This window comes from Engystomops pustulosus, chromosome 1 (assembly GCF_040894005.1).
Source record: "Engystomops pustulosus chromosome 1, aEngPut4.maternal, whole genome shotgun sequence".
NCBI classification, from domain to species: domain Eukaryota; kingdom Metazoa; phylum Chordata; class Amphibia; order Anura; family Leptodactylidae; genus Engystomops; species Engystomops pustulosus.
In genome coordinates, this window is record NC_092411.1 from 80,635,726 (window position 1) to 80,779,904 (window position 144,179).

The 144,179-nt window shown below is 41.4% G+C and overlaps 4 protein-coding genes across 4 annotated transcripts; 3 read left to right on the forward strand and 1 right to left on the reverse strand.

Moving 5' to 3' along the window:
* Positions 1-20,900: 20,900 nt before the first annotated feature.
* On the forward strand, positions 20,901-42,839 carry SLC25A1 (solute carrier family 25 member 1). Its single transcript, XM_072144778.1, has 9 exons — positions 20,901-21,314; positions 32,263-32,370; positions 32,486-32,585; positions 32,679-32,817; positions 36,442-36,526; positions 37,160-37,264; positions 40,113-40,228; positions 41,102-41,175; positions 41,321-42,839. Exons 1-9 carry the CDS (start codon positions 21,152-21,154, stop codon positions 41,433-41,435), a joined length of 1,005 nt encoding a protein of 334 aa, XP_072000879.1. The 5' UTR covers positions 20,901-21,151; the 3' UTR covers positions 41,436-42,839.
* A 7,139-nt stretch (positions 42,840-49,978) lies between these two features.
* LOC140076061 (somatomedin-B and thrombospondin type-1 domain-containing protein-like) lies at positions 49,979-81,788 on the forward strand. The gene is made up of 5 exons (XM_072122603.1): positions 49,979-50,725; positions 76,980-77,162; positions 77,251-77,341; positions 80,934-81,092; positions 81,585-81,788. The coding sequence occupies exons 1-5, from the start codon at positions 50,479-50,481 to the stop codon at positions 81,688-81,690; spliced, it is 786 nt and encodes a 261-aa protein (XP_071978704.1). The 5' UTR covers positions 49,979-50,478; the 3' UTR covers positions 81,691-81,788.
* A 2,847-nt stretch (positions 81,789-84,635) lies between these two features.
* On the reverse strand, positions 84,636-120,367 carry LOC140125900 (tRNA (32-2'-O)-methyltransferase regulator THADA-like). Its single transcript, XM_072144790.1, has 31 exons — positions 120,120-120,367; positions 112,672-112,843; positions 111,819-111,905; positions 111,540-111,567; positions 111,291-111,439; positions 109,773-109,895; positions 108,171-108,291; positions 106,636-106,781; positions 105,981-106,062; positions 105,767-105,903; positions 104,914-105,111; positions 104,092-104,758; positions 103,720-103,872; positions 102,135-102,244; positions 100,814-100,971; positions 94,222-94,364; positions 93,824-93,994; positions 91,795-91,940; positions 91,579-91,707; positions 89,951-90,055; positions 89,678-89,872; positions 89,432-89,582; positions 89,121-89,346; positions 88,805-89,032; positions 88,036-88,246; positions 87,747-87,944; positions 87,408-87,637; positions 87,028-87,213; positions 86,653-86,901; positions 86,351-86,559; positions 84,636-86,020 (listed from the first exon to the last, which is right to left on the reverse strand). Exons 1-31 carry the CDS (start codon positions 120,236-120,238, stop codon positions 85,785-85,787), a joined length of 5,463 nt encoding a protein of 1,820 aa, XP_072000891.1. The 5' UTR covers positions 120,239-120,367; the 3' UTR covers positions 84,636-85,784.
* A 15,455-nt stretch (positions 120,368-135,822) lies between these two features.
* On the forward strand, positions 135,823-140,987 carry LOC140076153 (homeobox protein goosecoid-2-like). Its single transcript, XM_072122694.1, has 3 exons — positions 135,823-136,421; positions 137,921-138,171; positions 140,704-140,987. The coding sequence occupies exons 1-3, from the start codon at positions 136,184-136,186 to the stop codon at positions 140,815-140,817; spliced, it is 603 nt and encodes a 200-aa protein (XP_071978795.1). The 5' UTR covers positions 135,823-136,183; the 3' UTR covers positions 140,818-140,987.
* The last annotated feature ends 3,192 nt before the right edge of the window (positions 140,988-144,179 follow it).

Below are 144,179 nucleotides of genomic sequence, written 5' to 3' on the forward strand. Positions count from 1 at the left end.
CATGTGTTTAAAAACGTATTGCAACAGCTGAAGAGAGATTTGCCTAATTAAACAGCTGTTAACACTTGCGTTTACAAAACGCACATGTGAACGCTTGCAATAACAATTCGTTAACAAACGCATAGATGTTTTGTAAATGCAAGTGTTAACAGCTGTTTAATTAGGCAAATCTCTCTTCAGCTTTTGCAATGCGTTTTTAACCCCTTATCACCGACACTAGTTTTCAGTTCAATGACCAGACTCGATTTTTCAAATCTGACATGTCTCACGATAATTGGTTATAACTTCGGAACGCTTTAACATATCCCGGTGATTTTGAGAATGTTTTCTCATGATACATTGTACTTCATGTTAGTTATAAAATTTAAGTGATGAGTTTTGCATTTCGTTCTGAAAAAAGGTGAAAATTTGGCAAAAGTTTGTAAAAATTTTTCATTTTCCAAGTTTGAAATGTTCTGCTTTCCAGACAGGAAGTAAAACTACCCAAAAAGCTTGATAATTAACATTTACAGAATATCTGCTTTATGTTGGGATGATATTTTATGCTTCCGGTCATTTTTCTAGGATGTTATGAGGTGCAGAACTTTAGGTGCGATTTTTCTCATTTTCATGAAAATTGCCAAAACTCACATTTTGAGGGAAAACTCAGCTTCCAAGTGATTTTGAAAGGCCTAAATAATAGTAACACCCCATTAATGACCCCACTATCGAAACTTCACCCCCCCAACGTATGTAAAACAACTTCTATTAAGTCTCTTAACCCTTTAAGTGTTTCACATGGGTTAAAAAAATATGGACCTGCGATTTAGAAACTATGGAATTTTTTCCCCCGCTCACCGTAACATAAAATTAATATTTTATCTTGATTCTCTGGTTCACTACGATTGCGGTGATACCTCATTTATATAGTTTTTCTTATCTTTCCTCAATTTTCCTGAGCAAAACCAATATTGGAGAATATCGCATTGTTTTTACTATTGACAACTTTTTAGGGCCATAACTTCTGTATTTTTCTGTTGTCACACCTGGTTGAGGGCTTATTTTTTGCAAAAAGAGTTGTTCTTTTCAGTCGTATCATATTAGGGAACGTAGCTTTTTTTATCACTTTTTAGAACATTTTTTGTGATGGTGTTTGATGAAAAATTGTATATTACGGGAAGTTTTTCGTAGTTTTTTTTTTCGTCGTTCACCGAGCGGGTTCAATATTGATTTAGATTTATTGTACAGATTAATACGGACGCGGTGATACCAAATATGTAAACTTTTCGTGTGTTTTATATACTCTATTTGCATTATATGTGTAACTGGGGAGATTATGGGACTTTATTTTATTTATTTAATTATTATTTTATAAAATGATTTAATCTTTTTTTTTTTACTTTCACATATTTTCCACCTTTTTGCTTGAACAAGCGATCATCCGATCACTTATTCAAGCCTCTACACTCTACACTGCAATACACACAATATTGCAGTGTATAGTGTAAGTAACTGGGCATGCTGTGCATGCTCAGTTACATACAGCCGGGGAAGGCAGAACCCGTCGAGAAGAGGAGCCGGAAGCCCCGGGTCACTCGCCGGACCCGGGGGCAGCGGCAGGAGGGATCGGATCCCCCAGTAAGCACACCGGTAATCCACGTGGGACACACTTGCACGCCGCGGTCTTACTTGACCGCGGCGTGTAAGGGGTTAAACACCTGGGATCAGAGTTTTTCCGATCCCAGTTGTTAGTGCCGGGTCTGGGTTGTTATATCACAGCCCGTCACCGGCACTGTACTGACCCCATGTCCCGAAATCATCTTCTGACGCGGCGCCGTAGAAAGGCGTCGCGTCAGAAGAAGTACCCTTAATGACCGAAGTAGTTTCCCGATAGGGCGGTCATCAAGGGGTTAAAGGCATGCGTTAAACGCAACGCGTGACCGCACCCCCAGGTTTAGAATATGACAATAGGGATCATGGGTCCAGCTATTCTAGATCTATTTGAGTACCAATGGATTCAGTAATGTATTGCAGGTGCAGACGCCTTTTGCAGTGATTGGACCTTCTTGTTGCATAGTATTGTTAGCCAAGTCCAATTAAGCTCTTAAAGGAAATGAGAATAACTAATGTGCTAGGAGAAGCGCTGAACCAGCCACAGAAGCTACAGTGATGGGCAAAAGTTTTGAGAATGACACAAATATTATATTTTCACATGATCTGTTGCCCTCTGGTTTTTATGTGTGTTTGTCAGATGTTTTATCACATACAGACATACAAGTGCCATCATATTATGAGTAACAAAAGCTTTTATTGACAGTTAGAAGGAGTTAATGCAGCAAGTCAATATTTGCAGTGTTTACCCTTCTTCTTCAGGACCTCTGCAATTCTCCCTGGCAGCTCTCAATCAACTTCTGGACCAAATCCTGACTGATAGCCGTCCATTCTTGTACAATCAATGCTTGCATTTTGTCACAATTTGTTGATCTTTGTTTGTCCACCCTTCTCTTGATGATTGACCACAAGTTCTCAATGGGATTAAGATCTGGTGAGTTTCCATGGACCCAAAATCTCTGTTTTGTTCCCTGAGCTTTATGGCAAGGTGCTCCATCATGCCGGAAAAGGCAAGCCAAACTGCTCTTGGACAGTTGGGAGAAGTTGCTCTTGGAGGACATTCTGGTACCATTCTTTATTCATGGAGGTGTTTTTAGGCAAGACTGTGAGAAGGCAGATTCCCTGGGCTGAGAAGCAGCCCCACACATGAATGGTTGCAGGATGCTTTACAGTTGCCATGAGACAAGACTGGTGGTATCACTCACCTTGTCTTCTCCAAACAAGCTGTTTTCCAGATGTTCTAAACAATCGGAAAGGGGATTCATCAGAGAAAATGACTTTACCTATGTCCTCAGCAGTCCACTCCCTGTACCTTCTGCAGAACATCAGTCTATCCCTCATGTTTTTTTCTGGAGAGAAGTGTCTTCTTTGCTGCACTCCGTGACACCAGGCCTTGCTCCAAGAGTCTCCGCCTCACAGTGCGTGCAGATGCACTCACACCTGCCTGCTGCCATTCCTGAGCAAGCTCTGCACTGCTGGTAGCCCAATCACGAAGCTGAAAGAGACGGTCCTGGCGCTTACTGGTCCTTGTTGGGCGCCCTGGAGCCTTTTAGACAACAATGGAACCTCTCTCCTTGAATTCCTTGATGATGTGATAGATTGTTGACTGAGGTGCAATCTTTCTAGCTGCGATACTCTTCCCTGTTAGGCCAGTTTTGTGCAGTGCAATGATGACTGCACATGTTTCTTTAGAGATAACCATGGTTAACAGAAGAGAAACAATGATGCCAAGCAGCAGCCTCGTTTTAAAGTGTCCACTGGTGTGATTCTTAATCATGACAGATTGATCTCCAGCCCTGTCCTCATCAACACCCACACCTGTGTTAGTGGAGCAATCACTGAAACGATTGCAACACCCCTGCCAATGCGCATGGCAGACGAGTGTTTGCGAATAAGCCCCCTGTATCATTCGGTACATTTAGAAGTAATTAGCAGCGGTAGTTTCTGCCTGGATAGGCAAGGGATAAAACTGTTTAATGTTATTATCCAATGATGTTCCACCTTTGTAACTGGAGTGTTATTGGAGAGTGAGACCACCTGACCAGGGTGTAACAAAAACTCCTGGACAGAAAGTGACAAGCTCTCTTCAGGCCCAGCTCTCACCACATGAGGAGCTCTTAGGCCCCAGCTCCTGAGACAGGAGCACACCTCTTGGAGCCTAGCTCTCTTACAGAGCAGACATCTTCTAGAACACCGAGTGACCAGAGACAGTGTGAGATACACCTTCAGTGTCTCACACAGAGCTACCTCCTAGGATTAAAGCTGCAGCTTCCAGCATTGGACACAGCTACCTCCCAGCCTGCATCTGCAACCAGGCTGGTGAACAAACTCCTGGGGTTCACTCTCCATGACCACTCTCCAGTAATCCGGAGTTTCTCCAACAATCTTGCATCTGTATAAGACAGTTTGGCGCATTGCATACTGTTGTTCGAATAAAGAATTCCAAGTTATTTTTGCACAACGTTGCCTCCATCTGGTCCCTGATACGGCTGTAACATCAAGGGCTCCCCCATTCACTACCCAGGGACATATACTATGGACACTAAGCGTTTGCCCCAGGGAGATTCATTATATCAGCCTCTCCCTCATTTAATTTCTTGCACACACCACCTGCTGGAGACCTGCCAGGCTGTAGGATAGCCCACCGGTCCCCATATGAAGCACAATGACCACAGTGTGCCCAAGGCCGCACTAGCCAGCCACGCCGGTATTCTAGACCAAATTAAATGGTAGGTTTCCTTTAATATTCCTTAGGAAATGGTTTATTAAAGGAAACCTACCATTTAGAATGGCAGGGGTAAGCTGTAAGTACCGAGCACCAGCTCAGGGTGAGTTGGTGCCGGTTCTTACTTTCGTTAGTGTTATAAACCGCGGTATCGTGGTTTTAACACTTTTTAAACTTTAGAGCAGGAGAGGCTTCGGCGCTGCGTGCGCACGATCGTGCGTGCGCCTCCATAGGAAATAGCGGAGATGTTGCGCGCGCATGGTCGCGCACAGCGCCGAAGCCCCTTCTGCTCTAAAGTTTAAAAAGTGTTAAAACCGCGATACCGCGGTTTATAACACTAACGAAAGTAAGTACCGGCACCAGCTCACCCTGAGCTGGTGCTCGGTACTTACAGCTTACCCCTACCATTCTAAGTGGTAGGTTTCCTTTAAATTGTTTATCAGAAACTTAAACTGTTGTCCCTCCAAGTTCAGCTACTAACCACAAATTCCATCTCTACTAATATGGATACTCCAAACGTATGTGGCCTTGCCTTTTTTTTCCAGTTTTCAAGAAACAAATCGGATCTAGTTTGAAATAGGGAGAGCTAGCTGTGGGACGTGCATGAGGGACGGCTTAGTGTGGACAGTGAGTGTCTGTTTTCCAAGCATTCAATACTCTGCTGTTAGGCGTCACATCATCAGTCTGTCATTAGTATAGAGAGATATTGAGGACTAGTGACAGTACATGGTATATATGACAATGGATTCATCATGGTGAAGGGAAATTTGGTGTTCATCATTGCTATGTTTTTTATACTTTTTTTTTTTTTAATACATATCTTTTAAAGGTTATGTTTTAACCTGTGATACCTTGGGTTCAGTTTCGGCCTATTTTGTATTTTGCAGAGTTTAGAATTGTTTCCCAATATCAGACCTTTATGATTTTTTCATTCCTTATGCCATGGAGGTTAGTTCAGTGATTATAGGTCCAGTCCAGTAAGGGTGATGCCACACATGGCGTTTTGAGCATGTTTTTGGCCCGTTTTTAAACAGTCAAAAGCCGCTTGCGTTTTTGACCAGTTTGAATTGGTCAAACCTGTCAAAAACGGATGTGTTTTCAAAAAACGTATGCGGTTTTCAAAAACGCATGTGTTTTTTGACGGACTGCTTAAAATGGGCCAAAAACGCGTTCAAAACGCCATGTGTGGCATCGCTCTTAATCCCAAGTTTGTCAGACCAAATATGGTAGTAACTGGCTTTAGTGAGTTCTCAAACAAGTGCACATAACATTGTAATCCTTCCTGTGAAATGCTCTTAAAGATGTTGGAAATCAATGGGGCACGGGTTATGAGACCACCAACGTAAAATGTTAATTTTCCATGTGTAATTGCACAGTAATTTTATTGGGATCTAGGACGAGCTTTTGTAATTTTAGATTTCAAAGGGTTAAGTTAAAATGTCATGCAGCAGATATTTCTACATACTGTGTCTGTGTGACAAACTATTTTATGCAATACAAGAAAAGTTGTGACACACCTGCAATCACATTAGTAAGAAGTTACATGCGGATTCCATTATTTCCTTGTATTTCCGGATATTCTGGCTTCTATATTCCTAGCATTATTATGTAACCTGATGACAAGGATTGCGCTGGATAATGAGCAAGCTGAATGTATGTATGTGACCTAAAGTAATGACTCCTTGTCTCTAGGTATATTGTATCAAAGAGGAAGCGAATCATTGAATATACTCATTTTGGATGTCCTATAATGCACATATTTCACATGGTTCCTCATCTATACAAAATCTATACAAAATGAAACCTTTAGCAAAATAAATATAAGCAAACGTTCAAAATACATTATTCTCCACCCCCAAGTGTCGCAAAAGCTCAAAGTAATGTAATCTGCCATTTTCCCTTAGATAATCCTGCTTTTTTGTGTTTTATATCACCCTCATTATGACACATTTATTAAGGCTTTTAGAGCTTTTTCAACTTGTCTGATTAAGTGGGAAAGGGCCTAACTGGAAAGGGCACGGACAACAGAAAATAGTCTTTGTGTCAAAAATTGTGGCTCTCAAGTAAGACAAACTAAAACTAGGTCTTAAGTAGGAAGCAACAGTCTTATAATACACCGGAATTTATCATCACAGTGCTAAATCTGCTGCAGCAGAAGACTAGTGTTTTCTAGCTAGAGACTGGCGGAACCTGAGACACATTGTTAAATCCCCGGTACCTCCATTATGTGGAACTGTGCCTACTTGGAGTCTGAGTAGTCAGTCACACCTTCTGTGGTGTGATTTGTTCAGGATGCAGCTCTCTCCTGCTACCCCTTCTCAAATTGGCTGCTGTGTATGTCTATAAGTCTATAACAGTGATGGGGAACCTTTTCGATAGAGAGCGGCCAAACTACAACCAAAATCTAGTTTAATGTTGCAAAGTGTCAACATGACAATTTTAAGCAGTAACTTATTGATCCCTGCTGTAACACAAGTTTCGATTGTATTGGCATCCTGAGGACACCAATACAATAGAAAGAAGATGGAGAGATTTAGATTGTATCTTCCTTCCAGGGTCCCCTGAGGAAAAATCAGGAGACCCAGAGCAGGAGCTCCAATGACAATCCATCTCTGTCCTCACCTTTGCACTACTCCTGTAGTCCTGGCACCCAAGAAGCTGTTGCTTTAAAACAGCACTGATCGTGGTCAGTAAATGGACCGCAGGAGGATGCCTTGAATCCTGTCTGGAAAATTCTGTGCTGGGGTGAAGGCCTGGGTGCCCACAGAGAGGGCTCTGAGTGCCATAGGTTCGCCACCACTGGTCTATAATAAAGCAGTTAGTGAGAAATGGATGGTTATTTAAGTGCCTGCCACTCATGTACAAGGCAGTCTTCTTTACTACAGAGTATGCTGGTTGGGCCACCTTATCAACCACAAACTAATATAACTAAAGCCTTTGATATACTCATTTAAGTACATATTTCTAAATACAGTGGAACTACATCAAGAGCTAGAAAAGAAATTATTTTGGAAAAAACTGTCCATTTCTCATACTGGCAACACCTTGCATCAGATGTTCCTATCTTTTTATATTATCTAAAGTGTGTAATGTGTGTGTGTTTAAAAAAAAAAAAATATATATATATACAGGCAAACCTTGTAGTTTAGGCTGTAGCTGCTGCTGATCTCTACAAATTGAGTGTGGTCTTCTACTACACCACCTCATGTATAGATGTATAGGTTACTGAATTAACATTTGCCAAGTTACTACTAGGAAAACCACTTTGAGAGGGACTCTTTACACGTAATAGGATACTTGCCAATAGTGACACTATATTAAAGGGAACCTGTCACCAGGAGACCCATTTTTAGCACTCCCCCAGTCCCCACAGAGCATAGTACATACACTGCCAAAGTGTTTTTGTATAAAAAAATAGGTTTTACAGAAAAAAAGATATCTTATACTGTACCTTTCATCCTGCTGTGTGACTAGACAGTTGCCTTTTGGGAGGGGCTAGAAAGGAGCAGTCCCCCCCCACCCCACCCATGGGAAACATGTGACCTTTTCAAATCTATGAATAACTCCCCTCACTCGGGATTGGCTGTAGAGGAGCAGGGGGCGTTGCTAAGCCAAGTGATGGGTGTTTTCATATATTTGAAAAGGTCACATGAAGGAGCTGTTCCCCAAGGGTGGGGGTGAACTGCTCCTTTCCAGACCCTCCCATTTGGCAACTGCCTAGTCACACAGCAGATGCTAATGAAAGGTACAATATAACATATCTTTTTTTCTGTAAAACCAATTTTTTATACAAAAACACTTTGGCAGTGTATGTACTAGTGGTATAAAACAGATAAGAATCCGAAAAGTGACCCTAATCTTTGAATGCACACCCCTTAGAGAATTTTGCAATGTGTAATATATGTATTTGCCCCTACAGGTGAATGATCCAATTAGGCCCGAATCATTAAAAAGGTGAAAATTTTCCTATAAATGTCACTTTACCCCTAATTTATGTAAGCCACAAGGGATAATATATTAAATAACCCCAAAAAAGGTGTAAAACTATTTCTCCCGAGTGTAGAAGTACCCCACATGTGCATATAAAATACTTTATGGGCGCACAGTAGAGGAAAAGAGGGATGTTTGTCTTTTAGAGGCCAAATTTGTAAGAAATCCTTCACATGTGTCAGGATACATTTGGAGAGCCGTAGTGGTACCAAAACAGAGGAAAACCCGAAAAGTGACCATAATTGTTGAATGTACACCCCTTGGGGAATATAGCAAGGTGTAATATGTGGTGTAGTGTAATACACGTGGTGAAATGAGCATTTAGAACATACAGGTGGTTTCCAAATATGATGTGCAATGGAGTCCAAGATGGAAATTGCAATTATTTCTGGAAAGTTCAGTGCCCGTTATGTGGCGCCCCTTATGAAATAATGGAGGGTTATAGGGAGCAACGGGACATAACAGTTGTCACAATTATTCATTTTACCGAAATTAATTCACAACAGGTTGGGCGTAAATTGTGAATGTCTAGTGTATAAGGAGGTAGAATATACCAGGGGACCAACTAAACTTTTGTCACTCTGGAGTTGTCGCAGGTCTCTTAGTAGTATGTAGTGTCCATCCTAACTTCTCTTTTGGAACAGACTCTTTTCTGAGTCCTTCCTTTAGAAGCAGCAGAATTCACTGGGAAAATGCTGTCCTGGCAAAACACAGGAACATCTAAACCAGAGGTACTGGGGCCCCGTCCTTCTTGTCCCAATATTAGTTTCCTAATATCTTCCTCTTGAAAACAGAGAAATGATACGGCAGGACCTGCACATTGGAACAGCTCGTAAGAGTTGTACAGCGTAATCTGTACAATGTGCATGGCCAGCACTTTTGTACCATATCTTGGTTTTTCGTAGGGAAATTATCGCCAAGTGTTGCTCTTATTCACCCTAGCGATGCCCATTGTGACGAATATTGCTGCTTTTGGCTGGACCATATCGACCAGCAAATAGCGGCAAACATGGACAGAGGGGGGCAACAAAACCCCTCTGGACCGCAAGGCAAAATTGGTGGCTGTCAGGAACAGCCGCCACTCTGCCCCGATCACCGTGTCTACAGACATGGTGACCGGTATTACAGACGTCATAAGTAAATTCGCTGCTATTGGCTTGTCTGAATTGATGAGCCAATAGCAGCGATAATAAACTGGGGGTGTGTGGGGGGGACGTAACCCTTCTGGTCCATGGGGCAGGATGGATGGCTATCAGGAACAGCCGCCGTCTTACCCCGATCAGTGAACAGCCGCCATCTTACCCTGACCGGTGTTGGAAAGTCACTACCCGCCGCACCGTTCTATAACAACGCTCGTTGGGAATAGGCTATACAATCTTTATTTATTTTTTTAAGCAATTTAGACAAATAAGGGCTTATTTTTTGCGAGACGAGATGCACTGTAAAAAAACCTTAATTTTAGTGGGTTTTTAGCTTATTGAAGAAATTTTATTAACTTTTTACGTGTGGAGGAAAATAAAATCATCAATTCTTGTTTTGGATTTTTAGCATTTTTTTGGGGGGTTGTTCACTGTAGCATAACAATAATATATTATCTTTATTCTACGGATCACTACGATTACGGTGATACCTCATTTATATAGTTTTATTTATATTTGTCCAATTTTATTGAAGGAAAACTAGAATAGAAAAAATTTCATTTGTTTTAGTATTGCCATTTTTATAGTGGCATAATTATAGTATTTTTTGGTTTACGGAGCTGGTTGTAAGCTTATTTTTTGCGTGACAAGTTGCTCTTTTTATCGGTATCATTTTGGTGCTTGTAACTTTTTCGGATCACTTTTTAGAACATTTTTTGTAAAGCAATTTGATAAAAAGTTTTAATTTTTGGCACGTTTTTGGGGTTTTTTTTTTTACCACGTTCATCGAGCGTGTCCAATTATGATTAGGATTTATTGTACAGATTGTTACGGACGCGGCGATACCAAATAAGTGGGGTTTTTTCGTGATTTAGTGTTTTTTATACTTTATTACTTGTGTAAAGGGAAATGTGGTGTTTGGGGGGACTTTCACTTTCTTTTATTATTTATTTTTATTGTAAAAAACCTTTATTTATTTATTTTTCCTTTTTTTACAGGTAATGACATCTAAGCTTGAACAAGTGATCTTCTGATCACTTGTTCAAGCTTTTTTTACAGGTTACACAGTGCAATACAGATGTATTGCACTGTGTAATGTAAGACACTGAGCATGCTGCGCATGCCCAGTGTCTTACAGCCGGGTCCTGCCAGGAGGCACGGACCCGGCACCGAGAGGAGGATCGCGCAGCCCCGGGCACCGGCAGTCCCGGGGCTGCGATCGGAGGAGCGGACCCCCCCGGTAAGCGCCGCGGGGGGGGGGTCCGATTCGCATTTAAATAGGTTTAAATGCCTCTGACACGCCGCGGTCAGCGCGACCGCGGCGTGTTAGGGGTTAACACCCGCGATCGGAGAAATCTCCGATCGCGGGTGTTAGAGGCGGGTGTCAGCTATAACGTATAGCCGACACCCGCAGCTTCTGGCCCCGGCTCCGTTCAGGAGCCGGGGCCAGAAGCTTGACGTAATAGTACTGCATTTTGCGGGAACGCACCTCCCGCGATGCAGTACTATTACGTCAAATGTCGGGAAGGGGTTAAAGGAAATCTATCTACAGGATGAATTACGGTATGCAAATGAACCTAAGGGGCTTCAGGCTCCATCAACACCATGGAGCTTGGAGTCCCTCAAACTCATTTCCATATAGTCCTTCATCATGGTGGTAGATGCCCTTTGAAGAAATCGTATACACATGCATTCCCCTAAAAAATCTGACACACAAAGATGTGTTTATGTATGATAGTACTAATCTTATAAAGGTAGTGGTTACAGCATTAACCCACACACACACCAAAGACATTTTGATGGCCTTCATTGAATATACCTTAAAATGTTTTTTTTTTTTTGTCTGTTTTTTTTTATTTCTTCAACTCTTCGGTATGGAGCATGTTTGAGCGGATCATTACTGTTGCATGTTAATTTATTTAGACATTTTGTGCTTTTATGGCAAAGCAATTATGGGTGTAAACGCAGACCACAAATCTTGACTATTGGGTGACCAAGTCTCTGTATTGTGGTGTGAACTAAGTCCTTATCTGTTTCTGACTTTTTCCCTTTTTGTTCTTGCTATTCAGTAACTGCAAGAGTTCACTCCCTCCCCCCACCAGAACTTTGGCCTTCACTAGAAGTGTTGTGCTCTTTTACATTGAGATCTTAGGCAATTCCAGATGGATCACATGTGGAACATGAATTTCATATTCTTATGTACAACTGTATGACCTATGTGTGCGCTAAACTATAGCATGTGGATAGTTACTGGTCTATATGGATAACTGTTCAGATAGAGATAGGCAGATTTAAGCGTCAATGAACCTAAGGCTTCATACACATTAAAAGGATATTCCCACAAATACAAGTTTTTTTTAAATATACTCAGGATAACAAAATAACACATTCTCTAATTCACTGTTACTAACAAAAATACAGCATTTCACAGCTATAATTCAAACCTGTCTCTATCAGTCCTGGTGTACACAATTTCAGTTGTCCCTGGTTTACGACCATGTATCTTCTGACTTTAGGGTCAGCAACCATCTTGTTGGCCCCTCCCTGCATTCCAGGACCAGCTCACACTGATGCACACTGACTTCCAGCAGTGAAAGGAGAGCTGCAAGCTACTGTTGTTCGCGAACGACAGGAGCCAGCTCCCCTTTGCGAGCCAATGGTTCACTTTACCTCGCCCCTAACCTGCTCATCACACCCCCTTTAACCTAATACAATTGGGTTAAAAGTGGAGTGCTGTGGGGTGATGACTGACTGGCCTGCGGCTCCCTATTATATATTTTTTAGGGAGTCGTTCAGGAGCCAGAAGAGCCATCTCCTTTTAAGTGAGTGGAGCCTAATTAGCCAGCTCACTAAGGAGATCCGTAATTCCCTTCACTACTGCAAGCTACAGGCAGATAAGTTCTTTATCCTTGGAGGGGGATGGAGGCACATCAGATCTGAGTCTGAGAGCAGAGATGTAGCAGTGCTGATTATGTGTTATATGCATCTCATAGATGCATCTCTATGTTGAGTAGACCCGCGATGCTTGCCACAATCCCCCTTTTACCTAACAAGGCTAACTAATGGTTCTTTCTGCACCTTCGTAATGGTATTTTTATGCAGTTTCTGCAAGTAACCAAAATAGTCTGTCACAGAACACTGTAGACATATACACTAGTAGGCAGTTTTTAAATACACAGATGAAGCCTACTACCTCCAACCCTACATTATGTCCACCAATTTAGGCAGCCAGGTACATGTGTCATGTCAGTGACACCTGCCGTCCACTTTTCTGATTCAAAGGAGATCTTCATATGGGGCCTTGGTTTGGGCGGGCCTTGGCCCATTGAAAGCCAAGGTCCCTGGGCGCCCATATGAAGATCCGCCATTGCATACAATCCATAGTACGAAAGCTGGTTAAATAGAGAATTACCCAAAGGAAACCAAAAATGTGGAAGGTGCTCCTATTGCCCACAAATTGTATGGTCTACAATGATCACATTGCAAAACATTCGTATAAAACGTTTCTTGACATGTAGGTTGAAGTATTTGGTGTATGTTCTAATCTGTCCCTGCTACTTCATAGGGAAAACAATAAGAGATCAAACATGAGATTTTGCGAACATATAAGAACAGGACAGGGGGTTCCCAGACCTTTAGAGCACATGAGGGCGAGTCATAATGGCGTTCCCCAAATGCAGTTTGTGGCTTTAGAACATGTCCCCCCATTGAAAATAGGGGGGAGACAGGCTTTGCCTTGCGCTTCAGAAAAATGGATGGTAGATTTAGGAAGGTATATTTGAATACTTTATGAACTGTATATTTGGATTTGTGTTGACTTTAAGGAATAAGTAGAGACTATATATTGTGTATAAAAAGTATCCCAATTGTAGAGCAGTTTACCCTCCTTTTTATCCTTAAATTGACACTGTATGCTGCTAAAAGCCTTTAAAAGTAAGCCCTGTCCACACAACCTAAAATATTGACAAGTTATGCTGCATGTGCCTGGCTTCTGAGCCTCCCCTACCTCAACAGGTAAGGAATCCTCACATCCTACAGATGTTATTACCAAAAAGCTGATTTGTGTTTTAGTTATGGAAAGTCCACCTCTTCTTAGTGTGCTGGATCATTAGGCTGTGTTTACTGAAAAGAGCTGTATAATAGGGAGCCTCAGATTAGGCAATCACACCTCTTCGCACCACTTTCAACCTGATTTTTATCTGGTTAAAGGGGGGTGTGATTACCTGATTAGATGCAGGATTAAGTGAGCCACTCCCATTGTTCATATCATAGAGCCGGCTTGTTTGCGAACGATGCATCAATTTTGCATTTTTCAACCGGATTCTCCCTCAAATTATATAAATAGATAGGATTTGTGAGCACAAGCATAGGATTATGCGTGTCCAAATGTACCCTTATATGCCTAAAGGATTGTAAATGCTTATTCTCCTTCAATGCCTCTCAACTAAAATAGGAGCCAGGCTCTATGATTGGCATCATGTAAAGCAGACAGATCATCCTGTTTTGCTCATCATAGAGATATTTGTGATCAGCAGCGAGCAATAAGTGTCCAGGTAGAATTATTAGAGAAAGTACTCTACTGCGCATTGTATTAGGGGGCCAACCTGGAAGAAAGCGGGTCAGATCCCACCTGTCATCAGTGGCTGTGGAGCACAGGAGCTTTTAGCTTTGGTGCCCCGCTTATCTCCATCACACAGACCGCCATCATGCGGCTTGCGTGATGGATATTAGGCACAAGGGCAAGTCATCACAGTTGCTTGTGCCAGATCTGCAGAGAAGAGAAAGTGCGAATAGGAGGGGAATAGGTTAAGTATTTTATTTTTTTCCCCCCCTTAAATATATGGGGGACCTATAACTATTGGGGACATACGGACAAAACCATATGTCTAGTCTGGGGGGCAATATTTGTAATGACTACTGTGGGGGATATTAGTGATGGCTACCATGGGGGGGGATCTTACTAATGGCTAATATGGGGGAATCCTGCTGATGGCTACTGTGGGGAGGGGGAAATAGGGGAGGACAATAATGTGTGGTAGGAGCAATATGCCTAATGGCTACACTGAGGTTGGGAAGTATTAATAAATGCTACCCTGGGGGCTATATATGATGTCTACTGTGGGGCCACTGTAACCTGGCTACTATGGGAGGGTCCACTGACTTGGCTACCTTGGGGGAGCATGTTACTATATTGATGATCCAAGGGGAAGAAGATTGGGATTCCACTCTCTCCAGACCGTTGGATGTAGAAAAAAACGGACTTTCTTCTGGCGCAACCCAATTTAGGTTTAAAGCATCTGTGATGCCGTTTATTATACAAAAGGTCGATGTTTAAAACATTAGAATAAAAGGGGATAAAAGACAACGCGTTTCGCGTCCTTACTGGACGCTTCTTCAGGTCTAAATGATGTTGTAAGGGTTATGAGTTCTTATAAGTATGTCTAAGAGGAAGTGATGTCATAGGACTAAATGACATAACCAATCAATTGATGCGTCTCTCAACAGTAAACCATGTCAATAAATGCATATTTAAAAACAATAATTCATCATATAATACAAGTAAATAAACAAATAACACATTGCATGCATACAACCACAATATTATGTATCTTAAATGTATCGAATTTGCGAGTGTATCAAGTGGAGACAGAGATATAGGTGGACCCGGAAGTGCCGGATCATGAAAGGAGAAGATGGGTGGAACGCAAAATACCGGGATAAAATGAGCACAGTGACACGCAAGGTAGCGATCAAAGATTTGCGTTCTTCAATCATGAGAGATTCGATGGCCGTAATAGAATAGGAAGATTCTGTTTAGATGGGACGTCACGTCGATAGTGGGGGACCTCAATTATAGGACGATCATGTTAAAGGGAAGGCTGTTTTTATATAACAGCCTCATTCATTTCATTGAGGCCATCTGGACTTAAGGTATGCATTTTGTATATCCAGTAAATTTCTCTTCTACAGAGAGTCTGATATCGATTATGAATATTGTCTGGAACAAAATCAATGGGACTGATTTTCATTAATTTCTCATTTTTTTGATGTTTACATAAAAAATGTTTTGGTAGGCCATGTTTAAGAAAACCTTTTTTAATATTACCTCGATGCCCAGTTATACGATCATGAAGTTTTTGTGTTGTCCTGCCTATATATTGTAAACCACAAGGGCATTCAATCATATAGATTACATAACTTGTTTGACATGTCATATCTGTTTTAACCTGAAAACTCTCTTGGGTGGTGTTGGATATAAAATAGGTAGCACCATGATTGATATTTGGGCAGCATAGACATAGTTTGTGGCCGCATCTTCTTATCACCGGCACAGTGCTTGCGGTGTTTTTTAACTTTTTATTTTTGTGTTGTTTGATCTGGCTGGGGGCCAAAATGTTTTTTAGAGTGGAGGCTCGTCGGTATGTCATTATTGGCTGGGTGGGAATAATGGTTCTAAGAATCTGGTCTTTTTGTAGGATATGCCAATGTTTCTTCAATATATTAGATATTTCTCTGAAATTGTCATTGTATCTGGTTATGAAATTTAGTAAGTATTCCTTTTTCCTACTGTCCTTTTTGGCATTGGGGGTAGGCACTGTCGCAGCTAAGGGATTTTTTGATAAGCATTCTTGTTGGGTTAGCCCACTTGTTCTCTGGTAAGCTTGTTTTAAAATTCTTAGTGGGTAGCCTTTCTCTATAAATCTTTTTTTCAAGATAGCGGCTTGCTCTCTGAAAACATCAGGATCTGTGCAATTTTTTCTGATTCTCTTATACTGATTATAAGGAATATTATTTTTCCACTTCTCATAGTGGGCACTTTCATAGTTCAGATAGCTGTTTGTATCTACCTTTTTAAAGAATGTGGAGGTGGAAATCGAATTATTCTTGTTATGCAGTGTGAGGTCCAAAAAGGTAATCGAGGTTTCTTGATGTTCTGCGGAGAAAGATATTCCCCAACTGTTAGAATTAAGATATTCAGTGAATGATTTTACATCATCTGAAGTACCTGTCCAAATTATAAACAGATCGTCAATGTAACGCCAGTAATAGTAAATATACTGTTTGAAGGGGTGATCCGATAGAAGATATTGGGTTTCAAAATTGCCCATAAACAAATTGGCATATGCAGGTGCTAGTTTCGTCCCCATTGCGGTTCCGCACTTCTGATGGTACAGGGTGGTGTTATACATAAAGTAATTGTTTTCTAGCACTAATGATAGCAATAAGATAAGAAAATTTCTAAAATCCTCTGGAAGGGATTTATCGTTATTTAAAAAATGTTTTACACTATGAATCCCTTTCTCGTGTTGTATATTCGAATACAGTGAAGTCACATCTAATGTGACAAAAGAAAAACTATTTGGCAGATGTAGTTTGCTTATCTCATTAATGAGCTGATCGGAGACACAGTACACAGTACAGACACAGTACGCCAGTTAAAACTTGACATCAATAGTCTTTCAGACCCAAGATCCCCAAGTAATACTCCAAATAAGATCAGAGACATCTGCCAAATAGTTTTTCTTTTGTCACATTAGATGTGACTTCACTGTATTCGAATATACAACACGAGAAAGGGATTCATAGTGTAAAACATTTTTTAAATAACGATAAATCCCTTCCAGAGGATTTTAGAAATTTTCTTATCTTATTGCTATCATTAGTGCTAGAAAACAATTACTTTATGTATAACACCACCCTGTACCATCAGAAGTGCGGAACCGCAATGGGGACGAAACTAGCAACTGCATATGCCAATTTGTTTATGGGCAATTTTGAAACCCAATATCTTCTATCGGATCACCCCTTCAAACAGTATATTTACTATTACCGGCGTTACATTGACGATCTGTTTATAATTTGGACAGGTACTTCAGATGATGTAAAATCATTCACTGAATATCTTAATTCTAACAGTTGGGGAATATCTTTCTCCGCAGAACATCAAGAAACCTCGATTACCTTTTTGGACCTCACACTGCATAACAAGAATAATTCGATTTCCACCTCCACATTCTTTAAAAAGGTAGATACAAACAGCTATCTGAACTATGAAAGTGCCCACTATGAGAAGTGGAAAAATAATATTCCTTATAATCAGTATAAGAGAATCAGAAAAAATTGCACAGATCCTGATGTTTTCAGAGAGCAAGCCGCTATCTTGAAAAAAAGATTTATAGAGAAAGGCTACCCACTAAGAATTTTAAAACAAGCTTACCAGAGAACAAGTGGGCTAACCCAACAAGAATGCTTATCAAAAAATCCCTTAGCTGCGACAGTGCCTACCCCCAATGCCAAAAAGGACAGTAGGAAAAAGGAATACTCACTAAATTTCATAACCAGATACAATGACAATTTCAGAGAAATATCTAATATATTGAAGAAACATTGGCATATCCTACAAAAAGACCAGATTCTTAGAACCATTATTCCCACCCAGCCAATAATGACATACCGACGAGCCTCCACTCTAAAAAACATTTTGGCCCCCAGCCAGATCAAACAACACAAAAATAAAAAGTTAAAAAACACCGCAAGCACTGTGCCGGTGATAAGAAGATGCGGCCACAAACTATGTCTATGCTGCCCAAATATCAATCATGGTGCTACCTATTTTATATCCAACACCACCCAAGAGAGTTTTCAGGTTAAAACAGATATGACATGTCAAACAAGTTATGTAATCTATATGATTGAATGCCCTTGTGGTTTACAATATATAGGCAGGACAACACAAAAACTTCATGATCGTATAACTGGGCATCGAGGTAATATTAAAAAAGGTTTTCTTAAACATGGCCTATCAAAACATTTTTTATGTAAACATCAAAAAAATGAGAAATTAATGAAAATCAGTCCCATTGATTTTGTTCCAGACAATATTCATAATCGATATCAGACTCTCTGTAGAAGAGAAATTTACTGGATATACAAAATGCATACCTTAAGTCCAGATGGCCTCAATGAAATGAATGAGGCTGTTATATAAAAATAGCCTTCCCTTTAACATGATCGTCCTATAATTGAGGTCCCCCACTATCGACGTGACGTCCCATCTAAACAGAATCTTCCTATTCTATTACGGCCATCGAATCTCTCATGATTGAAGAACGCAAATCTTTGATCGCTACCTTGCGTGTCACTGTGCTCATTTTATCCCGGTATTTTGCGTTCCACCCATCTTCTCCTTTCATGATCCGGCACTTCCGGGTCCACCTATATCTCTGTCTCCACTTGATACACTCGCAAATTCGATACATTTAAGATACATAATATTGTGGTTGTATGCATGCAATGTGTTATTTGTTTATTTACTTGTATTATATGATGAATTATTGTTTTTAAATATGCATTTATTGATATGGTTTACTGTTGAGAGACGCATCAATTGATTGGTTATGTCATTTAGTCCTATGACATCACTTCCTCTTAGACATACTTATAAGAACTCATAACCCTTACAACATCATTTAGACCTGAAGAAGCGTCCAGTAAGGACGCGAAACGCGTTGTCTTTTATCCCCTTTTATTCTAATGTTTTAAACATCGACCTTTTGTATAATAAACGGCATCACAGATGCTTTAAACCTAAATTGGGTTGCGCCAGAAGAAAGTCCGTTTTTTTCTACATCCAACGGTCTGGAGAGAGTGGAATCCCAATCTTCTTCCCCTTGGATCATCTATATCCTTCAAAGTACCGGAGACCCTTACTGCCGGTGAGGACTAGGCAGCACCCTTTATACTCTGACACAGCGTTGTGCCTGCACGCACAACCCATCAAGGTTGCAACCCTAAATTGGGTTGCGCCAGAAGAAAGTCCGTTTTTTTCTACATCCAACGGTCTGGAGAGAGTGGAATCCCAATCTTCTTCCCCTTGGATCATCTATATCCTTCAAAGTACCGGAGACCCTTACTGCCGGTGAGGACTAGGCAGCACCCTTTATACTCTGACACAGCGTTGTGCCTGCACGCACAACCCATCAAGGTGAGCACACTACTGTATTTAAAAGGAACATCTCCTTAAGTTTTACCTGCACCAGGAAGCACCTGTTTTTTCTCTTCTTCTACAATGTTACTATATTGGCTATTGTGGGCCCCTGTGACTATCTTGCTGTGGGTGCACTAAGCAGAACAGTTTTGAGTTAGTTTTATGATGTTTCTAAAATGTTTGTGTTGCTAAATCTGCAGAGATGAGTAATGGCTGAAAGAAGCTGAGATGGTAGCCAGCTAGAAGAAGAATAAAAGGAGAAATTTTCTCATCAAAGGCGGCATCTGTCACCAGATTGATGGTATTACCCATGAGCTCACAATTCTGCAGTATCTACCCTGTGCTGTGACTGATTCAGGCGGCCATTATGGGGGCCGTGATCTGGTCATGTGATTTGCGACCAAATTATGGCCCCTATAGATTTCTGTGTCTACCGTCAGGCAACTGCTTGTTTGCCTTCGGAGGGAGGAGGGGTGAAGAACCGTATATACGTAGTAATCTCTGTTCTGGTTCTGTATCAATGTAGTAATCTCTGTTCTGGTGCTGTATTGATGTGGTAATCTCGGTTCTGGTGCTGTATTGATGTGGTAATTTCTCCTCTGGTGCTGTATCAACGTAGTATTCTCTGTTCTGGTGCTGTATTGATGTGGTAATCTCGGTTCTGGTGCTGTATTGACGTGGTAATCTCTCCTCTGGTGCTGTATTTGTATGGTAATCTTGGTTCTGGTGAAGTGCATGCATGTAATTTTTTTGTTCCGTTATAGTTTCTATGCAACAAATTTTGTCATATCACAGTTTTTATGCACTAGGAGCAAATAAAAGGGCTAATTACTGAAAAAGTAGACGGTAAGAGTTGGGGCAGAAGAAGAGGGCACTTACTATGGGGGAATTAAACATGAGATCAGATGGATGTAATGGTTAAGGGGGTAGTAACACTAAGTAGGCACCTAAATGAGGACACAACTCAAAGCTTTGTGCACTTTTTGGGACTGTGAGTTTGCATTTTTTTTCTGTGGCTAGCACACTCTTTCTACGGGCCCATACACATGGCATGAATTCCATGGTCCAGTCCATGAGCTGACTGCAGGAGCCACATAAGAGAGAGCAGGTCCTCACTCCACTATTACCTACAGGCCCCAAGAAAGCCATTTGGCTTCTAAAAAGTTTTGCACTATTATAAGAAACATAAAGGGGGAAGTAGGGTTCAATGCTTTTTTGGGGTATAATGAGGGGAGAGTAGTGCCTTGGGAATTTTGCCCCTGCTCCAGCTAAGCCTCTTTGTACATGGTACATACACAGACGTTAGCTTCCTGATAGCCTACAGACTGTGTTATCCCAATTCTCTGGCCCCTTTTGTCAGTAGTTATTCTATAAGCAGAGGTGAAGGTTGAGCATTACTTTTACAGCAGGCAGGATCTGCGGTTATGACGTGCCAGTATGGAGAAGCCCTTGAAGGAGCATGTGAGGCGGTGTAGTCCGCCCTCTCACACGCAGGCACTGTGCTAGTGGGCATGGCGGTGCCCAGGCGGCTCCCCCGCTTGTCGGTCCTCCCTCGGGGCGGTGTTGCGTGTTTTTCAGCAGGACTGGGCGCGGCCCAAAGCGGGAGGCAGAACCGGCAGCGCCAGCCCTACTCCGGATCCCGGACACGGCGGCTGCCGGAACCCGTGTAAACAGCCGTGCAGTGCCCCGGAGCCCAGTCCCTTCCCTGTCATATCAGCCATGTGCTCCCAGCCCGGCTCCCCGCTGCTACCTGCCCATGTGTCACCCCTCGCTGTCCTGCCCAGGTCCCCTCTACTTGTCCCGAGTGGACTGAGGAACCTGGCAGCCGCCGCACCGGCAGGGGGTGCCAAGCTGACCCACCCGGGCAAAGCCATCCTAGCAGGTAAGAAGTAAAGTGTGAGGAGCTGGCACCTCCGAATGACAGGTGCCATGTATCCACAGCAGCTGTGTGTGAGCGGGGGGCACTGGTGCTATCGGGCACCGTGTTGTTGTGGCACTGGTGCTATCGGGCAGGGTGTTGTTGTGGCACTGGTGCTATCGGCCACCGCATTGTTGTGGCAGTGGGTTCTTGTAGTTGTCTCCTACTAGTGCTGCCAGGTGACTCTAACCAGGATGATATGATGATGGTGTGGAGTGTACTGGAGAGATGAATGAACTGACTGGTACCCAGGACAGGGAAGCTGGCACTGCCACTTATCCACAGGACACTTACATGTAACTGTGTAGTTTGCAGATTGATAAACTTCAGCACAAACTACAATGTTTTGAGAACAAAAAGTGCAGTATAAGAAGCAGTTTCCAATAAAATGACAGACCTTGGGGGACCCAAAAGTGCAGAACTGAAACGGACAGCTCCTTTCCCAAGAAGCCTGGCTCTGGTACTGTCTGTGGGCAGAAAATAGCAAAAATTGTGGGGCAACAATTAACAGCCCAGGTCCCATGGTAATCTTAATTCGCCCTAATGTGACTGCTCTGGCGCAGACGTGAACCAAGCAATTAAGAGTCCATATAAGTGACCCAGTGATTATCTAAGGATAAGGAACCTTATTATCAAAGCAAAAGTTTGTTCTTATTCACAATGGGCCGACCATGAGCCATTAGATGGGTCCACATATCATGTTACTTGTCATCAGCAATATTCTGGACTTTGGAGACCAATAGTTTTTGCCTACCACAGACTTTAGCATGATTTTGTGTGTCACCAAAATTTCTGTCAACAGGTATCCCATGTCTGTTCCTCTGTCAGGGTGTGTTCACACGTCCAGTTTTTTCAGATGCAGTTTTTGATGTCCAAACCAGGAGTTGAGTGAAAAAATAGTAGGACCTCTCAATCATATGTTCTCATTATGATCCACGCCAGCTTTTGGCTTTGAAATCTGCATCTGAAAAACTGACTGTGTGAACGCAGCCTCAGTATAATGTTTGACAGATATTTTCCTACCTTGACACACAGATGTCTTCTGCTAAGGGCTATAATTCTTATAGTTATGGCTAGCAATAAAAAAAATAGTAGGTCTGATGATCGTGGGAGTCTGAAGAAAGTGGACTGTACCCATACATAGGAGTAATATGACCTCCACTGCAGAATCAAGGTCAGATTAAAAGAATTGTTTATACCCAGCATCCGTGCAGGAATGGCTTGAGTTCTGTCAAGAATATGTCTTTTCAATAAACAAAATTTGCCATTAAAGATCAGGTAATTAGATTTTTTTAACATGAGTTACATAGTGAATGAATGTTGTATGGCTTCATATAAAATGAACCTTCAGTAATCATAAGATAGCTTTATCCAAGCCAGGAGTTTTACAGCAGCCAACCTGCTAAAGGGTCCCATGTCTGATTCATTGGATCCTGTACATTGGCCAACTGAAGGGGCTTTGTCCGCTTTATCTCTTAAAGTGGCAGTACTTCTACATTACTAAAGGGTATGAAGCTGAAAAACCTTAAATAATCACTAAGTCATGAATGGCCCTGTCCCTGGTTATCCGTGAAGTGGCTGCATAACACACCACAGAGCTGAGTTAATCAGATGACAGAAGTCCAAATATTTTTAATTTCCATAATATATTCTATAGGAATCAGTATGAAATGTAATGTAAGATCTATTGCATTTTGGCTGGAGAAGCTGGGCCAGGATGTTCTTGCTGAATCACACTAATCTTAGCAAAGTGCTCGTCCTTGTATCCAAATGTAAAAGAATGTTCTGTTAAAAAAGATAATATACTGTAATTTAAGTGAACACAGAAATAGACTGTGGCATTATAAATCTGTGTGCTTCCTACATGCAGCTTGTAGTTGATCTCCACATGAAGGAATGCAGCATCCATCAATCACTACACAAGTGTGAGACATAAGAGTGACGTGTGGAATAGTAAAAACTAGTTGCGTGTTTGGACTGGCATAATTTAATAAGAATAGATGCTATCAATTATACTATACTATGTATTACTCAGCAGATGTGATATTTGATGTCTGCACGGTGTAAGTATACAAGCAGTTCTTGGGACAGACTGCCTGCTATTCTATAAGCAGTACAATATCAAGGTCTATACCTACATTCCTAGCCATGACAAAGGTCAGACTTTTGGGTCTGGCATCCTACATAGAAATTAGTGTCCGCAAACGTACAAGTCAACAGGATCCACAAGAAAAATCAGAAGTCTATGGGCTGTGACCGTTCACTCCCCCTAGTTACTAATGTGCTGACTAGCTGCTGGCAAAGCCTTTAGACACTGGATGCCTTGTACTTTCACCTTTGTTCACCTGGTTAGTGGCAGCAAAACAAGTACTTCTAGCATAGAGTGGGAAGAGCGAAAGGCAATGTAGGCCAAAGGGGATTACTCTTATCTCTGGTCAGGGACAAATGTTCAGTACACGGAGCTTGTCACAAGGCGGTTGGTGGACAGCCAACACGTATCATCACCTCCATACATCAATGGGGAGATTATTCAGTCCAGCAGAAATCAGATCACTGACTATTTTCTTTATGAAATTTCTGCTCACCTATGGAGAGACGAAATAAATTGGGGGAGAGTGATTATGCCTTCTCCGCCAGTTTTGGCTGTCCTCTAGCCCACACGCCACTTTGCAGGGCAGGCAGAATCATGAACGTCCTGACCCACTACACTTACTATAGCAGAAATCTCTGCCAGGTCAGATATGGTCATAGTTTCAACCTGTCCCCAAATCTACTAAAAGAGTTTAAAACGTCAGTCTTAATAAATTCCTCCCACTGTGTTCTGTATATAGTATAGATTTAATATGGTTAGAAGCTAAAAAGGGCAGTAGAAAATTTTGTGCTTCTTGGCGAGTAGAAGTGCTGAAAGAATACAGGGGTCTCATAGTTATAGTCCACCATATTCATCTCCATGTGTCTACTGTGATACTCTCCGGTCTTTATCAAACTCTCATTGTGGTTAGTAATGGGCTGTTCTGTATATGTGCATCTGTCCTGATGGGTGGCAGGATTGCTACCCTCATGAATTCAATGGACTTCTAACTCTCATAGTGCTTCCTTTAGTCAAACAGAATAGTTTTGTTCTATTTCAGCCACTAATAAAGATAATTGTTATAAGCTGCCCTTTAATAAAAATTTTTTTCCGTTTAAATGCATACAACTGCCTTTTTTTACGGCTTGTTCTCCTTTTCTATTACATATTAATAATAATAAAAGACTGCAATACTGTATATCAATGGAATGACACTTTATAATAGTGATGTGGGAGTCTTCAATACATTTTGGATGGAAGTGGCTGTAAGCATAGGACAACTTATGCTGAGTCATGCTGCCTCTGCCACAAGAAGTCTTTATATTCTCTTCCGTGGCTTCTGTGGCTGCTATCATGTCCATTTGTATTTTTTTATTTCAAGGCATATTGGAATAGACTCTGGTGCAAAGAAGCATCTTTCCAAATCACAAATCTTAATTTCTACCTGCTTCCAAAACGGAACTTTTCGGAATAAACCTTGTCTAAAGAGTGTGTGCTGTTTTTCTTCTTGGCAATTGAAAAAGCCTGAGTTGCCCATATTATCTTAGGAGCTATGTTATAAGCTAGTTTACATAGGAAGGTTTCCAGTCTCCCTCGTTATACCATAGAGCCACAGAGGTTTTTTTTTTTTTAATCAAATAAATTTTTATTAAACGTTTTCAAGTTTTACATACATTAAAACAACGTCCCCCCCACCCTCACCCCCCCCAGCAATCCCCCCCTCTCCCCCTGGTTACACATATAGTCTAATAAATACAGTATACCACAGTGCACACAATGATCTCTTAACAGACAGTAAGAAGCCTGGTTATCAATAGACATCTTCTATTCAATATTCAGATATAATGTCACATTTTAATAATTCCTTTGTCTCAACCATTTCTGAGCTATCAGCTTCCTAGCCTGGTATAGTGATCTTTTGAGCGCTAATCTGCCACCGAGGTTTTAATTCAATGTCTTGTTCAGTGCATTTTTTGCATTGAGAAATATATAGTTTCATGTAGCTGATATCTAATCTAGGAGGAGCCATACACATAATATAATGAAATTGGTAGGTTAAGATGATTTCTCTCTGCTTATGTGGGCCTTAAGATGCTTGGTATTTGCCTTTATGGAAGCAGAAAGCTATAGGTAATTGTGTTTGTTCAAGTTCATTGGGGCATCAATTGTTCTAATCTGTTAATGAAGCTGAACAATGGAAAATGGACACCCATGATGCATAAAATAAAGGACTGCAATAATACCCCATTACCTATTTAGAACCATTGGTTTAACTTGGTACGCTGGCAGAAGCCATATTGCTTGTAGATCGGACTATGAACATTGGAGCTGTGCAACCCTCCAAACACATTCATACTGCCAATATGTGAAACGGCAAGGTCAGCGTCTTATTTAATGGGCCCCATTTATGTGGGTCTATTTTTTAATTCAGAACAGTGTGTATATAGATGTATTTTTTTTCTTTCTCTACATCCACTTTGCTTCTCCCCTGAAAATAATATTGTAAGTGCTCTGAAGTCCTGAGGACAAGTTGTGTCTCTGAGGCAATCTGATGTCAGCGCTCTGTGAAAGCAGTCAATGGGCGTATAAAATGAGAAAGGGCTGGGGGAGAGGGGCAGAGTACACTAGAGAAACATGTGTGCACATAATTGTTCCCTGCACTCTGTAATTCTACACGGCCTTCATAACATGACAGATACATTAGTGCAGGGGAATTGCAGAGATTTTTATGGAGTTGAGTCACATTGTAGTGCCCTAAGGATTGTATAAAAATGTATACCTTCACCTGACACGACACAAGTGCACATACAGTATGGACATGAGATGTAAAATGCCCTCTGTAAAAAGGGATTAATACATTGGTCACCCCTAACCTCCCAAAACTCATATAGGTTGGAGGAGAGCCTCTTTGGCAGTACTGTGTGCAGAAGTACTGCCTAGTCTGTCAGTTCAGTAGTGGTAGGAGTATTTGTACAGCAGCCTTGAACTCACTTTATAGACATAGTTATATATGCTTTTGTCTATGGGTGTATTCAGATGGTGCAATAAAACTGCATTAGAAAGAATCCTGCTTTAAACACATTTTTATTTATCAAAAACTATAACAAAACCACATCCAAAGCAGATTGTCTTTAAAGGGAACCCGTCATCAGAAATTGGCTTGATAAACCACGAGCAGTATGTCATCAAGCAGCCGAGTTTCTTTCATGGTCTGGTGTGGTGGCATCATCTACAAAAAAAAAATCAATTTTGAAGTGAGATGTAAATTGGATTTATGAAGTCAAGGAGGCGGAGAGTTTAACACTGAAGTTAAACTTTTCCTGCCTTAAAATGCCCCTTTCACCGTATTGATGGTCCTGCATCCAGGGACGTCAGTGATCAGATCTCCTAAAGTCCGGTGCATGATGTCAATCACAGAGGAGGAAGTGTTCAGAGGCAGGAAGAGCTTGACTTCAGTGTTAAACTCTCCACCTCCCTGACCTATACTTACATCTAACTATAAAGTTGATTTTCTGGATGATGCCACTAAGCTTGGTCATGAAACAAACATGATCTAGAAGCTGTTCAACTGCTTGACAACATACTGATAGTGCTTTATTAGGCCAATTTTGCACCTTTACTGTTACATATTGTTTTAACCCTTTCACGACCAGTCAAGTAATAGCACGTTACGGATTGACTGCGGGTGCTTTATTAGGCCAATTTTGCACCTTTACTGTTACATATTGTTTTAACCCTTTCACGACCAGTCAAGTAATAGCACGTCATGGATTGACTGCGGGTGCATGGAGAGGGCTCACGGGCTCTGATCATATTATAATATGTTTGGTTACCTATAGTGTACAGGATATCTATATCCAATACAGGATATTGATATCTGGAGCATCCTCCATAATTTTGAGTATGCCGCCAACCTTGGATGTCTCAGTCTTAAGTGGTCTCCCTTAACCTCTTAGCATTTATCAATCTCTTTCACACAGCTTATCCAGGTACATCTATATGAGAAACTCTTCAATTTCCCACAGTAAGGGCAGTTTTCCACTACCACCATGTCAATGTGTGTATTACGGATGGCCAGTATCCTGTTTCACGGCCTAACCAAAAATGTGATACATGGAATCCCTCCTTCCCTACAAAAATAAGCCAAATTGTATTTCTGACCTGTTCCGTGAGAAATGATTTTGCCGACACAAAATTTTTCCGGGCCGCAAATAAGAACGGGCATTGGAACTGCTGTGGAGTCAGAGTTGGACAGACTTCACAAATATATAATAAATTATAAAAAAATTACGAAATTTCCTTTAAATGTATGTTCTATTCCTAAACTAAGGTTGAACAACATTTATTTAAGGGTCATTTTGTCATACGTCTCAACTTTAAAGGGAGCCTTACATCAGGGAGGTCATTTTTACCTAAAGACAGGTTCCAGAAGAAACATGTTCATTTAAAAAATGCCTGGTGCCTTTTAATTGATTATTTTAAATTACCTGGCTCCCGGGCAGCAGTGTGTAGTTAGTCCTGGGGAAGGGAGAGTTGAAACTGCACAATTAGTCTTCTCCTCAATCCGTCATCCCCTCCTCCTCACTCATGGAGCAGGGGAGAGACTGAGGGAGGGAGGGCCATGAGTATAACAATAAATGCTACCCCAGAAAACAAATCCTGCATTCATAGTAGACGATAATACTGGAGACCCCGTATCAGACAATGATCATTGTACAATGATCAGACATTGACCAGAGTCCACAGTAATAATGCTGGAGACCCCCAGGTATAAAACTGCTAATGCTGGAGACCCCAGAGCAGACAAAAAAAAATATCTTATCTCCTCCTTCTGCCACTTGGCTCTGTGTCCCGCGCTGGTTGTATGCAGAGCTTCAGGACCCAGAGCAGAAAGGTAGAGAACACCTTACCACTGTCTCCAGGACAATGTTCTCATTATGAAGTGGTGATACATGTAGTTTTCTGCTTGCCAGGAGAAAACAATGCCTGCTTTCTGCTTGTATTGTATTCAGTCAGTCTTAGTGTTGTGACACAGGATTTGCACAGATTTTTAACATTCCACTTGGAACTGCCTGGGTAGTTGGACTGAGCAAATTTCTTTATAGCATTTTTGCAATGACAGCAGTATTCCTTCAGGAATTGTACTACTGAATACCGTAGGCTATTCCATTTATGTCCCCTTTGCTTCAGACTTCTTTTTATACAATGCCAATCCATTTCATACCCTTTTACGTACCAGACTGCCCCTGCTCCTCTTATTCTAGTTAATTGTATGTCTAAACACATCTAGTGACTCTCATTAAATCTCCATAATAGGTCTGTCTTCATTAAGCTCATAGGTTCCCCCTAATGGCGTATCCATGTAACTGTTATTGACTCATTTGGCTTTATAGAGGAGAAAGGGGAAAATGGGGATTTGTGGCAAGAAATATGGCACTGCAGTTTCTATATACCATATTTTTCGGACTATGAGACGCTCTTTACAATAAAGGAAAAATATCCCAGCACTGCTATATACACAAACACTCAGTACTGCTATACACATACATAGGAACACACCCCTCTTCTTCTTACCCTGTCCCAGCCCTTAAAGGGGTTTTCTCATCTGGGCATTCACATTCAGTTTCATTAATCTGCCATATATAAACATTTCTTCAATTAGATGCTATTAAAAAAAATGCCCCTGTGTGAAGATAATTTCTCATAAATGTAGTGATTTGGTCCCTTAGAAACGAGACTGACTTCTTGGATACGGTCCCCTCTGCTGTAGGGATTGTACAAAGAAACAAAAAGGTTTTTGTATATGAAATGTCCGGGAGTTACTGCATGTCATACAGCCGTCCTGTTGTAATGATTGCTGAATCCTGGTGGTCCGGCAGGTCTCAATAACCCATGGCTGGCCAACACTGCCAAAATGTGAGGTGGTCGTATCCGAAGAAGCCATCTCGTTTCAAAGGGACAACATGGCGACATTTATAAGAAATTATCTTCACACAGGAACATTTTCTTTAATAACATCCAATTGAAGAAATGTTTACGTATGGCAAATGAATGAAATTAAAATGTAAATCCCCAGATGGGAATACCCCTTTAACTTCTTTGGTGGCATGAGGACCTTGAGTAATATAGAAAGCATGTGATCAGTGACATGCTTCTGCCATCGCTCTATGTTCTGTCACTGTCGGGACTCTAGGAGAGGGAGAGAGCATTGTTCTGCTTGACAGCGGTCAGGAGGGTCTGGTAGAGCCTGGCACTTTTTAGCAAGATTTTTTTCTTTCCAAAAAGTGAGTCTTTTATTCCGTAATATACAGGAAAATTAATTCTGAAATTAGTCAGCACAGACTTTGATAGTAGTTACATCATGTTGGTTCAATTTACAGGTCGAGGTCTTCTTTTTAAGCAACCAGACTAAATAATAATAATAATTCTTTATTTATATAACGCACACAGATTACGCAGCGCTGCACAAAGCTTGTCAAATTGATCTAAATGAAACTCATCAAATTTTCTAACTCTTTCAAAACATATTCTGGTTTGATGTATCAGATTTGTAACCACTATTCAACCAGGCATATTAGATTTAGGGCTAATCCAAAGAGCATTCAGACCCTGTCAGAACTGCTGGCCTTCTTCTTCCGGACAGCTACAGTGAAAAAGCGTTTGCACCACAAAATGTATGAGAAGGTTTCTGGGCCTGCAGAAATGTGTGGGTTTGGCCACAATTTATTTAATACTGCATGTATAAACACAGATAGAAAGCAGAATTGGCCAAAATGTAGGTATGTGTATAGAGGTGTCCTCATTCTCACTGATGGGTTGCCTGTGTGTCATGTGTGTCATGCTTGCTACTAGGCCTAGGTAAGATTTCCCGTATGCACTATTCTTTATGTATATATATTATTTTGTATCAAAATTATTTATATTCTGATTAGAAAGATGGTGTGGGATTGTCTGACTGCTTTGAGGGGTGAGAGGGGGCATTAAATTAAAATGTACCTGTTTCTCCCTGATCCAATTGTCAGTGCCGGATGCTGCTTCCCATATGTTTACATCCCCTGGTTGATGCCAGCAATGCTCTCTCTTTTGTGGCAGGTAGTTATTGCAGGCAATCATAGACCCTGCTGGTGGCCATGGCACAAACGTAATGTAATTGCTAGTCGTTGTCATTGTGCAGGGGTCACTGTTTAGGCTTATGATTGGCTGTAACAGTGACCTGACCCGAAGGGGATTTCACTACGCACCTTAGCCAGATGATGTGATCAAATAGCCAGGAGTGACTGGAGCCAGAAACTGAGAAGCACAGAGAGGCAAACTGTGTTATATTTTTATGTCTTCTCACTTCTACAAGTTAAACACTTAAAAACACTTAAATTACAGTCTGTAATATTCACTTGTTGACTGAATATATCTGCAGACAACCCCAGGCCCTGCTCAGCACTGTATCTGATCCAGGCAGGAGAGAGGGGAGTTGTCTACAGTGGCCAATCCCTACACTGCCTCCTAGGGTTTGCTGACTCACGCTTATACTTTGTGTGGGAGGACACCATTATATACACACACACATACACAGCAGTCCATATGATGCTGCACACCACATAATGGCATACACTTATATATATGTGTCAGTATATTTACTCCCCGGTGTCTAATATGTATGTATGATTGCAATAAAATGAAGGCCTATACATTCCCTTACACAGACCGCATATAGAAAATTATTGTACTGTAATTTCTATGAAAAGAAGAGCACTGCCATGATGGACTCCTCTTATATCCGCAATTATTTTAAAATATATTTGGTGATGTTTTGAGCTCACCGTGTATGGGGCTGCCACATGTATGTGTTGAGTGCCCCCTCATTTCCCTTCTTAAAGTTCCATTCTTACACAAAAAGGTATAGGTAATATGTATAATCGTCTATTACATACTATATTTAATATAAAAGGAACAGATTCCCATCTGTAGACAGCACTGTTTCCATGTCGTTGTGTCTCTTCAGTACAATGTAGGGAACTGGTTTAGCGGAGTGAGAGGCATTTGAATAGGGTCGGAAAGTTAGACCTATCCTTAAAGAGACATTGCCAATTAAGACAACTTTGCAGGTGTGTGGAGACTTACTGAAGGGATACAACCACATTGAAGCAGTCATGTCTATCGTTGGGAATCTGTTACTTGTGAAATAGCTGGCTTGGCTTTTCTGAAAGTCATGTCTGATGTTTAGTGGACTGCCTTACCAGGTAGCCAAGGAGCAATGTTTTCCTAATCATGACCCTGGAAAACGTATTTGCATATTTCCAAGGTAAAGAATGAAGTAATGTATTTTTGGCCTGTGTCTTGTTGGTCTACCTTGGGATGCTGCTTAAAAAAGAGACGCTTTTCCACCTTACTGGCTACTGTAAACATGGGTTTCCATTTAAATGCCTCTGGGTAAGGGCAATTGTGGCAACTGTCTTACCAATAGGCTACTCATGCTTCCATTAAAGTGAGGTTTAGGGAGGATAATTGATGGATATGGATTGTTATCGCTGGAACTGTCCAATCTCAGGCCACATTTTCAAGACACAGCGGCATGTAATTTCAGGTAACAAGCAAGTATTTATTTTAAAGGATGGTCAAATGACTAGAGAAAAAACAGACCATTTAAATACTCACTGAATGTTCCTCGGGTCCAGCAGCCCTAACCTTAATGCAGCCGCTACTCCATGTGCCTCCACTGGACTGATATTAAAGATGTTTCTTTTTCTAATTAAAATTTGTAATTAAATGATGGAGAAGGTATAGGAAATACATATGTGACTTCTATTGGGCAGTGGTGCTATAATTTTTGCCTATTCTATGCAGGTGGCATTGCTGGTGGAATAGAGATCTGCATCACATTTCCCACAGAGTATGTCAAGACCCAGCTGCAGCTAGATGAGAAGTCTCACCCACCCAGATACCGGGGAATATGTGAGTAACAAACTGTCACCTCACTGATGCAAGGAACAAGATATGTTTTTAGTAGTATAACTTATAAAAGATTTGTAACATTGTAATATAATCGTTGCTGGTTAACTCATTTTAGGGGACTGTGTGAAGCAGACCGTGGAGAGTCATGGGGTGAAGGGGCTATACCGGGGGCTCAGTTCACTACTCTATGGTTCCATCCCAAAGGCAGCTGTAAGGTAAATGATCAAAAATTGGACCTTTCTAAATAATGCAATTAACGTAACATGTTTGTAAAATTATCCTTCTGATTATTTAATATATCTCCACAGGTTTGGGATGTTTGAGTTTCTTAGTAATAAGATGCGAGATGCAGATGGGAAACTGGACAGCAAGCGCAGCTTAGTCTGTGGGCTGGGGGCTGGTGTGGCTGAGGCTGTTGTGGTGGTCTGCCCTATGGAAACTATCAAGGTGAGCTCACCTACTCAACTGCTTATTACCTGTGAGAGAAATGCAGTGATGAAACTCTGTGCTCCAGCCGTCCCTAGCTTCTTTCTTTCCAACAACTATGTAGACTACAACCCCCAGGCATGTGCATTGTTGGGGTTGCGACTTTGCAGTAGTTGTAAAGTCTAGACCTAGATTTCACACCCTAGGAGCATCCCTGACATCACCCTGTTTCTTCTATGTACTTTCAATCTGTATCAGAGTGAGTGTGTGCGGTCACACGTACTGCTTTGACTCTGTTTTAAAACGGAATCAAAGCGCACGGGGCAATGCCACTGTCCAATCGCATATGAATAAATGCGATTGGTAACCAGCTTTCAGTGTCTTGTATTGTCTAAATACAATGGGTGCTGGTTACCAATTCCATGTATTTCCATAGGAATTCATATGCAATCAGGCCGTGGCACCCCCTGTGCGCTTTGATTCCGTTTCAAAACAGATCCAAAGCGGTATGTGTGACTGCACCATAATGCCTATAGATGGCTTAGCTAGAGTAGAGCGCCAACAGCTGGTCACTGAACACTTAACCGCAAATGGAGATAAAAGGCATAACAAAATTGAGTAGTTTCATCATTGCTTTGCTAGTTATGTCTAAGTCTCCTGCATATGCCAGACTAATTCTCTTAGAATGTAATTAATTCTCAAAGTACTTTATTTATTTAGGGTCCACGTTATACTTGCCCCAGGTCACATTTTGAAAACAATCTGAACAATGTCCTTTATCATAGAAACCAGACTAAATGTGTTCACAAGAAAAGACCAATTTGGGAAGCTCTGTGCAGCGCTGCATAATCTGTGTGCGCTATAAATAATTATTAATATTATAGTTTGGATGATTTGGCAGATATATGTATTATTGTTATTTTACATGATCTTTTTTATATGAGGGCAGTAGAGGTACCTGGCTGTATACACAGAATTTAGACATCTTCTTGAAAAGTGGAGAAGACAAATCTTGCCCATAGTTTTAGTAAAATGTACTAAAACAGGTTCATAAAACCACAGCAAAAATGCTACATTATCACCTCCTGTCAATGTGTCTTAATTATTCAGTAAATTTCTTGTTTGAACAAATTGCAAAATATCTGCACTATTATACATTGTCACAGGGGCCGTTATGTGGTACATCTTTGTATTCTGATGCCACCTACTGTTCATTATGAGAAATTACACATTATTTTGTTGAACATGGAAGTAATAATGTCCCAAAATATGTGCAATGTGGAGGAACAAATTTGTTTTCAAAATAATATATGTTTACCTTTATGTGCAAGCACATCTAAATTGTCTGTCAGATAAAATAAAAAGTTGAAGTTTAAAAATTTTGCAACTTTGCAATTTTTGATTCCTATATATTCAGCATTTAAATACATCAGCAGCCACAAAAACTAATTTACCTCAAAGAAATGGTGTTGCTTGGTAGCCATACGCAGTGTTTTACTTGTGGGCGAGTTGGGAGCTGGTAGATACCCTTTAAATGGTCAATAGCATTTCAACAAACTTTACATAAATCAACAGTACAAGTGTGTACAAGAAACATAGTAATATAAATTATCAGAGTTAAGTGCTCCATTTTCTACTTATATGGGCTTTTCATTCAAAATTCAGTGTACGAGACGGACAGGAGCTTACTGATTTGTCAGAATACATAGAGGTTCTATGCAGTGAAGGAAGGGGAGCAGTGGGTCACAGCAGCTGCCTGGAATTCTAGCAGCTCAGAGAGAACTGTATTTATAGCTGAGCCGACTGTGTGTTTTATTGATTAGGTCAGGTAGCAGGGATGAGTGTGTCACTAGGTTTTATATCCATCTCATGGATCTCATCATCTCTCATCTCTGATCAGAAACTAAATGAAAGTGTTTAAAAACCTGAACCCTGATGATCTAAGCACATGGTCAGCACACAGCATCTCATAGCACAGATGGATCATGAAGTGTCTGCTTAGTCCCCATCCACACTCTGGAATCTTACACCTACTATCATCGAGTTATAGGAGCTAAAACCACAATAAAACTGAATAAAGTAATGTAAAGTAAGGGGGTTAAAATTGATGTTTATTGTGTAGACATCACTAGGGGATAAAAATTTGAGAACTTTCTTTCATGGCCAAACCCCTTTAACCTTTGAACTAGTAACTTCCCACCATTTCTTTGCAATTTACACCAAATCTTAGAAGAAGGGGGGCATTACCACATCTCCTGAGTAAATTCCCTGAAAATGCAATTACTTCCCAAGGCGCTATTTTTATTCAGATCCCTCCCAACTAAAGTCTTAAATCATAATATAAAAACAATCCAAACAATATCCCTGCGTTTCTTATAGAGGAGATCTATTCCTTGGTGGGAAGATTTGCATTTTCATGTCAAAGACTGCAGGGTAGTCCCAGGGTTCCTAATATCTCTTGATATTACCAGCCAACGGTAGCCCTGGCCCAATTTAATGCCATCTGGACCCTTCTCCTGTCCCCCCTATTGCCAATCCTATAATGGCACTAAGCATAATAGGATTGGCAATAGGGATTCACTCAAGGTCTCAGTGGGGCTCTCATCCCCATATCTTCCTTTCCTTCCTCTGTAGCGTATACCTTTGTTCTCTCCTGGTTCGGACTCCCCTATAGCCTTCAATCTTTGGACAAACACTGGTCTGCACAGAACATCTCATCTTCTTTTTCTTGAGTCTAATTTTTAATTTCTACATATTCAGCATATTTTGCCACATTTAAATACACCAGTAACCAGTGTTTCTCAAATTCCCTTTATGGAAGTCTCCCACCTCCAAACTGGCCCACAAGTAAAAACACCATTCTATAGGACATTTTATAAGTTTTCTTGATCTGCATCTTCTTTTTCCCATATATGGGCTCTTCTCCTGCTCCATCCCTTTCTGATAATATGAACTTTTTCTCTGAAACCTCAGGAAAATCCGAGTCCACACTCACTTTCTAATAGTTTCAGAATGATTTTGGAGCACTACAGATATCTTCAGCCATTTGATCCGCCCCCGTCGAAGCCTCACTTCATTCGTAATGTACTGGATTTAGACCATTTTTTAAATTTTTCCGACTAGAAAAAAAGAAGGTCTAAAGTAGAACTTGACAGTCATATACTGCACCACAATTATCATTAGGGTCCATGCACACGTCCATGTCTGGTGACCACCATAGAGGTGCAATATGCACCTGCATGGTGCAGTGAGCACACTGGGTCCGAGCTGTGTGGCTGCCCAGCAAAAATTATGGCCTCTTCCAATTCCATGCTCCTACTTGCGGAATGGCCATTGTGCAGAGCAGAGGGATCACAGTGAAGCACACAGACGTTTGCATGAAGCCTCAGCAAAAGACAAGTAACTCGGAATTAGCATAACCACATTGATCAATAACCACATTGATACATCCCCCCCCCCCAGAGTTTTTTAGTTTGCGATGTATATTCTTTAGTTAAAAACCCACCTGCAGAGCCAAACTATGTTTATGCTGGACATTGTTATCAAAAATGTTTAAGTAATGATTTAGCAAATTTGAGAATTTTAATAATCCTACAATATAATGGTAAATGTGACAGTGACAAACTTAATTGTCTCTTTGTACAGGTAAAGTTTATTCATGACCAATCCTCACCAAACCCAAAATATAAAGGATTTTTTCATGGTGTGAGGGAGATCATACGCGACCAAGGTATTGGCATTCATTCAATTAATCAATCAATCATTCAATTAATCAATCAATCCTTTTTTTCTGAAAAATTACACCAGATACTTTGCTAAAACATGTCCAGATGTGTGCAGCTTTGTGTCACAGTGTTCCTATAAGGTTTGAATTTCTTTTATACACGATTGACGAAATGAATATGACTTGATCTCTCTTAATAGATGTGTTTGAAAGGACCTAAATATGTGTCATAAACAATCCAGTAACTCTTCATTAATTTCTAGATAAAAGGGTTGCTGTCCACATCTTGTATATTTTAATAGATATGCCTCAGTGAAAGAAGCCTCCTTTTTGTTCTTGGTTTGTTTTCTGTGCCAAATGATAACCTGAGGTCCCCATAAATCAATGGGAAACCTAAAAATCTACACAATATAAAGTGCCAGAAAACACAGCAAAATCCACTTGGATTTGAAAAACTGCAATCAAAAAGTGATTTCCAAATCAGTTTTTCCTGCTTCCTAGAAAAAGAAATGAACGTGGACATAGTTTAAGATGGGAATGCTTATTCTATGCCGCTCTACGCTTATATTGTATATGTGTGGTTGTGGTCTGAAGTATTTCTTTTCCTCTTCTTGGGTAATAGTTATCTTTGCTTTTCAGGTATAAAAGGGACATATCAAGGTCTCACAGCTACAGTCCTCAAGCAAGGATCTAACCAGGCTATCCGCTTCTTTGTAATGACCTCACTAAGGAACTGGTATAGAGGTAAATCTGATTATTGTAGACAAAATTCTGGATATTTCTGCTCTCTCTAGCTGCAAAAATGTGCCAGTTCATAAGGTGGACGTGCCTATGACCAGTCGCATCATTACCCTGGAGTGCTGGCACCTCTTTCAGTCTGGCACAGGCTAAAGAATTGAAATTAATAATAATACCTTTATTTATATAGCACACACAGATTATGCAGCGCTACACAATCCTTACCGAATCAGTCCCTGTTCCCATGGGGCTCACAATCTAATCAACCTACAAGTATGTTTTGGAGTGTGGGAGAAAACACACTCCAAAGCAAACACAGAGAGAACATACAAACTCTTTGCAGATGTTGACCTGGAAGGGACACAAAAATGAGATCTTACAGTGGATTGAAGTAATTGCTAGCACAAAGTGGGCATCACCAGATGGCTGGTGGACACACATTGATCTGGAAAATGTAATTACATGATCCCTATGTACATGTTAATTGTGCTACAGGCTGTTTTATAAGTGGAATAGGAGGTCCAAATTAATTACCAATGGTAATATTGCATGATGTGGCGCATATAAGGCTCTTACTACCCTGGTAACTTTTCATATGGCTGCTAATTCTGCATCCCTTCTATTGTTCAGATGGAATGTATAGCACCAGCGTGAAAAATTATTGCATTATTTTTTGTGTTGTAAATAATGTGTGATGGAAGGGACTCTTCATGGATGCAGGTCTATTGTAACTGTACTTAAAGGGGTATTCCCATCTGGGCATTCACGTTTAATTAAATTCATTTGCCGTATGTAAACATTTCTTCAATTGGGTGTTATTAAAAAAAAAATGTTCCTGCGTGAAGCTAATTTCTCATAAATGTAGACATGTTGTCCCTTAGAAACGAGATAGCTTCCTCAGATACGACCACCCCACACTCTGGCAGCGGTGGCCAGACATGTGCTATTGAGTCCTGCCTGACCTCCTTGATTCTGCGATCATTACCACAGGACCAGGACAGATGTGGGACATGTAGTAACTCCTCAGACATTTAATATTCAGAAACTTTTTGTTTCTTTGTGCAATCCTTCCAGCAGGGATGGCCTTATCCAAGGACACAATCTTGTTGCTAAGGGACCATGTGACTACATTTATAGGAAATTATCTTCATACCGGAACATTTTTTTAAATAACATCTAATTGAAGAAATGTTTATATATGGCAGATCAATGAAACTGAATGTGAATGCCCAAACAAGAATACCCCTTTAATGGAAGGCTTATGTTTACCATTGTATTTAAAGGGAACCTGTCATCATGAAGAGCATATTTTAGTGATGACAGGTTTCAAAAGGGCATGTAAATGTCAATTTAAATCATGTTTTGGTTAGTCCTTTAATCGTTTTGCTTCTTTACAATCCTTTAGTTTAACGTACCAGGCTCCCTTCCAGAATCTTGTGCTGAGTCCTGGGAAGGTGGGGGGGGGGGGCACTTCAAATCTAAATGGAATTCCTCCTACTTTCAGTGTCTCTTCTCAATTCTCTTCAAACCAAACTCTCCCACATCCTCTCTCTCCTCCTCCCTTCCCCTCCAAACAAAGGTTTAGATTTGAAGTGCCCCCGTCCCCGCGACTCAGGACATGATTCTGGCAGGGAACCTGGTAAGATCAGCTAAAGGATTGTAAAGTATTTAAGGACTAACCAAATTAACAAACTATGATTTATATTGAGCATTACATACCCATTTGAAACCTGTGAGCACTTTGCCCTTTGTAATGACAGGCGTCCTTTAAGGGAGAGAAAAATGGAAATCTGCATGTAAACCTTGGCCTAATACATTCATTTGCGAATGTCACTGCAAATAAATTAACAACTGTCTTCTAGAAAATTTTGGCGCATGTTGTAAACTTACTTGATGCTTCTCCTGAAACAATTGGATTGTTTAATTGTGTTGATGGATGTTATTGCCAGTATCTCTCTTTTCCAGCCAAGTATTGTCTAGCACTAGATTCTGTATTCTTTAGTATGTAATTGTTTAATACGGGAGGACTAGATTGTAGAAAATAATACATAATTTAGAATATTTCTAAAGAAACTAATCAGATATTCAGCGACTTACATAACCGTCATATACGTCCCCATAGACTGCTATCGTGATCCAGCGGTGGTATGGTGCCACGCACGTACGCTGGGAAGATATAGAGCATGCTATGGAGAGCGCTCACCCCACCTCCTCTCCAGCTCAGCCGCATGCTCGCCTGTTACATTATACGTTAGTGTGAATGAAGCCTAAATCAGTCTGTAGACATCATAACAGCTGCTCTCCACTTACTACATTAGGGAAAACAGAGATAGAAGAGATTTGAGCTTCACAAGGGAAAACTAGGTTTAAAAAAACCTTATGTATGATAAGTAAACTATTTCTGAAAAACACACAACAGCATATCCCAAAAAGTTCTACCAAAGTTATTTATAGTTTCAAGAAAAAAAGCTTTTTGCCGTGTTAGCCGTTTGAAGAAATTCCTCTTGCTTTTGATGTCAGATAAAGTCACCTTCTTGAGATTGTGATACCTTTTAATGGCTAACTGAAATATAAGATGCTACAAGCAAGCTTTCAGGACGTCTATGGTCCCTTCATCAGGAATGGTATCATAGGTATCACATTCTCAAGAAGGTTATATATAGTTTAAAACATTCTAGCTACCACTAGAGGGAGCACAGAAACTGACAGAAAATGCAGAATCCAGAATAATAGAACATACAGTAACATTTTCTGTAAATGTTTCGAATAGTCAGTCCACAGAAACAACCCATAATCTAATGTATGGAATAATGATATTATTTAAAGCTCCTAAGATTTTATGGATGTTTTACAGGTGACAACCCTAACAAGCCAATGAACCCGCTTATTACTGGTGCATTTGGAGCAATTGCAGGAGCTGCCAGTGTGTTTGGTAACACTCCTCTGGATGTGATCAAGACTCGGATGCAGGTAATGTGAACAAACACTTAACCTATACCGTAAGTCATGGAAGTGACTGGCTATTTTAACCCCTTAAGGACACAGCTTTTTTTTTTTTTTTTTCATTGTCCATTTTTCACCCCCACCTTCAAAAATCTTTTTTTTTCTGTACTTCCCAGTGGTGTTATTTCATTTTCCATGCCTAGTACTGGGAATCTGGAAAAATTCAAAATGTTGTGAAATTGTTGTGAAAATGCATTTGCGCCATTTTCTTATGGTCTTGGTGTTTGCAGCTCCAATTTATACATCCCCTTTATTCTTTGGCTCAGTGCCATCACGGGGGTAACATATTTATAAAGGTTTTATTAAACCTTCTGTGCGAAAAAAAAATGTCTTTGTTCTGCCATCTTTCTTTTTTGCAGGGTGTGATGACGTGTATATAATTCTACTATTTTTGGGACCTTGGATCACTTTTTATGAGATTTATATGTGTTGAAAAATGGTTAAAAAGTGGTATTTCATACATTTTGGGAGCTATTTACCGTTACGTGGTTAATAGCCAGGAATAAACGATTTTAACCTAACATGTTTATGATTTTATACCTAACATATTTATGATTTTATTTGTTTCCTTTTACATCAGTCCTAAGGAAAGGGGATGATGTGAACTTTTTGGGTACTTCAATTTTTTTAATTTTTTTTTTTTAAAGGGAACCTGTCACAGCTGTTTGAAAAAAAATGACTTTTATAAGTTTACATTAATAACTTGACTGCTACAGGGTGCGTTTACATGTTGGGGTTACATTGTGTTAACAAATACAATGTGTAAACCCACCCATAGTTGTGAATCTCTACCAGTCATTTTAAATGTTTGTCATTAGTAAAATGTTTTCTTTAATTCAGGGTTTGGAAGCGCATAAATACAAGAGTACATGGGATTGTGCCTATAAGATTCTCAAATACGAAGGGCCCAGAGCGTAAGTCTAATGTTTCTACATATTGCGCTATGTCTTCCAGCTAAATTTTTCCCATTTCTTTGCTTGCTTTTTTCTATTTTTGTAATTTTATCTGCTTCCAATACATAATGATGTTAATATGATTGGTATATATGTTATTTTGTAGGTTTTACAAGGGGACTGTTCCTCGCCTTGGACGTGTGTGCCTTGACGTGGCCATTGTTTTTATAATCTATGATGAAGTAGTGAAGGTGCTGAACAAGGTGTGGAAGACAGACTAAGCCTTCACAAAATTGTGATCAACCGAGGATCCCACCAAAATGGGATCTGTGGGGTGCCAAAGAGTCCATTCAATCACTAAAATCCCCAGTGCTAAAATGCTCCAGTGCCTCTAGTTCCAGAAGATTTAATCCTTTTCTTGTGGCATCATCATTTTCTGATTTTAACCTACCTACAGCCTTTAAGAACCAAAAACCAGACACTCTTGCAGCACCATTAGGTACAAAAAAAGTGAGGGGATTAACAAGATTAAATATACATTCACATTTTTATTTGTTTGTGTAAAAGCTTTTATAGTTTTATGATTTTTTTTTTAAGTTCAACCTACAGTAATGACCTTTTACTATGTCACCATATAAGACCCATGTAGCGACAGTGTTCATCACTAGTGAATTGAGGACCAGCATTTTTTTTAATACATGAATTTTTTTAATGTTATCCATGAAAAATAATACTTTTTCACATTGCGGACTAAAGCTATAGGTTTAGAAGTTGATCTTTTGGTATAATGTCATTTCTATTAAAGATAAAATAGCTGTCCGGGATCATTTATAATGTGCCTTCTGCACTAGGAAGATCTGTATAGCCAAAAAATGGTCAGTATATCACATATCTGAGAATGGTTCGAAACCTTTTTAATGGAAATGTACATTCATAAAACTGCTGCTTTTATTCCAATAGAACATTTGTTGTTCTATGTTACTATAACGTACATAAAATATGCACTAAGCTGGAAAAGCTTTGTTCACTGGCTCCTATGTAAATGTCATATCTCCTGTTCCCTTATGCAATGTATATGCTGCACAGTTTAGACAATTCTTTGTGTCCTCTCATGGATTGTCTATTTACAGCTATGTTATATGTGTATGAAAGTTTACCCCTGAATTGTTTAACTCAAAAATGTGTGCCAAATTGCCATCTGTACTCTACCTCTGCCAGAATATCAGTCTAGAAGCCAAAACAACAGAGGAACATTTCCAGCTATGAGACCAAATTCCTAGGTCACAGCCACAAGTGGGAGATAGAATATGCCTCTGCAGTGGTGTCTGTTAACCCCTGAACAGTAGAGTAGTTGCAAGCTACTAATGTTTTTGCATTCTCATGAAAGTTATTGTGCATCTTTTAGCTGTATTAAGTACATCTGTGCATACATGCAAAACAATGACGGTATGTTCTGGGCTGATAAACGTGGCTCACTAGGTTTCCTAAAATGTACAGTTTATGAGCCTGTACAATGTATACAGAGAACATAGAAAAGATCATTAGGGGTATGGCATATGGGTTATGTTGCAATGTATGGTATATATGTATGTATATGTGGTATAAAATATATATATATAAGAGCCTCTGCTGTGCCTGTGTAGGAAGATGATGCTGCTCTATATGTTAGCTGCAATACATGTCAGTTTTCTCTGCATATGTACAGTGCAGACATGTGATTTGTCCCTGGATTTACAGTCCATGGTATAATGGTGGAATATATCCAGGAACAGTATTACAAGTATAGATTGAGAATGGCTCATCTTTTAGAAGTATATACCTTTCCACTGCTGGTTGCACAGAGATCTGTCCCAGCAGCCAAAATTCCCTAATTCCATTTTCACCTGTTAAAGCCAATACTTGAAATGTTTTATGTTTACATTACAATGACTGTAACTGATGCTCTGCCTAGATGTATACATGTACCTTGTACTTCTCTCAGAACTCGTGCCAGGGTTTATGTTACAGTTCATCCGTCTAAAGCCAAAATGATTATTTACTGCTATGGATATTAATAAAGCTGGTTATGGTCTTGTCTACAGGTTCTTGAGTCAACTTCCATTTGTAATATGTAAACTAAATTAGTACACAGAAGTGAGCGGAGACTCCAGTATACATGCATAACATTAGGGTAGATGTACTAGGTGTCTAGCACTTACAAGTTATACTAGACAGTCCTCATTCAAATAACATTTTTTTCCACTTATCTACAGCTTTTGTGATGTAGGATAACTGTACCTATTACTGCCATTACCTATGTCGAGCAGTTTTTTTGCTATCCTCATTCTAGTTTTTGTCTCTCTGGCTGTGCTGCTTATTTCTGAAAACTGTAATTTGTGTACACAAGTAATATTATGGAGTGCAGGGGGCCGGGGCAGAGGATGTGATGCTGCTCTGTGCAGTGAGCCTTGTGTCTGTGCAGAAAAAATAGTGAGGTATAATGGCTCCCGTAGCAGCTCCTCCAGTCAAAATTTGCTGAACTTTCTCTGTCTCTTCTCTGCACCTCAAGCTGTGGCATATAGCTTCTTTATCCCCAGCTTCTGCTCTCTATCCTCACAGGAGGGAAGCTAATAATTATCCCACAGTACAGACTACACTTTTCATGTAACTGTTTCACAGCTGATTTCTGCTACTTATTCCAGGTCCAGGCAGTTTCACATGATGAAACCAGCCAGACTATCTAGATCCTGCATGTACACTCTATGCTGATCTCACTTTACTTGTTGGAATTTCATTGCATTTACTGCCAAATTACCTCATGAAAGAACACAAAGCATTGTGGGAATTATAGGCAGGATGGAATCGACTCAACCCTAGGGCAAGAGGAAGAGGTTAGTCTCCGCCCACTTCTCTGCTGCTGGGGAATATTTTAGACAAGTAGCTCCAGTACTGAAATTGCTATAACTCTGGAAAGAATGTGAGAATCAAAATGGGAATGGTATATATTTTTTGTGTGCATTTACATAATTATTGGCATAAATTAGACCACACACCTTTTCCCACAAAGCCAAAACCTCTTTTGTGAGGCCACACCCTTTTTGTCCTACAAGTATCTATAAAATGATCAAAACGCATTGATAAATGTAACAAATTGAAATTCTTGTTCTAACTTATACTTTATCTGATCATAGTAGACATTTACCAAGTATAATGCAATTAGGACTATTTCTACCATGGTCCTGATGAAGTACAAGAAACATAGTTAGGACAGATAAAGAAAAAAAATGGAGAACAGGTTGTGTTCCAGTTTTGTGACTGACTTTGCACAGAAACTGCTTGCACATGTATTTATAAAGTGTCTGCACCTAAAGTGGCGTGCATAGTCAGAGTTTGCTCCACATTTATTACTGACATACATCGGAATCTGGTGCACTCTTCCCTCTCCACAGACTGCACTAGTTTTAATAGATGTGGGCCATTGGATCTAGGTCTGCAAGGCTTTGGAAAATTTACTATGGATCTGATCCTCCCAGCAAACAAATCTTGTGGACTGCACATTCAGTAAATTATATTCACCTATTCTTGTACCTAATCAAGTGAGAGACAATTATCTCAAAAGTAAGCCGGCTTCCATCACACCAGCACCAGGACCCGGAGGAATTCAGCTGTATTCTCCAGCACGCTCCAACACACTTGCAGAATGCGGGAATAGGAAGGAGAGCATGAGTACACAGCGCCCCGAGTCCATAGTGGTAACGTAGCACAGCGGAGGCATTGTGGTAGCAAAAAAAAACAATGCAGGTAATACATAACCTATAAGGATATTACCCAACTGGAATAACCACAAGTGATCTATGAGACAAATGCTAAGCTGGGTGAAACAATCTATCAGAGATAGCAAATATATTGTTTACCAACGATTGGAAGTACTGTAGTAACATGTCCCATATCCTGGTCTGGATGTCAGGTATTCAGTGACTTTTTTTTCCCTTTTTATTTCAGTTTGCATTTTGAATAAACATACAAGCAAATGAGTGGCTCGCAGGCCATTTACCATACACATTTACATATACATTTACAAATCCAACAATGAATACTTAACATGTTGCATTTCCAATTGTAGGACATCAGTTGAGCTCCAGAATATTTCCACTAACTATATCCCACTTAAGTGGTTACAATTCCAGTCATTATATTCTCAAGAAGTGTTCCTACAAAAGTCAGCCCCTTTGTAAATTAAGTATGTGATCTCCCTTTTAATCCCTTTCAGGATAACCCCCACCTATTCAGGGTACCCTTGAGCTGCTCTGTCAGATACCATTGGGTAAGAGTAAAGGGCTTCATGAGTTCTATTCTTTCCTGGGTAGTGAAATATTTTACAATGAACAACCTCCACTTTTTAAAAAGTTTACCCGCCAACTTGGACTTACAGCGTTTTGCTTCCAATCTTTCAATGTAAAGGAGTTTTTTCATCTGCTCAATCACTTCATTTGTTGTTGGAACCCCTGGCTCCAGCCATTGCTGTAACAGTGATCTCTTCGCCACCAGGCACAGCACGTGGAACAGTTTTGGCAGCCAACAGAAATTCTGTATGGTCTCATCATCTTGTTGGGTGTCATAATGGAACAGATATGTCATCGGGTCTAAGGGTATTACCCGCTGCCATAGATCTTAACTTATCCTTCTCATTTGTTCCCAATATGCCCAATATATTCTCACATAGCCATAGGCCATGGAATAGATCTGTGCCTCCGGTCTGGCATTTTGGGCAGACCGTCAACCGTTGAGGGTTGGTCGGGGATGGCGGAAAATTAAAGGCGTATATTGCTCTGTGCTTTATTCTAAAATGCATGTCTCTCCACACCTGATTCACTACTGCTTTACATAGGACTTGCCAGCCCTTAAGGATCTTTTCTGCCATTTCCTCGGCCCCCAGCTGTGTCACCCAGCCTGTAAACATCAAGTCTTCCTTTTCTAATTTCCTTCGCAGTGCCTTATATGCACAGTTTTATCTATTTGGTTTTATTTGGCGACGCCAACTATTTATGTACTGTGCTATCTAGTGTTCAACGCTGCAATACATAGCACTAGTAGCGGTGCAGGTTTCCATGTCAGCCTGAAGCCAACAAAGTGGAATGAGAAGTTTGGCGGAGGTTATGTTTAAAGAGACATAAATATCTGGATAGTTTGTATAATGAAGGCCTGCATACACATAAGAGAAGAGCTGCATTTTTATCATACCTGATCCTTTTCCCCCAAAACATAGGAACAGCCTTCCAATGGAAACTCATGCATACTGACCCAGGCTCAGTGCAAATGTGTCTTAGGGATATGGGAAGAAGACTGATACTGGCTGACAGATATGAAAGGGTTGTCCAGTAATAAAAAATATACCAACCGCACGGGAAGCTACTCCATGGTAAGACACCTCCTCCCCCTCTGCTGCTCTCCTTATGTTTCCTGTTAAGTTGGGAGACAAACTTTGCAAAAAACTAATTGGTACTGCCACAACACTTTTACATATTTTCGTGTATGAACCTGTGTAAAGTATCATAATTTATGGAACAAGCTTTTTCACTGGTACCATGTTGGGAACTATACAACTATTTGATCACATTTTACCACATAAAAGTCACTGGGCTTTTCATGCCACTCAAATATGGTGGCTAAAATTGAAGCTGTCACCAGGGGGCTTTTTCTCTGGTGAACGGTTCCCATAGACACTTTAATGTAGACATGATTTTATAATAGCTATGTGTTCAAGAAATATGCCATCTTAAACTTTCCCTGGCTCCCTGTCAGCATCTTCCTTCAAGTCTCGGGGTTGTTGCATTTTAAGATCTAATTTTAATTCCTTCTGCATCCTGCTCATCCATATTCCGATATTCCGACCCACCCACTCCCACATCCTCCCTCTTCATCCCTCCCCCTCCTGACTTCGGCTCACCACACAAGCAAAACCTGTGCTTGTGGGCAGTGGGCCCTCTATCTATATCATGCTCAGTGAGCATGCATCGCCTCCCTACAGTTTGATACTACTGCCTAGTAACAGAGTAGGGAGCGAACATCATGAGGGGCGAGGGATGAAGAAGGAGGAATATCGATGAGAAGGGTGCCAAGGGAACAACACATCTGCTAATGAGGAGGCGCCCGCTTTTGAAATGCAACAGTCCCGGGACTTCAAGAAAGATGCTGGCAGGGAGCCAGGTGAAGTTTAAAATGGCATGTTTCTTGAACCCATCAACACATAGTGATTTTCAACCATGTCTGTAGTCATGGTGTTTATGGGAACTTGTCACCTGTGGAAAAACAGCCCTCTGGTGACAGGTTCCCTTTAAACCTAGAAGGATGGCTAGTGCAACACTATATAAAACCTGATTTATGAAAGTCACTCCACTACTCCCATATGCATTTCTATGGAAACACATGTGAACAGCACCTGGCGCCTCGCATTTAAACAATTTAAAACCCCGGGTTCTGTTTATGGATCACATGTCTTTCCATGCAAATGCTGCACCCTCGGGCATTTTCATTGAGGCCTAATATGCAGGCTTTCATGCAGTGATTTTCGAGCAGATGATGTTATAGTAGCATTAAATTTAATGTTATTTGAAAAAATATGTTGTGCAAAGCAGAACGAAATTAATGATTAATTCACTTTAATGGTGTATTTTACATGGACATTGCATGAAATCCGCAAGCAAATATTTTATTGATGAAAATTTCTTTCCAGGTTAAAAAGAAAGAGGTTAATAAAACACATGCTGATAATCTTGCAATTCTGCTACATTTGGAAGATAAAAACCTGCTTTTGTGCGGATTTACACATTGTTTTTACGCATTACAGGCTTAAAGGGGTTATCCGGGTGTTAAAAATTACTGAGGGCAGGGCTGGGGTTGGCTATTTAAAAATAATAAACATCTACTTATCTTGTCTGGCGCTGCTGATGTCCCATCTCCTCTGTGCGCCGGCTTGATTCCAGCCCAGCCATGAGTAATTTTTAACACCCGGATAACCCCTTTAATTTGTCTATAACAAAAAGGGTGCAGCCCTTGTTTCTTAAACTCCTTAATGACAGCCATATTGTACTTTCTACGTCAGTGTGTCAGAAGAAGATTGAGGAAAATTGGGTCTTGCTGGTGCCGGGGCTAAGCTGTGTCATCACTGTGACACTGTGCGTGCAACGCGATGTAGAATTTTATCCGGCACACGTCACGTGGTGACCACTGATGCACGGCAACGTGATAATGTCATTTACGCTGCCGTGTGTCTTGTCCTGTAAGGACGCAGGAGTGCTGCTAAAGGTAAATGAGTTTTATTATTTTTAAGTATTCACAGTCCGAAACAAAAATACGTCTTTAGTTTGAGCTGCTTATGTAAAGTAGCCATTATGTGAGGACTGCAGATTACAAGTGGGGCACTAATAAACTAAATATATAACAAGGTGCCCATTACAGGACTATATATAGTAAGGGGCCACTAGATGACTATATACAGTATATAAGGTGACCAATGGAGGACTATATTTAATAAGGGGGGCATTGCCGGACTGTATATAGTAAAGGGGGTCGGTAGAAGACTATATATAATATTCCATAAATAAAGGATACGAGTAGTAGTACTGTACTGTGCTGTGACCATATATCAGGATAGGAGTAGTAGTAGTACTGTGCTGTGCCCATGTATGCAGGATAGGAGTAGAAGTAGTAGTACTGTGCTGTGCCCATATATACAGGATAGGAGTAGTAGTAGTGTGCTGTGCCCATATATACAGGATAGGAGTAGAAGTGTCCTGTGTCCATATAAACAGGGTAGGTGTAGTAGTGTGCTTTGTCCATATATGCAGGGTAGGAGTAGTAGTGAGCTGTGTCCATATATACAGAGCAGGAGTAGTAGTACTGTGCTGTGCCAATATATACAGGATAGGAGTAGCAGTATTGAGCAGTATGGAGTATGGAGCACTATATAGAAGAAAAATAAATGCGCATTATATAGAGAATATTTCTAGGTAGCAATAGGGTGGCCCCCGGCACCCCAGTCCGACCCTGTTTCAGTACACTCAGGAGAAATTGGACATCAAACTTTGCAGAGCATTTCACCATTTTATTCATTACGAAAGTGTCATTTTTTGCCGAAATTAATGTATTTTTCAAAAAAATTCTAAAGTTTCTAAATTGCAGTTCCATTTTGTTTTAACCCATGTGAAACACTTAAAGGGTTAATAGACTTAATAGAAGTTGTTTTATATACTTGAGGGGTGAAGTTTATATAGTAATTTGGGGTTTTACTATTATTTAGGCCTTTGAAAGTCGCTTGAAAGCTGAGTTGTCCCTCAAAATGTAAGTTTGGGAGATTTTCATGAAAATGAGAAAAACGACACCTAACGTTTTAAGCCTCAAAGAATCCTGGAAAAAGGAGAGGACACATAAAACATCATCTCAACATAAAGCAGATATTCCAGAAATGCTAACTTTTTTGGGTAGTTTTACTATCTGCCTGGAAAGCAAACTTTGAAAATGAAGATTTTCTCCAAATTTTCATTTTTTTCAGAATGAAAGACAAAACTTATCGCTTAAATTTTACTACTAACATTAAGTCACCTGGATATGTTAAAGGGTTCCGAAGTTATAACCAATTATCGAAAAAATTTAATCCAAAATGCATCTGGAGACTAGTGACATGTTCCTCACACACTTGTATCAGTCACACACAGTCCGTGGCTCTGGTACAGGCATCTGTGAGGAGCCAATGAGAGGGCAAAGCCGGCACTGGGGGCACCTCCCGCCTCAATCACTTACTAAAGCTACCGGGGCAGAGGCGGCTCCTCCACCATCTGGGCACAGCTGGGGCACGGAGTGTGACTCCCGGGGCAGAGGAGGCTCCTCCACCACCTGGGCACAGCTGGGGCACGGTGTCTGACTCCCGGGGCAGAGGAGGCTCCTCCACCACCTGGGCACAGCTGGGGCACGGAGTGTGTGACTCCCGGGGCAGAGGAGGCTCCTCCACCATCTGGGCACAGCTGGGGCACGGAGTGTGTGACTCCCGGGGCAGAGGAGGCTCCTCCACCACCTGGGCACAGCTGGGGCACGGAGTGTGACTCCCGGGGCAGAGAAGGCTCCTCCTCCACCTGGGCACAGCTGGGGCACGGAGTGTGACTCCTGGGCACAGCTGGGGCACAGTGTCTGACTCCCGGGGCAGAGGAGGCTCCTCCACCACCTGGGCACAGCTGGTGCACGGAGTGTGAGTCCCGGGGCAGAGGCGGCTCGTCCACCACCTGGGCACGGAGTGTGACCTCACATGAGCAGCGGCCACAGGCAGTAGAAGCCATTCACCTGCAGAGTCCTATGCCTGGATGTCCCGGAATGCAGCTGCGGAGCTCTGGGCTGTGGCTTCTGCTGTGCTCGGTGTGGGTTATCCAGGTCCCCGGGGGCCGCTGTATCTGTGCCCGGCGCGGACATCCCAGGTGCTGCCCGGGGAGGAATAATGGCTGCACCGGAGTCACCGGCACCGGGAGCACGTGCTACTGCGACTCGTACTGCCACCGGAGCGCCGACTGCTGCCAGGACTACGCGGGACAGTGCGGGGGCAGCGGTGAGTAGTCATCATGTTCAGGTGCCCAGGCTGAGCTGGGGCTTTACCCTTACCTCATGTGATGTCATCTACCTCCTACAAGGAGGATGTGGTATTCTCTTATAGCTTCATATCCAGCCATGTATAGTAGGAACACAACTACATTGTATAGCGTGACCTCCACCCTCACCCCCACAAGTCTGTACCATGCTTCTCCTCTATCGTGTCACAGATCTTATTAGGGCTGCCAGCTCTGCTGATACCAGGGTAGTAACACACAGGTGGCAATGCTGCAGCAAACTGCTAGAAGGAACAAGTTTTGCACTATAATGATATAGTTATATATGTTATTGTCCACTTGGTTTTTCAGGTAAAATAGCTTCCTGCAACCAAAAGTTATGATTCTCAACTTTGAAAAACTGATGTTTAATTCTGTTTGTCACATTAGATTGGCATCAGTTTGTCATCTGTGTTTGAGAAACTGTAGTATATCAATTATCTGACTTGGACATGCTCTCATTTTTAATGGATTGTTTGCACGGCTGTGGACGTATGCGTTGCGTTGAAAAACCATGTGCCTCTAGTCGTACTCTCCACTAGGCAATCATTGCATGTGGGCATTATATTGCTTTTCTATCCAAGTGTATAGCAGTCTGGATTGACATGTAGCCCTAGTGTGTCTTTCTATCTATTCATCCAACCATTGTTCTAAGGCTACATGCACATGGCGGCCAATATCAATACTGAAAGCCAGCTGCTCCTCTGGGCAGAAGGGGAATGTTTACTGGCGAAATTAAAATATGGGTAACTCTATTCGGGTATTGTACTTATCCTGGGAAACTTTCTTATTTATGGCTAACCCCTTTAAGGTGTAATGTCAGACTTCTGCACAGAAAAGTGACACAAACCCATAATAAGTCATATAGCAAAGCACGGTTGGCAGCACTTCATACACCTCCACGTAACTTCGTTAAAAATGTTCTTTATTAAGGCATCGCATACAAAAAATGGACAGAACAAGATCTACGCGTTTCGACGCAACGGCGTCTTAGTCATGATCATACTAAGACGCCGTTGCGTCGAAACGCGTAGATCTTGTTCTGTCCATTTTTTGTATGCGATGCCTTAATAAACAACATTTTTAACGAAGTTACGTGGAGGTGTATGAAGTGCTGCCAACCGTGCTTTGCTATTTCTATGGCCTTGGAAGTCGAGGGTCCAGGAGCGTGCACCATTCCCCCACCACTTTTGATGGAAAGGAGACTTTATGTGATTGGGTGAGCAGACAGTTTTTTCTTTTTCTACCATAATAAGTCATAGGGTCTTATGTCCATCATATGATGTATCTTGCACTCCAGTTTTTCCATTTACAGGCAGTCCCCGGGTTACATACAAGATAGGGTCTGTAGGTTTGTTCTTAAGTTGAATTTGTATGTAAGTCGGAACTGTATATTTTATCATTGTAATCCCAGCCAGAACTTTTTTGGTCTCTGTGACAATTGGATTTTAAAAATGTTGGGTTATCATAAGAATCAGGATTAACAATAAATTTTCATTACAGACACATGTGATAACTGTTATAGCTGATTATTGTAGTGTAAGGCTAAAGTACAACAAATTACCAATATCCAGTGGTCCGTTTGTAACTAGGGGTCGTATGTAAGTTGAGTGTTCTTAAGTAGGGGACTGCCTGTATTAGAAATGTGAACAAAGCCTTACTTCAACAAAATACCCTTATAATACATTGTATATGGTGCATGCAGATGTTTTTTTTAAATAATTTATATACATTATTAAAACCTGTTCCAGTGTTCTCAAGAGAGTGATGCAGGATCATCCTTCATCTGCAGGATACTTTGTGTGATACAAATGGGATCTCAATGTTTTCCAATGTAGAATTATTGTGTAACTCCATCATGGTCAGAATTATGTGACTCATTGAACTACCATATCAGTCACCAGGGGCATAACTACAGCGGTATCAACCATAGCAGCTGCTATGGGGCCCACAGTGTCAGGGGGACACGGCCTAAGACCTGACATACTAAGGAATGGAGGATGTGCACTATTATATACATATTATGCTGTACATTGTACAGCAGAATCTGTAATAACAGTGCACATCTACCATAGCATCAAATGTCAGGGGAGAGGGAGGGGACAGCATAAGGACAGGACCAGAGATTTCTCAGTATACTTCCCCCATGTGGTCTGCAGCTACTGGGGCAGATCTGTGTAAGTGTATAAATGTGTGTGTATAAGTATAGAAATGTGTGAGAATACAAATATATATATATATTTTCTGAGGGGGTAGGGGGCCCCATTCAGAAGTCTGCTCCTCTCCTAGTTACAGCCCTTTCAGTCACATTGTCCTGATTCATGATTAGATGAAGCTAAGCAAACCCTTCCAGAAAGCCCTACAATGTCATAGATACCAAATACAATATAGTACCTCAACAACAATAAAATTGACTTTATTGTTTATTTTATTGTTGTTGAGACACCCCATTGTCCACAGGCTTGTGGGGGACACTGTTGGTACCATGAGTAGATGAAGCCATGGCTTAAAGCCTAACTCCACTGGAAATAGTGCTTTGAGATAAACCCTTCCCTCTACAGGTGCCATCAGTAATTGAGGAAACTGAGGTATACTGAGGCAGAGCCATCTCATCCACAGTCATGGTTGCTATGATTCTGTGATAAGCAAAATAGTTGTATACAATTTGTAATAAATATTTAATTCTAAATATTCCACATTAATTTGTTGTTTTATACAATGGTTTTGATTTTTATAATAAGAGGACAATTTGTGTCAATGTTTGATAAAATAACTGCATTGCTACCTTAAACGGTTTCGTTCAACTTACCTATATCACCTATATAACTTTTTCTGAAAATGACACTTTACGATTATCCATTTATGTTAATGAAATGATTTGATTTAAAGTACAAATGCAAACAAATGATCTGCATATTAGGGACTTGAGTTCAAGTCCCGGGGTCAACATCTGCAAAGAGTTTGTATGCTCTATCCGTGTTTGCGTGGGTTTCCGCCGGGTCCTCCGTTTCACCCCACACTTCAAAACATACTAGTATGATTAGATTGTGAGCTCCATTGGGGACAAGGACTGATCTGGTAAGCTCTGTGCAGCGCTGCGTAATCTGTGTGCTCTATATAAATAAAGAATTATTATTACCCGGGCAGCATGACCAGCAATCATCAGTATTAAAGGGGCTGTCAGTTGTTACTTTATACAAACTCTAGGGGGGTATGATAGCCTTTTAATGTATCTGTAAAATTTCACTGGTTTTTCAAAATTACGCATGTACGGGGCAGGAATTTGCCATCAATAACTGTGCAAGAATTAGCATTTCTTTCACTACTTCTACTCCAGAAAACTGCTGTAGAATAAGTGATAAATCTCTCCCTAGAAGTTACAGAGAATAATAAAGTCACTAATGGAGGACTGAAAGGTGGGGGTCCCAGATACACAGCAGGCTATTAGAACATTGGCTGAAGTGGTAGCGTATCTTTAAAGAATAGCTCCTGCTATAATTTCAATAATAATATAGTGAATATCCTAAGTATTTGACCAACTTGATATATGATCCAACTGTAGTACAATCTCCCAATCTTGTTGCTCGATCACCTAAATCTGTGCGATTACATAAGCATGCAGGGCTGGATTATTATTGGTTCTGTTGGAGGAACAGCACCAGGTCCTGCAATCTAAACTCTCTCCTGGGACCCCCAGGTGGAGGTTCCAACACCGCCAATGATAATCCATATTTATCACTACCTTTATCAGAGGAAGGCCCTTCTTCTGCTCTGGATCGAGGACTTGCCCACAAGTTCTTGGCCTCTGTGTACCAGGAAAGTGACTTCTCCAGCAGATGGAACTTAGGTGAGGAGAAGAGGGACTGATGGGACAGGAAAGAGGGAAGAGCAGGGAATGCCCTGAATTTTCTGTTACTATCTGCTACTGTTGCACTGTTATTTTGGTGAGAGCTGATGTCCCTTACTGGCTGCCTGACCAGGTTTATCTGCAGGTAAGGCACGTGTTCAATAGTGTGTGTGCATGTAGGGCATGTGTCACTAATGTGTGTATGTATGTATGTAAAGCATGTGTCAGTAATGTGTGAGTATGTATCTAAAGCATGTGTCAGTAATGTTTATGTATGTAGATCATGTTCCACGTATCAGTACAGGGGGGTCATACAGGATCCTATGCACCCACATATCATTACAAGGGGTCATAGAGGATGACTTGCACTCCACATCAGTACAAAGGGGTCATACAGGGACCTCTGCACCCACATATCAATACACTTTTTATTAGTCCCACTGTCAGACATGAACAGGTAATTATCTGATTGCTTGTTCATTATAATTCCCTGCAATACTTACCATATGTATTGCAGTGTTTTATCACTTTATGCAGATGCATAGATGCATAGGATCCTGTCTGTGTGACAATGGAATGATTGTGACATTTAACAGGTTAAACACCTGCTATTGAAGGTCTCTCTGACCACGTGTGTTACACTGGGGTGTCAGCTGATAACAGTAGAAAAAAAGACAAACGAATCCGCTCACTCACATGTAAGTTCCCAGCATAATGGACATCCAACTTCATGTAGCTCCTGGTGCACGGAATAAGGCTGTGCTGTCGGCCAGCCGAGACAAACTAGGCAAAGAAAAAGTAGGTATTCCAGCACTCGCAATGCCTTCATAAAATCAAAAAGTTTTTATTCCATAATGTTTAAAAACGCAAGGTCACATATTGCACAACCATATCCACCAGATCTACGCGTTTCGGACTGTAATATTTAGTCCTTAGTCATGATCTCTGATCCACCAGATCTACGCATTTCGGACTGTAATATTTAGTCCTTAGTCATGATCTCTGTATAAAACCTATACAAATTTGGTATCCACGTGATCGTACCGACCCAAAGAATAAAGTAGACATGTAATTTGGGACGCAGAGTGAAAGCTGTAAAATCCAAGCCCACAAGAAAACGTCGCAAATGTGGTTTTTCATAATTTTCACTGCATTTGGAATTTTTTCCCTGCTTCCCAGTACACGCCATGGAATATTAAATACCATCACTATGAAGTGCAATTTGTTACGCAGAAAATAAGCCACCACACAGCTCTTTATGTGGAAAAATAAAAAAGTTATAGATTTTTGAAGTTGGTGAGTAAAAAATGGAAGTGAAAAAACTAAAAAAGGCCAAGTCGTTAAGGGGTTAATATATATTCTTTATTAATCCAGAGTCATTGTTAGTGTTCTGCTCCAGTGTCTCCAGCAGTATAAGTCATTTTCTCTGGGGTCTCCAGTAACATTAGTTGTCGTTGAATTTGGGCTCTCCATTTTTGTTGTGTCTGCTTCTGGGGATCTACATTATTCACAACACCAAACAAATAAATCCTTTGCCAAAACTGCTAGAAATCCGAAAAATATATCATGAATGTGGAATGTGTAAATAACAATTAAACCAAAAAAGCAAAAATTCCACCTCGTTTTAGTCATATCAAAGTTAAAAATCTATTTTTTTTATAAATACATCTTGAGACAAACCATTTTTACAATTGGACATATTCTCAGAGGCTAGAAACGGCGTGGGTACAAGTCAGAATCTGCTAACATGTAACTTTCAAGTGAGAGAAAATTCATTTAAATGCTGTATACAAATGGGAAGAGAGGAGAGGAGTAATCCAGTAATCCATGCCCATGCATAGATAGAAGATGTTTAAATGTTATAAGTATAACATATAGACCCTTACCCATGAATGGGACCACACACCGACCCCGACGTACGTTTCAGCCGTCAAGCCTTCATCTGGGGATCTTAAGAACAAACCTCCGGACCCTATCTTGTACGTAACCCGGGGACTGCCTGTATGTATATCATAATAATATATATTAAATGGAAAAAGGTTTCTGTAATAGCCCCTTTGGTCAGATGGCTGCCCGAATGTTTCTTCTTCACTGCTGCAGCGCATTATGTCATGTGGCCACAACACAGTTATTCAGTATAGACTACAGTACTTATGACCCGCTCCATGCTGCTGGCACCCCTAATCTGGCCGTGTAAGCATGTACCCTCCACTCCTCTATTTCCTTCCTTTTTGTATCTGGATGGGCTCTTGTTAATACATTCTCTGTCCTGTTGATCAGATTACCGGTACATAGAAAAGCAGGCCGTGCGCACATAGCGCAGGAATAGTTACATTCCTGCACTGGGTAATGCCTGGAACTCTTTGGTGATGTAATGGATGAGTAAGGTCATGGCAGGGCTGTATGTCTTATTACTGCTGGGAAGAATGTGTAGATATAGATCTAAGTGTAAATAGTCCATTATGTTTTATAAGCATTTATGGAGGAATAATGTGGCATAAAATAAGTATGTAAAGCCAACTTATATCTTGTATAAACACAGAGAAAGGCTAAAGATGAACAAAATTTATCATACAGCTAGACATTAATATATACACCTCATTTTAAAACTGTGTATATTAGATGGCTATACACTTTAGACATCTGTGGGTTGACAGCTCTTTTTTGACAGATACCGTGACTGATATATGCATACTTAGCTTGGTTGTGCAGTGTATGTGATGAATAGAAGAGTTGAGAAAGGTGTTGCCACACACCTATTGAAGTGGCTTATCTATATAAGTCACTGTCCAATCATTATATCCTCCAACATCTGCTATGAGTAGAGAGTTTGGGGTTCCCCATACACATTAGATCAGTGGTGGCAAACCTATGGCACAGGTGCCACAGGTGACACTCAGAGCCCTCTCTGTGGGCACACTGGCTATCTCCCCAGCACAAAGTTTGCCATAAAGGATGTATGGCATTCTGCAGCCCCAGTAGACCAGGACATGTCAGTTCAGCACTATTTTCAATACATGGCCTGTGTTGCCTGGGACTGCAGGAAGAGTGAGGTGGTGTGGATAGGGTCAGATTACCATTGGAGCTCCGGCTCCTGGACTCACAAATCTTCCAGTTCAGGTGGCCTAGGAGAAGCTACAGTGATAATCAGAACTTGCCTACCTTCTTTCAACTGTATGGTTACCACTGGATGCCAATAGCGTCAAAAACCATGGTAGAGCAGGGAGCAATATGTTACTGCTTAACTTTGGAATAAATAAATGGGTTGTGCATTGCAATTTGAACACTCAGTCTCTAAAAGGTTTGCCATTATTTTATTAGTTGGTTGGCTGGATCCATGGAAAGTAGGGGGGTGGACTGATGCACAATAGTTTACAGTGTAGAACTATTAAAAGTAATAGTAATCTGCCCCGGTGTCTACAACAGTGAAGCTTACAGGATAAGGGTACATTCACACGTGGTATGCCCGCTGTGCGCTGGAGAGGAGGAAGAAGTTGCCCCTCCTCCCTCCATAGAAAACAGCCTCTCACGGCCGCATACACGCCAAAAGATAGAGCATGCTCTATCTTTTTGCGGTGTGCGGCCCGGATCGGTGCCACACATGTATGGCACCGTATCCCGGCCGTGCCGCTATTGCCGTCTATGGGGACGTACATGCGGCCGCATGTACGGCCCCGCAGACGGCAGTGTGAATAAGCCCTAAGAGGTTTACAACTATAGTTAGAACAGGATTAATCATGAATAAAAATAGAAGATGATTGCAAACTGTTCACACTGAACTACAATGTGCAGGAGATTTAACTGTACCAAAACCAAGATTACTGCAAAATATTACAGCCCATGTGAGTAAACCCTATTGTAACCTACAGGTATCTCTAGAAGCAAAATCACAAACCGCACTGCCTAGAATAAATGCAAAGTAAGGAATGTTAGAAATATCTAAAGCCTTACACATTGTAGCACTGAAACCATGTAACTAACTGCATGTTAGAAGTAAGCATTGAAAGAATGTGTTCATTAATCAGCGCCTACCAAAGTAAATAGAGTAATCAGAATTTTATATATACATATACAGGCGGTCCCCGGGTTACGTACAATATTTGTATGCAAGTCGAAACTGTATATTTTGTAATTGTAGCTTTAAACAAAATGTATTTTTTTCCCCAGTGACAATTAGATTTTCATGACATTAAAATTTTAGCTGCAGTGGGACCAGGGATTATCAATAAAACCTCATTACAGACACCTTACAGCTCATCATTGCAGCCTGGGACTAAAGTAAAAAAAGTAAAACATCCAGAGAGCTTCACCAGATGTCACAGTGGGCAGAGGGGTCCCTCTTTAATAAGGGATTGTCTGTAAGTCGGGTGTCCTTAAGTAGGAGGCCGCCTGTATATACACACACACACATATATATATATCGTTTTAAACCTGTAACTTTACACAACATGGTGTAATTTCCACACAGTACAGTAGCTATATAGGACACTATGGAGAGGGTCACGCAGCCATCTGATTTCCCAAATTTAAGTTTCCTTGTTACATAAAATTATAAAACTGTGGTAGCTTTACTATAAGCTCATGTAGTTCAATTATGATACTCATTTTCTATAGCTTTTATATAATGTATTTATTATGAATTATCATAAATGTGAATGAACATTCTTTTTCCATTTGTTTCTATTTTTGTATGTGGAGAGAAGATTTTACAACAGTGGTTCAGTCATTTAGATAAAAAATGAAGACTTGCCATTACTAGAGTCTTTCTGTGTAACATAGATGCCTGTTTTTGGACAATTTTTGCCTTTTATTTAAATTATTTCTTATAGTCAGGATCAGACTAGTCTGGTCCAAACACTGAGACACCCAAAAATCATGAGAACAGGGGTTCCTTGTGTCCTATATGAATTGAGCAGTAGATCCTGGAATTCCTCATTCACCTTTTAAATTGAACGTCCTTTTTCAGCAGCAGTATAATTGTGCGCAGTTATATTTTGAACTCCCGTAGAAGTGAAAGTCCTGTGTATGAACAGCCCTCCCTCTACAGATGCCACTAGGTAAGGGTTCATGGACCCCTATTCTTGTGCCTAGTGGGACTCACACCTTTCAAACATTTATGGCACATCCTGTGACCATGATTAAAACCTAATTAGACGAAACGCGCAAGTTTTCTGCTTCATGTAGCTCTATGATGGATTTTAAATATATGGAATAAAGATTTTTTACCTACACCCCGTAGAAGTACTTTTTTTGTTTTCAAAATCCTGTGACTGTGACTATAAGATGGAATTCCCCAGGATGAGAGTACGTTTCTGTCACAGTATATTTGTTCAAGTTATCTTCTATTCTCAGTTTCTAAAAAAAAATTTGTTAAGCAACAGAAAATAAAAATGGCAAAATACAACGAGGAATCATAACATGAGTTTATGGAAGGTAAATTGCGTATGTTGGTTGCTAGCAGTGTAGGCTACTAGGCCTCCTGCACAAAAGAAGGATTAGCTTTATGTAAAAACTGCACAGTGTCAGACTAGGGTGATTCTCCACTTCCTGACACATAGGGGAACATTTACTTACATGATCACTCGAGTTCAATAAAAGTGCATTATTCATCTATAATGCTTCGTGCGGCGATTCACTAAGATGTGAAGAAGTGCACCAGAAATCTTGTATGTGTTGCTTTGCTGCAATGGCCCGACAGGGTTCACCATCTTTTTTGTGGTGCACTATTAATGTATGGTGTGTGACACAATTTGAAAGTTAAATATGTTGCTTGGTGCGAATCAATCGGACCGTCCGACGGCATGCCACCTAATTTGCGTTGCATGAAAGCCAGCGCAGCTGCGCCACAAAAGGATCGTGTGCGACACATTTGCAGTTACTTCCCTATTTAAAGAGAAAAAGTTTACATCTCATTTACTCAATTAAGGCTCCATGGCCAAAGATCGAGCATGCTCTATCTTTTTTGTGGGCATGGCACGGAACATTGAGCACCCATTCTACCGAGACGCCATGTATATCCGTCCAGATAGATGTCCCTCAGACGGTCGTGTGCATGGGGCCTTACTTTGAGCAAAAAAACTTTGAATTACGTTTCAGAAGACAATTAAAACTCTGCATATGAACACAGGCAGAAAACGGTTCTGTCATGTCGGGATTGAGCAGGATTATTTGTCCCCTGCTATAACCCAGTTTTACATGGCAGTATTTGGCATCAGTATTTGAAAGCCAAAACTGAAAATCGATCCTATTCATAAAAGATGAACAAATCTTGATTTAAAAAAAAAACACTGGACACAATACTGCCAGGCGATATTGATATTATAAGGGGTTTCTCCACCATGTACAAATATTATCAAAAGGAGAGGGATTATTGTTACTGGGCGTCCAGTAATGGGGTCGCAGGTGCTCATATCAATGGAAAATGCCAGTAAATACACTGTGATTGGTTGTAAATGACAGTGAGAGCAGTTATTCTGTCAAACAGTTTTGATAAATCAGGTTCTTTTTCCGCTGTATTGTTGCTTGTTTTGGATAACACTTTATAAGGCTCAGGTCACACTACCGTTCAGATTTCCGTTTCTAGCGTTGAATTGATCTGTTTAAATTCCATTGAAATCAATGCAATTTTTAATGTCATCCGTTGTCATCCATTTGACAGTTATCCGTCATTTTTCCGTGTTCAATGGCCAAAATGACGGAGCTTGAAGTACTTTTTTTCAGTTAAAAAAATGGATTCATCAAGTCAATGGGGACGGATAGTAAGTGTCAGGTTTTTTTAGATGATGAAATAAACAGATTTAGCAGAAATAGTTAATAGATAGATAGAAAAATTGATGATGGATAGATAATGTAAGGCACAGAGAGAAAGGAAGACAGATAGAAATGAGAGATCAATAGGTAGATAGATAGATAGATAGATAGATAGATAGATAGATAGATAAATAGATAGATAGATAGATAGATAGAAAAATGGAAAAAAGCAGCACTCCAAATGGTTACTTCAAAAAAACGTGGTCTTTTATTTCATGTGCGACAGCGACGTTTCGGCTCACCTTGAGCCTTCCTCAAGCCAAACAATCAATGTGTTACAGGGATATATATACATAAGATACAATGATCATGTGACTACATAAGCCCCACCCCTTTCGTGTTACGGCCAATTACACAGTGACGTACATATATCCAGTAATATAAATACATATGTATACAAGTAATTCATATCAACATAAGTGCACTTAATCTATTGACAGTATGAAGGTGTACAAAACATATTCAGTTATATATACAGTAATAAATCGTTACCCTATGTCCAAGTGTTAAAGTGCACATAATTAAAATAACCCCCTCAGACGGTGGTTAGACGTACCGCCGTATGTTCCAAACCACTCCGATTCTCACTCCGGGTGTTCACTGGGTGTGCACAGACTCCAGCATATCGCTGGAACGCATCCTTGGCCCGCAAGCCTTGTGAGCCCGGGATTGCTTCCGCCCGGGGCACCGGAAGTGCTTCCCCGTTGCTATGGGGACGTGTTCATGATCGTCTCACGACCTCAAGTCGTTGCCTGCACTATTAATCAGGTAATGTCCATAGACTTGGATAAATAAAGATCCACAAATAAATGTGAATTGGCACACAGCTTCCATATAGTTATAGAGATCCACGACGTCACCGCTCTGTGGAGGGTTTAAAACCATGCAATCAGAATGCTGGGTCTGGATGGTCACTCTCTCAGTGACCCCAACTCTGTGACCCATAAGGCGCAACCAATACCTCTCCTGGTAGACAGATGTCGTGACTTTAAATTATTGAAAGACGCTGTGGCCCGTGCATATTAGTGGTAACAGAGAATCATAGAAGATATCAGCATGTGCACACACATCCAGCATATGGTATGAGTGATTCATCAGAGGGTAGAACACACGGTGGTCGTCGTTATAAGCTCAAGATCTTTTTGGGAATTCATGATCTAAAACAATAAGAAGAAATAATTCCTATTAGTATACATATGAAACATTCACCAATTGTTATCTTTTACGTATACCGCTAGGACCGCCAAAGGGTACAGGACTGTCGAGAGACTCCCCATATCTTATACTACATTCAATTTAAAATCTACATTTAATCCGTTGGGTTTCAAAGTATTAAGCGAAAAAATCCATTGTAGCTCCCGTTTTTTCAAAAGACGCTCCCTATCTCCACCTCGTCTTAGTATGGGAATGTGATCAATTAGTCTAAAACGTAAGTGTTTTTCTGTGTGGCCAACTTCACAGAAATGTTTGGAAACTGGTAGGTCTTTTCGACCAGATCTTATCGTATACCGATGTTGGTTAAAACGTACTTTAAAGGCCAAAGTGGTTTCGCCTACATATAACAGCCCACATGGGCAATACAGAATATATATAACGTAAGTGCTGTCACACGTTAGAAAATGTTTAATGCTGTACTGGACACCATTATGTGAAAACTTAGCTCCCTTTTCCATGACCTTGCAATTGATACAGTTACAGCAGGGGTAACAGCCCTGTCTGCTGTTTCCTGTTAGTGTCAACTGTCTGCCCGTTTTAGCAGACCCCACATCGGATCTAACCAGTCTATCTTTAATGTTTTGTGACCTACGGTAAGAAAAGAGGGGCGGATTCTCAAATTCTGAAATATTTCTATCAATACCAGATAGTTTGGGCCAATGTCTACGGACAACTTTGGCTATTGCATCACTCTGATCGTTATATGTACTCACAAATGGTATCCTTTGAGTGTCACTTCCCTTCCTGCTGTCCATAAGTAAATTTTCTCTTGTTCTAATCTCTGCCTTCTGTAAGTTTTGTAAGATAATGGAGTCCGGGTAACCCCGACTTTTGAATTTTTGGGCCATTTTATGCATGTTATTCATCGATTTCATCGGGTCACTGGTTATTCTTTTAACCCTAAGCAATTGACTATAGGGGAGAGATTTAATCGTACTGCGAGGGTGATTACTCTCATATCTCGTCAAGTTATTTCTGTCTGTTGGTTTAGTGTAGATGTCCGTGTCGAATTGGTTCCCCCGTTTCGTTACCAATACATCTAGAAACTGTAGGGAAACCTCTGAGGACACAACAGTGAACTTGATAGTTCTATCTATTGTGTTTAGGAAGGTATGGAATTCATCCAGTTGGTGTTGTGTACCAGACCATAGGAGGAAGACATCATCTATGAACCTCCACCACTCCAGGCAATGCCCAAAGAGTGGGGAGGCATAGATGACGTCCTCCTCCAAGGCCCTCATCACGATGTTGGCGTATGTGGGCGCCATATTCGCGCCCATAGCCACTCCTACTTTCTGAAGAAAAAAGTCATCTCTAAATAAGAAGTAATTGTTTTTAAGGACAAAGTCCAATAATGTCATGATAAATTGTTGTGTGCCCAATGTTGGCTGTTTAGTATTGAGCATTCTCCGTACTGCTTCAAGGCCCATATCATGGTCAATGGACGTGTATAATGATATAACGTCAAAAGAAACCAAAAGAATGTTATCATTTGTTGAGATATTAACTGCGTCCAATTTATTGATAAAATCTGATGTGTCCTTTATGTATGACCTACCCTCCGTGGCTAACTCTCTCAATGTTTTATCCAAAAATGTGGCAATATTCGAAAAGATGGATCCCGTGCCCGATACAATAGGTCTCCCCGGAGGTGAGACCAGACTTTTATGAATCTTAGGTAAGACGTAAAACACTGGAGTAGTGGGATGTTCAATTATCAAGTATTTATATAAAGCCTCATCAATGACCTTTGCCCTAAGGGCCCCATCCAGTATCTCCTTAATTTTTTTACATAATCGGAATTTCGGGTCACCAGAAATCTTTTGGTAAGTATTCGTATCGGAGAGTTGCCTCAGGATCTCTGTTAGGTATGAGCTGGTATCCATGACGACGACCGCCCCGCCTTTATCGGCCGGCTTGATGGTAAGGTCGTCGTCATGGGCCAGCTCATCCAATGCAGAGATTTCTCCCGTGGTAAGGTTCGCATGTTTCAGTGGTTTATCAACATCAGCTAAACGTAGTTTTTTCAAATCATTCTTCACAGCTGTAGTAAATGCAGTGATATGGGGAGCATCAACTTCTGGTGAAAAATTGCTCTTATTATGTAACCCAAACTGTCTAAGATTCAATTCAGACTGGGACGGTAATAAACATGACATTTGATTGGCAAAGTAATATTTCAATTTGATGGCACGAAAAAATTGATGTAAATCTACTTCTAGCTGAAACCAATCTGGTCTAGCACATATGCAATACGACAGTCCTTTGGACAACACTGATATTTGGTCATTAGTCAGGTTTTTAGAGGAAATATTTACCACCAACTGCTTTAGTTCCGTTTCCTCAGGGCCATCTTGGGTATTGCTCCATTCGACTTGTGCTGGACTGCTTTTCCTACATCGGTTATGTTTTCTTCCTCCTCGCCGTGTCTTAGGTCTTTTTTGGTTGTATCCTGAGGTGTCCCTAAAAAAGAAAGGTCTTCCTCCATTTCATTGGATGCGAGAGTGGACCTCTGTGCAGATCGTTTGTGGAAGGCTCTGTTTCGTTGTTTGTAACCGTCCCTTGCATTGGACTGGGTGCGACCACCCTGCCAATGATAAATTTGGCCACTTTTATAATCGTCGGTGTCCCGTTGCCACTTGCTCCTTTTTATGGCTTCCTGCTCTTCTTTGGCCACTTTTATAGAAGAGCAGGAAGCCATAAAAAGGAGCAAGTGGCAACGGGACACCGACGATTATAAAAGTGGCCAAATTTATCATTGGCAGGGTGGTCGCACCCAGTCCAATGCAAGGGACGGTTACAAACAACGAAACAGAGCCTTCCACAAACGATCTGCACAGAGGTCCACTCTCGCATCCAATGAAATGGAGGAAGACCTTTCTTTTTTAGGGACACCTCAGGATACAACCAAAAAAGACCTAAGACACGGCGAGGAGGAAGAAAACATAACCGATGTAGGAAAAGCAGTCCAGCACAAGTCGAATGGAGCAATACCCAAGATGGCCCTGAGGAAACGGAACTAAAGCAGTTGGTGGTAAATATTTCCTCTAAAAACCTGACTAATGACCAAATATCAGTGTTGTCCAAAGGACTGTCGTATTGCATATGTGCTAGACCAGATTGGTTTCAGCTAGAAGTAGATTTACATCAATTTTTTCGTGCCATCAAATTGAAATATTACTTTGCCAATCAAATGTCATGTTTATTACCGTCCCAGTCTGAATTGAATCTTAGACAGTTTGGGTTACATAATAAGAGCAATTTTTCACCAGAAGTTGATGCTCCCCATATCACTGCATTTACTACAGCTGTGAAGAATGATTTGAAAAAACTACGTTTAGCTGATGTTGATAAACCACTGAAACATGCGAACCTTACCACGGGAGAAATCTCTGCATTGGATGAGCTGGCCCATGACGACGACCTTACCATCAAGCCGGCCGATAAAGGCGGGGCGGTCGTCGTCATGGATACCAGCTCATACCTAACAGAGATCCTGAGGCAACTCTCCGATACGAATACTTACCAAAAGATTTCTGGTGACCCGAAATTCCGATTATGTAAAAAAATTAAGGAGATACTGGATGGGGCCCTTAGGGCAAAGGTCATTGATGAGGCTTTATATAAATACTTGATAATTGAACATCCCACTACTCCAGTGTTTTACGTCTTACCTAAGATTCATAAAAGTCTGGTCTCACCTCCGGGGAGACCTATTGTATCGGGCACGGGATCCATCTTTTCGAATATTGCCACATTTTTGGATAAAACATTGAGAGAGTTAGCCACGGAGGGTAGGTCATACATAAAGGACACATCAGATTTTATCAATAAATTGGACGCAGTTAATATCTCAACAAATGATAACATTCTTTTGGTTTCTTTTGACGTTATATCATTATACACGTCCATTGACCATGATATGGGCCTTGAAGCAGTACGGAGAATGCTCAATACTAAACAGCCAACATTGGGCACACAACAATTTATCATGACATTATTGGACTTTGTCCTTAAAAACAATTACTTCTTATTTAGAGATGACTTTTTTCTTCAGAAAGTAGGAGTGGCTATGGGCGCGAATATGGCGCCCACATACGCCAACATCGTGATGAGGGCCTTGGAGGAGGACGTCATCTATGCCTCCCCACTCTTTGGGCATTGCCTGGAGTGGTGGAGGTTCATAGATGATGTCTTCCTCCTATGGTCTGGTACACAACACCAACTGGATGAATTCCATACCTTCCTAAACACAATAGATAGAACTATCAAGTTCACTGTTGTGTCCTCAGAGGTTTCCCTACAGTTTCTAGATGTATTGGTAACGAAACGGGGGAACCAATTCGACACGGACATCTACACTAAACCAACAGACAGAAATAACTTGACGAGATATGAGAGTAATCACCCTCGCAGTACGATTAAATCTCTCCCCTATAGTCAATTGCTTAGGGTTAAAAGAATAACCAGTGACCCGATGAAATCGATGAATAACATGCATAAAATGGCCCAAAAATTCAAAAGTCGGGGTTACCCGGACTCCATTATCTTACAAAACTTACAGAAGGCAGAGATTAGAACAAGAGAAAATTTACTTATGGACAGCAGGAAGGGAAGTGACACTCAAAGGATACCATTTGTGAGTACATATAACGATCAGAGTGATGCAATAGCCAAAGTTGTCCGTAGACATTGGCCCAAACTATCTGGTATTGATAGAAATATTTCAGAATTTGAGAATCCGCCCCTCTTTTCTTACCGTAGGTCACAAAACATTAAAGATAGACTGGTTAGATCCGATGTGGGGTCTGCTAAAACGGGCAGACAGTTGACACTAACAGGAAACAGCAGACAGGGCTGTTACCCCTGCTGTAACTGTATCAATTGCAAGGTCATGGAAAAGGGAGCTAAGTTTTCACATAATGGTGTCCAGTACAGCATTAAACATTTTCTAACGTGTGACAGCACTTACGTTATATATATTCTGTATTGCCCATGTGGGCTGTTATATGTAGGCGAAACCACTTTGGCCTTTAAAGTACGTTTTAACCAACATCGGTATACGATAAGATCTGGTCGAAAAGACCTACCAGTTTCCAAACATTTCTGTGAAGTTGGCCACACAGAAAAACACTTACGTTTTAGACTAATTGATCACATTCCCATACTAAGACGAGGTGGAGATAGGGAGCGTCTTTTGAAAAAACGGGAGCTACAATGGATTTTTTCGCTTAATACTTTGAAACCCAACGGATTAAATGTAGATTTTAAATTGAATGTAGTATAAGATATGGGGAGTCTCTCGACAGTCCTGTACCCTTTGGCGGTCCTAGCGGTATACGTAAAAGATAACAATTGGTGAATGTTTCATATGTATACTAATAGGAATTATTTCTTCTTATTGTTTTAGATCATGAATTCCCAAAAAGATCTTGAGCTTATAACGACGACCACCGTGTGTTCTACCCTCTGATGAATCACTCATACCATATGCTGGATGTGTGTGCACATGCTGATATCTTCTATGATTCTCTGTTACCACTAATATGCACGGGCCACAGCGTCTTTCAATAATTTAAAGTCACGACATCTGTCTACCAGGAGAGGTATTGGTTGCGCCTTATGGGTCACAGAGTTGGGGTCACTGAGAGAGTGACCATCCAGACCCAGCATTCTGATTGCATGGTTTTAAACCCTCCACAGAGCGGTGACGTCGTGGATCTCTATAACTATATGGAAGCTGTGTGCCAATTCACATTTATTTGTGGATCTTTATTTATCCAAGTCTATGGACATTACCTGATTAATAGTGCAGGCAACGACTTGAGGTCGTGAGACGATCATGAACACGTCCCCATAGCAACGGGGAAGCACTTCCGGTGCCCCGGGCGGAAGCAATCCCGGGCTCACAAGGCTTGCGGGCCAAGGATGCGTTCCAGCGATATGCTGGAGTCTGTGCACACCCAGTGAACACCCGGAGTGAGAATCGGAGTGGTTTGGAACATACGGCGGTACGTCTAACCACCGTCTGAGGGGGTTATTTTAATTATGTGCACTTTAACACTTGGACATAGGGTAACGATTTATTACTGTATATATAACTGAATATGTTTTGTACACCTTCATACTGTCAATAGATTAAGTGCACTTATGTTGATATGAATTACTTGTATACATATGTATTTATATTACTGGATATATGTACGTCACTGTGTAATTGGCCGTAACACGAAAGGGGTGGGGCTTATGTAGTCACATGATCATTGTATCTTATGTATATATATCCCTGTAACACATTGATTGTTTGGCTTGAGGAAGGCTCAAGGTGAGCCGAAACGTCGCTGTCGCACATGAAATAAAAGACCACGTTTTTTTGAAGTAACCATTTGGAGTGCTGCTTTTTTCCATTTTTCTACATATAGAGGATCGTTTACCCAATCCTAACAAGCTTGCACCCACGAATTGTTTGCACGTGCTGCCCGGACTTTCCTTTTGTAGATAGATAGATAGATAGATAGAAAAGCAAGATCGATGGCAACTATGAGGGATAGATAGAAAGAAGCTATAGATCGATGTATTGAAAGTGAAAGTAAAATGTCTGTTAATGTAACGGATACAGTCATCCATTATGTTCAGTTGTTTTATTTCAATTTATTTACCATCCGTTATCTTTTTGTAAATAATTGGAAATCCTGAATGTGAACTTAGCCTAACAAAGTAAAACTTTAATGATCTTTTGGGGACTATATGAAGCACATAATCCTTCTGGAAACTACAAAGTGTGCAGAACAGATGTGTTTGGATGAGAACAGGGCTTGGCATTGTATGGGCATTTCCCAGATATTTAGTAGATTGTTTCATAATCGAATGTAAGAATGTACGTTAGATAATATTACTGGCAGAGAATAATATTATAATGCATTCAGCATTACTACTAATATTGAAGATCAGTGTCTTAAAGGAAACCTACCATTTCAAATGGTAGGTGTAAGCTGTAAACACCGAGCACCAGCTCAGGGTGAGCTGGTGCCGGTGCTTAGTTTCGTTAGTGTTAAAACCGCGGTATCGCGGTTTTAACACTTTTTAAACTTTATAGCAGAAACTGCTTCAGCGCTGCGTGTGCACGATCGTGCGCGCGCCTACATAGGAAATGCCGCAGGCGCGGTCGCGCGCAGCGCCGAAGCAGCTTCTGCTATAAAGTTTAAAAAGTGTTAAAACCGCGATACCGCGGTTTTAACACTAACGAAACTAAGCACCGGCACCAGCTCACCCTGAGCTGGTGCTCGGTGTTTACAGCTTACACCTACCATTTGAAATGGTAGGTTTCCTTTAAATGATACTCTGATTATATCCATTATGAGGTATATAAATAGCAAAACTGTACACAATGATATCTGCGGCAGAATTTGTATCTGGATCCTGTCTGACTTTTCAGGTCCCTTTACTGCCTTATAAGGACTACATTAGTAGGATATGGAAAGGACTCCACACTTGGTATGATGTCTATAACAATGTTAAGTCCTGTGTTTATAAGAGGCCCCTTTCCCGGAGGCCAGTGATATACTGGACACTGCGGTTACACTAAGTATAAATGCTGAAATGTATGGCTTGCCTATCACAAACCTCTATGCGTTGGTAAACGTTCATTCCTAGAATTCTTATTCCATTGTCTTTTCATCTATAATTCTGTCTGTTTTGAGATGGATATTTTTTGGATATAAAACAATGTTTTAAGTAATAGTTCAGCAATATCAGATTTTTCTGGGGGGTGTTTTCTTGACATGTGAAGTGACACCTCCTGTCTTTTAACTTATTAGCCAGACATTCCTATCCATAAAATGGCTGCAGATGGAGGGTCATGTGATGTCTAACTGGGGATTGCTCATGGACAGATAAGAGCACATGACTCTCTATCTGCAGCCATTTTATGGTCAGGAATGTCTGGCTGGTAAAAGACAGGAGGCTTCACTTTACATATCAAAACGGTGCAGAACTTTTAATAGATCTATATTGGCAAATAACCTAATATCCTGTCCCTCACAAGTACACACACATTACAGAAAGCATGAGGTAAAGTGGCCAACCCCTTATGTTAAACTGTTTTATTTAAACTACAGAGAGATTACTCTCTACTAGAAGGAATAACTCTCCACCCGAAATCCTTTGTCACAAGATGAAAGGAATGTATGATCCTGACATGGTATAGTAAACCGCATGTCAGGCTGTGAAATGTTCAGCCTCACCTCCATCGCCGGGCTACTTCCCTCTTGCCAGGCTTCTGAATGGGGCCCATCTCTATTATTTCACATGGATGGATACATTGACAGGGGGTCAGAGGTCATGGTGAGTGTACACAGGCCATTCTGGGAAACACAGGCCAGACCCTTCCCCCTCCCAGTGCCCCCTTTGGAACATGGTGTAGAGTGTAGGGTCTTAGTAACTCTATGTACCAGCACAGGCTATTGATTTAATGTGAAATCAGTCATGTCCGCTTACAAAGAGCAGCACAAAATGGAATGTAAAGGAAGCCGGTATAGAAATAATTAGATTTACATTTCAATTGGATTGCCCTATTTGTTTAATAGTTGTTAATACGGTTCCAGAAATGTAACATTTTGAGTAACTTTTTAAGTGATCATTTTGTAGCTATGAGAAGGGGCGATTAATGTTAGTCATACATTTCCCTGCATTACAATTAGATATTATTAACATTAAACATTAGCTGCTTTACAGAGTCAATGCTGGATGCAGTTTTGTTTTTGCTAAAATAGTGTAAGGGAAAGATCTCTTATGGGACTTAGATCAAACATTGAACTTAGCAAAGCCATTTCTGGTTTATAATAAGCAACAGCTACTCCATGCCAATCTTTAATACTACTATTTTACTCTTCACACCAGTAATACCTGCTAGTAAAGGTTTAAAAGTCCTCCCCATATCACTTTAATAACAGCTGTTTTTCTGATATGCAGCTGAGTAGACAAAAGAGTCAATTTTTAAATATAAGAGTCATGTTTACTCCAGGCGGACAGTAAACCACCTCCTTCTTTTGATTGACATCTTTGCGTCTTGACCTTAGCATACAGGAAGTCCTCTCTCTGTCCACTTCCTTTTTTTTTTTTTTTTTTTTTTTTTAATACAAGAATGCTGTCCCTCTCACTGCCTGGTGAATTTAGCAGTGAGCACTGTGTTAGAAAGTGGCAGTGGGCAGAACCAAAATAGACAAAGGCATAGTGGGGATAAGGTTTATTGTGCCTGTTCTTGATGATAGGTTCCTTTTAACCCTTTCAGGACCTGGCCCTTTTTTGTTTTTTCATTTTCATTTTTTAATCCCCATGATCAAAAATCCATAACTTTTTTATTTTTCCATGTACAGAGCTGTGTGACGGCTTATTTTCTGCGTAACAAATTGCACTTCATAGTGATGGTATTGAATATTCCATGCCGTGTACTAGGAAGCGGGAAAAAAATTCCAAATGCAGTGAAATTGGTAAAAAAACGCATTTGTGCCGTCTTCTTGTGGGCTTGGATCTTACGGATTTCACTGTGCACCCCAAATGACATGTCTACTTTATTCTTTGGGTCTGTGCGATTACGGGGATACCAAATTTATATAGGTTTTATAATGTTTTCATACATTTAAAAAAATTAAAACCTCCTGTACAAAAATTTTTTGGGGGATTTTGCCATCTTCTGGCGCTAATAACTTTTTTATACTTTGGTGTACTGAGCTGTGGGTGGTGTCGTTTTTTGTGTATTTTGATGATGTTTACAATGTTATCAATTTTAGGACTGTTCGACCTTGTGATCACTTTTTATAGAATTTTTTAATTTTTTTAAATGACAAAAAAAGTGCCATTTTCGACTTTGGGCGCGATTTTCCGTTACGGGATTAAACGCAGTGAAAAACCATTATCATATTTTGATAGATCGGGCATTTTCGGACGCGGCGATACCTAATGTGTTTATGATTTTTACTGTTTATTTATATTTATATCAGTTCTAGGGAAAGGGGGGTGATTTGAGTTTTTAGGGTTTTTTATTATATTTTTTATTTTTATTTTTAGTACTTTTCAGACTTCCTAGGGTACTTTAACCCTAGGGTGTCTGCACGATCCTATCATATACTGCCATACTACAGTATGGCAGTATATGGGGATTTTACTACTCATACATTACAATGTGCTGATAGCACATTGTAATGCATGGGTTAACCCGAAGTAGCCTCGGGTCTTCGTGAGACCCGAGGTTACCATGGCGACGGATCGCCGCTCCCCGATGACGTCACGGGGAGCGGCGATCCTCGAAAAGATGGCGGCGCCCACGCGATCGAGGTGAAAACACCCGCGATCGGTGCTAGCACCGATCGCGGGTGTTACTGGTAAGCCTTTGCTGCAATATGCAGCAAAGACTTACCGGCTATGGAGAGGGCTCAGCGTGTGAGCCCTCTCCATGCACCCGCGGCCGACCCGTGACGTGCTATTACGTCACGGGTCGTGAAAGGGTTAAAGGAAATCTACCACCGGGATGAAGGATTGTGAACAAAGCACATTTACATGCTGGTGTGTGCCTCCGCTGGCATGAAATGCTCTTTTTTTTAACAAAAATAGTATTTTAAAATTATGCAAATGAGCCAAAGGAGCTCCAGGCTCCATAGGTTTTAATAGAGTCTGGAGCCCCTCAGGCTCATTTGCATCATTCTCAAAGCCTTTTATTCTTAAAAACAACGACATGATAAGTTTAAAGAAGAGCAGATCCCATCAGAGGGGGCACACACGAGGATGTGAAAAACCTAAACCTAGGGTGGGAAATGCATTGGTCACAGCCTCCCCCCAGTATATAGCTAGCCAGCCCCCTGCCCCCCAGTATATAGCCAGCCAGCCTGCCACAGTATATAGCCAGTAAGCCCTCTGCCCCAGTATATAGCCAGTCAGCCCTCTGCCACAGTATAAAGCCAGCCTGCCCCTGCCCCAGTATACAGCCAGACCCAGTTTAACCAATTCATAAAAAAGAAAGTTAACACTCACTTTTCTGACCCCCCCCCCCCGCAGGTTTCCTCTTCTTCCGCGACTGCATTATTTTGGCCTGGTGTAGAATTGTGCTATAACTTACGCTAGGAACCTGGTGCAGGCTACAGTTGAGATGCTGGGATGTACAGAAAACTGCTGCACACTCCATGATAAATGCCCCCAGGTATTAGGCTACTGCTGCTGATCAGAGGGCACTCTTGTCATAGTGAAACATCGGCAAGGAAATGTTATGAACTGCTGTGTTTGAATAGGTTTATGAAGAAGTGGTAAAGGACATTAATAGAGGTTTTGTGTTGTCTAATGCTCATATGAGCTCATCTTTGGATGAAATGAAGAGTTTGTTTTCAATATCATTAATCAGTAATGGTTGATGTCACATTGTTTTTTGTCAGTACGTGTTGTGTTTGTTTCATATCGCATAATGAGGGCGAGAACAGCTTCGTCCAAACGTTCTCGTGTCCTGGCATAGTGTCACCACATACCAGGGGATACTGCGAACCTAATCATTTGGAGGCATCAGTATAATATTAAACATATCAGCGTTCTCATATTTCTGTCATTTTAAATAGGAACTCTTTCTCATGGAAACTAGCATTTTACAATACTGAAAATGTATACATTCTGGAGAGGTGTTGCACACCAATCTTATCTTTCACTTTTTTGATGAGAAATAAGTGATTCAGCACAACCTTAAGCACAAATTCTTCTTTTACTATTATGCCCCTTACAAATTAACATTTGTGCGTCTGGACTGTACCCCTGGCAAGCATACAGCTGTGCACTGGAGAGAATCTGCGCTCATCCCTCCCCTCTCCATGGCCGCACGCACAGGGAAAGATAGAGCAAACTCTTCTTCCCGTGTATGGTGTGGTGGGCAGTGCATCCATTCATATGGATGGACGTATTCCCAATTGAAATGCATGCATACTTCAGAAAGTATATTCCTGATAGTAGATTTTCTTTAAATGTATATATTCTTTATATGTGAGCTAATGTTTGCTTTTTCTATTGAACTGGTTGTTTTCTCCTATTTATTTTTAGTTCTTTGTAATGTTAATTACAGTATCATAAAGGCTGCAATCCCAAAATATGTAAAACCTTCTTATCACCAAATGTTTTTACCATTTTCACCACTTCACCCATTGGCCCTATCTTGGTTACTATGACACCGGGAACCAAGCTTTTGGAATATTTTTTTTATTATTAAACTGCCTGCATCTTTGGGCCTACAGCAGAGGGAATGGTTATCCCGCACCTTTCTATGGTTGAGACTTTCAACTTTAAAATTACGCCAGAGGTTAGTTAGGGCCTTAGAAAAGAGTATATGAAATACCCATTCCCCTCCATCTTGAGTGAATTTTTTAATTGGCAAACTATTTTTTTAGGTGATTTTTTAGGTGTTACCCATGGAACCAGTAACACATTGACCCACATTTATCAAAAACACTAAAAACTGCCTGTGGAGTGTGCAGAGTGCACCAGATTTGGGAATTGTGGAGCACGTTCTTCATGAATCTGGCGCTCCCTGCACTGCTCTGACAGAGTGCACCAGCTTTCTTTTGGTGTAACTCTTCTCGGACTGCCCGGACTGCGCAGGTCCGGAGTCTGAAGCAACGTCTTTAGACGTCGCTGCAGTTTTCTACCGCGGAGACCCCAAGGAGAAGGGAGATGCTGTTAATTACCACTTCTCTCTTCTCTGCTCCGGCCCTTAAAGTGGTGCTTACGAAAATTTGATAAAAATTGCCCGGTCACTAGAGCCTTTTCAGGCCACGTCACTAAGGGGTTAACATAGGATGCGCGGCTCACTTCTGTTGGACACTACATGATAAATGTGGAGCACAGTCCGACTGCAACGGAACACCCTTTTAAATGCAGTATTTTGTGCCGCGTTGGGTATAGTGCAGCTGCGACACAAATGTGTAGCGGACACTTTATAGAAACTGCTTGCACATTACAAAAAACTGGTGCAGGGGCTTTAATAAATGTGGGCCACTATTATGATAAATTTGACATTAAAAGTAACATCACAGTAATATCATAACCTCAAAGAAAGTGATCATTATAAAAGCAGAGAGCTGTTCACTTCTACCAGGGTCAGTCTTGCCACAAGAAGGGGCTGGTTACATAATGTCAAATTTTCATGAGGAATTTGTTTCTTTTGGTGTCTGATAGCAAGGACTGGTACTTGTCTCTTACTGAGGAGATAGCCCCTTGCAGTCGTTTGTCCACAAATGTTGAAGGGACATGCCTTTCTTGCTCACTTTTCAGTATATTCCCGGGAGTTTATCAGCAGTGATAGCAGCACAGCCAAGCTCTCCAAAAAAAAAAAAAAAAAAAACAGATTTGATAAATCTAAATAATAGATATAATCTATATGCTCTTTTGGTGCCATCTCTACCGGTAAGCTTTTGTCACTAGACCATCTTATATGCAGTGGGAAGCTGTCTATGTTGCTGTGAAGTGCTGGTTTCGGGCCAAAATAAACAGCTGATGGAGGCACTGAAGCATATGTAAATATGCAGACAGGACCCGTGTGAGAAAGAGTGTCCAGCCGGATCTGATACAGAAACACGGACTGCAAACATAACATCCTGCCGCCTCCCAACTGAGCTTCGATCACACACACCCACTGTGTGTCACCCTGACATCATGTCACAAGAGGATCATTTAATTTAACTTCATGTTCCTACTATGAAGTAGATGAAGAAACTGTTGTATCTCAACACATTTCCAACATTGCCATTATCCTGTTTTTTATCTAGATAGTACTGTGTGCAAAATACCTCTTACAGTAGCCTTAAGTATTCAGCCCACTGCATTGTACTGTATGCAGACCACTACAAATCCTGCTAAACTTTCATCTCAAACAAGGAGAAGACTGATCAGAGATGCAGCCAAGAGGTCCATGATCACTCTGGATGAACCTTAAACACACCATCCCCACTGTAAAACATGGTAGATCATGGTTTGGGCCTGCTTTTCTTCAAACAGGGACAGGGAAGATGGATGGAGCCAAATACAGGACCATTCCGGAAGAAAACCTGTTGGAGTCTGCAAAAGACCTGGGACTGGAACGGACATTTATCTTCCAACAAGACAATGATCCCAAACAAAAAGCAAAATCTACAAATGAATGGTTCACAAATAAACGTATCCAGGTTTTAGAATGGCCAAGTAAAAGTACAGACCTGAATCCAATTGAGAGTTGGAATACTTTCGCCAGGCACTGTACTGTATATGAGCCATATAGTATAAACTGCCCTAGTACTTTCTGGCTGGGTTCTCAAGTTTTGAAATTTTTTTTCTTTCTCTTGCAGTCTCACACTGTGTAGTTGGTACGTGGGGGCCATGGAGTGAATGCAGCGCCCTTTGTGGAATTGGGAGCAAAGAGAGGTCGCGGCAAGTAAAAGTTCCTCCAGGGAGTGGAGGAAACCCCTGTCCAGATCTCAGACAGCGGCGTGGCTGCTATGGAGATGATGTCACCTGCCATTCCTCCAAAGGTTACAATTAATCCTATTTTGTATTAAATAAGCGATTTTTATTTCTGTATAAGAAATGATTGTAACCTCATTTTTGTGTCTGTCACAGAAGTGGCCAAAATATTGCCAAGCTCTTTCAAAAGGGATTCCAGAGACCGCTGGAGAAGACCTCACACAGCAATATCTTTAAAGGCTCCAAGGTAGGAAGAAAATATTAACATAATAAGGGGAGATTAATCAGAAGTGTCTGAAAGCAGCACTGTTCTAGTTGCCCATGACAACCAATCAAAGCGCAGCTTTCATTTGTAAAAGTAAAGGGTGATTGGTTTTCATGGGCAACTAGAACAGTTTTGCTCTCAATGACTTCTGATAAATCTCCCCCAATATGTTTACAATATGGAGGAATATCATACTGTATTGATGTTCATTGACTTTTTTAATGTTGATAAGGATATGAATTAAAAAAATAGGTTGCTTTTAATTGTCTGATACAATTAGTAATCAATATAAGTCTATGGCTGTGGAAGAAAATAAAGGGATCCCCAATTAAATTTAAACCTTTAATATAGTCCATTGGGTTTTTGTTCCAGTGTCAGTCAGTTTACAGGATTTTTCTATTGTGATTTTTGATGACTGCCCTATAGAGGCTAAAAGACAGATGTGAATTTAGCCAACAACCTGTTTGGCAGTATTTGTATTACAGGGATTGGCCACTAACCTCAAGTAAGGAAGTAATATTTCTAACTTACTATTTGGGACTCTTTCTAGTTCTGTGTCTATTGATATCACACTAATCTTAAGCAGCCTATACAGCATGTTACTTTATAGGTTAAAAGTCATAGGAAAACACTAGTAAAATGTGAGAGGTCAGTTCCTGTGTTCTACTTTGTTACTATGAGTCCTGTTAATGAGCTAAGCCACGGGGTAGCGGAGAGTGTCCACTCTGCTAATCCTTTCATCTTTCTGCCAGGGATGACTTGTTAATAAAGAAAATTCTAACAGGCAGAATGATGGCAACAATATGTGGCAGGAAAGGGAAGCTGCTCTAACATTTCAGATACATAAAGGAAAAGTATCACGTGGCCTGACATGGCCTTCACCATTGTATGTGCCAAATAGCATTTTAACTTAACCAAGACTTGGAAAATTGTTAAACCATGAGTGTAAGGCAGAGACTTGAACTAACTAATTGCATAATATATGGCTAGTATATTTATGTAACCATATGCTACATATAGAAAATAGAAGAAAACCTTTTTATTACATCAAATTGCTCATTCAGACCATAAACTACAGACTAGAACCAACTCCTGTACAAAGCCAACAGAACATATTAAAAAGTGATTATTTTCACTAAAGAACGTGTCCAGAAAATGTCTTATCAGTCTAGAGCAGTGATGGAAAACCTTTTAGAGACCGAGTGCCCAAACTACAACAAAGACCCGCTTATTTATCACAAAGTGCCAACACAGAAATTTAATTTGTGATTTATACTCCCTTCTCTGTCACAGTTTTCATTGATACCAGCACCTGAGGCACCAATAAAGCAGAAAATAGTCCCAGGTAGAGCTGTCACTTTAAAATAGCTGTGTGCACAGTAAGTCCTGGGCTGTCTGGGACTGCAGGAAGATACCTGGAGTCATCTCTGGTGATGGCCTGAGTGCCCACAGAAAGGGCTCCGAGTGCCACCTCTGGCACCAGTGCCATAGGTTAGTCATCGCTGGTCTAGACAAATAGTGAACACTAAGCATTTTGGTTGATATTAATAATTATATACAGGCGGTCCCCTACTTAAGAACACTCGACTTACATACGACCCCTAGTTACAAACGGTCTACTGGATATTGGTAATTTATTGTACTTTAGGTCCTAGGCTACAATAATCAGCTGTAACAGTTATCACAGGTGTCTGTAATGAAGCTTTATTGTTAATCCTGATTCTTATGACAACCCAACATTTTTAAAATACAATTGTCACAGAGACCAAAAAAGTTCTGTCTGGGATTACAATGATAAAATATACAGTTCCGACTTACATACAAATTCAACTTAAGAACAAATCTACAGACCCTATCTTGTATGTAACCCGGGGACTGCCTGTATCTATAATCAGTGGTAGATTGTACAGTCAGTTCACCACTCTGTTATTTCCTAAAAAAAAACAGATTACACACTTAACACTTTTACTAGTGGCAAATGTAAAATATAGCTCTGAGGTTTCCTCTAAACTTTTCTGTATATGCAGTTAATATAACTCTAGTAGTCTGGCTGAAACTTAATTGATAGATTAAGAAAAGTTATTTGATTATTTCACCATTCTTGAAGGTAAGGTACCTAACAGTAGGAAGCAATAAGAAGTAAGATCAGTAAGCAATAGGAAGATCAGGATCAGACTGTCCCATCAGAATAACAGAGAATTCTCTGGTGGGCCCAGGCTTTAACACTTTATAAGTGGTCCCCAAGACAAACCCAGTGGAAGAGAATAGAGCAATCATTTCACTATGGTCTATTTCTTATTGGTTGATTCAAAAATATAATGGATTACTAGACTCTGAAGATATACCTTATCTTACACAGGGATTTTATGAAGTGAGAGTGGGCTCTCAAGATTATCACCTCTACCAGAAACTTCATACCCCAGTCTGACACTGTGTAAAATCCATATAGCATGTATTTTGTCTTGTTGCTTTACTGAATTTTTACATACATGAGAACATGGTCTTTGCAAGGTTAAAGGAAACGGGGCATGGGCCACAGATCTTTTGGCTTAGGTCCCAGATGTATTATAAATTGTGGGGGCCACAAGGTAGACAATGAAAATTGCATTAACCAAAATGTGGGGTATTATGCTGTGTGTGGGCCATTACAGAGTGTGTGGGGGGGGGCAATAAATGTTTGTGTGGTGAACTCCGCAGAGACAGGGTGATGATGGGGTTAGTGGAGAAATGAGAACTATAGATCGAGGACACATTAAATACAAGCTAGATGTAATAAGGAGTGATTTCTCCTCCGTTTTTGTAGCTGCTTATCATAAATGCTGTTGTTTTTGGCATTGCATTTCAGGGGACATGTGCAAGACACAATGCTACTATCTTTTAACTAACAACGCCCATGCATGAGAAGACCCATAATCACAGCACATATCTACAGTACAATGTAGCTCACTGGGTCCATCGCATACAGCAGCGATGGCATTGTACTTTCTCTCGCTCTTTTTTTTTTCTTTTTGATAGCTCATCCGAGCTTTGATGCTTATCTACATATCCACTTCAGACATACCACTTTCTATGCTATGCTGCCATCATCTACGTCTGCATTGTCCATGATGATGAAATATGCCCTAATAATATCTGGGAAACATCTGCTCTATGTGTTGCTTTATAATGATCACTGGATACTCTCTGATATTACTGATACATATACCTTTGCAGTATTCTTAGCAGACATCTCATTTGTATTTTCAGTGGGCATAGTAAGAGCTTGTGTAATGTATGTTTATGAAGGTGAAGTTCCACTTTCCATTATTAATAGCACAGCAACCGTGTCTTTTTTTTTTCTTCCCCTATAAATAATGGAAGGAAACGGAAAGCGTTTTGAAGTCTATGGGGAGTATAATGGGGAATATAATGGAAAACCACTATGCAGGTGTGAACTGGAAAATCAGATATTACTAAAATCCATTTTTTCTGGCTAATGGAAATAAATGCTTATTAATATAATCTTGCAATAACGCTGTTTATTTGTACATGGCCCCTGGGTTGAATATGTATTTTTTATTTTCTCTTCATTCAGTTACTGTGTCTACTTCAGACTGAAACAAGTGGGACCTGCCTGTCGGCTGCAAAGCTGGGGCAAGCAGTTCACACAAGAACAAGTTGTATGTGTACAGTGCCAACCTGAAGCCATGGGCACTAGTAAGCGGTGCCAAGGGGATGGTCTTGCTGGTTCAAGGTAAGAGATTACTGGGTGGATTGAACTGTAGGTAAAATAAATATATATTACACACACAGAGTTGGACAATACTTGTACTGTAATGATAGTTAGGACTAGTACAGAACCATTAACATGACATCAGTAAGTATGTGGTCGGACATCATAGCCCTTTACCTTGATAATAAATACTCGTGGCTATTTAAATTGATGTTGATAAGCAATAAAAGTCAATTGGTACTTGTTTTAAGGGCCTTCACGCCAAACTATACATAACAATTCTCATATTAAATGGACCAAGCAGCTGCTCCTTACTGTGCTGTAATTTTATCAACCACTTACTGGTTAATCTTGATCTAGGGGTTATGTTGTATTGCAATATGACCCCTAGGTCATGAGGAACATGATGGCAAATAATTGATTCCTTTGAATTCCATTTTGTAGCATTCATGACACGACTTTTAATTAACATGCATTACTATGTATTGCTAAACTTTCTTGTAACCATTATAGGACATTCTGGACGGTTGCCTCCCTGCCAGGCTGTCAGGGATCTTGGGTACAAGAAGATCGCAGAGAAGACTGCACGTGCCAGTTCCTCTCCTACCTGTTTGTTTGATGATGAGGATTGTCTTAGTTGGATGCAGGATAGTAGCAGTACACATTGCTGTCCTCACAAAGCCAAATGGTTTACCTCTCAATTACCTACCTCTTCCACCTGCCCCTTGCTTCCATTTTTTTTAATTTTTAAAGATTTTACTTAATTGTTTGTGAGTGCATGTTACCTGCTAGAGATGGAAATGCGATTATCTACGTGAAAACTTTAGTTGTTGGATTTAAATTGAACAGTGTGAAAAAAAAATGTTGCATAGTCAACTATAAAAACCTACGAGAAATATTGCATTGTCAGCTATTATAAAAGGTGAAAAGGAAAATTATAAAATTGTTATATTATGAAGGAAGTATATTTATATGTTTAATTATATCCATACATTATTTCCCATTATTTTACATTTGTATTATAATGCATTAATATATTGTCACTTACAGTAGTAATTTACATTATCATAACCAAAAGCATTTATATGCCGGTACTTCTGCTGTGGAGCAACAATAGGAAGAAAGAAACTTGGATATGTGCTCAAATTGTATAACAAAATTGCATTTTACCAACCATAAAGGTGAGCTTATACAATGGCCCACATTTATCATTGTCACTTTAACATGCATGTCAGACATTCAACATAAACGTGCCACCCAGTGAGAATTGGCACAGGGCGCCCCTTTACATGCACTATGCAGCTGTGACACAAAACTGGTGCCAACACTTCATAAATACATCTGCAAGCTGTTGCCATTTATTTATGGGCAAACTGCGCCAAATATATGTTGGGGGTCATTTATCTTTTTACCAGTATCATTTGTAGAAATCCTAACTAGTATCAATCCAGGGAATTTTAATTACTCAACATGCTAATTGGGCTTTCTATTGTTAAGCTACTTGCACACTGCCGTAAGCTACCCAGGCAAGCACACAGTAGTGTGCCGGAGAGGCGGAGATGTAACGCACGCCCCCCCTCCCTATCCATAGCGATGCATGTGTCTTGGCCGTACATACAAGGGAAGACAGAGCACGCCCGTGGCACTGTACTGCTGCCGGGCACCATAGCCGTCTATCGGGATGTATATCTGGCTAACGTCCCCACAACGGCAGTGTGAAAGGGGTCTTAGGCCAATGGTTCTGGCCTTCAGTAGACAGGCTGGCTCTTCCCAGGTGACAATAGAGATATAAAAATAATGACACAAATTACTCGGGAACAATGGGAGCCAATTAGAGATTTACAACTAAGCCAGCAACAGTAGCGTGGTCTAAAAGGTCCTCTTTAGCACAATGTCAAACTAAAGAGACTCTCCATTTGACCCAGCCACACAAAGAGGGTCAGCAGACCCCGTTTTGGAGATCATAGTTATAGTAGACAAGGTTGTAAATAAACGCAGGTCAATCAAGTCCAACCTATAAGATTAAAGGGAACCTGTTATTAAAAATTGACCTTTTAAACCACTACCAGTATGTTCTCAAGCAGCCGAACACCTTACAGATCATGTTTCTTCGTGACTCATTGTGGTGGCATCATCTAGAAAATCTTCTTTGAAGTGAGATGTAAATTGATAGTATAAAGTTAAACAGTTGGAGATTTTAACACTGAAGTCAAGCTCTTTCTTCCTCAGAAAGCCTCCTTCACTGTAACTGGTGGTCCTAACCAGATCTCCTGAAGTAAAAAGCATCATGTCAATCACGGCGGTGTTCAGAACTCCGCATCTTGACTTCAGTGTCAACTCTCCTCCTCCTTGACTTTATACAACCAATTTAGAGCTCACTTCAAAGTTGATTTTCCGGATGATGCCACCAAACTGGATCATGAAAGAAACAAAAACTAGAAGTTGTTACGCTGCTTAACAATATACTGGTAGTGGTTTATTAGGTCAATTGCTAATGACAGGTTCCCTTTACAACCATAACAACCTCCTATGGCAGAGTGTCCCATAGTCTCATGGCAATGATAGAATTGCCCCTCCTCTAGGCGCAGAGAATGCCCCTTTGTCCTGGTCACTACGGGACCTGCATTTGTCATGTATTTGTGACATATCCTGTGGATATGTCATAAATACTAAGAGAATAACAATTTAAAGGAGATCTACCATCAAAATCAACCATGATATAAACTAGTGATCAAGCATAATAAAACCTGGAAAGTGTTTATCTCTGTTCCGGCAGGGTGTACACCTTAATGAGGCAGACACATAAAAGTGCCAGTAGGCAGAACCCAAACAAGAATCTGAACCTGCTGGAGGACATGCAGGGCTAAGTCCAAAAGATCTGGGCCCGTGTTTTGGATCTTTTGACCTAGCAATGCCGGAGGTCATAACATATACAGTAATACAGAACTGCTTTGACTGTTTAACAATTAACAGCATGTTTGCTAATACATGTATAATGATAGATCAGATATGTGTAATAAAAATGTCACATTTTGTCTATACACTGAAAGGGATTTTCTAGGTAACCTGTCTGAGTCAGTGGGTACTTCTGGTTTCTATGCCCTGTGTTTGTGCTCCTGGTTAGTGGGAATTTAGCATGTAGGATCACCACCTACCATATATAGATGCAGGTAATTTAGATGCAAGTATGCTTGAGGTAACAAATAAAAATGACCTAATTTAGAAATACAAAAGAAATGTAAAGACACCTTTTAGGCCATGGACACAAACAATGGACTAGTCTACACTCTAGTGGGAGAAGTGGCATAACAGACAGTGTATGCTTAGAGCTTGAATGGCGGACGTGACTACAGCAGCCTCTCACTTCTGATAGCTCCTGCTGCTGCTTAACAAGGCATCACCATGTGATAAGAGACACCCTGGTTAAATGCCCCAACTTCTGTGGACAAGTGAAGACATAGATTTTGGGCTGAAAAAATCTGTGTCAAAATACATGTCCCATGTATTTCAACAGAAGGCAGTTAGTCAAGATCTAATTTGTACCGAGAATTGCATTAATTCTTCCCTAGAAATTGCCGCTACCTGAGGATTCCTCATCGGCTACCCTCTGCCACAAACCTTCCTGCTATTCTCAGTCATTTCTTCTGACTTTCAATAACCAAGATGCTATAGCTGGATTGCAAAGAAATAGTGCCATAGGCTGGATATGGCCGGTTGTCCTTTCCCCTGCCATAGAAGTTTTAAAAAAATACTAGATATTTTCTTTCAAGCAAAATGCCATATTTTCTTCTGGATTTCATGCAGAAATTATATCTTTACAACAAAAGGAGGTGTCTGCAAGTCTAATACATGAACAGAATACATTAACAAGTTGCAGTTAAAACTGCCCCACAACCAGTGGCGTAACGTGAAGCTGAAGGGCCCCAGTGCAAAGTCTGTCCCAGGCCCCACGACTTTAATGTATGTTTTATAGTACTAGTTTTCTCATATGGGAAAGTGACACCTTATGGACCCCTAAGCTTCAAGGCCCCGGTTGCGATCGCATCCTCTGCACTCCCTTAAGTTACACCCCTGCCAACAACTGTATTGTAAATATCATAATTCAGTTCGATTGTCGTTTTAGGGGCAGTTTCTTGAAAAATTATTTGTTACAATTTACTAAAGTATAAAAGAATATATTTTATTATGCTACTACATATTTAAACAAGAGTTATAGATGAAGATAGTCACAGACTATCAATAATTAAAAATTGACCACTCTCCTAGTGGTCCTAAAACATATTGGCGGAAATATATTATTAGCCACTTATTATTTCCGCTTTTATTATTTCACTTTTCGCTGATTGCTGACCTTTGCTGGTTAGCTGGTGTTATGTATATTGATAAATTTGTGCCAATTTTCATAAAATTTTGAACAAATGATATAAAATAGGTATTTTACTTGAATAAGAAAAAAAATAAAGAATTTCAAAAGCACATGTTATTGTACAATAACGGGACTCACTAGGCTACCCATGTACAGGTCATCCAGTAAGAACCCTTGGTAGCCTCTTCTGCGTTTTTATACATTTTTAAATTTCATCAGATCTTTTTGGAATTCTCCACTGTTTTTCTTGTTATACTGCTGGATAGTTGGGTAATACACTGGTAAACACACATTTTTTTAAGATATAAAGTCTTCATTATATTACAGCTGTACTTTTGGCAAGGTCATTATAGATTAGTAAGTAGATTTGAAAATCCCAAAAGACCATGAAGTTCAAGTTTCTCCTTTATCTGAGACAGCTCCTTACTCAGGGAGTCTGAAGAGAAGTCTGTGATCAGGTTGCCACTACCTAGTAACACCTCCTGGGCCTTCAGGAGCAGTTTGGTTCGTGCCAATAAACCCAAGACAGCAGCATGTACATTGGAACAAGCTAAGGCTCTAAGCATCACAAGTGATGTGGGTCCTGGAGGAGAGAATGGTAAAGAGAAGAAAGAGGATGGTGTAAATATTCCCAAAGCTATCAGACTACAAAAATAAAAACAAGGTAAATATATGAAATAGTAGTAAATCTAAACAAATCTAAAGTGTTTCTATCCCATAGTTAAGCTATTTCAGAAGTAAAGCTAACAACTAGTTGTGTTTTCAGTGTATACTGTATCCTGTGTTCAATGTTCACTACCAATGATGGTCTCTGAAGACTTTTAGAAATGCATTTCAGAAATATGGAAATCCATCAATTTCTTGTAATATTGTTATTTATGCTTGTCACATGACACTTCCCATCTTGACTTACCCTGGTCCTTGAGCCAGCTGTGCCATTTATGAATCTGCTCTCTCACTGGAATTGCCAAACTCATTACCCATTGGAGTATTAAAGAACAAAGAGAAGATTTCTGGGCCATTAGAGCAATCAGCTCCTGAATCAATGGACATAGTAGATTACAAAGGAAATTGGAGTCTGCAAACACATTGGGCTCATCGTCCTCATAGAGTGTTACAGACCTGCAAGAACAAGAGCAATTTATATGTTAGTGGGGATATAATATATCATTTCACTTTTCTGGTTCTTACTACATTTGGCATCTTATAAATCACCTCTCAAGAAGAGAGGAAAGTGCAGAATGAACATCATAAGCAGGTAAGCGAGTTGTAAAAGAGCAGAAAGTCTCCTCGCAGTTCCAGAATTTATCCTTCAGAAGCTTCAGGAGGCCAAGGATGGCCCAGTCACTGTGCAAGGACCTCTCAGATTTAGGTTGATTTAGGACAACAGCAGCAAATCTGGTTGCAAGGTTTCGCACTTTTCGATCTTCATCTTGGAGTAGATCCACCCCACACATTATAGCTCTGAAATGCAAAAAAAAAAAAAAAAAAAAGAGAAAAGCTTTTAAAAAAAAACATAAAAAAAAAAAAAAAAAAAAAAAGGAGGTAGAAGACTAGAAATAGACAAAAACATTTTGGACATGGTCTAACCTCACGGCTAGTTGTGTGAAAGCAGGTGTAGGACATCGGTTTTGTAGTCTCACCAGGTCACCTCCTGTAATGTGTAAAGCCTCTGCTGCAGATAGACGGAGCATCTCACAAGATATTGCTGGGTCTGCACACACAAGGAGAACAGAGAGCCAGCGGGTAGTAAGGGACACATCTTCTAATAGACCACTGCCAAGAAAGCAAATCAATATCTTTCAATTATTTTGTATGGTTTTCTCTACGATAAACAAACCTTTCACTAAAGCGTAAAACATATTTCTTCAAGATGAAATTGTATTAATCATAGTCCAAGTACTTCTATATTCGAATCATCAAATCCACATAAAAACTCCTTTGGCATGAGTGTAACAACTGTCACTTACCAGTGTAGTAGTAGCAAACTCAGCGCACAAAGAGCATGGACACGGATTTGTGGGCCACCTTTCCTGGATTCCAGGAAACTCAACAAGCCATCTACACATTGCATGGTCTTTTCAAGGGGAGGTTGGTTATCTGGCAAATAAGGGCAAACTCTGTGTAGGTGAACAAAACCTTCCAGATAAAGCCTGAAGCTCACAGGCAGATCTGATGTAAGCTGCTTGCACAACATATCCTAAAAGATAAAATCAAAAATAGAGATTTGATTTCAGATAAATTCTGTATTTAAAGATAAATTCTGGCAGCTGCATATGGCAGCCAAGTTATTTTTTTGTTCAACGTACTTGTAATGTGTCTCTTAGTAATAGGCCAAATTCATTGGGAACATCTCCAATCTGCGTCTCAATTAGCCACTTAAGAACAGTTGTATGTCCAGACTCAAGGAGCTGTAAGACTAGTTTGTAACTGGAAGGACCAAAGAAACGGATTGCTTTGCTACAGATGTACTGAACACATGTCTCCTGAAAAGTGTCGGCACCCACCTGTTTGATAGTGAAGAAAGTGATACACTTTTATGGGAAATACTTACAGACAAGCACATAAATATGCACACACACATTATAAATATCTCACCTGTGATAGGAGAAGCTCCTCTACATTCATTACGGCCTTACAAATGGCCTCATGCCCTTGACTTCCCAAGTCCTTCCCACAGCTGGGCAGTAACAGGCACAGAACTTCCAGAAAGGAATTTCTCACCAGTGGGCACTTTTGTTCTGGTGAAAGCAGCCAAAGATATTGTAGAAGATGCTTAGCAATCTCCTGCCTGGTATCCTCAGATATACTTAAAAAGACAAGACATGAACATGAGCTGTGGGATCTAAAGCATTGCAGGTGCAAATATAAATCCTAAGTAATATCTGAGTAAAATAATAATGAGTAGAGGAAGGTACGATTGTAAGCGACTGGTTGACAAGCTTGTGTAGATTGTAACTGCGCTCTGCCAGAGGTCATCACACGAGAGGCTATACAGCACAAAACATTGGGATTGTGAGAGCCAACAAGACATCTTTGGATGATATAGAAGGTTACCTACACAAAATCCCAGAACTGTGAAGTACTGGTGGATTATTTGCACAAGGTTTAGAATTGAAAATATTCGGTCTAAAGGCCATATGAACTGTGCTATTACAAGTGATAGTAAAACGTATTTTTGAATGAAAATATTGAAAACGAAATTATGTGTCTATTATTATATGACTCCTATCGGGATTGGGAGATCCCATACATCATAATAATAAAGTTGTTACTTTACACGCCCTCCAGTTTACTGCCATGTATATTCCTGACTGCAATAGTTTTGCCTGTAAGTCTTGCTCCTACCCACTTTGTTCATTCTCACCAGTTTTCTTTCAAAGCGTGGCCCAGCAATGCATAAATCTGCTGCAGTTGTCCATGTAAGGCATTGTGAGACACTCGATAGGTCGTAAGAGGTAGGCTTTTTATCAGTTCAGCAAGTAATGCGTGATAATCCATGACCAGAACAACAGGCACAATAGCACGGGCAGCCATGACACGCACAGCATGAATAGGGTTTGCCCTCAGGTCCAACAGTGGGTTTATAAAACATCTGCGGTAAAAGATAAAAGAAAAGTTGTTGAAGTATATTTAGGGCTGAAATAAATGCCTTCCTGTTGGAACAACCAAAGGCTCCTCACCTGCCTTCACTGTCTCCCCCAGGCTGTAGCTTGGCAAGTAGTGTAAGGATAGGATGCAGGCTAGGATGTAATATTTCTTTTGCCTGTGCGGCCTTTTGCAGTTCTTCCAATAATACATCTCTCAATCCTGGATACCTCCGCAGAAGAGCCCCAATATGCAGCGTGCTTTGTACAGAACACTCTGCATCACTGCGGGACAGTCCCAGCATACCAACAGTGAGGGCGGCTGGGAATATATAAGAAAGTCAGATGCATTCACTACATGAAAGATTCATGACTTCTAGAAAAGTCTATGACAAGACTCAACTTACTGAATAGCTGTAGAGCTGCATTACGCATAGCCCAACATGGAGAGCAAAGACTGCTGACTGCCAGAGACATCATAGGAACCGCATGGTTGAGTAACGGAGAGCGAAGTCCTGAGGATCGAAGCATTGTCTGTAGAGCGTGAACAGCAGATACCTGCAAACCAATAAGTACACAAACGGCCACACAATACTTTGCCAGAAACTATTTGTTCTGCTGTAAAACACATCCGTTTACTGAAGACCCTGTACCTGAGGAAGGTCTCTTGTCTGGTCCCAGTTACAGGGCAAGGTTTCTTTAGCCAACATGAGTAAATCTAGTACGCAGGTTTCAAGAAGCGGATGTTGTGGCCCCTCTGCAGATAAAATGCCCTGAAGCAGAACTGGAAAGCCTGCAGCTCTGCGGGTAACAGAGAGAGAGTTCTGAGACTTTGCCAGTAACAAGGCCTGCAAAAAAGGTATTAAGAGGTTGTTTTACACAATGTAAGGAGGATAGTTTTACACAACAAATAGTGCAAATCACACCTGCTCCATCATTTTTCTAGGCAGATCTCTCAAGCTTTGATCTTTATGGTGAAGTAATGCAGAACAGAGTATGGTAAATCCGGTGCTGCATCCATCTACAGCCCCCTGCAAGATAAGAAAAGTATACAATCCTGAAAATCCTACACCAAGTCTTATTATGCAGATAGATATCTAACAGATACTTTATGTTGCAATGCAGAGATACATTTTTTTTAACACGTAAACAAATTTGCCATCAAGTTCGCTAGGAGAGGACCTCACTTCCCAGACCTGCTGCAGTGGAGGGAGAGGTTGACTTGAAATATGGAGCTATGAAATTAGAAGCCCCACCTTTCTGAGATCTTTTTCTTCTTTGTCTGCCTTTTGTTTTCATTCCATTTCAAACTTTTATTCATCAGGACAGACACCATCGGGGCCAGCGTATGATAAATGTGGCCCATGGTATTTCCAGACTTATTTTTAGGAGTCTAGCACTCATAAAGTTATACCATTAGCTTTAGTATGAATAAGATAGTAGTAGATTGTGGCAATAATACCACCCGTTCTCGGAGACCTTTCCACACCAATAAAAGGATAAGATGAATTTGGGGAAGGTTTTGTTGAAAATTGAGAGTTTTAAGCACAGCGTAGCTGTAGGTATTTGTAGAAGTGTTGTCTTGGGAGTTGATATCTACTGTTTAAAGTAAAAACAAATTTGATTTGAAGTTAAATGTGTTATTCAAAGATTTGTATAGATTAAATCTGTGGACACTCATTGATCATTGAAGAGGACAGGTAACCCCATTCCACCAAATTTATAGAAAGGAAGGTCAGACATTTGATCTACCACCCCATTAAATCAATGAGAGAACTGAGAAATAGCCAAGCACAGTACCTGGCTATCTTCCACTCGCTTAAGCATGTTGCCCACAAGTAAGCTCGGTCCAACAATGCCGCTCCATGCATTTGTGGGATCTACTGTACTAGACCATGAATCAATTAATTGAACACAGTGGGGGTTATTTATTATTGGCATTGTTGACGTAAAAAAGGCTCAAAAACTTGCATCAAGCTTTTATTCGACTTTTCACCTGCAAAGTTGCATGGGACTATTTCTGCCTTTATGTAGATTTCTCTCTGTCCTAGTAGGATTTTCTCAGGTTTCTTTATCTTTTTTAAAAAGTTGCTTAAAAAGTTGCATAGCCACTCAAGTCCCTTGCTGCCATATATGCTGGGACTTTTTATACATTTTGCAACAGTAAGTAAAGCATAAGAACATTTATTAAAGGGCCAAAGCCACTTTAATTGGATCTGAAGGACAGCAGAGTTCCAAAGATAGACATAGAACTGTCTAATGATAAATAACCCCTAGTCATTCAGTTCAAGGATTCTAGATTTGGTTTGGTAAATCCACAAGCAGAGAAAGTTTTTTCAGACCAAAATCACTTATGGGCAACAAGCTTTAGAAGATCCTCTGGAGAGAGCCCAAATGCTGTTGATGGGGCATAATAAATTAATATTGGACAATCCTTTTAAAGATGGCAGTTGCATAATAATTTCAGAGCTTTTTGCAGAACAAATCATAAAAATAAGCTGCAACAAAACATTAAAACAATCGGCCTCTAATAGGCAGTCTGTAAAACACTCACCCAGTGACGACATCTCATAAATATATTGTTATAAGTTGCCATAGATTCCTCTACTGCTGCATTTGAGATTATTGGTGTTGAAGCAGCAATCAACTTCTCCACCAGTGGCCCAAGAAACATCCCAATTTCCTATAAGGGTAAGAAAAATATAGAAACTGAGAAAATAAGTTGACAATGATATTTAAGCAAACATTAGGCAGCTTACTGGAGTTTCACCTTTAAAGAGACCCAGCAACAAGTCATGATGAGGCTATGCTCTTCTGAAATGAGTAGGTCTTCCTGGACTTCCTCTAGGCCTCGACCATGTGCGATAAGGACCCTAACTGCCTTGCCCATATCCTGAAAAGATGGTGCAGTCGCTTCTGTGTGAAGAGTATGAGAGTTATTGGACTGAAAATGGCATATAAATGGTGAAGCGTTACTCTCATAGTTTAGTGAGCAAGCTTTGCATTAGTTAGTGTACAAATGTATTTAATGTCTTTTAATATATCAGTTACCACTAAAAGAGGGATACTAAGCCAATAAACTGAAGGTTCCTCCACTTCTGCTATTCACCTTCTGTGGACAGTCAGTTAATATATTTTTTGAATTCATTCTTAGCTCCCAACCGTCCCTTATTTGGCGGGACAGTCCCACTGTGCAGTTGGGAGAATGTCCTGGGTTGTTCCGCCTCTCCCCTGTCTCAAATACTAGAGCTGCAGAGCAGAGACCAGGAGGTGGGATCGTATCTGCTATGCTCTAGTTATCCATGCCCTCTGCCAATACTGTGATTTCCTGTTGTGACCCCGGTTCCGTTATAGACTTTGGTCCCATGCTCCCTGCTCTGACTACCGCTACGTCCCAGACTCTCATCCTGTGCTGCCTGTCTCGACCTCCTGTCTGTCTCTGACCACGGTTTTGACTTACAATTCTGTACTATGCCTTGGCAGCCACTGCGCCTGTGGAGCAACCTGGTGGTACCACACAAGTTTAACTCTCTTTGCAGCGGGCTCTGGTGAAAACCGGGAACCACTTAGGCTCTGCTCCCAGGTGTCGGTTTACATCATCCTACATCAAGACTTCTTCATGTCACATTCCACCAGTGCAGTGGGGTCCTCTTGGGCAGTAGTACTTCCCAAAATGTTATATGGTGTACACTTCTGTATCATGAGACATATCTGAGGTAGTAGCTATTGTAGTATACCCCTCCCTGGGGAAAGCAACTGTCCTTCTGGTCTTGTGGTGTTGGTCACTCCTGGTTTTTACTTCTCATTTTCTATGAACTAATTAGCTCCCTGTCTGCAGGAAGGGTAAAGGATGAGGAGAGTACTTTTTTTGTGTATTAGTGTCTCCTAGTGGGATCAGCTATATCTCTAGTTCTCTAGGTCCCTCAATGAACCCAGCAAGTAAAAGATTTAAATGAGTCCCAAAAATCCTAATTTTAAATATATATAGGGCTGAACCAAAACATAAAAACTTGGATGGGAAGCTTAATGGAGTATATATCCAACTAACTTCTGGGAAAGCCAGTGAACGAGAGAATAAAAGTGCAGCAACAGTTATTGCTGTGGTTCTTTTACAGTCTGTTCCAACACAGCAGTGCCCCGTTACAAAGCACAGCTCAATTTAAAGGGGTTGTCCGAGTTCTTAAAAAAAAAAACTCAGGGAGGCCGGGAGGGCAGTGCCTTACCTTCCAGTGCCCTCCGGTATCCAGCGCTGCTGTCGCTCCGGTCCAGGCGCAATGTAAACAAACATGGCCGCCGGAGCAACGCTGGACTCAGCTTCCGGCCGCACCCGGAAGGTAAGTAGAAATTAATTTTTTTAAGCAGCGCCCTCCCGGCCTCCCTGAGTTTTTTTTTAAGAACTCGGACAACCCCTTTAAGTGGGTAAAGTCAGCTGTATTTAAAATCTTGATATCACTACAGATTCCTCCACAATTCCCCTACCATGATCCCTAAAGAGACCAAGTAACCAGGAATGTCCTTTTTAGATGGTGACAGCTTTCAATAGACTGATTTAAAAAAATGCCTTTGTCACGGTGCCTGGATCTATGTAAAAATGTCACTGGCTTATCATACTTGATTTTTAGGTTAGACTTCCTTGAAGTAAAGGAAATAAGCAGTAATGCCCCAAAACCTGTAGACAAATGTGGTGTCAATTTCGCAAAGCAACCAACATACAACAGCTTTAACTAAAATAAAGAATTACAGTTTGACCCGGTCTTATCTGGAACATAGGTGTAAGTAAAATGTTAAGAGCACCTTACCTGAAGGTTCTTCCCTCCATGCTTTGTGCAGCATACTAAGGATGAAGGCCGCTATTTTTTGCAATAAGCTTACAAGATTCTGTAGGAGACAATGCCAACCGGTGGCATCATCATCTTGTAAAATACATTGAGAAACGTCCAACAGGCATAACCTCAGAGCAGAGAGTACCCCTAAATAGTGACCAGAAGGAGGGCAGACAGGTTAGGGAATGCTATATGACTGACATCCAATTTGTTATCCACCTATTCAGTAATTTACCTTCCATAACCTTACAGGAAACAGTGAATGAGTAACTTTAGTAAATGCAGAAATAATATATCACTACTGAGTTATTCATAAAGAGAGAACACAAAAAAATCCCACCACTATCTCATCCCCACTAGAACAGGATGCTTACCATGGAGGGGCTTCTCCCTAGCTGCACGTAAGAGGTTTTCTTGTGCACAACAATAGTGATCCTTAAGCATCTTGGTAAGAAAGGTAATAAGTCCTAGAGCAGAGAGGGGGATGCCTTCAGCCAGGTACATAGAATGATTTGGTCTTAACCAGGGAATAAAAAAAAAATAAAAATAAAGTGATTGCCATGAATTATTGGCCATGATAAAAGTCATCTTAAATATATATTACTACTTAGCCCTACCAACTTTTTTCCCCATTTATTCCTTTTCCATCCACTAGAGCAGTGATGGCTAACCTATGGCACTGGTGCCAGAGGTGGCACTCTGAGCCCCTTCTGTGGGCACTCAGGCCATCACCAGAGAGGACTCCTTTTATCTTCCTGCAGTCCCAGACAGCCCAGGACTTGCTGTGCACAGAGCTATTTTAAAGTGACAGCTCTACCTGGGACTATTTTCTGCTTTATTGGTGTCCTCAGGGTGCTGATATGAATGAAAGCTGTGACAGAGAAGGGAGTATAAATCACAAATTAAATTTCTGTGTTGGCACTTTGCGATAAATAAGCGGGTCTTTGTTGCAGTTTCTGCACTCGGCCTCTAATAGGTTTGCCATCACTGCACTAGAGGCTCCTGGTCCAGTTCCATGTCAGGTTCAAAACAGTGCTGTCTACAGCTGGGAATCTGTTCCCTATGGAATAGACTTACTGCTTTGGCTTTTATCATACATACATACACTCACCAGCCACTTTATTAGGTACACCATGCTAGCAACGGGTTGGACCCCCTTTTGCCTTCAGGACTGCCTCAATTCTTCGTGGCATAGATTCAACAAGGTGCTGGAAGCATTCCTCAGAGATTTTGGTCCATATTGACATGATGGCATCACACAGTTGCCGCAGATTTGTCGGCTGCACATCCATGATGCGAATCTCCCGTTCCACCACATCCCAAAGATGCTCTATTGGATTGAGATCTGGTGACTGTGGAGGCCATTTGAGTACAGTGACCTCATTGTCATGTTCAAGAAACCAGTCTGAGATGATTCCAGCTTTATGACATGGCGCATTATCCTGCTGAAAGTAGCCATCAGATGTTGGGTACATTGTGGTCATAAAGGGATGGACATGGTCAGCAACAATACTCAGGTAGGCTGTGGCGTTGCAACGATGCTCAATTGGTACCAAGGGGCCCAAAGAGTGCCAAGAAAATATTCCCCACACCATGACACCACCACCACCAGCCTGAACCGTTGATACAAGGCAGGATGGATCCATGCTTTCATGTTGTTGACGCCAAATTCTGACCCTACCATCCGAATGTCGCAGCAGAAATCGACACTCATCAGACCAGGCAACGTTTTTCCAATCTTCTACTGTCCAATTTCGATGAGCTTGTGCAAATTGTAGCCTCAGTTTCCTGTTCTTAGCTGAAAGGAGTGGCACTCGGTGTGGTCTTCTGCTGCTGTAGCCCATCTGCCTCAAAGTTCGACGTACTGTGCGTTCAGAGATGCTCTTCTGCCTACCTTGGTTGTAACGGGTGGCGATTTGAGTCACTTTTGCCTTTCTATCAGCTCAAACCAGTCTGCCCATTCTCCTCTGACCTCTGGCATCAGCAAGGCATTTCCGCCCACAGAACTGCCGCTCACTGGATGTTTTTTCTTTTTCGGACCATTCTCTGTAAACCCTAGAGATGGTTGTGCGTGAAAATCCCAGTAGATCAGCAGTGATTGGCTGATTAGAAATTAAGTGTTAACGAGCAGTTGGACAGGTGTACCTAATAAAGTGGCCGGTAAGTGTACATTATGCCATTAGGCTTCCTCAAAACCATGCTTAATGTTAAAGAGACTGCCTTACAAGGTAGCTAAGAGGAAATATTTTCCTTATTCCATCACACAGATTTTATTTTTTTTTAAATTTTTATAAAGTATATACTCAAGCATAAGCCGAGCCGAGTATAAACAGAGACCCCAAATTTTACCACCAAAAACTGGGAAAACCTATTGTATAAGCCATGGGTGGGAAATGCATTGTTCACAGCCCCCATTATATAGCCAGCCAGCCCCCATGTAGTATACAGCCAGCCTGCCAGCCCCCATGTAGTATACAGCCAGCCTGCCAGCCCCCATGTAGTATACAGCCAGCCTGCCAACCCCCACGTAGTATACAGCAAGCCTGCCAACCCCCACGTAGTATACAGCCAGCCCCCATGTAGTATACAGCCAGCCAGCCCCCATGTAGTATACAGCCAGCCAGCCCCCATGTAGTATACAGCCAGCCAGCCCCCATGTAGTATACAGCCAGCCAGCCCCCATGTAGTATACAGCCAGCCAGCCCCCATGTAGTATACAGCCAGCCAGCCAGCCCCCATGTAGTATACAGCCAGCCTGCCAGCCCCCATGTAGTATACAGCCAGCCTGCCAGCCCCCATGTAGTATACAGCCAGCCTGCCAGCCCCCATGTAGTATACAGCCAGCCTGCCAGCCCCCATGTAGTATACAGCCAGCCTGCCAGCCCCCATGTAGTATACAGCCAGCCTGCCAGCCTCCATGTAGTATACAGCCAGCCTGCCAGCCTCCATGTAGTATACAGCCAGCCTGCCAGCCTCCATGTAGTATACAGCCAGCCTGCCAGCCCCCCTGTAGTATACAGCCAGCCTGCCAGCCCCCCTGTAGTATACAGCCTGCCAGCAGTTTGCCAAGCACATTAAAAAAAAAATAAAAAAAAAACGTACAGAACCACATTCCAGCGCTCCCGATGCCCTGCGCAGCTACCCGATGTTCCAGTCCCCTCGTCTCCTCTTCTTTCTTCTCTTTGCTGTAACAGCCAAAAGAGACGAGTCCGCGCAATCTGCTGGTGGCCGGCATATCACATGGACACGTCTCTGTCGGCTAATACAGGATAGAGAAGACAGAAGAGGAAAAAAGTTTTTTCTTTATATCATTTTTTCTTTTTGCTTCAATAATCTTCAATACAAAATATTTACAGGTAAATCGTGAAAAAACCTTCATGATTTCATGCAATAAAATAGTAGTGCTTGCATCACAGAGTTTAAACAGAGAGTGTCACTATCGTACATACATTTTGTTCGCTTATGTATCGTACATACATTTTGTTCGCTTATAGTCCATAATTGTGTAGTTTAGACACTCACTTTGTAGTAGACCTCGGGCAGCGACCCATACTCAGAAAACTGCTGAAAATAAGGGTATGACCCACATGACGTGACGTCAGGTCATGTGTCTCATGTAGTCTTAACTACACAATTATGGACTATGCCGCTTAAGAGAACAAAATTTATGTACGATAATGACCCTCTCTGTTTAAACTCTGTGATGCAAGCACTACTATTTTATTGCATGAAATCATGAAGGATTTTGCGATTTACCTGTAAATATAGTTTCATAGTTTCATAGTTTCTACGGTTGAAAAAAGACACTCGTCCATCAAGTTCAACCAAGGAAGGGAAGGGATTGGATGAGGAAGGGATTTAGGGGAAACAATTCTATATAACATAACCATCTATGTTATTTAGGTGTAAAAAGGCATCTAGACCCTTCTTGAAGCTATCCGCTGTCCCTGCTGTGACCAGCGCCTGAGGCAGGCTATTCCACAGATTGACCGTTCTCATAGTAAAAAAGCCCTGTCGCCTCCGGTGATTAAACCTTGATTTCTCCAAACGGAGACAGTGCCCCCTCGTCTTTTGATTTGATCTAATCTGAAACAACTTCCCACCATATTTTTTGTATGGACCATTCATATATTTAAATAAATTAATCATGTCCCCTCGTAGTCGTCTCTTTTCCAGACTAAATAAATCTAGTTGTTTTAATCTTTCCTCATAACTGAGACCCTCCATACCCCTTATCATTTTTGTGGCTCTACGTTGAACCCTCTCCAGCTCCAGGGCATCCTTTTTATGGACCGGTGCCCAGAACTGGACAGCATATTCCAGGTGTGGCCGAACCAGTGCCTTGTATAGTGGTAATATTACATCCCTATCACGAGAGTCCATACCACTTTTGATACATGACAAGATCCTACTGGCTTTAGAGGCAGCTGATTGACATTGCATGCTGTTATTCAATTTGTGATCTACTAGTACCCCCAGGTCCTTCTCAACAAGGGACTCACCCAGATTTACTCCCCCAAGGACATATTTTGCCTTTGGATTATTGGCCCCCAGGTGCATAACCTTACATTTATCCACATTAAACCTCATTTGCCAAGTGGATGACCAAACATTCAGTTTGTCCAAGTCACCCTGCAGCCTATGAACATCCTCCATAGACTGTATTACACTACACAGTTTGGTGTCATCTGCAAAAATAGACACAGTGCTATTAATTCCTACCTCTATATCATTAATAAATATATTAAATAGTAGTGGGCCAAGCACAGAACCCTGGGGTACACCACTCATAACTGGTGACCATTCCGAGTAGGAATCATTGACCACAACTCTCTGGATACGATCCTTCAGCCAGTTTTCAATCCAATTGCAAATGATTTCTGCCAAACCAATAGCCCTAATTTTACCCATCAGGCGTCTATGAGGGACAGTGTCAAATGCCTTTGCAAAGTCCAAGAACACAATATCCACAGCTGCTCCTCCATCCATGCATCTGCTAACCTCTTCATAAAAGCAGATAAGGTTAGTTTGACAACTTCTATTCTTAGTAAACCCATGCTGGCTGTCACTTATTATACTATTTGATGTCACATACTCCAGTATGTAGTCTTTTACTAACCCTTCCAATACTTTCCCCACAATGGAAGTTAAGCTTACAGGCCTGTAATTGCCAGGCGAAGTTCTAGAGCCGTTTTTATATATTGGCACCACATTTGCCTTGCGCCAGTCACTTGGCACCACACCAGACATTACAGAATCCCTGAAGATTTTAGCCAGCGGTACAGCAATAACAGAACTGAGTTCTTTAAGAACTCTGGGGTGTAACCCGTCTGGTCCAGGAGCTTTGTACACATTGATTTTATTGAGCTTAGATTGGATAATGCCTACATTTAGCCAGCCTAGTATATCACAGGATCCATGACCCGCACTGACACCACCCAAGTCAGAAGTTCTCTCTTCTATTGTATAAACGGAGCTAAAAAACCTATTAAGTATCTCTGCCTTCTCCTGGTCTCCAGTCACCGATGCCCCATTTTCAGAATAAAGGGGTCCAACCTGTTGTGACCCATTTTTTTTTGCATTGATATACCTAAAAAATTTCTTGGGATTTGTTTTGCTATCTTTAGCTACCTGTCTTTCATTTTGTATTTTGGCTGATTTGATTTCTTTTTTACAGATTTTGGTAAGTTTTTTGTAAGTATTGAAAGCCTCAGGTGACCCGTCAGATTTATATTTTTTAAATGCCCTCTTTTTCTCATTAATTGCCCTTTTAACTGTAGCTGTAAGCCACGCAGGGTGTAATCTAGCCCGTCTATACTTGTTACCTATTGGAATAAATTTAGAAGTATAAAAACCCAGGATAGATTTGAATTTCTCCCATTTAACATTAGTATCACCATGTGACAGTATCTGATCCCAGTCTGTATCCTGTATTGCAGCCCTGAATTTTTGGAAATTAGCCCTCTTAAAATTCAAAGTTTTCGATTTTCCCACCTGTTTCTGCTTTTTAAAGTTTAAGAGGAAAATAATTATATTATGATCGCTGTTTCCAAGGGGTTCCCTGATACTGACATTTTGGACAGTCTCCTCATTGTTAGAAATCACAAGGTCCAACAATGCGTCACCTCTTGTGGGATCTTCTACAAGCTGCAACATAAAATTATCCTGTAGAAAGTTGATAAAATGTCTCCCCTTCATAGATGAAGACGAGCCCTGACCCCAATTTATATTTGGAAAGTTAAAGTCTCCCATTATCACTACGGTCCCCTCCTGTGCAGCCCGCTCCATCTGTTTATATAGGTGACCCTCTATTTCCTCAGAGATGAATATTTTGTATTGAAGCAAAAAGAAAAAGCAATATTGTCTTGGATATGGTCATCTTTGTTGGACACAATTCATGGATGCGTTTATATGAGGAAATGGAGATCCTCTAGTCCTAGACCAAGTCACATTTTACCCCTTTATATACTTTTGTCTATTTGTTGTATAAGACAGAAGAAGAGCCCAGCCGAACATCAGGGCGCCGGAGGGCGAATATGTAAGTTTATTTTTTTTATTGACTTGTATATAAGCCGAGGTGAGGTTTTTGAGCACATTTTTGTACACGAGTATATACGATATTACTGTACCATGTTTAATGTTTTAACTCAAATTAATTAATTTCAGAACATGACAGTATGATGTATTTTCCACTGACATCAATGCAACACTGTTTTAGATCCTCGCATTTCTTTCAATTCTGAATTCAAGAATTTTACTCAATTATAACCAATGTACAAATACAGGCAATAGAGTAAAATGTCCGGACTGACAGATACTGAAAAGAAAATAGCTTTGAGAGTAGGTTACAAATTTTGTCACTTCAATTGGGCTTTTTTTATAAGGCCATCAATATAATGAGAAAATGTATGTGAAATAAAGTGCAACCACTGCTATAGCTGTTATCTCAGTTTACAATTTAAGTACCTTTGTAACAAAGTCTTCAGGAGGAGAGCTCCGGATTCTGCCATTGGTACACGAGGACTACAAATTAAGGTCTGCCCTAGCTCAAACAATGCGACAGTCATCTCCTCTGAGGCTGGCAGGAAGAATCGAGCAAGCAGATCAGAGGCCATGTCACGGATCTGTATGGTAATGTGACACATCAGAAAGTTAGAAATATACATTTAATTAGGTGCACATTTTTAGGAATAATAAACATGTTGACTTTTAAGTTTTATATCAACCATAACACATTATTACTGAGAACAATACCCTTAACTATTATTATTATTATTATTAAAGAGTCAAAAAGTTATTGTTATACCCTATCCAGAGGATAGTGAATTATAAGGCGATTGTGCTGCCTCATTGCATTGTATGGGAATGATGGAAATAGCTGAGCAATGCACCAAGCATTAGCCGAACATTTCCATAGACAGTGAATGAAGAGCAGGAAACAGAGCAGACATTGGGCAGGGAATACTTTTGAGAGATGTGTCGGGTTAACGGCAGAACAGGGACCACGTAATCAGGGAGATATCACCATGTGTCCATATATGGTCTCCACAACTCCCAGGGATTCCCCAGACACAAGGGAGCATATTTATCAGGGCCTGTGCGCCACATCAGCTTATTGCCAGCAATTGCGATTATTTTGCCCTCTCTGCCACCTTCACGCCAGTGTGGCGTGATGGGGTGTGAGGTGGGGGGCGCGTGCCACCATTTTGTCCCTCTTTCTCTTCCGGAGATGTAGGGTATGACATGCACAATTTGATCTTAATGTAACTAAGAACCTCAAGTTCGTTTTGTAAATGTAGCCTAGCAGCAATAGATCAGTGGGGCAGATTTACTTACACAGTCCATTCACGATCCAGTGGCGCGTTCTCAGCGGAGGATTAGGGTCCGGCCGGGATTCACTAAGGCAGTTCCTCCGACGTCCACCAGGTGTCGTTGCTGCGCTGAAGTCCGCCGAGGCCCGCCGGAGTGCACGATCCTATACTTGGTGAAGGCAAGTGCAATTTTTTTAAAATGCGGCGGTTTCTCCGAATCCGTCGGGTTTTCGTTCGGCCACACCCCCCGTGTTTCCATCGAGCGCATGCCGGCGCGCCACAATCCGATCGCGTGCGCCAAAAACCCGGGGCAATACAGGGAAAATCGAGGCAAATCGGAAATATTCGGGTAACACGTCGGGAAAACGCGAATCGGGCCCTTAGTAAATGACCCCCATTGTATGATGTGTGGATAAGCAGTCTAGTTCTTTTTTCTGTCCCAATGTCGGAATAAATAGACACGGATGACTCTTTACCTCATTAGTGGTGTCTTGCATACATCCTAATAGTGCCTGCATGCTGCTGGTTGACAGGAAGTCCCAGCATCCTTTCTGTTTTGCATAGTTTAGTAGAAGAGAAATATCTTCTGTAAATAAAGCACAAATGCAAAATTTGAGAATGTGACCACACAATAGATAAAGATTTTGGACAGAAAATATAATTAGAATACATAGAGGCAGACAAATTTCTCAAAATGACTGGCACAATCTGAAAAGCTTTAAAAAGGCACCACCACCACAGTAAACATTTTATTTCATGATCATGCTTCCATGTTTTCCATAGTGATAATGAGCGACCCTACTATCCCTGCCGCAAATTATAGAGCAGGTCATACTCTTTCTCTATTGTCATCGGCGCAAAAGGGGACCTCACATGCCGATGACACAAGGGCAACGAACAACAGACCACCAGCCCATTATCTGCAGCCTGAGAGCACACAACCTTTATGTGCATAATTGGCTTATGAAGTTTGATGTAGATAAATACACTAAGGCAGAAGGGAAAAAAAATCTGTGCAGTATAGTTTAATAGGAAAAAATGTGACCAATGTGACATTTGCATTATGCAAAATGCAATTATGCAAATGCATGAAAATGTTAGCACATTTTTCGGGCACAAATCAAGCAAATTAATAGCAAATGCAAAATTGGACAAAAATTCTGTCTTAAACTACACCAGATTTATCATTCAGCATCACACACTTTTATAAATCTGGTGCAGTTGAAGACTCTGGTGGAGACTTATCATTGAATCTATGGCAATTTTCTGGCACTGCAAGAATGACAGACTATTTTCGTGACTACACCACTGCACGCTATGTGGATGCGAAAGGGAGCACGACCATCGGCGGAGTGAGCGCACATGGGACTTTCCTACCCCATGCCTACGTACTTTATAAAAACGCCAAACTACGTTAGGTCAGACCTGGCGTAGTTATTCCTGGCACACCCCAAAGAGTACCAAGCCTCTTTATATATCCGTCAGGACACAGGGGTGCGTGGCCTTTGTCATACGCCGATGCACGAACGCCGGCGTATGATAAATTCCCCCCTGAATATCTAAATTTGCTCTAACTTTTAGACACTTTTGATAAATATGCTCCAAGGAATGAACTTGACCTTGATAATCACAGCACCAAAACTGCTAGCAGGAGACAAATGTTTTTCTAGGGAGGCAGATACTATAACAGTGATGGCAAACCTTTTAGAGACCGAGTGCCCAAACTCCAACAAAGACCCACTTATTTATCGCAAAGTGCCAACACAGAAATTCAATTTGTGATTTATACTCACTTCTCTGTCACAGCTTTCACTGATACCAGCACCTGAGGACACCAATAAAGCAGAAAATAGTCCCAGGTAGAGCTGTCACTTTAAAATACCTCTGTGCACAGCAAGTCCTGGGCTGTCTGGGACTGTAGGAAGATACCTGGAGTCATCTCTGGTGATGGCCTGAGTGCCCACAAAAAGGGCTCCGAGTGCCACCTCTGGCACCAGTGCCATAGGTTAGCCATCACTGTACTATAAGATCAACCCTGGAGAACAGGAGGGAAGCACTCACGTGGGGGCTGTCCTTTCTTCCTCTCTGGTTTCCAGCGGTCAGTAAAGATTTCCAGCACTGAGCAGAACGTGATCAAGGCACAGCATCGCCGCTGATAATTGCCCGCTGGGGTCAATGAAGAAATACTCAGACGAAATATCCAATCTGTGAACTCTGTATAGTAGAAAAGATACAATAAGAGAACAAATAAAATTCTTTAAAAACCCTAAAATTCTATCAATGGATAGTAACACATTCTCAGTTATTGCTTTCCAGTCAAGAGGATCCGGTATTGCCAGATCCTCCTGATTTCAGACCATAGGATGCTGGCACTTATTTAGTAAGGCTCTTTTTTTCTAAAAAGTGTGTCTTATACCATAAAATAGATCTTACCTACTGCCTGGACCACAGTTTCATTGTGAGTATGACCCTTGCGGAAGAAAGACATTGCTGCATCGCGCAGCCGCTCTAAAACCTTGCGTAGTCCAGCCTGGAGTTGCTGTCGAAAGCCTGGATTGTCGCAGCCCATATTATAAGGCAGATATTTCTTGAGTAGTAGCAGCTCATGAGAAGAAGGGGGTTGATTACTTCTAGGACCAGTGCACAGGAAACTCATTGCATCCAGACGTACGCCATCATCCGCAGATTCGAGACACAGCTGCAGACTCTCTTCAGCTTTTAGCACTTTACCCAAGACTACCTTTTGTGCACGTGCAAGGCTGATCCAGCCACGAAGATGTGAAATATCTGAACCAGACAGCGTTTCTGCCAGCAATTTAAAGGCGCCACTAAACGTGCGCAGGGTACAGGGGAGAATATGAGTTGCAGCATTATTTTGTAGACTACATTCTGCTGAGCTCATTGCATCAGAAAGAGGCACAAGCCAAACTTCTGCCCAATGTTTACCAAGCAACCCTTCATCTACTATACCCTTCTGAAGCCACTCTTGTTTCTGTAAAGAAATAAATGTCCGGTATGTCTCGGAAGCTGGGGGGCAGAGGTAGTTGGTTGCCAAACAGTTATACAGATGGGATGGGAGCAAAGGGTAGAGTGCCAAAACCTGTAAGCAAAACAACATTTGTCAACTGGTACAGCTATGTGCTATAAACAAGCCTATATGTTCACATTGATGATATACAGCAGGTTAAAAACTGCCTCTATTATTTATGTAAAATACAAATACCACTATATCATAGCATAAACCTCAAGTCTGACCTTCTTAGATCCAAGGAATGGTAAAAGAGCACAGAGCACAGTGTATCTGGACCGAGCCTGCCAGGAGATTTCTGTGACTTTCTGCAGAAGTTTTTGGAGTGTAGTCTCTTCTGTTACTCCCAAGAACTGACATTCCTTACGGTGGATGTGCAAATAGCGCTGGAAACAGCCGAGAACCAGAGCAGTCATACCGTCCACCTGTGCATGGGTGCATAAGACTTTCATGTTTTGTGATATTTGAACAATTTCACTAAATAACACCAAGTCAGTTGTAACCATGTAAAACTGCAGATGGAGTCTCCATATCTTTGTATAAATTGATAATTTCAGCCGGATTTTAAAAATCTCCCATGTGAAATCTCGTCAGTGAACATGGCACAGCCCCTCACCAATTGAGCAAGTCTAGTATTTAAACAGCAGTGACTCATATCAGAGGACATGTTCAGTGAAGAGATCTCACAAGTCTAGCCACAATCCTGGAATATGAAATACATTTTTTTTTACAGTCTTGCTGGAGATTAATGACTTACAATACAGATCAAAGTCGGTGGAGCTGTTAACATTCTAGGTCAGATTGAGACATTTAGGCTTAATAGGGGGGGGGGGGATTGCTATGTCTAAGGCTGAATATAAGGTGTGTCCTGACTTAGGATAATACAACATAAAATACCCTACGGGAAAGTGCTGTCTAGACGGCAGCTGAGGGGTTGGTGTGGGAGGAGAGGTGTTTATATGAAAACTGATGTATTATATGCTTCTCTACATTTCTTTTATTTATGATTCTGCACCAAATATGCAAATATATATTAAAAAGGATGTATTTTTATTGCATATAATGCAACAAATTCCTTGCCTGCATTTCAGCTCCAGTCCACAGAAGATTTACAACACGTGAAGCAATGTCTTGGGTTTCCGTCAAAAGAAATGTCCCCTGGATTCTAAGCAGCACAGGCAGCTGCTCCCGCACCCGTTGTAACCAGAGGGAGAGCACTAAATACAACGATCAGCAATTATATTAATATTTTCAAAGACCTAAAATGAGACTATAAATCTTTAGATATTTGTACCTTGAAAACTGTAATACGGCTCCTTCTGCTGATCACACAGACAGGCCACAGCAGGAAACAGACACTCCAGCAAGGTTATACTCTGAGAATAGACACAATACTACAGCGTTAACAGGGGTCTTAAGCACATCTAAACAAACTATAGTACATCTTCTGTTGTTTACCCTTGACTAGCCAATTTTAATGTTTTTTTCCCACTTTTAAGCCAGTGCTAACCATTGGGCACTAAACCAAAACTGAGACTGGGTTTCTGATTCTGTTTTCTGTGTTCCAGAATCAGTAGAGTGTTGGGGTCCAGCTGTCAGACCCACACTGATATCATAGGTCATCAACACCTTAAAGGCAATTGGTCACAAGCATATATAAATGTCACAAATGTATTACTTCAAAAGACTACTGCGAAACTGTGCAGTTAGGGGGCTGAAGATGGTATCCCATTGCCTTGGTTTCAAAATTGTTGTAAAGATATGCAACATATCACACTTGACTACTTCTCTATTCACAACTTTGTTGCAGAGGGAGTGAATCTGTCCCTTAAAATCAAGTGGAGAACTATTCAAGCAGACACAGAACCACATTTACTTTGTTTTACTAATAATTAAATGGCAATTGCTCTTTCCTGGTTTAATGGGCTTATGGCAATGCATCATATTACCTGGTCTGCAGAACATAATTTGCAGGTGAGAAGATCTCCACGACCACAGGTTAGAAGGCCTCTTATTAAAGATAGCAATCCCACACCATTGGTTATGTGCCTAAGGTCTGTCACATGCAATTCTCCAAAATGTAATTCAGCAGCGGCTGCAAGGCACAAGTCACAGAAAATGAATACATAAAATTGCTGGACATAAAATGAAAATATGAGAGGGGACTAGGATGCATCAATGGTTACAAAAATAGTTTTCTATAATTGGATTCTTAACCACTTAAATCCAGAACCAACCCCCAAAAAGACCAGTCTAGAGTGCATGACTAGGAAAAAAACCCTACCAAGTAGAGTACAGTACAGAAAGTGGCCAAAGTGTAAGCGGCCCTCTGAATCATGGAAGCTGCTGAAGAAGACGGTGGGAGCAGAGGAATCAATTTTCTGCACTGTGGAAGCTGGAAGCTTTCTGAGAATTATGGTCACAAATTTTATGACACATCGGGTATGACATTGATAGCACAATTTCTAACAAAAGGGGAAATAAATTCATTTAAGTTTTTACTAAGTATATTTGGGCTACATGATACATTGGGGCACATTCACCTGCAGGGTCACCGGAGTTCACTGAAAGTGCATTTTCCGGCTATAATGCTGCGTGCAGCGATTCACCAAGATTGTGTGCCTGAAATCATGAATGTGTCGCTTCCCCGCTCAGGTTCGTCAAGAGTTCCCCATCTTTTTTGTGGTGCATTTTAAACATAGGGCATGTGACACAATTTAAAAGTTAAATCCCCTGCTCAGTCCGAATCAGTCGGACCTTCCGATGGCATGCCCCCTAATTTGCATTGCATGGAAGACAGCGCAGCTGTGCCACAAAAAGGGTAATGTGTGCCACAATCCCAGCACACACACTTATTAAATACCTGTGCAAGCTGTTTTAGCCCTGAAAAAAGGTGCACAGTCTGACACACTGGGGTAGATTTATCAAGTGTCTGAAAGTCAGAATATTTCTAGTTGCCCACGGCAACCAATCACAGCTCAGCTTTCATTTTATAAGTGCTCATGAATATTTTAAAGTCGAGCTGTGATTGATTGCCATGGGCAACTAGAAATATTCTGACTTTCAGACACTTGATAAATCTACCCCATTATGTTTTTCTAATGGAGAGAAAATGTTTTTTTTTAGTCCAGAATCCACAAGGGTATTGCTAGTTGTGGGCAGCATAACCAAAGGGCTTTGCCATTTTATTCAAAAAGTAAGGGACTAAAGAAAACGTTTTTATTTAAATACAAAGTGTTTTACTAAGGACTGTCCAGCAGGGACCAAAGGTCAAAACTCTGAACCACTATAAGCAAAGAATTTATCTAAAACTGGTCGGATGTCTGGGATTGCTTTGAATTAAAGTTACACCCATCTGTAAGCAAGGTAAGCCCAAATAACACATTTACAAATACGTTTGTCCAGAATGGTGAGAACTTCAACACACACACAAATGTAGGATTATGTATAACAGAAATTTACAACAAAGCCTCCAGGTCCTCACAAAGTTCAAACTTCTGTACAAGGGTCAATGCGGCTTGAGCTGCTGACTCCACTACCGGTCCCGTGTTTGCCAGGGAGGCGACAGCTGTGCCAGCTAACAATTGGGCATCACGGCTGATGTTCTGTAAAAAAAAAAAAAAAAAAGAAATGTGAACACATACATATTATATGATTCCAGCTACCTAACACCTTTATCACCAAATCCATCTAACTTTTTAACCAAAAAAGTTAGCTAAAAATAAAGAATAGCATAGAGAACTTATAGAAAAAACTATACTTAGTTTTACACGGGGTTTGGATGATTTGTATTGCAAATTTTTGCAGTATTTTTCTAACTTACCAATCTTAACAAAACCTTCTCTCCTGACTGAGCAGTTCTGTCCAAATACCAGCTATAGATGTATCATGTGAACAAAAAAATTCTGAATTTTCTGACTCTCAAATGCCCTGCACCACATTTACCAATGGTTTAAAACTGTTTTAGACACTTTTAAGACTAGTAAGACTAAGAAGTCCTTGGAAAACAGATAAGCACCAAAAATGATGCAAATACATTAGAATACATTGGTTTTCTTTAAAAATAAAAAAAAAAAATCAGTCAACTAATAGAAGTGCACAGTGCATAGTTAGACTAGATAGTCATAAACTATACCACATTTATCAGGTTTTCTTAGCAAGGGGGATACTTTATCCAGTAAAGGAACAGAACTATACAGAATGTATAGAAGTATGATGCCAAGATTCAGTTTGTCACAAAGGATTAACTATATCCATAATAAGTAAAAGATGTGCAAAGGGGTTCAAAATACAAAAATGTCTTCATTATCTGCGACAGGAACACAAGGATGTTTTAAGAGTTCCCAATTGCAAGCATTATCTTCTTCACAGTCTTGTGCTGGGGAGGCGTCATCAATGGAATGGACAAAAATAAGGTGGAAAAAGCTCAATCAAATATGGAAGGAAAGATGCCTGCACAAACAACTGCAATGGAGAATTCCATCTTCCAACACATTCATCCCCAAAACCATCAAACTTTTTAACAAAAACCTGGGTTCTAGGAATACCATAGGTTAGGGGAAGGGCTAATTCATCTGCAATTCTTTATTTTTCCTTGTTTTGCCTTGACATTGTGTGTAACAATCTATAACATTATGTCTGGACACTGAGTATAAATAATTTCCTATGGGGTCAATAAATAAAATAAATAAATGTAAAAAAATGTTTCTTTGTGGAAGTATAAATACATTACCACTTTAATCATAGAACTTATTTCTAATATGTAAAAAAGCTTTATAAACCAAATTGTGTGCAGCAAGAGTAAATTTATTTCATGAATAAAATGTCACTGTTCACATTTCCAAATTGTGTAATGATACAAAAGTGAAAGACAAGTAATGGTAAAATTATATATATTTCATCAATCAATCAAGAAACATAAGTACTTAACAAAACAGACATGTCAGGATTGGCGATAGATCTCCTTTAACCGATGTCAAAAATCCACCCTGCAGAGTGAACTAAACAAACCTGTATTTAAAGCGCTCTTGTGTTATCACTGCATCAGATATAGATCATTAGCACATGGTAATAAAACATGAATTACCTGGTCTGTAATTATTTGAAGGAGTGATCCAAGTATGCTTTCCAAAGGGTTTGGTGGGCAAGAAGAATCCCATAGCATTGGACTAATATGTTCAGCAAGCTCTCTAAATAACTGAAGACACAACTAAAGGGAACACAATTGTATAGCATCGTCATTAAAAATGGAATCACTCAACATGATTCCCCCCGCCCCCCAAACTCCAACTCTGAAGTAATAATGCTGCTTACACACTTTTAACTTACATGCAGGTGCTTTTGCGGGCATCTCTGGAGTCCGGCAAGGCTCCATCTCTAAATCACCCCTAGAGCCGGCCACACCGCTCAGCCAAACATAACCTTGACCTGTCTTTCCACGTCACTTTTGTGGCTTCCAAAATTTTGCGCACTATAGCAATTTTGTCAGCCCCAGCAGTGAGGTAGAAAGACAGGGCAAGAATCCTCTGGCTGCAGAAATACTGTGCATATGCAATTGTGATTTGGCGAGCCAAAGCAGTAAAGTGCAAAGACGGTAGATTTCCTTTACGTTCATTTAGCAAATGAGCTACTGAATGCATACCAAACTTTCTCTTATCAAAGTTAAGCATGATAAACCAAGGACACTTACTCATAGATCCAGGCACTGTGACTGTGGTAATATAATTATTTTTGATATCCATGGCCTCCTTCCTTCTAAAGTCAATGTTTAAAATTATGCTAATGAAGCAGATGAGCTCCTGAGGTGTTACCAGAGCCCTCCGTGCTGCAGCTCCACAGGCTGTTACACTGTCCAAACCCTGCCCCTCTGCTCTCGCAGCACTTAAAGGGGTTGTCCGAGGGTATAAAAAACCCCTTGGGTGGCCAGGATGGGGCAGTTTAAAAAAAACAAAAACATGTACTTATCTCCGCTGTCCCTCCCGGCGTCGAGCACTGCAATCTCTCTGCTCCATGCCACATGTAAGTAAAGAGGCGCACACCCAACCATCTTACATGATATAAGGCTGGGAATAAGGACGGGTGTCCGGCTGCTGAATGCAGTGTGGCTTACGTGCCCTTATTTTTTTAACATGGGGCATGGACCGGAGAGATCGCAGTGCTGGACGCCAGGAGGGATGCAGAGGTAAGGTATGTTTATTTTTTTAACCCGCCCCATCCCGGCCACCGAAGGGTTTTTTATACCCTCAGAAAACCCCATTAACGCATCCCTATGTATTATGTAATCTCATTGCAGCAGAGGAAGTTTCACCACATGAGAGGGGAAAGTGCTCCATGTACACTGTAACAATCTGTCAATATGCAGAATGGAAGGGCTCTGGTATTGCCCCCAAGAGCTGCTTCAGTTTCTTTATATTAAGAGTGAAGGTTTAGCGTTTTATATCCTACAGTATGTGGGCATTAGGCTATATCCACACAGTAGAAATAGTACAGATTTTTCACCACTGATTAACTATTGCAATGCCTTCGGCGACATCTGTGGCAAATTCCCTGGCAAACATTTGTCACTCACATGTAATATAACAAACCAGACAGATTTTCACCTTACTTTAACACTGAGAAGACAGTAATCTGCACTTTGATAATATTCTCCGTGTAATATGGAAAAAAAAGTTGAAGACATTTTTATAAGTAAAGCATGCAGATTTTTTGCAAAAAAAGTCCTTCCAGAGGGGCTTCCTTCCAAACACATACATGCTGCAAGGAGAAGAAGAACATACGCAGGATATTACTACATATGTGACAATGAAATAAAAATGAATTTATACAGAAAATATTGAATGAGAGCGAGCCATACCTGTCTGCAGTTCTACAAGCTGGAAGACCTATGATACAGAAAAATGAGTATTTATATGACATTTATGCTACATATGAGGCCATATTAAAAATATCCAAGCTTTAGCTGGTAGAATACACAATTATAGCAAGCCTGATTTCTGATGCGGAATATTATTTAGCACATACATTACATTATTTTGGGGAGTTAAAGGGGTTTTTGAGAAGTAGGAAAAAATAACTAATAACTCACATTTTAGTTTAGATTTTTAGTTCTAAGAAGTGTATAACGTCCACTTACCTCTTTTTCATCCAACAACGAAGCCAAAAATGATTCTCTGTGATGTTCTACAAGGTTTGGTCTGACCTGAGAAATCTTACTTAGTACCTAAGGAAAAGGAATACAGTAAGGCCTCATGGACACAACTGTTTATTTTGGTGATAAGCTACCTCCATAGACTCCACACTTTTCCTCTGCATCAGTATCTCCTCATTCCTAGTTTTCAGCAAAATGTTGGCTTTCATGTTACCAACTGATGACATTTCATTAACCCTGTCTGTACAATATATTTGAAAAATAATAAGAATTTTATTTTCTAATGCATTTATCAAGCATTGGACAGGGCATCATCCAGAAAATCAACTTTGAAGTGACATGTAATTTGGTTGTATAAAGTCAAGGAGGCGGAGAGTTTAACACTGAAGTCAAGCTCTCCTCACCTCAGAATGCCCTTATCACTGTAATTGATGGTCCTGCATCCAGGCACATCACTAACCAGATCTACTTCATTATGTGGTGAGGAGAACTTGACTTCAGTGCTGAGCTCTCCGCCTCCAAGACTTTATACAAACAATTCACATGTCACTTCAAAGCTGATTTTCTGGATGATGCCACCACACTGGACTATGAAAGAAACATGATCTGGAAGGTGTAAATCCGCTTCACAGCATACTGGTAGTGGTTTATTTGGTCAATTTCTAATGACAAGTTCCCTTTAAAAGAAAAGGTACCCTAAATGGCCCTGTAATAATCTGATACAGGGTACCAGTTGTTAAGGTGTTAAAACCAACAGCCAATTTCCCCTCGCTGCTTTCTTTCCTCTAAAGTCACTTTTATGAGGCCATCATTTCTATATTCCCTGCAATTCACTAACCTTTTCAAGCTTCAGGTAAAAAGTGAAAGAGCTGCTACAAGCCATCTGAGTGGTTTGGAGACAATGGAGCAATGGCAGCAGTTCACTATCAGGGAGGTTTTCTAAAACTGCTCCATCCACTGCCTGGACGACCTCCTGTAGATGTTTTTCTTTACATCGTTTTAATGAGGACCTATGAAGAAGTCAACCATTAATACCAAGGCAAGAAACAGAGAGGACTGATGTATAAAAAGTGTGTCAGCCAAGTTCCCGATTCTTTAGGGAGCAGAGGGCTCCCTACACCAAAGGAATAAATAAATATGATGGTACAAATATTTTTTTTACCAAAGCTTTACATTTTTTAAAATTAATGTATCTGTTGTACGGGATAAATACCACTATAATTTTGTAGTCTAAGATTCTTGTGGGTTTGGAAGAACAAAATGTGCATCAATTTACCCCAGGCTGCCATGCGACACCATCAGCACCCTGTGATTGCAGCTGCAGGATGCCAATGGGTGGCAGAGGGAGCCCACTGCCTTGGCACCCACTTAGACACCGCAGTTCATGATCGACTGTGGCCCAGTGCCACGAGTGGCAGGACACTAGGTCTTACAAACTTCTTCTGACGCTGCAATGTAGAAAGTGGTCGCATCAAAAGAAATGCCCTTAATGGCTGGGAAAAAAAGTCAATATGGCAATCATTAAAGGGTAATCAGAGGCCTCAGCTGCAACCCCTACACAAATGGCATTATATGCCACATATAAAGGTAAATAAACCAGAATAAATAAAACACTGACACATGATTAGTGGTAAAATTAAAATTATTTTGTTGGCACGGCCTGTATTAAGATAACAACATGAAAAATTCATCTTAAACTTTATCAATAACACATAACTAAATATGCTCATCTTAAGGCCAGCTTACCAGATCTTAATCTTAAATATATCTATGGTCCATTCCTAAAGAGCGACTAACCCATATGGCCAGATTTGTTATCCCACCCCACCAAAAGCCAGTTCAATCATTGCTTGCAAGTTTAAGTTCAATATGTCTAAACCAATTTCGGAGAGACGAACCAAGTCATCTCTATAAAGGCCGACCACACCTCCCTCTAGATCCACATGGCGAAAAGAAAAACCACCCAGCGTTGGCAAAAAACAAAATAAGGATCTTTTCAAATCTTCTGACAATACTTCAAGTCACGGCTTCTAAACCATAACAGTCTAGGAATTATTTCAGAAAAAATTTACTTTACCTCATGAAACAAATGGCGGAGCTGCATCAAACTCTGTTTCATTTCAAAAACCAAGTCCATTGTCCCTACTTTACCTATGTCATTGCCACCAAGATGCAAAATGATGACATCAGGAGCAGAAAATCAGTCAAGCTTGAATAAGGCCTACTTCACCAAACCTCTCCATCTGTGCCCTCTTACTCCCATCCAGAAAATCCCTGCACTGTCCCTTGGTAATGGCAGGTTAGTAGAATACGATTTAATAAGCTTTCCTCTCTGCCCAGTATATAAATGAGTGCTGTAACCTATAAAAACTAAATCAATTGACTACTTGTGGGGACTTGACAACGAACGGCCACAACCCATTCCAAGAAGGATGAAAAAGCTTCAAAATATGCACACGAGAGGGAACAGCCCATTGGGAGGCAGCGATCAAAGAAATACTGCCCTTGAAACTGAAAACCCAATGAACTGAACCCTGATGGGTGAATTGGTAGCATCCTAAAAGCTGTTTTAATATCTTTCTTTGCCATAAGCGCTCCCAGACCAAAACTCTTTACTACTGCCACTGCCTGGTCAAAAGTAGCATACTTCACTGAACAAGCCTTCGCGTCAATAATGAAGCAACTTCTTTGGCAATCTTATGCCAAACCACATGAGGCATTTCTTCCACTGATTTCTAACAAAAACACAACCAGAACACTCACATGGAGGAATTCTAAAACCATCACAAAAACCTTCAATTAACAATTCTGCCATCTTGTGCCTTGGGTACTGTTGTAGCCAAATGAGCATTCTCTCCAACTTTACCAGAGTAAATGCTTTTTGAAACATACTCCTTGGTTGTAGGCTGGCCCACTGCTGTAGATCTCTTAAAGCAGGGGTCCCCAAACTTTTTACATAGGGGGCCGTTCACTGTCCCCCTCAGACCGTTGGAGGGCCAGACTAAAGTTTAAAAATAAATAGCGTTACATGTGACCGCATCCATAATACACTGGCACCCCCCTCAATTAATTATTTAATATACAGCACCCCCTTGTGAACTATTTTATATATTGGCCCAATTAATTAATTAGGACAATTAATTATGAAATATACTGGGACCCCTCTCCATTAATTATTGAATATGCTCCCCCCCCCATTAATTACTAGACTGCCACTCATAATTAATTATTTCCTATTCTGCCCCTCATAATTAATTATTTCCTTTACTGCCCCCACCATTAATGATTTCCTATGCTGCCCCGTAATCAATTATTTCCTATGCTGCCCCCGTAATCAATTATTTCCTATGCTGCCCCCGTAATCAATTATTTCCTATGCTGCCCCCGTAATCAATTATTTCCTATGCTGCCCCTCCACCATGAATTATTTCCTATACTGCCCCTTATAATTAATTATTTCCTAAGCTGCCCCTTATAATTAATTATTTCCTAAGCTGCCCCTTATAATTAATTATTTCCTAAGCTGCCCCTTATAATTAATTATTTCCTAAGCTGCCCCTTATAATTAATTGTTTCCTAAGCTGACCCTCATAACTAACTACTGGCCTCCGGCCCCCACAATCTCTTTACTGGCCTTTTTAATAAAAAATAAAAACCCTGTACCTGTTTCCTAAGTTTCCCGCCGTGCGTCTTTATCTTCTTGTCGCGTCCGGGCAGGAATGGGTGCGTGGCCGCGTGATGACGTCATTGGGCGACCGCTCATGCTAGTTCATGGAGCGATGTGCGCCGGGGTTGTCTTCCGGCCACATCGCTCTAGTAATAGCGCTCGGATCGAAACGGGCCGCAGCCACATGTGGCCCACGGACCTAGGTTTGGGGAACCCTGTCTTAAAGCATCTGAACAATGGGTGACTACCCCCACACAAGGAGCATTCGTGTTTGTATTTGAAAGTGTGAGGCCATCGACAATGAGATTTAAAAAAAAATATATATATATATATATATATATATATATATATATATATATATATATGAAGATTGAAAGATCCACCCAATGCTCAAAGCTGCCTGCTGGAATACAACAAAATTGATCCAATCTGTTCATGTAACATCCCATCCGGGGTAGACAATATATGGAGCAGCGAACGAGGAACGATGTGCCAGACTTGGTTGTGGCTTAGCCATGGATGTCACGGTAGCACAAACCTAGTGTAGGCCTCTTTCACACCTGACAGCCCATGCCCCCCAGTACATGGCCTCTCTGCCCCCCAGTATAAAGCCTGCCAGCCCCTGCCCCAAGTATGGCAAGCCTAGAAAACACTGTACTAACCTTTCTGATGCCCCCTGCAAGTCCTCTTCTTGCTTCCAGTGCTCCGGCTCCATCTTCAGGTCCCTGTGCGCAGCTGGCACACACTATGATGTCAGCCGCTTGCCATCATCATTGTTTGCGTGCCACCTTCACGCAGGGACAAGTTGGATGCGGTTGGCATCAGAAAGACAAGTACAGTATTAAATGATTTATAGACTCAAGTATAAGCAGAAAAACTTGGCTTATACTCGAGTATATACTGTACTTCCCTCCACATTTACAGTGGAATAAAGTGTGTATATATATATGGGAAGATTGAAAGATCCACTCAATACCCAAAATCGAGCCAATCTGTTCTTGTAACATCCCATCCGGGGATGGGCCCCGTCATCCGACCTGACACTAAAGAATGGAGGATGTGCACCATTATATACATATTATACTGCACATTGTACAGCATAATATGTGTATAATATATATGCAATGTATATATGCTGTATATGTGTGTGTATCTGCAATGTTTATATGCTGTACATCTTTATATGGCACTGTATATGTGTATATATGTGTATATAAGTATATAAATGTGTGTATATATATGAGTGTAATATTTCAAAGTGGGAAGAGGGGCCTCATTCAGAAGTCTGCAATAGGGCCCTGCCTCTCCTAGTTTCGCCCCTGGTTTATACCCACTTGTACCACTAGGTGGTGCTATCATTACACAATGCAGCTTACTAGGAGGAATTACAGGCAGTCCCCGGGTTACATACAAGATAGGTTCTGTAGGTTTGTTCTTAAGTTGAGTCTGTATGTAAGTCGAAACCCTATACTTTATAATTGTAACTCCAGTCAGAATTTTTTTGGTCTCTGTGACAATTGGATTTTAAAAATGTTGGATTGTCAAGCTTCATTACAGGCACCATTGATAACTGTTAAAGCTGTTTATTGTAGCCTAGAACTAAAGTACAGTAAATTACCAAAATCCAGAGGTTCGTTTGAAACTAGGGCTCGTATGTAAGTCAGGTGTTCTTAAGTAGGGGACCGCCTGTACTAGGGGACATGCCGAAGTTGGGATACATGCCATATAAAATTGGATCTCTGAGTTAAAGTCCTGTTGGGTGATCAGTCCTATTGGGTGCACCTCAGCAAAATTTAAAAAGCATAATTTCGGAATGACTCCAAGACACTACAGTCATACTGGAGTCTCTTTGGTCAGCCAGTGCAGTTCATTCACCCTAGTACTACTAATCTCATAGTTTATGATCATCTTATAATAAAGAAAAAGAAATGTAACATAACTGTAGTTATAATGCATCTGAAAACAGCATAACCATGCAAGTCATTATAGTTTTTTTTTACATATGGTGCATTACTCATACATTCATAATGGCAGCAGTGACCATGTAGCGAATGGCAAGAAGTAACGTAATAAGCAGTGATAAGACCGTTATGGCTGCCACATCCAGGCAGAAGGCATTATCTAGCTAGAAATGACAGCACCTAATAGCACCTGTTCTTACACGGTTCTTTTCCTCAACACTAAGGAGAATAGAACTATTGCTTGCAATGTAATCACAATATAATGAAGTATGGTGTACTTATATTAACTTCTTCTCTTTACTAAATCCCTAGAATGAAGTATCACATCCGCTGAATGCAGAATCTGAGAGATTTTCCAGGACTGTGAAGAGACTAACTCTGGACCACAATCATATAGAACAGTGGTGGCAAACCTATGGCACTGGTGCCAGAGGCGGCACTTGGGGCCCTCTCTGTGGGCACCCAGGCCATCAACCCAGCATGAAGTTCACCAGACAGGACTCAAAGAATCTTCCTACAGAATCTTCCTACAATGATAGAGGAATTTGTCCTCCTCCTTTCAACTGCATTGGTGTCTTTAGGAGGCTGAACGATTGAAAGTTGTCAAAGAACAAGGAGAAATAAGTTGCTGTGCTGGCACTTTACAATAAATAAGTGGCTTTTGGTTGAAGTTTGGGCACTCAGGCTCTAAAAGGTTCGCCATCACTGATATAGAATATGGAAAATACACTAAGCGAGACTGCTTTCTGTAAAAATGTTCAATAAAAATGTCCATTGTTACTGTTGAAATGGTTGTGTGTTCTCTTCTTATATTGTTACCTTTTACTGCAGGCCTTTTGTTTTTGTGTTTCTTTTTTTTCACCCCCCACCTATCAAAGTTGTAATTTCTTAAATTACTTAGTTTGTAGAGCTTTAAGAAAGGTTCTTTTCTGTAAACAAATTGCAAATCAAAGTGGCACCATATAACTCCTACGTGCACCAGGACAGTATAGTACATCAGGGTGAAGCCTGCTTTAGTGCACCACAATGTACTATACCAGTGGTGGCGAACCTATGGCACGGGTGCCAGAGGTGGCACTCAGAGCCCTTTCTGTGGGCACTCAGGCCATCACCAGAGAGGACTCCAGTTATCTTCCCATAGTCCCAGACAGCCCAGGACTTGCTGTGCACAGAGCTATTTTAAAGTGACAGCTCTACCTGGGACTACTGGAGGAGTGGGAAGGTGTGGACAGATCTGGATTATCATTGTAGCTCCTGCTCCGGCCCTGACAATTCTTCCTGTTTATGGCACCCTGGAGGGAAGCTACAATGATCATCCAAATTTCTCCTATTTTCTGCTTTATTGGTGTCCTCAGAGTGCTGAAATGAATGAAAGCTGTGACAATTTGCGATAAATAAGTGGGTCTTGGTTGTAGTTTGGGCACTCAGTCTCTAAAAGGTTCACCATCACTGTACTATACCGTCCTCAGGCTTGCATGGTGAAGTGAAAAGCTTCCTGATTGCCAAAGGTTGATGAGTCCTGTAAGAGTTCATATTCAATGCAAGACAAGAGCTATACTAAACATGTTAATAATTCTATACACAGTAATGTTATATGCAGGGCAATTTAAATTTGGTTGATTGATTTATTTAAAAAAAAAAAAATCTTTTAGGCCACTCTATTTTATTATACTTCTTATGTACTTCTTCACTATTACATCCAGCCTCTCAATGCCTTCTCTATACAGTGTTAACATAAGTGCACTATACATGCATCTCACACATCATTTAAAGATTACCGTAATAATATTGAAGTGGGAAGGTAAGGGTGCCTGAGGGAGGACTGCTCCATTCAAATTCTGCATGATCTGTTCTGTCCCCGACAACTAGAAATGAGCGGACCTGAAGATCGGGTTCGTCCACCTGACCAGGTCATATTGAATCAGTTGTCTGTAGAGATGAACAGAGCCGATGGTCGGGTTCAACCGCATGACACGGACATATTGCCGGATTGGTGACTGAACAGCCAACATCTGGGAAATTGAAGCCCTATTATTAGCCATGGCTGGTTACTACAGGAGTGAATTTGAGCGAATTTGCTATTCATCCTCCAATCTGGCAATAAATATGTCCTGGTCATGGGTCTGTTCCTCTTTACTGTAAATAGGTTGTATTGGTGCAATAAACCCTACTCCCTGGCTATCTAGTATCTGTTTAACCCCTTAGGTGTAGCGGCCAAAAGTGATCACAGCAGTGAGATACTGAGCAGCAGTCAATTGAAAAGGAAGAAATCATTTGTAATGTCCAGAACACTTTATGACATGCTTTGCAAACAGAAAATGCAATGAGTGCAGCATTTAGTGGAGTCCTACAGCCCCTAAAACGCTGATAAGTGGTGACCCAACCCAATCTAGTATAACAGAAACAAGTGTGTTAATAGGGTAACAAGTACTTCAGCAGGGGGTTCATCACTCACATCGGGAAGTTACCAAATCGTTATGGTTACTGAGCACAGACGTTCATCACCATAGACAATGCACCCATGAAAAAGGTGCAACTACTAAATAGAAAACTATAAATTAACCAGCAGGGTCATGTAAAATGTACTACCCTCCAGCGATCCAGTAACCTGCGGTACATGCACTGATATGTGACAGGACACATGGAGGTGACACTCACTCAGAGAACTGCTTGAGCGCCAGCATCACTGACTCCAGACAATGTGGTCCCCGCTCCCCGAGATTACAGCCTGGATCCTGCATCACTTCTCCAGCGTGTGCCATAGTGGAGGCAGCCATCTGCTGTCCCTGTGAAGTCACTGATCACATGGTACTAAATGTCACGTGACCGAGGATCTATGGGAGGTGCTTCCTGATTCCTTCTCAATGCTGTTGTATTAAAGTATAGTGCTCAGGCTGTCACTGCTGGGTATAGAGGAGGTGTAGTGCTCCCCCTGTCACTGCTGTGTATAGAGGAGGTGTAGTGCTCAGGCTGTCACTGCTGTGCATAGAGGAGGTGTAGTGATCCCCCTGTAACTGCTGTGTATAGAGGAGGTGTAGTGATCCCCCTGTAACTGCTGTGTATAGAGGAGGTGTAGTGATCCCCCTGTCACTGCTGTGTATAGAGGAGGTGTAGTGATCCCCCTGTCACTGCTGTGTATAGAGGAGGTGTAGTGATCCCCCTGTCACTGCTGTGTATAGAGGAGGTGTAGTGATCCCCCTGTCACTGCTGTGTATAGAGGAGGTGTAGTGATCCCCCTGTCACTGCTGTGTATAGAGGAGGTGTAGTGATCCCCCTGTCACTGCTGTGTATAGAGGAGGTGTAGTGATCCCCCTGTCACTGCTGTGTATAGAGGAGGTGTAGTGATCCCCCTGTCACTGCTGTGTATAGAGGAGGTGTAGTGATCCCCCTGTCACTGCTGTGTATAGAGGAGGTGTAGTGACCCCCCTGTCACTGCTGTGTATAGAGGAGGTGTAGTGATCTCCCTGTCACTGCTGTGTATAGAGGAGATGTAGTGATCCCCCTGTCACTGCTGTGTATAGAGGAGGTGTAGTGATCTCCCTGTCACTGCTGTGTATAGAGGAGGTGTAGTGCTCCCCCTGTCACTGCTGTGTATAGAGGAGGTGTAGTGATCCCCCGTCACTGCTGTGTATAGAGGAGGTGTAGTGATCCCCCTGTCACTGCTGTGTATAGAGGAGGTGTAGTGATCCCCCTGTCACTGCTGTGTATAGAGGAGGTGTAGTGATCCCCCTGTCACTGCTGTGTATAGAGGAGCTGTAGTGATCCCCCTGTCACTGCTGTGTATAGAGGAGATGTAGTAATCTCCCTGTCACTGCTGTGTATAGAGGAGGTGTAGTGATCCACCTGTCACTGCTGTGTATAGAGGAGGTGTAGTGATCCCCCGTCACTGCTGTGTATAGAGGAGATGTAGTGATCCCCCTGTCACTGCTGTCTATAGAGGAGGTGTAGTGATCCCCCTGTCACTGCTGTGTATAGAGGTGGTGTAGTGATCCCCCTGTCACTGCTGTGTATAGAGGAGGTGTAGTGATCCCCCTGTCACTGCTGTGTATAGAGGAGGTGTAGTGCTCCCCCTGTCACTGCTGTGTATAGAGGAGGTGTAGTGCTCCCCCTGTCACTGCTGTGTATAGAGGAGGTGTAGTGATCCCCCTGTCACTGCTGTGTATAGAGGAGGTGTAGTGATCCCCCTGTCACTGCTGTGTATAGAGGAGGTGTAGTGATCCCCCTGTCACTGCTGTGTATAGAGGAGGTGTAGTGCTCCCCCTGTCACTGCTGTGTATAGAGGAGGTGTAGTGCACCCCCTGTCACTGCTGTGTATAGAGGAGGTGTAGTGATCCCCCTGTCACTGCTGTGTATAGAGGAGGTGTAGTGCTCCCCCTGTCACTGCTGTGTATAGAGGAGGTGTAGTGATCCCCCTGTCACTGCTGTGTATAGAGGAGATGTAGTGATCCCCCTGTCACTGCTGTGTATAGAGGAGGTGCAGTGCTCCCCCTGTCACTGCTGTGTATAGAGGAGGTGTAGTGATCCCCCGTCACTGCTGTGTATAGAGGAGATGTAGTGATCCCCCTGTCACTGCTGTCTATAGAGGAGGTGTAGTGATCCCCCTGTCACTGCTGTGTATAGAGGAGGTGTAGTGATCCCCCTGTCACTGCCGTGTATAGAGGAGGTGTAGTGCTCCCCCTGTCACTGCTGTGTATAGAGGAGGTGCAGTGCTCCCCCTGTCACTGCTGTGTATAGAGGAGGTGTAGTGATCCCCCGTCACTGCTGTGTATAGAGGAGATGTAGTGATCCCCCTGTCACTGCTGTGTATAGAGGAGGTGTAGTGATCCCCCTGTCACTGCTGTGTATAGAGGAGGTGTAGTGCTCCCCCTGTCACTGCCGTGTATAGAGGAGGTGTAGTGCTCCCCCTGTCACTGCTGTGTATAGAGGAGGTGTAGTGCTCCCCCTGTCACTGCTGTGTATAGAGGAGGTGTAGTGCTCCCCCTGTCACTGCTGTGTATAGAGGAGGTGTAGTGCTCCCCCTGTCACTGCTGTGTATAGAGGAGGTGTAGTGATCCCCCTGTCACTGCTGTGTATAGAGGAGGTGTAGTGATCCCCCTGTCACTGCTGTGTATAGAGGAGGTGTAGTGCTCCCCCTGTCACTGCTGTGTATAGAGGAGGTGTAGTGATCTCCCTGTCACTGCCGTGTATAGAGGAGGTGAAGTGATCACCCTGTCACTGCCGTGTATAGAGGAGGTGTAGTGCTCCCCCTGTCACTGCTGTGTATAGAGGAGGTGTAGTGCTCCCCCTGTCACTGCTGTGTATAGAGGAGGTGTAGTGCTCCCCCTGTCACTGCTGTGTATAGAGGAGGTGTAGTGCTCCCCCTGTCACTGCTGTGTATAGAGGAGGTGTAGTGATCCCCCTGTCACTGCTGTGTATAGAGGAGGTGTAGTGCTCCCCCTGTCACTGCTGTGTATAGAGGAGGTGTAGTGATCCCCCTGTCACTGCTGTGTATAGAGGAGGTGTAGTGCTCCCCCTGTCACTGCTGTGTATAGAGGAGGTGTAGTGATCCCCCTGTCACTGCTGTGTATAGAGGAGGTATAGTGATCCCCCTGTCACTGCTGTGTATAGAGGAGGTGTAGTGCTCCCCCTGTCACTGCTGTGTATAGAGGAGGTATAGTGATCCCCCTGTCACTGCTGTGTATAGAGGAGGTGTAGTGATCCCCCTGTCACTGCTGTGTATAGAGGAGATGTAGTGATCCCCCGTCACTGCTGTGTATAGAGGAGGTGTAGTGATCCCCATGTCACTGCTGTGTATAGAGGAGGTGTAGTGCTCCCCCTGTCACTGCTGTGTATAGAGGAGGTGTAGTGCTCCCCCTGTCACTGCTATGTATAGAGGAGGTGTAGTGATCCCCCTGTCACTGCTGTGTATAGAGGAGATGTAGTGCTCCCCCTGTCACTGCTGTGTATAGAGGAGGTGTAGTGCTCCCCGTCACTGCTGTGTATAGAGGAGGTGTAGCGATCCCCCTGTCACTGCTGTGTATAGAGGAGGTGTAGTGCTCCCCCTGTCACTGCTGTGTATAGAGGAGGTGTAGTGCTCCCGCTGTCACTGCTGTGTATAGAGGAGGTGTAGTGCTCCCCCTGTCACTGCTGTGTATAGAGGAGGTGTAGTGCTCCCCCTGTCACTGCTGTGTATAGAGGAGGTGTAGTGATCCCCCTGTCACTGCTGTGTATAGAGGAGGTGTAGTGATCCCCCTGTCACTGCTGTGTATAGAGGAGGTGTAGTGCTCCCCCTGTCACTGCTGTGTATAGAGGAGATGTAGTGATCCCCCTGTCACTGCTGTGTATAGAGGAGGTGCAGTGATCCCCCTGTCACTGCTGTGTATAGAGGAGGTGTAATGCTCCCCCTGTCACTGCTGTGTATAGAGGAGGTGTAGTGATCTCCCTGTCACTGCCGTGTATAGAGGAGGTGTAGTGATCCCCCTGTCACTGCTGTGTATAGAGGAGGTGTAGTGATCCCCCTGTCACTGCTGTGTATAGAGGAGGTGTAGTGATCCCCCTGTCACGGCTGTGCAGGGCCGGATTAAAGGAGGGGTTCCTGGGGCTCGAGCCCCCCACCACTTTCACTTTTTATGGGGCCCCCACCAATTTCTGACAATCAGCAACTGAGCTCAGCTGAGTTGCTGACTGGCTCTGTGCACAATGCGCAGCGGCCTGTGGCCGCCCTCAACTCACATAGGGGTCTAGAATGTCAGAATGGCGGCTAAATTCTACAGGGGGCTGGTGGCTGTATACTAAAGGGGGCTGGTGGCTGTATACTAAAGGGGGCTGGTGGCTGTATACTAAAGGGGGCTGGTGGCTGTATACTAAAGGGGGCTGGTGGCTGTATACTAAAGGGGGATGGTGGCTGTATACTACAGGGGGCTGGTGGCTGTATACTACAGGGGGCTGGTGGCTGTATACTACAGGAGGCTGGCTGGCTATATACTACAGGAGGCTGGCTGGCTATATACTACAGCTGGATTCTCTTAGTCACTGTCTGTGGGCCATAGATGTTGATCAGCCGGAGCCTACCATGGATGGTCACTTCCAGCACCAGGCACCTCCCCATAGCAACCTCCGTCAGCCTGTGCACCGTCACGTCTGTGGTGTTAAACAGTATAGCGACCCCGGCGTACGGCTCCATAGCCAGTGACCAGTAAGAAGGAACAGACCGCCACTCACGCTCAGCCTCACGGAGATGCCCTAAGGTGGTGCAGGAAGATGACATCAGCATCCAGATATCTAAGGTGGTCATATACAGCGTGTCTAGTCTTTCTTACTTTAACTCTGTTAACATTGCTAGAAGCAACTCTTAGAGAGAATCCTGCCATCATAAGGAAACAGAAAAACAAAGCAGCAACCCCCATCATTATGTATCTGAGTCACATTCCCGCTGGATACAACCATTCTCCATGTCTGACAGGGGGTCTCCAGCTTCATCAGAAGGGGGCTTCTTTTTTGTTGGAGGGTCTTCTGTGTCTCCGTCACACTCATTATCAATGCGTTCATTAACTCGCACTCAAAATCCCCATCCGACTCTGATAAGACATATCTATTGGAAAGGACAATGACCCCGGCATCACCACTGGCTGTTTTCATGGTCCTAGACCCTGCACCATACTCTTTCTCAGGTTTACGGGAGGATATGTCTTTTTTCTTTTTTTTGTTCTTTTTGGCCTCCTCATATTCAGCAATGGATGGTTATAGAAGCTGCTGCCTGAAGCATATTCTCCTGAGTTCGGGCTGCTCTCTGAGGTTCTGGTGCAGTATCACCTCACTCCTGCCGTACCTCCTGCCTAGTTATTATTTGACCTGACATCAAGGCCTCCTCCTCTAAAGTGTCGGCTTCCTGTACTACCTCATCATCAGAGAAGTCCCTGGCGATGTTGTGCCAGGCTTCCGAGCAATCCTGGTGTGGGTGGCCCATCTCACCACACAGATTACACTTGACTGTCTAGCAGCTGGCACTGAGATGGCCGACCTCCCCACACAGGTTGCATTTTATCACCGTACATATTTTAGCCACCTGCCCGATCTTACCGCATCTAAAAAACTTTCTTGGTTGCCCGGGATAGAAACAGACGCACTTCACTCTGCCTATGAAGAAGCTGTTGGGGAGGTGTAGGGTGATGTTATTATACTGGCGCAACTTCAACCCTCCAGTCCAGGTACCGTCGGCGTCTCTATTCTTGGTGATGTCAGACACCAGATCACAATGACGCCTGAGCCACACCAGAATATCCTGAGCGGGAACTGACTCATTCCAGAAGATGATATTTACCACCACGGTACCTGGCCTGGAAATGGGGACAAATGTAAATTTACTCCAGCCATCCTTGTCCCTGAAGCAGGCCCGGCGTCAGCACCCGGCTGACCAGGGCAAGTGCCGGGGCCCCAGAGCTCAAAAAGGGGCCCACCCATTACTTGCCCACGGGCCCCCTGCCCTACCCACCTCACATGTTTTTTTGTGTATATATGTGCTGTATATGTGTTTTATATGTGTTTTTTGTGTATACATGCTGTATATTTGTGCTTAGGTGTGTATATATGCTGTATGTCTGTGTGTATGTGTTGTATATACTGGATGCGTGTGTATATATGCTGTATGTCTGTGTACCCTGGGCTCGCTCCAGACATCAGGAGACTTCAGGAGCTCTACTCTCACACAACCTCCCAGCAAGGGGGCAGTATTATAGTAGTTATATTCTTGTACATAGGGGGCAGTATTATAGTAGTTATATTCTTGTACATAGGGGGTAGTATTATAGTAGTTATATTCTTGTACACAGGGGGCAGTATTATAGTAGTTATATTCTTGTACATAGAGGGCAGTATTATAGTAGTTATATTCTTGTACATAGCGGGCAGTATTATAGTAGTTATATTCTTCTACATAAGGGCAGTATTATAGCAGTTATATTCTTCTACATAGGGGGCAGTAGTATAGTAGTTATAGTCTTGTACATAGGAGGCAGTATTATAGTAGTTATATTTTTGTACACAGGGGCAGTATTTTAGTAGTTATATTCTTGTACATAGGGGGCAGGATTATAGTAGTTATATTCCTGTACATAGGGGGCAGTATTATAGTAGTTATATTCTTGTACATAGGTGACAGTAGTATAGTAATTATACTCTTGTACATAGGGGACAGTATTATAGTAGTTATATACTCGTAAATTGGGGGCAGTATTATAGTAGTTATATCCCTGTACATAGGGGGCAGTATTATAGTAGTTATATTCTTGTACATAGGGGGCAGGATTATAGTAGTTATATTCCTGTACATAGGGGGCAGTATTATAGTAGTTATATTCTTGTACATAGGTGACAGTAGTATAGTAATTATACTCTTGTACATAGGGGACAGTATTATAGTAGTTATATACTTGTAAATTGGGGGCAGTATTATAGTAGTTATATCCCTGTACATAGGGGTCAGTATTATAGTAGTTATATTCTTGTACATAAAATGCTGTATAACAATATATTTTACTTAGGGGCAGTATTATAGTAGTTACATTCTTGTTTATCAGAAAAGGTATTGTAGTTTTTTTAAATGTGTGTATATATATATATACACGGGCCTTACTCCAAGAGTCTCCACCTCACAGTGTGTGCAGAAGCACTCACACCTGCTTGCTGCCATTCCTGAGCAAGCTCTGCACTGCTGGTAGCCAGTTCCCAAAGCTGAAAGACTTTTAAGAGACGGTCCTGGTGCTTGCTGGTCCTTCTTGGGTGCCCTGGAGCCTTTTTGGCAACAATGGAACCTCTTTACTTGAATTCCTTGATGATGCGATAGATTTTTGAGGTGCAATCTTTCTAGCTGCGATACTCTTCCCTGTTAGGCCAGTTTTGTGCAGTGCAATGATGACTGCATGTGTTTCTTTAGAGATAACCATGGTTAACAGAAGAGAAACATTGATGCGAAGCACCAGCCTTCTGTTAACCACTTAAGGATACAGCCATTTTGTAGCTTAAGGCTCAGCCGATTTTTTGGATTCTGACATGCGTCGCTTTATATGGTTATAACTTTTGAACACTTGTTACTTATCTAAACGATTCTGAGATTGTTTCTTCCCCACATGTTGTACTTCATTTTAGTGGTTAATTTTAGTGGTAAATTCAGATCTTGAGCTGAACCGGCATCGGCTCTGCGTCCGATATATCGATATATCGGACGCTGAGTGCTAAGTCACTGCACTCAGCGTCCGATATATCGGACGCAGAGCGGGAAGGGGTTTAAGTATCCAGTGGTGTGATTCTTACTTAATCATAACAGATTGATCTCCAGCCCTGTCCTCATCAACACCCACATCTGTGTTACTGGAGCAATCACTGACATGATGTTAGCTGCTCCTTTTAAGGCAGGCCTGCAATAAAGTTGAAATGTGTTTTGTGGGAAAAAGTTCATTTTCTAGGCAAATATTGACTTGCAATTAATTGCTGTTAATCTGATCACTCTTTATAACATTCTGGAGTATATGCAAATTGCCATTATAAAACCTGATGCAGTAGACTTTGTAAAAATTAACATTTGTTTCATTCTCAAAACTTTTGGCTCGAGTATATACAGTAATTATAATGTCCTCTTCACATGCATTTTGTACCAGATTGTATCACCTTCGCGCTGCACTTCTCCTGGGGTCAGTGGGGTCAATTTGCTATGCTGCCATGCATGCGGACAAGGAGGTATCTATAAGTTACGACCAGGGCGACCATTTTCCAATTTATTTCAAAATGAGAGGTGTAAAAGGTGAAGTTCTCTGCTGGGGACCGGAATGCCAGTCATGCTGTTTGGAGGTACCTTGTCTCGTATCCATCTGTGTCTTCTCTGATGTCCTCCAAGCCACTGGTGGGTCTTCCCGCTCCACATATGGACTTTGCTGACGTCTTCTTGAGAAGCAGGCAGAGACTGCCACCGCTCCGTCCCTACGATTGTCCTATTGACCTGCTTCCAGGCACATCTCCTCCACGGGTCTGGTATACCCACTGTCTGTGCCAGAAACCGCAGCAATGTAGACCCCAATCAAGGAAAATTTGCAGAAAGGGTTCATTCCCAAGTCTTCTTCCCCTGCTGATGCTGGTTTCTTCTTTGTGGCCAAGAAAGATGATTCTCTCCGCCCCTGCATCGACTACTGTGGTCTTAATAAGGTGAATTATGGTGAAGAATCAGTACCAACTACCTCTGATCACGGAACTCTTTGACCGCCTCCATGGAGCCAAGGTCTTCCGAAAATTGGACTTTTGGGGACATATAATCTTATTTGTATCCATGAGGGTGATGAGTGGAAGACCGCCTTTAACACTCGGGATGGTTACTTTGAGTATCTAGACATGCCCTTGCAATGCACCTGTAGTATTTTGAGAACTTTTCAATGACATTTTTAGAGACCTACTTTACATTTGTGTCATTGTCTACTTTGACGATATCCTCTTCTGACCTAGAGTCTCATCAGGTCCACGTGCGACAAGTCCTCAGGCGCCTTAGGGCTAGCCGCCTGTATGCCATACTTAAAAAGTGCCAGTGACACCAGAAAAGTCTACCGTTGCTCGGATACATTATCTCTGACAAGGGATTACTGTTGGATTCTGCCAAGTTGTCTTCGGGACTACAGTGGCCTGATCCAGTACGCTATCCAAAGATTCCTGGGCTTCGCTAATTGCTACCGGCAGTTGATTCCGCATTTCACCTCCCTCATGTCTCCCATTGTGGCACTGACAAGGAAAAACGTCGATCCTAAGATGTGGCCTCCATCGGCTGAAGAAGCTTACTCTAAGCTGAAGTCTGCCTTTGTCTCTGCTCCTGTACTCACCCGGCCAGATACTGAGAAACCGTTCCTGCTCGAGGTTGGCGCCTCCTCATTTGGTGCTGGAGCCGTTCTTTCTCAGAAAGGGCCCAAGGGTCGAACACTCACATGCGGCGTTTTCTCCAAGACCTCCAAGACACAGAAAGGAACTACTCTATCCGTGACCGGGAGCTCCTAGCCATGAAACTTAGAAGAGTGTTGTTATCTTCTGGAGTAAGCTCGTTATGCAGTCAGTATCTATACGGAACACAAGAACCTCCCGTACCTTCAGGCAGCTCAGCGCCTCAACCCACGACAGGCTTGTTGGTCCCTCTTATTCTCCTGCTTCAATTTCCTAATACATATTCGGCCTGCAGAGAAGTATATTAAGGCCGGTGCTCTCTCTTGTGCCTCCGATGTTGTGGTTGAAGATCCTGCTCCTCGACATATCATTCCGCCTGAAAGCCTGGTTCTCGCTGCTCCAGTGGATCTGCGGCAGCTTCCTCCTTGCAAGACCTATATCCAACCTCCTCTACGGAAGAGAATACTGACTTGGGGACAAGTGCTCGCAAGTGTCTGGGCACCCTGGGGTGCAGCGTTTTGTTGCCCTCATTTCCCATTTATACTGGTGGTCAGATCTGGTCAAGGATGTACAGGATTTTGTGGGTTCCTGCACTTCCTGTGCCGGAAACAAGCGATCACGTCTTGAACCAGCTGGTCTTCTCCTGCCGTAACCGATACCCAGCTGCGTATGGACTCACCGATCTCCCATCTTCCTTGGGTAATACCTTCATCTGGGTGGTAAGCGATCGGTCCTCCTAGATGTCCCACTTTATTCCTCTGCCAGGTCTGCTGTCAGCTCCACAACTTGCTAGCTTGTTCTTCATCCATATCTTCCGGTTTCATGGACTCCCTCTACATATTGTATCAGACCAAGGGGTCCGGTTTGTTTTCCGGTTCTGGCGTTCTCTGTGCAACCAACTTCAAGTGAAACTGGACTTATCTTCTGCATGCCATCTGCAGTTGAATGGGTGAGAGGGTTAATCAGACCCTGGGCTGATATCTCTGCCATTTTGTCTCTGCCCGACAAGAGGACTGGTCCACCCTGTTGCCGTGGGCAGAGCTTTCTTATAATTCTTTGGATTCTGAACCTGCCCGCTCTGGCCCCTTCTTCATTGTCTATGGACAGCATCCTCGTCCACCTCTTCCTCTCTCTGTGCCTTCCGACGTTCCTGCCATGGAACAGTTGGTCAGAGATCTTAAGTCCATCTGAGAGCAGATTTATCTTTCCTGTCTGCCTAAATAAAAACCAAAGCCGACAAAAAGAGCGAGTTCCCTCCGATCTACTGTCCGGTGGATAAAGTGTGGCTGTCATCCAGATATGTCTGAAGATTCCCAGCTACAAGCTCAGTCCTCGCTTCCTGGGTGCATTCGAGGTATTGAAATGCATTAATCCTGTGGCTTACAAGCTTTGTCTTCCGCCCACCATGCACATCCCGAATTCCTTCCATGTCTTCCTGCTGAAACCTGTCATCTTAAATCGCTTCTCCTGGTAAGTACCTCTTTCTGCTCCTGAAGCTGATGCTGCTGATCTCTTTGAGATAAAAGAGGTCCTTGATATGAAGACGGTCAGAGGGAAGCGTTTCTATCTTGTCAACTGGAAGGGGTTCCGTCCGGGGAAGAGATCTTGGGAGCTCAAGGACAACATCCTGGATCGTGCTCTTCTTCACAGGTTCCTCCAGTCCAAGAAGAGGGGAAGGCTGAAGGGGGGGTGCTATCCCGGGTTGGAACACAAGGAACACGCGCTGGCTCTTTAATATCTAAAGCGTCGATAATTGGCTGTTCTTTCTGCTTCTATGACTGAGAGAAACCTGTGTTCCTTGCCCTTTATGATTATACTGATTTCTCATTGTGACCTCAATTACATTCCTGATTTTGCTCCTATGCTGCCTGTCTTGAACTCCTGCCTGTCCCCGATCACACTTTTGCCTTATGACTCTGTACTACTTATTGGCCGCCACTACGGACAAAGTCACGCCTGTGGAGCGTCCTGGTGGTACTATGCCGCAGCAAGTCCAACCTGCTTTGCGGCGAGCTCTGGTGAAAACTGGGCACCACTTAGACTCTGCTCCCAGGTGTCGGCTTACGTCATCGTCCACGGTGGTCCAGTGGGCCCACTACCCCTGGTTCCTGACAGACTGTAAAATGCATACAGTCGTGTGCAAGAGGAAATTTACAAAGTGTTTCCACATATGTAACACATTGTCAGGCATCAGGAGTAGTGGACCCACTGGACCACCGCAGACAATGACTTGCTGTGGCCTGGTACCACCAGTCCGCTTCACATGTGGCGGCCAAGGCGTAGTACAGAGTCATAAGGCAAAACTGTGGTCAGGGACAGGCAGGGTTGAGAAGAGCAGCACAGGATCAGAGTCGGGGACGTAGCGATAGGTCAGGGCAGGCAGCATGGCTATGAGGCACAAATATCCGGCTAGGTATGTAGGAAGAGGCGGCTATTTATTAAATTAAGGAAATGGCCAGCACCAATCAGCGCCGCCCTGGCCCTTTAAGAGTCAGGAAGCCGGCCCAAGGAGACAGGGTAGTGTGGGACCTAGCTCACAGGAGCACCGTGACACACATAACATTGTTTCACATGGTTTCATGGTTTCTTTCTTGTTTTGCAGCAATATTACAATGATCTTATCAAAGTAAACAGCTCCTAACGTAATCCTTCCCCCTCCTTTCCCTTTTATTACCCTGAGATAACTCAAATCCTTTTGATAGATCTGCTTCTAAATCCCTTAATTCCTTATACAAAAGAAGAGACATTTGTTCTATTTTCCAACACTGAAATCTGTAAGTAAGTGTGATCTCTGCTCACCTACCATTTGGTGATTAACTCATAGAAGTCATGGCTTGTGATTGTAGTTGCTCCAAGAAAATGGTTAATAAACACAAAAATGAACTGTAATATGGAATGTATGTACATATTATTGTGAATATGTCCATGTCTTTGGTTGTGTCCTGCTGCCCTACTTAAAAGACCATATGAGTTAGTAGTAGTATTTTGGGTAACTCATTACGCAATTTACACCAGTTTTAAAGGAAATCAACTACTTGCACAAATTTTAGCTGAGCAAACTTACATATCACTGCGTTCGTGCGGATATAAGGTCTTATATTTATTAGTCCCTGGAAAGTCCCTTTGTTGGGATAAATACTGTTTATAAATATGCTAATTTCAGCCTGAAGCACTAGAGAGTATCGGAGAAGACCTCAAAAACTCCCCTGTTACCTAATTATGAGGCAGTGGGACATATGTGGAGGGAAGAAGCCCATGCAAGAGGCATTAAAGAATAGTATGTAATGGATCTGAATGCAGTTGGATAACATAGTACAGAGCACAATAAACCACCCACAGGACCTTATATGGTTTAGTGTGCCAAATCACCCTGTATAACAGCTGTCCAAAGCCACATTAAAAAAAAAAACTACTATACTTACTATACTATGTATGTACCCACATCTGGAGGAGTTTTTGTATTGTTAGGGTAGGATTTAAAATATCCTTTTTATAGTACGTCAATTGTTGTGTTTCCAATCAGTAAAGCATATTGTAAGGAATGACTCAGACAACTGCTGATTCAAGTCTCACACATGCTTCTGCCCCGGGCAAGATGTTTATTTGGGTTCACAAGTCTATATAGAAAAGCAAGAGAAAAGCAGGAAAAGGAGGGGCATTCAAATCATAACAAATCAGGTTCCCAGATCTTGATTGGAGAATTTCCCTGCTGTCGCACGTTCACGACACACCCACATTCCCTTAGCCTCGATGTTTTGGTTGCGGTCCACGATGCCGGCGCCATCTTAAAATGTATTCTCTGTTACAATGCTTTTAGGAAAATAAGACAAGTAGAAACGACAGGATCTGATCAGCTAGGTTTACCTTAACAGTATACCCCAGCTTCAAAATGATCTGACAGATTCCTTTTAATGTCAGCATTATTATCCAATGGGAGGAAGCAACAAGGGCATTAACAAAAGAAAACAATCATAAACAGAAGAAAACACATAGAAGTCAGATGTATAATGTATCACTTTCTCCACATCCTCTCCCACTCCATTCTAAACCAGACCAAGTCATAGAATTCCAGTGGGGTATAGGCAACACCGACTCTATATAACCAGGTAAGGACTGAATCTTCTTTTCCACTTAATTTTTTAAGTGGACAACAAACTACGCATCCTTCAATTCTTTACATTTTCTTCCCTTTTCTTCACTTACTATTAATGTAGTATATTATATATAGATGATATTAAGAAAAGAACAAATGTATGTACAAAATAAAAATAGTACAGAGATCTAAAACAAGTGGAAGGAGGACCCTGCCTGTGAGGGCTCGCAATCTATATGGGGGGGTAGCTGGGGTATAGCAGTGCCGAGGTGACTGTGTATAGCAGTGCAATTATTAAATCTTGTAGATCCTAAAGAGATGGGTTTTAATGGTGGGGGACAGTCTGATGCATTTTAGAGAGATATCAACAGTGAAAAAGAGAAGCAGAGATAGTGATCGCGGGTGCTTTCACGGCGATCGCCGCCAGCATCTTGCCGCGGATCGCCGCTCCCCGATGATGTCACGGGGAGCGGTGATCCGTTGCCATGACAGCTTCGGGTCTCACGAAGGCCCGAAGCAGTCTCGTTTTAACCCATTCATTACAATGTGCTATCAGCACATTGTAATGAATGAGGAGTAAAATCCCCATATACTGCCATATTGCAGCATGGCAGTATATGGTAGGATCGATCAGATAACCTAGGGTTAAAGTACCCTAGGGAGTCTGAAAAATAGTAAAAGTAAAAAAAAGTTAAAAAAAAAAATTATAATAAAAAAACCTAAAAATTCAAATCACCCCCCTTTCCCTAGAACTGATATTAATATTAATAAACAGTAAAAATCATAAACACATTAGGTATCGCCGCGTCCAAAAATGTCCGATCTATCAAAATATAATTACGGTTTTTCACTGCGTTTAACCTCGTAACGGAAAATAGCGTCCAAAGTCAAAAATGACATTTTTTTTGCCATTTTGGAAAATATAAAAAAATTAATAAAAAGTGATCAAAAGGTCGCACAGTCCTAAAAATTATAGCAATGAAAACGCCATGAAAAGTCGCAAAAAATGACACCACCCACAGCTCCGTACACCAAAGTATGAAAAAGTTATTGCCGCCAGAAGATGGCAAAATAAAAAAAAAAAATTTTGTACAGGAGGTTTTAATTTTTTTAAATGTATGAAAACATTATAAAACCTATACAAATTTGGTATCCATGTGATCATACCGACCCAAAGAATAAATTAGACATGTCATTTGTGGCACACAGTGAAAGCTGTAAAATCCAAGCCCACAAGAAAGTGTCGCAAATGTGTTTTTTCACCATTTTCACTGCATTTGGAATTTTTTTCCCGCTTCCCAGGACGCGCCATGGAATATTGAATACCGTCACTACGAAGTGCAATTTGTTACGCAGAAAATAAGCCATAACAGAGCTCTTTATGTGTAAAAATAAAAAAGTTATCGATTTTTGAAGGTGGGGAGTGAAAAATGGAAGTGAAAAAACTAAAAAAAAGCCAAGTCGTTAAAGGGTTAACAAACTTTGAAAATGAAGAATTTTTAGAAATTTTTGCCAAATTCATGTTTATTAACTAAACGCGAAAGATATCATCAAAATTTTCAACTACTTTGAAGTACAATGTGTAACGAGAAAACAATCTCAAAACACCCTGGATGTGTTAAAGCGATACAAAGTTATCCCCTCTTATAATGAAACAGGGCAGATTTAAATAATCAGGCTTTGTCCTAAAGCCCTGAAATGGCTTAGTCCTGAAAGGGTTAAATATAATTTATTTGTTTTTGATCTTTAGTTAAGGTGGAAATCCTCTTTTAAAAACGTGGAGTTTTAAAATATTGGTGGAAATTCATGAAACTGACTGAATAAAAATTGGCTTTGTCGTAGGCCACCACAGCACAACATCCCATTTATCACTGTTGTTCATACAAATGTAAGCAATTGTTTACACAATTCAAAAAATCTACTGTGATGAACTTTAGGCATCACCATGTTTATAATGGTATAAGATGTATAGCGAGAAATGACTTATAGCATTATGGTGTGGTGGAGATCAACCTAAACATGACTATCAATAAAAATATAAAGTAATGGGCATCTCTGTAATATGAAAGGCTACATCCAAAAATATACTTCAAAACATGTATAAAATAGAAAAGGGATGAAATCCAAAGTCCAGCTATGATTCCACGGGGCAGCTTCCTATGTGAGACAACCGTTTTCCAGTGATATGTTATTGAACTCAGTATGACAGGTCTGTCAGATTTTGCAGGTATTTTGGTCCTGAGCTAAGATGGGATAATTGTTCCTGGTAATCCCTCTCTGTTGTGTGGAAGCAGTTTTGATATCAGACCTTTTTCCTGTACACAATGCCCATCTGACAATCTGCCTGGCTCCCCAGATGTAAAAAGCAGATTTTTATTTTTTTTCAGGCTCTGCCCGGATTAACGAGATCTCAGATGCACAACTCAGAGTGAACAAAACCCCCTGAGATTAGAGGGCCAGTTATCGTATTCACTGAGGTTTAGCATTTCTGTCCGGGGATTATGGAGGCTTTTTTTTTCTCCAATAAAATAGTTTGAGTTATAAAGTGGCGGCTTTAGTAGGAAAGAAATAAAGGTATTTAAAATACAGACAAGTCCAGGAATGAAAGGAAAATACTTTAAGCTAAAAGTATTAAAGGTAAAGGGGGTCTCTTGTACAAGATGAGATGTTTTAGAAGGTGAGCAATCATATCAGGGAGAGACGGTGTAGAGTCAACACTGGGCAGAGGTGCATTTGCAGTATGTCATCCAGCAAGGAAAGTGTTAAAAAGAGGACACAGCGTCCCTTCTCCATAGAAAGCATTCTATCTCTCCCTTCAGCTAAAATGAAACAAAAGTCAAACAGTTCCCAGCTTGAATCAACATGGGCACCAAGTGGACAATGCCAAGCGACTATGTGTCAAAATGACTCGGCTGTACCCGGCTGCAACTGTTGCTGCTGTGCCCATTCCAACCAGCACCGGGATCCAGCATGGTTCAGTGAGTATACCTTTATATAGTGACTAGAGGGACATAATACTACTGTGTAGGTTGTTTTGGAAGTCACTGTAGTGTTAAAGAGATTTTATGGCTAGCCACTCTGTTATATTTTAGCAGAATACAGGCAGATCCCTTCATCAGAACACCTGACTTACAGACGACCCTTAGTTACAAACGGACCTGTGGATGTTGGTAATCCCTGAGCTATAATAATTTGCTGTAGAAGTTATAAAATGTGTCTGCAATGAAGCTTTATTGTTAATTCTGGTTCTTATGACAACCCAACATTTTTAAAATCCAATAGTCACAGAGACCAAAAAAATTCTGGCTGGGGTTACAATTATAAACTATACAGTTCCGACTTACATACAAATTCAACTTAAGAACAAACCTATGGAAACTATCCTGTACTCAACCTAGCGACTGCCTGTAAGTCAAATGCCTACTACAGCAGCTTCCATTTGTACTACTGTATGGCAGGTCACCTGCAGAAAATCGCTACTATATACCTATAGAGTACCTATAGTATTTTTTAAAACTGCATTAGAATCCTTTATTTTTTGTTCTGTTGGCTGAAGTTTTTAATTGAAAGTAGATCTAGCAAAGAAACGCCTTTATTATGTTTTTCTGTTTGGATTTTCTAAAAAATTAGCTCTTTTTTAGTTGTTATGTGGCAAAAGGATGTTAATACATTCTTCTTATATTATTGTGATATTATGGTTATCACTGTACTTATTATTAAAGGGATATTCCAATTTAAACAAATAAATGTTAATTTTTTTATGATAAAAAAAAGTTATACCATTTTCTAATATACTTTTTGTATCAATCTCTCATGGTTTGCTAGAGCTCTGCTTGCTGTCATAAGATAGAAAGATTCTATGTAAACTTTCAATAGACAGAAATCTGACCATGGTCACACAGGTGCACAGCTCATTACAACCCACAGCTCTAACTCTCTATGATACTAATGAGCTGTGCACCTGTGTGACCATGGTCAGATTTCTGTCTACTGGTAGTAAACATAGAAGCTTTGTATAGAGTAGCAGCAAGCAGAGATCTAAAAATCCATAAGGAATTAATACAGAAAGCATATTGGAAAAATGTATAACTTTTTATAATACAAACAATAACATTAATTTGCTGAAATGGGAATTGCCCTTTAAGCAAGATCCTTCCCTAGATTATCTGAATCACTTTGTTAAGAAGGACGCAGTGAAATTACCTACAGCTTCAATGCATGCGCCAGTATCAGAACATGAGTATTGTACACTGTGGCCCACTTCAAAGTGTAGTGTACTCACGGAAGCTGTTGTAGTAAACCCCGCCACCAGTGATAAAATCAAGGCATCTGCAACCACTGGTTTTATTTTGCTCAGTAGAAGCAGCAGGTCCATGTAAATTCACTAATCACGTTAGAGTAGAGATTGAAAACAAGACATTTAATGTATCTTATTGTTAAAAGTTTTGACAACTTTTTTCTCCCTACTACAACATAGACTCTCAGTTGAACTGGCCTGTACAGATAATTCATACAGTCCCTGAAGATGGAGGAAAACTCATCCCTAATGGGATTCAAGCAATGAATAGTATGCCGGTCATTCAGCGCAGAACTCGTCGCCACCGTACAATATTCACAGAGGAGCAGTTACAGGCTCTAGAGGAAACTTTCCACCAAAACCAGTACCCAGATGTCATTGCTCGGGAACAGCTAGCTGGCCGGATCCATCTTAGAGAAGAGAGAGTGGAGGTAAGCTAGATCTTAAAGACTGAGAAAATAAATCCAAATGGGGAGATTTATAAAGGAGACTTTTTGAAAAGTTGCACATTATAAATCTTGAGCATTTGGATTCACTTGATATACCGTATATACTCGAGTATAAGCCGACCCAAGTATAAGCCGAGGCCCCTAATTTTACCACAAAAACCTGGTAAAACCTATATTTTGTTTACTCAAGTATAAGCCGAGTTTGGGGTTTCAGCACATATTTTTGTGCTTAAAAACTAGGCTTATACTCGAGTATATAAGGTATGTGGCGTAAGTTAGTTGAAGTCAATAGTGGAGTGGGTATGCTAGGGTGTACAAGGAGAGAAAATGTTTGTGAAATGAAGGACACCACATGGCTTAGAATTAAAGCACAACTGTAAAAAAAAATTTTCACAAATCAATAGCTCTTGGGATGTAGAACAACTTTGCTAATTATCTTTGTTACAGCAATATATCATATATTCAACTGTTTCTTTGCCATCTGTCTCAGTTTAGCCGGGTCCTGAAGCAGCTGCTTCCCCTGGTTTTGCTGACAAACATATCTACAAAATCTATGGACTCACAGGTGGGGAGGGGCTGCTGCTCCCTGCACACAGAGGAGAAAGGAGGGGTGATGTGCTCTCTGTGTGTATAACAGAGCTTAATGTGTTCAGAACTGTGGATACAGATGTATCCTACACATAATAGAGAAGTACCATGTTACCTATCAGTCCCTCCACCCCAGTCTCTGATTCTACTGAACTTTCTCTTCACCTCATGCTGCAACCCTTTCCCCACCTTGTACTCAACACTATAACCTCTGTGCAGAGAAGCAATTAACCCTTAGTGCTCACACTACACAGTCCATACACTCCATGAAACTGTTTACTTCTGATTTCTACCACCTATTACATGTTCCCTGCTCCTCCATGTTATGAAAGCTGCCAGACTAGTCACTACATACATCTAGTATGTACACTGTGCAGTGTTGAGTGAAATTAATTTAGGAATCTCACTGGATTTGCTGCTAAATTCCTTAATGAAAGAACACAATGGGGCAAATTTAATAAGAACAGTGCAAACTGCACTATGTGCAGTTTACCTGTGTATAGTGCAGAGTGTGCCATATTCAGGATTTCTGGTGCATGTTCTGTATGAATCTGGTGCAACACTTTTTTTTGTGCGCCTTTAACACATTTAAAGGCATACAACACATTTCTGTCGGACTTTGCATGTTAAATCTGGCGCACAGTCCGACTGAGCATCGGAACGTCCCCTTCAGTGCAGAAATTTATGCCGCGTGAAGCATAGTGCAGCCACACCACAAAAAGGTCACGAGCGACTCAAATGTGGCGCAGGCACTTATTAAATACCTGTGCAGGCAGTTTGCACCTAAAAGAACATGCAAAGTCTGACAAAAAACTGCTGCACGACCCTTAGTTAATGTGCCCCAATGTATCCTTGAGATCTGTGGACAGATTGAATTGGACTCAGCTTCAGGGCAGATAAAGGAAGAGGATAGTCTCCACCCACTTCACCACAATTGAGAAAGATTTTTGTCAAACACTTTCAGATAAAACAATGCCATAACTTTAGAAAGAAAAGGGGGAATAAAACAATACGGACATCATTCTGTTTGTTTTTAAAGGGGGAATCACATGGCAACCATGTGATTCCCCCCGTTGCCATGTGATTCCCCTGTTAAAAACAAACCGAATGATAACCCTTGGTGTTTGGTTAGCCCCTGGGTGCCTCCCCATGGTCCCTGACTCCCCTCCCTGTTTTACCTGTCCGCATTCCTGCTTCGGCGTGCACTGGCACTCAGAGATTTAGAGGGCCAGCGCACCGCTAATTAGCTGGCCATTCCCAGGAAATTGTTAAAAACCGGCCTTTCCCCACCGGATCTTTGTGCCTAGTGCCAGTGAGAAAGCTTTTTCATGACACTTTAAGTTCCCGTTTGGGATAATAAAGTATTATTATTATTATTATTATTATTATTATGCGTTTTGCCGTGTTCCTGAATTCCAGTTGTGACCCCGGTTCCGTTATTGATTCTGATGCGGTGCCGCCAGTCCTCACCTACTGCCTGACCATGAGTTTGCCTCTCGATTCTGTACTTTGCCTTGGCCGCCACTGCGGACAAAGCCAGACCTGTGGAACGACCTGGTGGTTACACGCCGCAACAAGTCCAACCTGCTTTGCTGCGGGCTCTGGTGAAAACCACGTACCACTTAGACTCCGGTCCCAGGTGTCGGCTTATGTCATTGTCTGTGGTGGTACAAAGGATCTACTACCACTGATCCTGACAGAAACTTGGTAATATCATTATAACTTCAGAGTTATGCTTTAAATTTAGTGGCATTTATATAAATCTTTGTGTTTTATGTTCCTCATAGTGATAGGTTTAGAGTTTACAAATTGTAAATAACAATTTAGAAGTAATGGGAACTGCATTTACAAATATAAGATCAGATATAAAACATATCAGGTCTAAATTGATGTATTACTGTAACACCATTCCTTTCTGTGGTACAGGTTTGGTTTAAAAACCGAAGAGCAAAGTGGAGAAGGCAAAAGAGAGTCACAGCATCCATTATCATACTTCAAGGAAACAAAACCAGAGACAATCCTTGTTATGAGAAATCATAATGACTGGACCAGGAATCATTAAACTGGCATTACATTGTCTTCTCTGCATTGTAGTGTTTACAAGACACAGCTCTTGGTCAGGGTAGCTTTATGTTTGTACAAAATATTCTGCCTACTTTATAAGTGTTTAGTTTTTTAATGTATTTCACTGTGTAGCTATAGAGTAAAGAATTTGGAGCTATATGAAGATAAATGTGTATTTTTCATATATCAGTTGCAAAGCACATTTTGGGAGTGCATTCAACTCATGGACCAGAATAGCCTTTTTGCTGCCTGTTGAAGACAAGACAAGGTTTTTGTGGCACCGACAAATAATAAACGTTGCACAATTTGGAGGTATGGGCATTCCAAAAAACAAGCATACACAACATAAAAATTCCCCCCAGTTTAATGGACTATTTGGAGTAAGATGAGCGGGAAACTCAATTAAAAAAAATCAGATACTACCTCTATGTACAGCTGCAGGGAGAAGAGGAGCATTGGAGGTAAGTATACATTTTTTCTATTTTTAAGGAGGCTGTGCAGGGAACATTACTATGGGGGTTGGGCAGTGGACATTACTATTGCAGGCAGGGAAGGGGACATTACTATGTGGCTTGGCAGTGGACATTACTATGTGGGCTGGGAAGAGGACATTACTATGGGGGCTGGGAAGAGGACATTACTATGGGGGCTGGGAAGAGGACATTACTATTGAGGGCTTAGCACTATGGGGCTGGGCTGGGGGACATTACTATGGGGGCTGAGCAGAAAACATAAAGGGGGCCATAGAAAAGGGGACATTTAAGGTTTTGAGCTGCAGAAAATGAAACTTTAAATGGGTTGGGGTTAGATATGGGGTATTTGCCCTAGAAGACTTGGCTGCCGGCCAAACCACCTATATTATAATCCACTACTGCTAACAGCCCTTTCACACACACAAATGGTATAAATGTGGATAATGTACCGACCATAAAAACATACTTCAGATCCCTTTTTTCACCTTGAGAAAAGTACATGTGTGTATGAAGCCTTAAACTGGATTTTCAGCACAAAAACATGTTTAACACAGACTGTGTGCACAGGCTCTAAATGTACTACAGAATTACATACTGTGCTGCTAGTTTTTCACATAGTTTTCATGTTACAGCACTGTTATATGTGTTGATTTTGTTGATGCAGTTTCTAAAACCAAAATCAGCTTTAAATCATAAAATAATAGAAAATATAACACCAGTTTCACAATTGAGCATTCTGGACAGTACTTTGGATCAGTATTTTTCTTTAGGACTCATTTCTGGCTTTGACTGGCCAAGATATAGATGCATAAAAGATATGGGGCATGGGCCACAATATATTTGTACAGAATTTTCAGTAATGTTCACTTTCCTACAAACACTGCTCCCACATGCACCAAAAAACAAAGGTGTTTATCACATAAAGCTCCAGAAAACACAGGTGCAATACATACCTATTGGGGGGTGGGGGAGATCTATCAAAGTGTCAGTGAATAGATCAGTGTAGAGTCAGACACCACAGTCTTATTCTGCACCAAATAAATCGTGTTGGATGATGTATCTGGAGTAGGTTATAAATAATAATACTGATAACTGTGGAGTAGTACTTTAGTCCAGCAATTGGTTGGTCTAGTTTATGTCATAATTTTACGAAGCTCAGATTGAATTTTCTGGCACACTGGTTAAGCCCCTTTTTTGGACAAGTTGGAAAACTGTTTAAAAATAGTATAAAACCCTCAAATAAAAGTTTTTCATGTGTGAATTACTCCAGCATTCTGGTGTAGACAGGTTTGTGAATCTCACCAATATATCCAGTGACTGCAGGTGAAGTGCGCTTGGGTTGTAGTCATTCTTATACCTTATCATCTAAGCAAGAACTGCCATCACCATGTCTCTTATCCCAGGCAGACGTCATCCCTGTAGAGCAGTGCTTCTCAACCTTTCTAATGCTGTGACCCCACATGTTGCGGTGACTCCAAACCATATACAAGAATATTGTATTAGTGCCAAAAAATGCAATAAAATCGTGGCTCCGATGGCTTTAGGCGACCCCTGTGTATTGATCGTGCGACCCCCGCCAGGGTCGCGACCCACAGGTTGAGAACCACTGCTGTAGAGTTTATCACACAGACATCTTATCTTCTTCACTTTCTCATTGTCCCTAATATCTTGAGCAACCTGATGCTACTCCTGCATCTCCCCCCAAATACTATAATACAGTATGCAGAAAGTCCCCGTAAAAAATACTAGTACCACAGATATAGTGGACACACTATGGGGAATTCATTAAGACTTGCCGTTTTAACGCCAGGCTTAAAATTCCCCCTTCTGGAGAGGCTCTGGCCGCTTAGTAAATGCATTCACAAACTTCACCAGTTTGGATTTGTAGAACATATCTGAACTGGTGGAGGCTTTTGATATAGTGGCAAAGACTATAGTAAATGTGGCAGGCCAGGCACCCAACCATTCCTCCCATTATCAGATTATCAGTCCAAGATACTCCTCCCCTCTACGACATCATCCTCCTCGTCTGATGACTGTGCATGACAAGTGCCGAGAAGTGCGCAGGTGTGGGAACTAATCAGGCAAGGAGGATGACATTGGATGAATGGAGTAACTGAGAGTGATCATGCGAGGGGTTGTTGGACTTGGCCAAAAAAGAAACACCCCTCTGACTGGCTGCTCATTCTGGCATGCTGCCAAGTAAGATTAAAGAGAACCTGTCAGGCAAATTAATCCCCAAAACTAAATATATTTTCATAAACTGCCATTAGAAAGCATTGTGCCTGTACATGCCTGTAAACTTAAATACTCAGGTACTAAAGCTGTATGTAAATGAACTGAGAGAGGTCCAATGATTCATTACCATATTCAGCTGTCCAGCTTATTCATGAGTGGGAGTGCCCCCTGCAGCCTGTGTGCATACACAGTACTCCTATACACATGACTGACAGCCTGTATAATGAAGTGACAATCCTGGTACTGCCTCTCTATACTTCCCTGTGCTGGCGCCCCCTGCAGCCTATCTATGTATGAGATACTCATATACACATGACTGACAGCCTGTATAATGATGTGACACTCCTGGTACTGGCTCCTCCATGTGCTTCCTGGTGCATGCACCCCCCACAGTCTGTGTGTGTATGAGATACTCCTATACACTTGACTGACAGCCTGTATAATGATGTGACAATCCTGGTGCTGGCTCCTCTATGTGCTTCCTGGTGATGGCGCCCCCTGAAGCCTGTGTGATTTTAGAACGATAAATGTATGAATTGACTAGATAAAGTCTGGGATGGATCCTTGTGAGCTGCTCCGACAGGTAGTAGTGACAGAAATAGTGACACAGACCTGATGACAGGTGTC

Excerpts from the sequence above, each read along its gene's own strand:
- SLC25A1 (XM_072144778.1), top strand. The coding sequence starts at position 21,152 with ATGTGCTCCCAGCCCGGCTCCCCGCTGCTACCTGCCCATGTGTCACCC. Across the intron at positions 21,315-32,262 it reads GGGCAAAGCCATCCTAGCAG|GTGGCATTGCTGGTGGAATA; the intron begins GTAAGAAGTAAA and ends TATTCTATGCAG. Across the intron at positions 32,371-32,485 it reads ACCCAGATACCGGGGAATAT|GGGACTGTGTGAAGCAGACC; the intron begins GTGAGTAACAAA and ends AACTCATTTTAG.
- LOC140076061 (XM_072122603.1), top strand. The coding sequence starts at position 50,479 with ATGCCTGGATGTCCCGGAATGCAGCTGCGGAGCTCTGGGCTGTGGCTT. Across the intron at positions 50,726-76,979 it reads GGGACAGTGCGGGGGCAGCG|TCTCACACTGTGTAGTTGGT; the intron begins GTGAGTAGTCAT and ends TTTCTCTTGCAG. Across the intron at positions 77,342-80,933 it reads ATATCTTTAAAGGCTCCAAG|TTACTGTGTCTACTTCAGAC; the intron begins GTAGGAAGAAAA and ends CTCTTCATTCAG.
- LOC140125900 (XM_072144790.1), bottom strand. The coding sequence starts at position 120,238 with ATGGCTGCCTCCACTATGGCACACGCTGGAGAAGTGATGCAGGATCCA. Across the intron at positions 112,844-120,119 it reads GCGCTCAAGCAGTTCTCTGA|GTCCTCATTAAAACGATGTA; the intron begins GTGAGTGTCACC and ends ACTTCTTCATAG. Across the intron at positions 87,214-87,407 it reads AGTTTGCTACTACTACACTG|TGGTCTATTAGAAGATGTGT; the intron begins GTAAGTGACAGT and ends CTTTCTTGGCAG.
- LOC140076153 (XM_072122694.1), top strand. The coding sequence starts at position 136,184 with ATGTCATCCAGCAAGGAAAGTGTTAAAAAGAGGACACAGCGTCCCTTC. Across the intron at positions 136,422-137,920 it reads CCGGGATCCAGCATGGTTCA|ACTCTCAGTTGAACTGGCCT; the intron begins GTGAGTATACCT and ends ACTACAACATAG. Across the intron at positions 138,172-140,703 it reads TTAGAGAAGAGAGAGTGGAG|GTTTGGTTTAAAAACCGAAG; the intron begins GTAAGCTAGATC and ends TCTGTGGTACAG.